We start from the raw sequence: 144179 nt of genomic DNA, 5'->3' as shown, positions 1-144179 counted from the left end.
GGGTCTAAAGCGCAGACAATTTCAGCAGCCCGAGGAGAAAAAGAGTTATAAAATAGAAGATGCACAGGGAAGACCAGGGATATGAAGGGGATGTGCAAGTCTTCTGGAGGAACTGGAAACTTTGGGTATTTATCTGTGTGTGAAAGAAACCTAGCCACAGTAGCCAAAGCCTGCCACTTGGAGATTAGTTTAAAAGATCTGTACGGATTAAAGAAAAGTGCCCTGGATAGCTAGTTATCTCCCAAATCCAGCTTACCTATTGTTTGTGCTCTTTGTTTCTCGATCCTTACCCTAAATAGCTTTTTTTAAAAAAGCTTCCAAACTTTTCCCCTGCAAAGCCAGACTTAAATACCAGTATAATCTGATGATGCAATAGTGAATGAAAGTGAAAAAGTAACCAGTGGTATTTTTAAAGATTATGAGCTATAAAATAACCACCTTTAAAATCATGGCAAACACAGGCACAAGTCCTCTGACTTTTCAGCTTGAATGACAAATGTGTTCAAGTGGTCTTTTTCCACTTCCAGCGGTTATGATGACCAGAAGCACCTTCGGCTGACCAGTAGGCAGCTTCCAAAAATCACATATAATTACAACTAGCCAGAGTGTTCTTCTTAAAGGGCTAATTTTAGACACGTGACAAACCAGTCCTTCTAAAGTGTTTGTTTGTTACAGAGACTATGGGGAAAGGTAGGTAATGCTGAAGATCTTTAAAAGATCTTGTCTGCTTAAGGTTAAACACTTCAGTTAAGTGGACAGGATCTCCCTCTGGAGGCCTTGAGAGGCACCTGACTCTCTCCAATGATGTATAAAGATGTATTGGGCACTTACTTCACGAGGTCTGTTTGACTGGCTGCCTAAAACTAAGCAGCAAGTTAGGTATTGCAAGGCCAAGGCCAGACACAACGACGGTGTAGTAATTACAAGTTATCTTAAAACTTTAGAAATCCTAGCCCATGTTTCTTCATTGCTGGTGGCCTCACAGGGCAACTTGGAGGCGTGACACATCTAAGGTCAGCAGAAGGTGGTCCACAGGGCAGAGAAACAACTGCTCAGATTCCTTGGATCCTCTCGCAAATAGAAGAAAGATACCTTCTAAGGGGGCTCTTTGAGCATAACAGCAACATCCGCCATATCAAAACAATCTATTGATCAGTCTTTGCAAAACGCTTGATCAATTTGAAAAGAATCAGAACATAGTCTTTATCTTCATTCAGTGCCACAAGCTCAGTAACTAGTGCAAACATAGATTTGATCCAGCTGGAGAATGATAACCTAACGACTGAAATGAAATTAAGGCACTAGTCTATTTACTCTGTCATAATCACCTCAATCATTTTGCCCAGAAATGAAGACTTAAGAAAAAACTATAATCCAGTCTTGCCAAATCTCATACACTCAGCACATGGTTCAATCGAGCAGCTTCTTCCACGTTCTCCTCTGCAGCAAGACCTGTATCACAGCATGGTGTTCTATCCCCTCTCCCTCTTGAAGGCACAGCAAGGGAAGCTCTTGGCAAGTTGTTTAAACTCAACCAAACGCACCTGACACTTACATTCAATACTTAGAAATGAGCTACAGTGTTGTGCTGCAGCAAAAGGGCGTGCTACCTATTTTCATGCTCAAAAGACTTCCACTTCAGCATGTCTCACCTAATTTAAAGAACCAAATTAATCTCATGTCTCAAAACCAGTGCAGAGCTTTTTTTAAAAACTCAACGCAAAGTAAAGACCTGAACGACTGGATTACTTTTGACAATTAGCCAGACTGCCAACATCAAGACTTTCCTTCCTGAGTTGTGGGCTGCAATATGCTTTTTAAGATCTAGTGTCATCTTGCACTATGTACGGAAATATTTCCTACCAACCTTCAGTACACACATTACTTTCCAGTAGCCTTTACCAACCCAAAAGGACAAGAGTACCACTCCTAAGCTGTAACAGAAAGTTGCTCGTGTGTGCAACAAAGTTTTCAGATCAGAAAAAATCATGACAGCAACAATCTCTGGCTAAGTATGAGTAATCATCTGAAACTGAAGCTGTTCGTGCTGCAGTTGGTGAGAGGACTGTCAGAGCTCATAATTCGAATGAGTTACTATTTTAACAACAGGTAAACTTTAAAAATAAAAAAGGTAAAAAAAAAAAAGGAGAAAGGGTCAGATTTCTCATATCTTTTGGTGCTAAAAGATATCTATGAAATCACCTAAATGAGTTTTCTAGAACACTCCAGAAATGTCACATGTCAGCACAACTTCTGAAGATCAGAACTCTTTCCTGAGGGTCAGCAAAGGAAGCTTGAGAATGGATAGGTCATTTGGAAGTAACATATCACCAAGACCAGAGGTTTTTTACCCAAATACGAAGTTGATGAACTACTAGCTATAAGGCAAGACATGTAACCTATAGCTTAAACCAACTTCAGTACCAGAAGAGTGGTATCTGCGTGGGTCACTAATGACTTACTGATGGGCTGACCTCTCAGCATATTTGCCAATCATCTGGAGAAGGAGGTGAGCACTGCTGTAACAAAGCTTGATACATGGTACAGGGCAGAACAGCGAAATGACAGAAAATTATTCAGGGTACTCAAGTATGGGCTGTGAAATGTTGCAGGCATATCTCATAGTAGTGGATGATTGAAAAATTAAGTACTAGTAAATGAAAAACAATGGCTGTGCAATAAAAGAACTGCCTTGTAGCTCTAGCAAGCCATAGTGGCACTCGAGGCAGGAAGAAGTCAGAAGCAAGATGCTGACAGTATGGATCCTCTATAGAGATTTTGGGATCAGTAAAAACCATAGGCAGCTGACCAGAAGAGTTTCCTATCCAGAGCATGGGCGAAGAAAGAATGGTATGAGGCTGCTTAGGCAGAAGGCAGCAGCCACCAGCACCAGTCAGGGAACTAAAGCTGGGTCCAGCTCTGCTCTGTCTCTCCAGTGCAGAAGCACACCATTGGCAATGGACGTGTTAGTGGCACGAAGTGAGATCTTTTCCCGTCACCGCAGACAACTCTTTCTCTTTCAACCATTGTTTTTGCCAACAGCAACAGCCACAGAATCAGACAATCCCCAAAATACTTCCTCCTTGCTGCACGCATTTGTCCAAGTTCAGGGAAGTAACTCAGCACAGAGAGAATGGAGGGATGTTGCTTCCAAAGCCACACTTCACGATACCACCTTTTGATGCTCTTTTTTTCTCTGCTCTTCCTGCAGCTGCTGACTGTATGTGCATAATGATGGACTCTTACTCACTTAGTAAAGAGGTCTTTGAGCTTTTGAGGCAGTTTTCTGAAAACATCGTCTCAATACTCACTAGGTGTCGAAACAGCAGACACAGTGTTAGGAAAAGAATAGAGAACAAAGAAGAAAATACCAATTTGATACTATATTAAGTCTACACTTGTAGACTTCTTGTATACTGCCTGCATATCTGGTCCAGGTTCATAGCATAATCCAGGTTCAAAGGGACCACAGGTGGTGTCTAGCCCAATCTCCTAGCCAAAGAAGGGTCAGCTGTGAGATGAAGCCAAGTTGCTCAGGACTTTATCCAGTTCTGGCTTGCAAACCTCCGAGGACAGAGACTACACAGCCTCTCTGGGCAGCCTGCTCCACTGCTTTACTGTCCTCACACTGCTGGGGGGGGAGGGGGGGGGGGCAGTCTTTTTCCCTTTCCTTCTTTTTCCTTTCAAATTACAATTTTCTTCCTTTCAAATGTCACAACATTTGACAAGGCTGTAGCAGAACAGAAAAGCAACACGGAAGAGTGACCACAGATTTGAAATAACTTCTGCACAAAACAGATTACATAGGCTGGGAGTCTTCAAATTGGAAAACAGGTAACTGAACTGATAAAGATCTATGAAGTTGAGTATATGGCAAAAGCGAGCCTGTGTGACCTACCATAGGTGGTCCTACTCTGGCAGGGGGATCGGACTAGATGATCTTTCAAGGTCCCTTCCAACCCCCAACATTCCATGATTCCACGACCTGAAACAAAAATAATCTGGTTTTTCAAACAACTTTAAATTAAACTGTAGAACTCGCTGCTGCAGAATGCAACAGCAGCCAAAACTATCAAAGGGTTCAAAAACGAATTCAGTGAACACATGGGAGTTTGGTCCATCAGTGGGCAGCTCAGATGCAGGCTATTGGCAGGACAGGAATTCTCCAAACTCTTTATTACAAATGGATACTCCAGAGAGGGCACTATTTCAGACTTCTGTTTCTTAAACTCCTCCTGAAACTGGATGTTCCTACTGTTCATTTTCATGGACAGAATATAAACAACAAACTTTGGCACCACCTACTCTTAGGAAGCAAAGTTTATAATTTCTTTTCTGGATTACAGGTACAAAAAGTAGGAGCTTCAGTTTCTGTCATGTACCAAAACCTATGTCTCCAATATGATGCCACATCCATGACTTCTAATTTTATTTCAGGTGTGCCATTCAGGACGTCACAAAAGAGAATGCCGTGCTGTTCAGGGCTGATTAACTGACTTGATCTTCCTCATACTCATACAACAAAGTAAAGAAATAAGAGATTTGCCTTCTTAAATTAATGGATGACTATTCACCATGTATACAGGAACAATTTTTTTCAGTCAGATTAAGCTGAGCACATCAAGAAAGACTGTACTATCACCAGAAACAAATTTAAATCATTACCTTTTACAGCATAAAAAATTGCATAATAATGTTCCACACCTTTACGCCTATTTGTTACACAGTGGTGAGGAACTTAGTAGGACCTTAGGGAGCTAGGAAGTTTACACAGACAGACGTATTAACACACAAAAATATGGATGATTCTATGATTCTACGTAGTTTAAACAGATACTTACAGCTTGTTCTGTCTTTCACGGTTTTGTACCTTTGCAGGAAGATGTTTCCTCTGGCTCATTTTTTCAACAGTACATATGCACCTAATGGAAGATCCAGTTACAAGATTATTATCATTAAAGGGAAGATTGCATTTGATACACGATTGTACAGATTTTTACAGAAGGCCCCTTGACTTTAGCTGCAGTATGCTGGAACCACTAAGTACATAAATAAAGTAAATACATATTATATAAGGATATAAAGGTACCTGTCAGGTGATATAATTCCCAAATTCAAGATTACATGTATAGCCTAATAAATATTAATATGACATTAGTGCAACAAAAAACAAAAAAAAAAAAAGGAAAGTAATGGCATTCAAACCAAACTTTTAAATATGATAATGGCAATATAAAAAACTCACAAAAAAATCCTATTTTGCTTGAAATTCAAACCTTGCACCAGTACAGGGCTCCATGAGGTTCACCAGAAAAAAAATTTACAAAACAGTCTTAATTTCAGCTGCTCAAAATAAAAACCCTACATGCCTAAGCAGTGCAGAGTAAAATATTAAATTACACAAGTGAAGCATTTTTAAGAAAATTATGTTTTGACTTTCACATATAGTCCCTCAAAAATTTTAACGAAACCACTGTTCTAGTATGTATTAATGTTAAAAGTTCAGATTTAGGAAATGGAATTATTGCCCCCTGGTGGCAGATTAGGAATCAATGCAACTGAAGAAAATAATTTCAGATAAATAAGTAAATCTTCCGTTTTAAGAATCATGTCTCGTACAATTAATGTCTGGAGATATTAAAAAGAATGCACAGCCTTTTTCATATGTAATAAGATAACAGTAAATGGGGTATAATTTACATTTGCACCTACAAGAGTAATAAAGGATGTGGGATAAATTTAATTATCAGCTTTATAAAATGTAAATAATAACACAGTGGAATCAAACTCTTTGATCAACAGAATGCCACAGACAAAACTCCTGACAGTCCAGTCAGTTACTTCAAAATCTAATTTTCATTTGAAAGAATAATTAGGCTTTATGATTTTCATGTAAATACAGAAAAATCTTCCTGAATCTGAATCCATGTGGGGCTTTTCTTCGCTCAGTTAGATACATCAGCAGCCAAGGACAGAGAAGCACAGAAACAACAGAATTTGATCTTATGACTGGCTAGATCAACAGCATAGTTAAATGTTGATGCAATGTTTTCCACATGGGTTAATACAGAAGTTCATGTATCCTAATCCTCAAATTATGAGTCGTTAGCCTCCCTCCTAATATCTGATTACCCAACAATCATCAAAATCCTATTCAATGATTTTTATGCTGCATGGCACATTCCTTACATTACTCCAAACTAAAGTGGCCCAAGACATCTATTCCAAACCATTTTGCTGTTCCAGCTGGAAAAAAACCTGCTTTATCACAGTGGGATTATACAATCTGTGATTACAATGGCAAGATATGTCTTCCAGTTAAGAGTATAACAAAGGGGGGGAAATATTCATTCCTTACAGGATTACATTTATTGCCACAGAGTAGTTAGCAAGGATCACATTGCCCGTACAAAACCTACCGTTTTTACGTTTCAGTGATATATTGCTTCCATGACAGGAAAACATTTTGAATCTGCAGCAGTTTAAGCTCTCCTTAGAATACTGACAAGCAACATTTGCATGACGTCTTTAACTGCACAACTCAAAGCTTTATGTCTCCTGAAACACAGACATCATGTCTTTGAGGAGCTGTAACACATTTTTCCCTTTTTTTCTTAGAAATCGGTTAGAACATGAGAAGAAGCCACCTTAGTTCTACACACCTCTACAGGGACAATTATTACCATGTAAGTAATTGATTAGAAATTGGTTACTATGAAGAAAACTCCATCCTCTATCCAGTCATCTGATATGTATCAGTGGTGACATAAGCTACTCAAAAGGAAGGTCTAACCTGAAGGGATATGAAACAGCTACTAATTCAAAATAAATGCAGTTTTTTATTCAAGATATTATTTGACCTGTCCAGGCTGGCATATTAGAATATGAATGAAGTTCTTCATGGCTTTGAATTCCTCATACCAGACTGGCAGTTTTGCACAATGTTCAATGAAACTCATATTTCTCCAGAGCACATGCCCTGAGGACAGGGAAGGGAAGTGACTGCAGATTTCACCAAAGGCATAGGTGGGTGAAGCAAAGAAGTTCACAAATTCTTTAAGCAAAATAACTCCATGACAGACTTATCTGTTGTAACATATGGTAAAGGACATTAATTGCCATAAAGAGCAATCAATCAACAGATTGGCTATCTAACAAGGAGTTGTGTTATAAAAAAATGGTTTTGTCTGACAAACAGAAGTAACCTACCAAATTGGATGTTTTGAGGTTACTGATGATGCTGACAAATGGACAAGGCAACAGTCAGGACTTGTAAAAGGTTATCAGAAGTGTGAAAGAAAGGGCAGAAGCAATGGAGCTAAGATCTGGGAAGGGATCCGGGACCTCTTGCTGGGAGGTAACTGGACAGGCTTAGGTCAGACAAGCCACATTCATTTGCTCTCCTCTGGCCCTAGAGGAACATACTGCATCCAGCTCTGGAGCCCCCAACATGAGAAAGACATGGAGCTGTTGAAGCGAGTCCAGAGGAGGGCTACCAAGATGGTCAGAGGGTTAGAACACCTTTCCTACGAGGACAGGCTGAGAGAGTTGGGTTTGTTCAGCCTGGAAAAGAGGAGGCTCCAGGGAGACCTTATAGCAGCCTTCCAGTGCCTGAAGGGGGCCTACAGGAAAGGTGGGAAGGGACTTTTTACAAGGGCCTGCAGTGACAGGACAAGGGGTAATGGTTGGAAGCTGGGAGAGGGCAGGTTTAGACTAGATACAAGGAAGAAGTTCTTCACCCTGAGGGTGGTGAGACACTGGAACAGGTTGCCTAAGGAAGCTGTGGCTGCCCCCTCCCTGGCAGTGTTCAAGGCCAGGTTCGATGAAGCCTGGAGCAACCCGGTCTAGTGGAAGGTGTCCCTACCCATGGCCATGAGGTTGGAACTAGACGATCTTTGAGGTCCCTTCCAACCCAAACCGTTCTGCGACTCTATGATACCTAGTCCTTCCTGCAGTTCTTGACATGGGCATGCGATCTTTGTCTCCCTAGTGACGTACATGGCTTTGGCCCTCTTATACTAGCAAGTCATGACAGCAGCAGATTATTTGGCAAGAAACCAATACTCATTATTCTCGCACCTATTTGCACGACGGTGCTTGGGTGGGGCGCTCTCTCCTGGCTCATACACGGAAGGAAGAAAAAACTCCCTCCTTGCAGTAACCAAGGCGGTGAGAATTCCCTCGTTTGAACCCGCTGCAGTGCTTCAAGGATATCCCCTTGCCGGCTGCACCCCGCGGGCGAGACGAGGAGGAAGGGGGCGAGCAAATCCTGTTCTCCGCCACTCCGGGAAGGTGATGCGAGCGGAGGAAACGCCAACCCGGGCCATTCCCGGCGGAGTCCCCCTCCTCCCGGCGCTCGTAGGACGGGACACCAGCCGGCCGCGCTGAGGGGGCGCTGGCAGGGGCGGCAGGGCGGGAAATCTGCGGTGGGCGGGAAAGCCGCGGTGGGCGGGAAAGCCGCGGTGGGCGGGGCGGCGGCGCGAGCGCGCCGCAGGGGCCGGTGGGTAAGGGAAGCGGCGGCCTCGCCGCCCGGGGGGGGGGAGGGGGGAAGGTCCGTCGTCGTCACCTTCGCCCGCGCCGCGGCTCTGGCGGGAAGGCGGGGGGCGGGCGGGCGCGTGCGCACGGGCCGGGGAGGGGCGGGGGTTCCGCTCTCCCGCCCAAGCGTCCGCTGGAGGGGGGTCTGGGGGGGGGGCGGAGGGGAGCGGCGGCCATCGCGGGCTGCGGGGAGGGCGGGAAGGCCGCTGCCGCCCCCTCCTCCCGGGGGTGGGGTGGGGTGGGGATGGCGATGGCGGCGCCTTCTTCCGACATGGACTCGCAGGCTCGTCGTGAAGGCCTCTGAGCGCCCTCCTTCCGCCGCCTCGCCTCAGGGCGGGAGGCCTCCCGCTAGGCCGCGGCCGGCCGGCCGGGCGGGCGGAGGAGGGGCCGGGGCAGGGGCCGGGCGAACATGGCCAGCCCTGGCAAGTGGGAGCGTCTGAGGCCGCTGCGGCCGGACACGCTGCGTGTGAGTGAGGTATACGGCGGGCGTGGAAGGGAGGCGCTGCCCGCGGACGGGGGAAGGGCGGGGCGGCTGCAGAGCTTTGCTCCCACCGCGGGAGGTTTTAAGGAGATCCTTCCTCTCGCCCGTCAGGCAGGAGATCGCCGACTTGGAAAGATGTGGCAGGCCTAGCCAGAGCGGTCCGCGAAAGGGGCGATGTGATGCTGCCCGGGAAAGGAAACCAATGATGTTGTAGTGCAAAGGAATGGTTTTCTTAGCTGTGTTACCTGTAGCCTCTTAATCGAGTTAAATTGGTTGTAGCTATGTTTGAAAAAAAAAAAAACAACAGACTACAATTGTGTATTTTGTTCTTTTTTGAACATCTGTGATGTTCAGCTAATCTTGTATGCGGCTTCCACCACTACTTTTAGTAATGTTATGAGGTAGCTAACAAAAAACAGGCCTACTTTTATTTTTGTGAAACTTCCTAAAAATGCTTGTTTTTATTAACCTCGACTGTTGGCCTAAATGTTACTCGGTGGTATTATCTTAAAGCTGTGAAAAAGTTTACATGAGTTTTTACAGTGGTAATTGGAAAGCTGTTGTTATTAGAGATGATATTTGTAAGAATCAAAGGGTGTTGGGCACAGCTTCTTTACGTAGATGTTTAGACAAGTCCACCAGAGTGATGCTTTCCTGAATCTGCTTCTCATAAACAGGGAAGTCAAGGGTGTGGTGATCATTAGCAGCCTTGGCTGTAACAGCCATGCAACAGTGGAGCTGAAGACCCTGAGTGTAGTGAGGAAGGCCAGTAGAACAGTACTGAACCTGGACTCCAGCTTATTCAGGCAACAGATAGTTGAGATTTTAGGGGAGGCAACTTTGAAAGCTGGGGGAGCCAAAGAGGTGAAGGTCTGTAAGGACAGGGACATTCCATCCTGATACTCATGACAACCAGTGAACGTGTTGAGGGATGGGCACAGCTATACCTGCACGCCAGGGAGAGCAAAAAAGAACATGGGCAGGAGGTGGAAACAAGGAGAGGCTATAAAGGAGGATAAAATACGTTGTCTGGACATGTAGGTATGATGCTAGAAAAGCCAAAGTTCTAGTGTTGAAACTAGCAAGGAATGTCACGGGTGACAAGAAGAACTTTTTACTGCTACATTAGCATTGATGTGGGCAGCGGGGAATGTGAACCTGCTGCTAAATGGAGCAGGTGATTTTGGAAGAGCGGACACAGATAAGGCTGAAATACTTGGCTTTCTTGCACAGATCCTCAGAGCTGATGTCCCCTAGTCTTTGTGCCTAAGCGACAGGATTCAACGAGAGGAACACCCAGCAGTGGAAAAGTGTCAAGTTAGGAATCTCTTGAGAAATCTCAACCCAAAGAAGTCCATAGGACCCACTTGGGGTGCATGCTGAGAGAGCTGTCATTGTGAGGTTGCTCTCAAGATCTTTGAGAGGTTGCGGAGGTCAGCTACAGCTTAGTCAGCCTCACTTCAGTCCCTTGGAAAATCATGAAGCAAGTTCTCTTTAAAGTTCTTTCTAGGCCTGTGAAGGAGAAGGCAATTGGGAATAGCCAATGTGACTGTACTTGCAACCTGATTGATTACCTTAGGTGATGAAATGACTAGATCTGTAGATCCAAAGCCATGGATGTTATCTACGATAGCTTTAGCAGAACTGTTGAAACAGTCTCCTGCAGCATCGTCCTCTTTGAGTTGGGATGTTACAGATTGTAAATGATTAGATGAATAAAGAAAGAAAAAAAAAAAATAAAAATGCCCTGGCTGGATTGTCAGGCTCAGAGAGGTTCATACTTTAGGATTAATGAGCATGTATCCCTTCTCGCCAGTGACACGCCTTCACAGTAATAGCTAGTGAGTTGTCAGCACTCTGGCTGTAGCATCTGGAGTTGATTCGGGGATTTCTTCTGGAGAAGCTTCCTGTGTAGATAGAATTTTATGTTGTTATTTTTTGTTTTTTATTTTTTCCCCAGCCACCAATGATCAACCTGAATGTGGATGATGATGTACAGTTTGTTAGAAGTAAGTTTCTGTGTTCCATGTGTGAAGATTATTCTCGAAGTATTTCATGCCTTTTTACAATGCTGCGCACATGCTGTAAACAAATGAGAAATTGTTGTGTATCTAATATAGGCAGAACAGGAGGAATGCACACTAAATGAAATAACAGGTATGAAGCAACACATTCTTCATATTTTTTCCTCTTTAAGTCTGCTGCAAGTGTACCTTCCCATGCTATAAAGAAAATAATGTATGGGAAAAGTGAGTTAGAGAAAACTGGAACATCGTACTGGCAAATGTTGTTTTTCAACTGGTATTAACAAATGTAAATACCAGATTGAGTGAATTTGCATTGTTTTTTTGTTTTTTCTCACCAATTGAGTAGTCTCACACATCTCACAGTAACACAGTCCAAAACAGAGTTGTTGAACCTGTCACTTCGTGGTAGAGAGTGCACAATCTTGTACCCGTGGAACGGGTGTGACATGCTACAAGTAAAAGTGCATGTCTCATTTATCCTGGGAAAAATACTGAAGTTCGAAGTAGAGTGTTTTCTAGGGAAGTTTCCTTACACACGCGCACATGTTCTCTTCAAGCATTCGACTGCAGTATTGCTCAGTGACACAGTTTGATTGCATGTGAAATACTTGGTTTGCTTTGCAGGAGAAAAGACAAGTGACAGCAGGGTTTGACAGTCTTTCATTGACTGTAGTATCAGATGAGTGCGTGTGTTCTGCCTCTCTTGTGCCTCAGAAATACATGCTTTTTTTTTTTTGCTTTATGCACATATAAATAACGATGTAAAGTTAAACAAGCTGTTCACCAGTAACTTTGCTGCTGCTTCTGCAGTTATGCTGGTAATGGATACACATAGCACAGGGATCTCTTAAACCTGTGGTGTCCTGTTTATAGATCTTTAGATCTGTAGATCTTTGTTGCATTAGTAAATGAAACAATGGCATGCCCAATTCTTTTTGCCCTGAGGCCAAATAGTACAATCAGAATTTGTCCATATATTTAAGGTCTCATACTCCAGAACAGATTGGTCACATCCAAGCTGAAACAGACCCTGAAGCAAGGCTAACTCCTGAGCAATGCCTGAATGCTCTTGGGGAGATCTACTGGTTAATCTGGCCCAAAAGGATGTGGAAAAAAATTTTTAAGTGTTCTGGAGCAGATGATAGAGCTGCAGTTCTCTGGCAGTGCCCTGACACTAACTATAGTTAACGGAAGGTTTCATTGGTTTTCATTCAGTAGCCTGAGCTCATGTCCTGCAGAACACACAGTAACACAACTATTAGTATCCGTGCCAGCAGTCTGAAGTCACAAACATGGAAAGCATGAAGACGTGTGCTTGCTATTAGGTGCAGTCATGGCAAACAAATGAAGGTAGATATAGTTAACAGACTTTACGTGATGCTGTTGCAGTGTCAGTGTTAATAATTGCAGTGCTTTCAGACTTCTTTCTTCATTGTTACTTCATCACTATTGATTTTTTTAAGGAACTTGTGTAGTAGTTTACCCTAAATATTCTATCAAAACTTTACAGGAAGTCTGAAAGTCAAAAAGCCTCGATTTGATGCATCCTTGGTTTATTTGACCCGAAGATTCATGGATCTTGTCAAAACAGCTCCAGATGGTGTCCTTGATTTAAATGAAGTAGCAACAACGCTTGGAGTACGAAAACGAAGAGTTTATGACATCACCAATGTGTTGGATGGAATCCACTTAATTCAGAAAAGATCTAAGAATCTTATCCAGTGGGTGTGAGTTGGCTTTGAAACTCCTAATTTCTGAAACAATAACACCCAACAATGTCAAGTAATGTTTATAACTTTGAGAGTATTTTTGAGCATATTGAATTAACTTTAATAGATAAGAATATTTTAAGCTCTTCTGTATCCTTAGGCTGTCTGATTTACGTAGTGTATTAACAAGTATCAAGTGCAAAAGCGCGGTGAAGTGCATTTCAGTAAAGGATGCCAGAGTTCCTGGTTGTTTTCTATTAGTATGCTTCATGTTCAGTGAACAGGCTCTTATTTATATAAACGTACCAGACAACTTTTATGTCCTTCTAGAGGTTCTGATCTTGACCAAGTTGTTGGAAAAGCACCAGAGCATCAAAACCTTAAAGATGAACTCTCTGACTTGTCAGCCATGGAAGAAGCTCTGGATGAATTAATCAAGGATTGTGCTCATCAGTTATTTGAACTAACGGATGACAAAGAAAATGCAAAATATCCTTTTAACTCTTGCATTACTTTAACATGTGGTTTTGGTTGCAAGTACTTGGGTATCTAGTAATAAGTGTAAGCTGACACCACAGGTGTGCAGCAATACTTCATAATGCTTTTTTTATAATGGGAAACTTTTTGGTTCTTTTATATTGGTGTGTACTAGTCACGTGTCCTGCTTTGCACTGTCATGTGCGCGCAGGGGAGTGCTGCTTGTGTGACCTTTGCACTGCAGAAGAATGTAAGTGGGGCAATAATAGCCTTAGTACTCTGACCATCACCTTGTTCTCTCCACTATAGACTTGTCTCGGGGGCAGGTCTTGACCTGTCAGTGAGATTTGAGTTGCTTAGTGAGATGAGAAAGAGGACCCAAAGCAGAGTCCCAGTGGCCTGTTGCCAAGAAGCTGTAATGGGATGTTGGTTGTGTCCTGACAGTGCTTTGTCTCTTGAGGGAGGCTCCAATGCAGTCCCATCTTTCAGATGGTTTTGATAATAGAAAAGGGCTTATAACATGACATAAACACTGGATTTTGGCTTTGAGTTACAGTAGGATATTACTTAGCTCCCTTGTCTGCAAGAATGTTAAAAGTCTGTGCTCAAATGAAATGTGCCCATTTTCTGTACGATATCAGGAAAACTTTCCATTACACCTTACCTGTTCTGGTTAAGAAAATAATTCTATAGTTTTCCAGGAAATTACTTGCATGCATAATTATTACAAAACAAGGAAGTAGTTTCTCAAGGACAGTGTTCCCTCTGCTTTGTAGACTTATGACAGCATCTGTGAAAACTGTTTATCAAATGTGTTTGTTTTTTAATATTGACTATCTCTGATTTTTAAAAAGCTTTTTCCTTCCTAGCGATAATAATTAAAAAAAAGGGGGTTCTGCTTGTTAGCTTTGCTTAATTTTACAAAGCTGGTATTAAAGTAACCTCAGCTGAACTATTTACCACTTTTCTTAAGTTGGTCTTCTGCTTCAAAATGTCTTAGCATCATAGTCTTTGCTTCTGGCCAGTAGCAAATTACTTTACAGAATCCTTGACCAATGTATACACTAGCTTACGTGACATATCAAGATATCCGTAGCATTCAGGCATTTCAAGGACAGATAGTGATTGCAATCAAAGCTCCAGAGGAAACCAAATTGGAAATACCAATTCCTAAAGAAGTAAGTTCTATACATTGCTCTCTTAAGGGAACAAAAGTTCTCAAATTTTATTTTTGCAGCGGTAGTCAGTAACTGACTTCCAGTTTCTTAGTCATGTATAGCAAATATTGGTACTTCATTGTTCTTGTGTTCCGCTAAACAATGCTGCAGGGATAATAGTCTAAAAAACTTATTTTCAGTATTTTTCTGTTTACCTAAATTATTAAACAATAAACATGTCTGAGCTTTTGTTACTTGGTTTTGCTAGAGGGAGTGGAACAGCTGTAATAAATGTTACTTCTTTGCACTATCAGTTTGTTTGATAATTTACTAGGATAATGGAACTTCCAAAGAGCTGTTAATGTTCTTATACTAAAATCTACAAAAATTGTAAATCTAACCAAAGCAATCAATAAGCATGATTTGATAACGAGCTTAATAGTGTATAATGCTGTCTTACTGCTTAACAAGGAGACAGCTGTTGTTCCTGTGATATTAAAGTATGAAATGCACGGTGTGGTTCACAAAGGAAAACATTTTGGCACTCTAGTACATCATGTCAAGATGGATTTTTCCTGGAGATGGGGAGCTGTGCCCTGTCTGCACCTCATGGCACAATGCCCATCCTCCATTCAGGTCGTACAGAGGAGCCATAGCTTTGCCCTCTGCACCCAGTCACACTGTACCTGTGTCAGGGCCTATGTACTGGGAACCCACTGTTTATAGTAGTGCTGTGAAAGAGGGGGAATACTGGAAGTAAGCTTAAGATAACAAATGGGGCTTTAGTTCTGTTTTGCTTTTGCATGTGTATCTTTTTATAATGTTCTTAATTATGTAGTCATCAAATTTGCCTTGCTGTGTACACAGAAAGGGAGGTGATACCGTAGGAAAAAGAGTTATGAATCCGTAGAACCAGAAGATTTAGATCCACTGCATAGGTCTCCAGTGGTTTCACTGGTAAAAGGAGCTGGCTCACCCTGTGGAGATAAAGAAGATAAGATTTCAGAGGCTTCCTGAAGCACAAGAAGGCAGGATTTTAAAAGCTGTATTTTAGGGAGAACAGAATCTTCTTTCCATTGTCCATTAAATTTTATTTGCTCTGTGTCTTGCAATGTGATGTCTGCTGGAGGAAAGCAGGAAAAGTAAAAAAAAGGTTTGGTTGCTTTGCCGTATCATTAATGCTGCTTTGTGCTCTGATCCATTTCCTGATCCATGGTGTTGACTTGTCAAGTTTTGTATTTTGTTACTCTTCCTGAATGAACAGTAAAACTTGGTCATATATCTAAAGGTCAGTCTAAAGACTAACAAATCTAAAGATTTGTTAAGTGCATGTTCATCAAAAATAAAACCTCATTAGCTTAATGGTGCTTAATTGGCCTATCAATCTATATAACAGTCATAGTTTATGTAGAACTGGTAACACAGTTTTAAATAGGTATGTCATTCCTGTATTTGTTCTGTTCTTAATCTATTGGCTTTAAAATATGTGCAAAACTAGATAAACTGATGTGTAAGTTCTGCTCTTCGGTTTATATGCAAGTTGCTGTTTTATAGGATTGCATAGAAGTACATGTGAAGAGCACAAAAGGACCCATTGATGTGTATCTGTGTGAGGTGGAACAGGAGAAGTCAGGTGCCAAAACTTTTGAAGAGATGGATACTGTCCCTTCTGAAACTGAGCCTTCAGTTCCTCCTGATGAAGGTAGCATCTTCCGTTTACAGATTTAACCGAAGTATTACATGGGGATAAAGACAGTCATGCCAGTCTGATAAAGTGCAAAACTGTACAAGTGTAACTTTATGGGCATAGTTTGTGGGCCCAGATGTGTGGGAGTATAGGCAACGCCTGAGAGAGGGGTCTGTGCTGCTGCCTTACCTCGTGACAGCAGGAGGTCAGAGTCCGGCACCTGCGCACGTCGCGAGGCGCTCTGCTTCCCTGACCCTTCCCTTCTGCTCGTGACTGCTTTCCTGCTGGAGCCGCGCTCCGCTGCCAGAGCAGTGTGTCGCTGCTCGGCGGAAAGGGTTGTCGTGAGGGTGACGGTGCCGTTTCCGACATGAGACCATGCTGCTCTGCTCAGTACTGCCCTGTCTGCGGGAGGGCAGACGGAGGAGGGGATGCATTATTTTGGTCTCCTAAAACAAGATCGGCTGCAATACAGTCGCTCAGGAGCCCCAGTGCTGCAGGAGTTGTGGTTTAAAAAGAAATGTGGTGGGAATTGCAGTAGCTCAGAACACAAGAGATAAATTATTTTTTAGCAGTGCTGCTTTATAGTTGAGGGGAAGAGTTAACTTTTTAATCTGGGCATTTTTTTTTTACTTCATTTTCTTGTGAAATGACTGAGAATTTTATTTCCTACAAAGACAGTAATTGTGTTCCCTTTTTTTTTTTACTTTCCTTTCAAAGTGAGATCTCCGGGGGAAGAAAAAAACAAACCACCTGAGATGGCAGATTAATTACAAAAATCTAATACAGAATGTAAATATCTGTGATATAGAGCTTTTCCAAAGCCGCTTGGATCTGCAAACTTACTAACCAGAAATGTTCCAAAGTGTTTTAAATTTAAAACAGCAGTGGGTTGGTTGAGTGCTGTCACAGGAACAGGATTGCTTATCTTCCCACGTCGAAAGATGGCAGTTCCTAGAGTTGCTTTTAGGAGCTTTGTTTTCATAATTGCATGTGATCTACAGAGCTTTGGGAAAATGGTATTTTTAGCTTATGAAATAATTTTAAATGATGGAAAACACAGACAATTACTTCTAAAAATGAAGATTTGAAAACTATTTCTGGAATGATCTGCAATCCTTATGAGAATGTATATAATAAAAGCACTTTTCAGTTCTGAGGCTGCACTACTACTAAGCAGAATTGTCACATGAGTGTAACAAAGAACTGGTGTATCAGAAGCCTTCACTAGAGGGAAGATGTAAATATCATGAGAGTTATGCCTTACACTGTGTAGATGCTGTTTGCATTGTTTGCATCCAGCTCTGCATGAACTATGGTATCAACACTGAAGTTAAATAACTGGGCTTTTTGTATATATCTGTATCATGTCTAGGTAGTTACTGATGTAGATTTATTGAGATGGTTTGCATTTCTGCCTTTGTACAGCAAAGAAATAAAATAAGCTTATAAAAATAATAAATAGTCTAATTGGTCAGTGTAATGAAACATGTTGTCTTTGTCGGAATTCACGGGGTAACTACAAACGTTAAAACTGATGCGAAAATTTTAAATCTATTATATGTGGTGCTGGCAGGTAGTTCTGATTCTTGTGATGCTACAATACCGTAGGAATTTTCAGAAGAAACATGACCATCAATAACTACTCAAACCGGTCCCTTCCAGTTTCTAGTTCACATACAGCATAGCTTTAGCCTAGTACCATGATCTCTTTGCGGTTTTAGCTTGCATAATACAGAAATAAATACAAATTACATAAAATACTTTAGAACTACATCTGTATTCATCCATCTTTAGTATCTGGAAAATGAAAATTTTCATACTGGGTTTTCTAAGTGAATTAACAGTCACTGTACCAAAGCCCTACTTGGGCTCGTTTCAATTTGGTATGGAAAAGTGTACGTCGCAGTTCTCGGGGGGGGGGGGGGAGGGATCGGTGGGCTGGTTCGTTTTTAAGCCCAAACTCTTTAAATCTTTGTTTTCCCAAACCCACAGTATCAACAACTGTCCATCTTCTCATAAGTGAGAATAACAAAGCTAATAAACCCCTGAACATTTTAACCAGCAACCCTACAGCGATTTTAAACATGCTGTGGAATTAATTAAATGCCCTGTGTTCTAGCAAGTACAAATAAGGTAGGGCGGTTGACACTGAAGACCTCGAATATACCTAAGTACAGACTGAGAGTTAGTCTACTTTTCTGCAAGGTGCGCTAGTTCTGCAAAATGTGTAGTATTATACCATGCGGACTGGGAAATGGGCAGGTGCAAGCTCATGTCAGAAAGTCATCTTGCCTTCTTGGGTGCATGCTACCAACTTCCAGCTCCAGAGCACAGGGCTTCAGTGTTGAATGCTATTTTTCTGCATCTTTATAAAATGAAAACTGCAGGCTGAGCTCTTACAATAATAAATAAAAGCAAAGTGAAGGCACATTTCATACGTAGATCACAGTAAAAAAGGGGCAGGTGCTCCTCCAGTGAAGCTGAGGGTAGGGGTTAAAATTAAGAAATCATCTTTTTGCACAGAAAGAGGTTTTTCCTGCAGCAGGGGGCAAACGTGCGATTTGATTTTTTTATGTTGCTGTTCACTTCTGGTGGGGAGAGAGGTCTGTGTCTAAGAGCACTATTGATAACCCTACACTGGTTCAGCAACTTGGGATAACGTTTGGTGGGAGATGTGTAACGATTTCCAGCACCAACATCTAATCCTGAATGCTGTGCCTTAAGGTGGGATTCTGTTACGTGATGATACGGTGTCTTGAACAGCGGAGAAAGGAAGTGCACCTTTACAAAATAACGATCGTATGCTAAGGAAGTCTGTCTTCAAAAGCAGAACATACTTTGTTTAATTGAAACATTAGGATTTTTCATTTTGAGCAAATCTCTACTGATTGTTTTTCCTCCCTTCTTTGTGTAGGTTTTCTAGCTGTAGAATGCAATTTTTAACTTCAAGCTACACAATTAGCAGAGTGAAATGGGAGAAGCTGTAATATGCAGGTATACTACATTTTCTTAAAAACATTTACTGTTTTAATAGTGCACCTTCAGTGGAACAAATGGACTTGAAAATTAAACCAATTTGTTGTTACTACTTGGATACTTACAGTATTACCCATTTGCGGTACTTGAAACCAGTGTACTGTATAAGCTCAGTACGGTAACTGGCTGAAAAGATTAGACTCGAGGAAAAGTTCCTGAGTGATGGTGAACTTAAATACAAATTACAAACTCACTTAAAAAGTAGATGTGATAGGATACTCTGAATTTGTATAATAATGTTTGATGTTTTTCTGAAAGGATGTTAAGTTTAAACTGTTTTTGTTGAGTTCGTATCTGTCCGTTTTCAACATATTTGTATGTGTTAGCGCTTCCCTCGGCTCTTTGAGGACACTGCCTATAATAAATTAAAAAGCTCTAATAATGTTTTTGTCTTTCCTTCAATAAGAATGGCTGAGCATCTAAATGCATTAATCAGCAATAGCAACAGCCAGGATCTGTAATTGCAAAGTGGCCTGGTTTAGCTGACTCTAACTGGAACAAACGCCGCAAGCTGCCAGTTCAGCCCTTATTCGGTATGGGAAATGACTCGTCAGAGTTTTCAGATGTGAATTACAGTTTTTACATAATGTGATTTGTAGAGAAGAGAGAAGATTGCTTTAAATCATTATCTTTTGGAAAGCACTTAAAAGACAGCAAATTCCTTCATTTTGAATAATCTTTTTGTTGTGTGTGAAGAGCCTCATTTATAAACATAATTAAATTACACTGATTTCAAAAGTCACTTTAGCTCTTGTAATTTTCAGTGGGGAAGTTGGCCTGCTTGCTAGACTGCCGGCTGGTCCTGAGCAGCTGGAGTTGAGTGCAAGCTTTAAACCCGTGTGTGTCCACGATGTCAGTGTGCAGGCTGGCTCTGGCACCGTGCTGGGCCTTAAGTTAACTGCTGAAGTGTTTAGCCAGAGCAGGAATCTGCTGGTTTTGGTTCCACTTCTGGTCTGCCACTGATAATTTCTGAAAAGTGTGTTGAAGCTAAAATCACATAAATTATACTTGGTTGTGTAGAGTTTGTATAAATCTACACGAGGCTTCTCACGTAGATGTCTACTGAAGGACTGGGATACTCGTTTGTAAAAAAACCATGGTATATGTTCAGGAGAAAATCTTAATGATGCTTGGAGAGAAAGAGCAGCCTGGTTCTCTCCGTGTCTCTCATTGTGGTTCCTTCCCTTCCTTTCACCCCACTGCAGTCTGGTGGTGGGATGTCTAAGGGCCTGCAGCTGTGCTGTCCAGGCACCCGCCGCACGTCCGTGGGCTTATGGTAGCTTCTCAGAAGGTGGTGCTTGAGTGAGGTAGTGTTTTTCAGTCACTCCTGGATTAAGCAATGGGGCTACAGGAGACAATCCTAGAAGTTGTAACAGCAAATTCAAAAGATACACGCTCAGGACATTGTTCGTCTTTTATTGACTTTCATTAGGCCTCTAATATTTCACAGCATCCTTCTTCTAAAGGAAAACTTGGCACTTCAAATGAAAACTTCAAGGATCTAAAAATCTGCAAGAAGCTATTCAAGTTCCTGGAACAGTTTTGCTTTTAGTCTTTTGTAGATTCTAATGCAAATCCTACACAGATCTGCTTTTAGAGAATGCAATATTCTTCTCCAGACAGACAAGCAATTTTGGTGGTATGGCTGCCATTTCTAAGGAACTCTTTTTTTTTTTTTTTTTTTCCCTTCTTTTTCCCCATCTATAACCATAAACATGTCACAAGCAGGTTACAGCAGTAGTTGTTGTTTCTCTAACATGCAACCAAAGCACGTCATGAAAAATGAAACAAAAATCGATAAGAGTTTTTCTTGTAAATTAGGAAAGTGTCAGATCAGATATAAAGTATCAGCAAGCGCAGAAAGGGAAAACCTGTTTTTATATATATTTTAATTACAAGGCACAGAAATTCTTAAGAGGCTTGCTGGCTCGTAAATCTAGGATAACATTTGTGTGCACAAACTGTGACCTCAACATTAAAAGAGTTCATTTTCAAATGTGAAAAGTTTTACCTGACAGAAGAAAAGTTCAAAGTCCAGCAAAAACATTTCAGCATTTATTTGGATAATAAAGTTTTAAAGGGGACTGTAAATTAGAGATGGGCCCAGACCTTTAAGTGCAAGTTAAGAAGCAAATACCTGCAAACTCGAAGAGTAAAGCAATGGTCAATAGGCCCCATATTTATTATACCAGTCATTAATGGTAAAGGTTGAAGCTAGATACAGACTTCTCTAAAGACTGAGATTCCTGGCTGAGATGTAGTGTGACCAAAGTATTTGTGAGACAGCTGGGATTCAAGCAGAAGAATTCTGGATCTGGAAACACCAGCAAAGAGAGAATTTCCCTCATTATTTGCAGCAGTGGCTGTTTGTGGGCAGTTTCCTACCTTTTTATTTTCTTTGCAAGCACACAGAAAGAAGTTCTTGAATACAGGTACCTGTATGAAACATAACCTACTAAATATTGCAAGAGGTAAAATTTCAGCGTGGTGTCTGGAACAAGGGAAGGCATTAATGCAATTCTGGAAAGGAGGACACGCAGCTGTTACTGTTAAGATCCATCTTTCTGCAGACTGTGATGAGACTGTCTTCTGACGTTCTCATCTGCTAGTTGTACTCTGCCTATGCACTTGTTCAGAAGTGTCCAGAAAATAAATTGTATGTAGAAAGAAGGAAGGAAGGAAGGAAGGAATGAACGAACTCCCATTTTCCCCTGGTAAGACTCATGAACATTCAGACCAATTTCTTCCTGACCACACAGCAGCTATGAAAGTACTGTGAGTAACACCAGACACTGCGGTTAGCTGGGCACTCAAGGATCAACCAAGCTTCCCAAAGTTAGTTGTGATCTCTTCCTGATCCCTAAAACACCTACGAAAGTGGGACAATATCTGCACGCTGCCTCCATCCCTTACACTAAAGCAGGTTGCACAGAATTTGTAGCTGGGAGCAGAGAACCATGATTTACTTGACAAGGCTATTCCCCACAAGTTGTCGCAGAACCTTTTTACCAAGCAGTGTTCTCATCTCTAACGCAGGTAATACTTTAGTTTTGGGTAAGAAACAATTTCTCATGGCAAAAATCCCCCTGGTGTTAGAGACAGATTCAACTTTACAGCGATGTATGCAAGGCCTTCAAACTGGTGAGAAGCTATAGGAGATGATCAGTTCTGTCCTTATTCAGCTGAAGAGAAAACAAACACCTTTGAAATGATGCAGAATGATCCCATGCTGGGAGAATATTCATGAGGGAAATAGAGAGATTTGCCTCAAGAACTGAAGGATCAATTCTTCCTGTGATCTCAGGTTTGAAAATAAAAGCAAAATACTGTGAAAACATTAGAGTTGCCTTTCTTTTGAGATCAAACAAGTCTTAACTGCAGATTTTTCTTGGAGCACTGAATAAAGGGATAAATACAAATGTCAGTCTTTCAGTTGCCAAAGCTGACACATAGGTTGCCAGTCTCAGTGCACAGATCAGTGGTTTAGATTTGTTTGGAAAGTATCAAAAACACTGACAGCCCTGGGCCACTCCATAGCACAGAAGGAAAAATATGGATTCCTGTGTATTTACTGATTAATTATGTGTTTCTCCCACTCTGAAAGACTCTAGACTACTAAAAATCTACTGCAGGCTGAAGCTCACGAATCTTACTTCTTTTCAAAAAGGAATTAAATTTGTGACATTAGATGATCACTCTATAGAGTCTTAAAAACAAGTATCTTCCTAATAAAAGCATTATTTATTCCCAATCTGTAAAATACTGTTCCTTCATACATGGAGAAAATGTAGGCTGTTATAATCTGGAGAGAAGGGGTTGGAAGGGTGTCCAGATATTGTCTGTATGCTATGTATTTGTCTCTGAGGATTTGTTGCCTAGAAATGAAAACAAGACAACAATAATTGTTTACATAGATGTTGCCTGAAAACTCTTCAGGCATTTATGCTCCCCCTGCTGGCTTTATGCCAATGGACCGTTGCTTAAATTGACAAGTGGGAGCTATTTTTGGGGGGTAAGGAGGGAAGTGCAAAGTGGCGGTCATGATTTGGAAAGACAATGACACAGCTGTAAAGGGGAAAAAAAAAAATCTCCCCAATGCCACTTAAAAAGTTTTTTATCACCGTTGAAATCAAAGCCTGGTCAGGATGGTGTCTGTTCCTTCAATTAATCGCTTCTGATCAGTTTAACAAAATCAAGGTTCAACTAGAAATAATCATTCAGCCACGTGCTTTACACAAATGGTGGCTTTGAAATGGGCACAAGTAAGCTGAACAAATTATACTTGGAGATGAATTGTTACACGTCCATATTTTGTATAGGTAATTCTCAGTTTAAAAGTAGTAATGGATTCACAATGGTTATACCGGTAGTACAGACGAATTACTGAGACACAGAACGATGATTATCAGAACGATGAGATCTGGGGTTTCTCTTTCCATACAGAGAGAATGTCAGTGTGGGCTGTTCTCTAAGGGCAGTTTTACTTACATATAAACCCATATATCCTGTCAACACCACAGCACGCTGCTATCAGGCAGCTTGCTGCCGCTGGACAAATCACTCCTCTGTGCTGCGCCCATTTGCAAGAAGGGGGTGACTGCTTTGCTGTCCTTTGCAAACTCCTATCTGTTCTGCTCTGCAGTCACTCCTCAGAGCGTACCAGCTTCAGCAGGACCCTCCACAGGACACCCAGCATCAACAAGGGCAGTCCTTGGAGTTCTTGCTGTGCTTCATGAAGCAATCACAGTAGGTGCCAGGACTGCCCAGGTGCCCTAGAAGAACATCCTCTCTGAAGACAGCACCAAAAAACTCTCTGCTATCTTGAAAGATGCTACCTCAGGGCTTATTGATGCTCTCAGTCTTTACTGCATGTCCTTTAACAAATTAAATAGCAAAATAAATTCAATGTTCCAAACACAAAATTAGCATCTTATTGACAATTTCAATTGAGAAGCCAAAGTGTACAAATACACAAATAAATGTTCTTTATATTTATTTTACACATACTGGCTTTTTTTTTTTTTTTTTCTTTTGGTATCCTCTCAGTCTTGTATTATGAGACAGGAAAATCTGAAACATCTGATTAATCTTCAGTATAATTGCATTCTTTTCAACGATGACAAAATTGTCCCCCCTAGGTTATATAATCTGACTTTTAAAACAGCTTAGAGCTAGGATTAACCCCTTCCTCACCCTTTTTCATCTCCCAGTACATCTTTTTTACAGTGGCCAGAGAGGAACTGGCTTCTAGCATCGTGGCTTGCATGAAATAAACACTCTAAGCAGCCCGAAATGGCAAGGAGATTCAAGGGCAACTTTGGTGAAAGGGAAAAAAGGGAGAAATTATCTGCCATTTCTGACCCATTTATATCAGACAGGTCCCAGGCTGCACACTGACTGAAGCGCACAGCGTGCAAAGGACCAACTAGATAGACGAGCACGGTCTATGCTGAGCTGGGGATGGCCAGAGCTGCTCGCTGGCTTTCCAGAGGGTGCGGGGCCACTAGAGGGATGTCTACAACCATACTTCCACCAGCTTCTGAATCGCCAAACCACCACTTCACATTTCTCACCAGTTGCAAATCACACTCGGCATCAAACAGAAATTGAAAATGCTGTACAGAATGTATCAGAGGGCTGCTCGCCGTGGCCTAGGGCAAGTATTTGGAAACTACCAATCCAGAAAGATGCAATGCAACATCAGCGCACCACAAGGTCCAAGTGAGCTGATCAGAAATCTGGTTGAACAGTTTTCCACCATCAAATTCCAATTTGGTGGAAAGCGAATGGCTTCCTCCCAGATCCCTTGCTGCTGCTGCTTTCCTTCCAGCAGACACCATCCACCCAAGTCTTTTTGATAGCCCAAGTTCAGGGGCTTCCAGGTCATGGAAGATCAGGGGGTCTGGGCTGTGGCGGTACCAGCTGGCTGACTCTGGGCTATGCAGCTGCCTGCCTGCCTGCCTGCAATACTGGTCATGGGGGAATCTTGGACAGCTAATTGGAAAATTCTGGAAAACCCAAATTTTGTTCTTTTCTGCAGTGAAATCTCTCTTTGTGCTGCTGCTCTGCAGGCACCGTCACATCCAGCACTTTGTTCAGAGCTGGAACTCTGTTTTACTGTAATATCTCCTCCACTTTTATCAACTACAGCTAGATACATCCTTTGTTTGTTTCCTATGGTTTATCCTGTGTCTTGTGGCATGGCATAATCTATTTAAACTATCAATGAGTTAGCAGTATGCTCAGTGACAACAGTACTTCACTTTTTTATTAGTTCTAAATTAGTTGACTAGAAAAGGATGAAAATTTAATAGTGAGAAGCCCTCCTTCCTACAGGGGGAACTGATGGGATGAAAGGGGCTGCAAAGAGAGGAAAAAATTGTTAAGCTGAAGAATAAGCATGAGTTGTAAGTGTTACAATAGGCCTTGTGCACTCCAGAACAGCATAATTAATGAGCCTGGCTAGGTAGGTGGGTCGAACTCTTATACTTAAAAAAAGGTAAAAATATGTTTTAATTAAGGTGGAAAAGAAGCAGCATAGATTTTAAAAGTGGTAATAGTTAGAGTTGGATGACTTATTTATTTATTTTAATAGTTAATTCCCCGGAAAATGTGGTTTCAGTCATGTCTAAACTATTTGCTTCAAATTTGCTGAATAGTTTTGGCTGGAAAAAATACAAAGGAGGGGATAAACTCTGTTGGAGGAAAGTCCCCAATCAGCCAACAGTTCAATGATCAGAGCATTTACTTAGGTAGAGACCCCTTAGCAGAGGCTGTTTTGAGGCAAGCTATGCTCAGCTCTTCCTGTTACGTTTGATTTTGTCCAGATGGAGAGGGATGGGGACATACCTCCCAAGGGAGCACACTGGTTCCCAGGGTAGGAAGCCATGATTCTCATGCTCCTCCTCACTGACCCAACGAACTCGACGCCTTTGTGCTGGGCAACAGCTTCAACACGAGGAAGAATTTCCCCTTTCTCCCACTTCAGGGATCCCCAGTCCTTTGACAGCTTCCTAAGAAGTAGAATTCTGCTTCAAATTCCCTTGGACAAAAGTAGGATTTCCTTACCCTATGTATCTCCACGCTGTGCGATTAAAAAAAAGAGACTGCCTCTCTTCTTTCGAGCATCCAGAGCAAATATTCTACATTGGATCAAACAGAACATTTAATGGTCCACGCAAAGAAATATCTTCAGGTTATTTTCTTTCAGCAAGAAAAAACAGCTAGTTTCGTTATGTCCAAACTGTGCTGGTTTTTATTATATTCACTGTGGGTTTTGAACAAAAATGCAACCTCCACAAAGTCTTTTAACTCATCATGCAGTAGTTTGCTTTCGCTTTCTTCCAGGCTGCACTACGCCTCTTTCGCACCATTATGTCTGCGGCCACATAAACAAAGAACTGAAAACGAGGCTGAGGGCTCCTGACTCCAGTCCCTACGATGCCAGTCACCACATCGCACAGCCCTTTCAAAATGCACTGATGACACTGCAGGCAGTTATTTGCTTGCTGCCTTTACTTGGAAGAAGGTTGTACCAAACCCCCATCATTTATAACTAGAACCTTTCTTATTTCCCATCTAAGCTTATTCGTGGCCAGTTTACATGCATATGTTTTTCTGACAGCATTGTTCTGTAATGTGCAGAGGTCTTAGTCTCCTTGGTGTTACTTCTTTGGTGTATCTAGAGACATCACTGTATTCTCAGCCACCCCTCTGCCAGTGGTTTTTCAAGTCACCTCACACAAAACAGGCTGCCTTATTCTTTTATCTCTGCCCAGTTCCCACTTTCAGTTCCTCTCCTTCAATACAGATGAATGGAACTATTTATGTCCCAGCAGTGTTTTCACTTGATCTTGCACTTACCGTATCTCACTTGAATATCTTTGTTAAATTTGACAATATCATTTACCCTTTTTAATTCCACATTTCCATCAACTAATGGAAGTCTGAAGTATTTCTCCTCAGCTGTTTCCAAATGATAAGTTCCCATGTTATATCAAAATTTCTTACTAGTCCCCAAGAGCACACCCCTCTATAGACTGTACCACTTAATTCTATCCTATTTCTATCATTCCCATCATTGAGATGATCCCGATTTTCTGAGCAATATCCCAACCTTACTGATGTTGTCTTCTGACTCTGTGCTAACAGCCAACATCAGCAGCACACTCCTTGATTTCATGGTGGTAAACAAAAAGGTTCTCATTTCAAAATGTTAAACAAGACGGACCAAGACTGGTCCTTGTAATTCCTACCAATCCAAATCTTCAAGGATTCAACTAAAACTCTCCTATTTCACCCCATAAGGCATAGTCAGTTCTTTGGAGTTTAGGAATAGTATGTTACCCTCCAGAACGTTTTATAGATGGATCTCCTAAAAAGAATGTACATGAAAAGTTCCCTTAATTATTCCCATTAACTCCAGCCTTACTGTACCAAATTATTTACTGAAGACAAGGTATGTGAGATCAATTGCACTTTTTTTTGCCATTAATTTACAGCTGTGGTTAGTCTAGTATGATGCACATTTAGACTGTTTCCTATTTTCTTCCATATCTTTGTTATTTGCTATAAATGTGCTTTTAAACATTGCATGCGACTGAGGTCACAGAAGGAGTCTGATAACTGTCATATTTGTCTCCTTTTAAGATATAGATCTATAGTTACTGTTTTCAGTCATACGGCATCATCCTGGCAATAGTCATTCATCTGAAAATCACTTGTTAGTGAAATTAAGATGTAGTTTTAGTAATTTCAGAATTCTGACGCTTACCTGATACCAAATTTATTTAAATCTTCTAAGTTTTTATTCCAGTTTGGTTGTAATTACCATTTCTATGGCAACTGTCATTTTCATACCTTAATTCTGCTTATCCATATAGTGTTTTGTTTTAACATCATCACCCATCACCAAAGCCGAGAGGAAGTATTCATTGGGATTGGGGCAAAACTGAGATCACGTCTACACTAGTCTCTTCACACAGTCGACCCACTTATTATGTGAGAATCAAGTCTAGCAATAGTTGTTAAACAAGACTGTCCTTCTTGATGGACAAAATGAGGAGAAAATCGATTTTTTCCAAACAGGAAGAAAAAAAATAGGGTTCCTGGGTATTTCTTTTCTTTGTTTCTTTCCCTCCCTCTCTCTGCTGTTTACTCTGACGCTCGACTTGATGTTGTTTAAATACAAAATGACATAATTTCTCCAAGAGTGTAAACCCTTATCTGCAAAGCTACATCGTCACTAAGGCGCTCACGATTGTTCTTATTCCTATTTTACAGCCCCTGCAAGTTGCCCAAGAGTAGGCACAGCAACCGTAGCTGTTTACACCCCAGTATCAGCTAGACTGGCTTGTTTTCCCCACAATTAACAGTAGCTAGTCTTGATGAAAAACAGATCGTAGGAATGACAGTGCTAATATGAGACACATAATGTGGGTATTCAGAGATGCACACAGAACTACAGCAATAATCATCTTTATTTAGCCCATTCTATACAAGTCATCCTCCACTGGCATTTCCCCCTAATTGCAGGGAGCATTCAGTGCCCAGGGTTTTACTGTCACTTTCCAAGACAGTTCCTGCTTATTTATGGCTAAAGGCCAGGTCAAAAGGATTTATTAGGTGCCTACAACGCTTCTTACACCAAAATCCAAGACTGCAGTCCAAAAATACTCTTCCCAATAGCCATCTAACTGTGAAGGTCACTAAATTTGCTACCTACCTCTCTGCTTCCATCCTGCTGAGTGCTCCCATTAATAGGCTGGAGAGCCTTTTCCTCCTTATTAACTTCTCATTATTATTAACGCATTTTTACTGCATAAAGACTGCTTCAGCAGAATGCATCCTTAAAGAGGCAAAACGACACACAAGCCTGCAAGACAGTGGCGAGGAACTTTATTTGGAGTTGGAATATGCAGCATGAATTGCCACAGGATGGAGAAAGAATATGTATGTGGGTTCTCACTCTGCTAAGGAATTCTGGATCAGATAAGGATTGACATGCTAGTTCAGATTACGCATCATCTGGGAAAACACAGGGCTTCGGGTATGTTTCTTACAGCAAGTTCTGTTCAGTACACAGTTGGGCACTGCTTTCTAATACGTCTGCTTCTCCTCAGGTTTTCTATAAGGAACCTATTTGCCCAATTGTGAAGTTTGGGTTCCATTTTGGGAAGCAGGTGTTTAATTGTTTGATCTTAAATCCAGAATAAACAACCAGAAATGCTTGTGTTCGCATGGGTACACATTCACTTGAAGAGGTAAGTATTACAGGCAAGCAAGCGATGGGACTGAATCAGTCCTTAGTCCCCTTGTCAGAATTAAAAGGAGGCAGGAACAGCTTTGAGAGGCTATGGCTACCACCTCCGAGGGACCAGCAGCTTTGTACCCTGCTCGCTTCAAATTTTGAAGCCTTCACGATGTGTCACGTAAAGGAAGTGCTGGAGATAATGCTCACAGCAGAAATAAAAGTGGCAGAAACCCTCCCCTGCTCTAAGGTACCGTGAGGTATAAGCAGCCTACTGACTCCCTACGATGGGGAGAATGTCATAAATTAGAGCAGCCCCTTGAACTGCTGCGACTTACCCCTATGGGCCACAGAGCACTAAACTTTGCCTAAATGCAGAAAGCAAGCAACGGAAAACTTGAGATGCCTGTTCTTACTCTTCAAGTTACGCTTGCTGCATGTTTCCTCCCGAGACTTACAGCAGAGAATCTGGCACATCAACACCACGTAAGCATTTCAATTAACCCAGATTCTCAGTTTCACTTCTGTCTTCCCAACGCTACCAAGAAACAACGAAACTGCCTTATTAACAAAAGCAATATTAGTTAGCTGGGGAGAATTATGTAACCAATTAAAAGACAGGCAGAGACCAAGTCCTGCGTGATCAGGACACACCCAGGCATTATGCAGCCACTTTTGTTTCACACCTCCTTTTCTTGATCCTCTGGTATTTGTGTTTAAGATACTGAATTCAACTCAGCACAGATAGTACCAACTAATATTTCTGCATTTATCAGCTATAAATGCTGTTGGGAAGAGTGGGAAGCACTGATACCTGGTATACCTATATCGGAGACAAAGATATATTCCTTCTCACGTAGAAACAGCAGATGCAAGCCTTTACCTATAAAGTTTACCATATCAAGATATTTTCTTTAACATTTGCTTCATTACTTTGGTTTGCATTTAATTATACATACGGCTGAGTGGTTTTATAACTTTATAGCTGGCCTGCGCTAGTGATTGATGTGGCAGTGTCATTCTTACTGAGGGCTGGTTTGGAAATACACAGGGTTTGAAAAGCTGCTTGTATTTAAAGCTGCTAGTTGCAATGCAACAGATGCTGCACTACAAATAAAATAAAAGAATGTTAAAAAATTTGTTTTTTCAGACTTTACATAACTAGTATTTGCACCAAGACAACACTGGAATCAGAAAATCAACAATGATTATGATTGTGGCTGACTTTGAGACTCATTTAAAAACACGTGCTTTTGTATCTCCTAGATACAGAAGTCATGTACTTTTCCTCCCATCTGTTTTCATTAACCTAAAATGAAGAAAAAGGTGTTTGTATTCCAGAAAAATAATTTATTAACCCTTAGACTGATGAAACACAGGCATGTGAGAACAGAAAATTTAAAAAAAAAAAATCACAATAAACTTATATTCCTTTCTGTTTCTACTTCATATTTATGAAACTAAAAATAAAGAAACCCTTATGCTACTGAAGTAAAGGTAAATTATTTTCTGGAGGTAGAATGACAATCTTTAGCTACAATCTCCAAAGTCTCAAGACCTCATTATCTAAAACACCCCCTTTTGTCCTATTTCCATCACAACGACAATTATCGACTGTGACGTTCAAACCATCCATGCAGCATCCTGGATGTCCCAGCCGGGAGGGACGATAGCTATGCACCTTTGCCTGTAGCAGTTTGACATGGTTTAATTTTGGCAGCTTTCAACGACTGTGTATTTGCTTGGACTATTTTGGGTTTTTTGTCCTTCTCACTCTGCTGTCACAATTCGGTTCTCATTCAGGATGAGAGTGAATTCATGACTCCAGGCAGAGGCAGTCCATGACATCCCAGGCAACTTGCTGCACTTTTCTATGCAACTCTTTCCCTGTATGCAAAACACAAACCAAAAATCAACTAGATCCACATGAGATGCTAAACCTAAATTTTAGGGACACTACCAATTAGTAGAATCAACTCCCCTGTCAGTGCTCTTACGCTCTTATGCTCTCTAGACAACACTTGCAGAGCGGGAGCCTTAGAAGAGGATTTGCAAAAGCCTTACCTAGCCAGCAGCACGTGCTAAAAAACACAGCAGCCCCTTCTCCTAAAACAGATGCACAGACGGGTAGTTTGTCTCCTTTTCCTTCTTTTGCAACAGCTAGTAGTGAGAGCATGCCTGAGGTCCCCCTTCTTCCTGAGAAGGCTTTATCCCTATGGAACAACTTGAACCCTAAAGGAACGACTTGAAGCTGAAGACTTTCAACCAACAAGCCCAGTTTACCAACTTCTTACAAATCTGCTCATCAAAATGAGCCAGTTCTGAAAATGGCCAACAGCAAATTCCCAACTGCCTTGGGACACCAAAGACATATTTGGACCATAGACACCTAAAGAGTTAAATGGCATTTCAGGGACTAGAGAGAGAGGTGAAGGATCCAGCTGTGAACTCACAGGCTTAAAGCTGCAGCACCCACACTGGAAGGCCTGGACTTTGCCTTACAAACGTGGTAAATAACACTTGACAATTCACTGCATCGGACTTCAAAACTACTGTATGCAGACCAAGTAAAAATGGTTCTTCCTTAGATGGTCATTGCTAGAGATAGGTGTTATCCTAAGAGGTATGTGCCACTACAGGCAGAAAAGGTAGAACTGTAAAAATACCGCAGAGGTGGTGTTATTTTTCCTTTAGGATATGTTAAAACAGTCGTTTTTGCAAACACGGAGGGAAGGATCTGACTTTCTGGGTACTCTTTTTGCAACTTAACCACTTACAACCAGCAATAAAGCTTCTGCTGACGATTTTGTTGAGGATTTGTGTCATACAAAGGAATTCAGCTGACTGCCATTGCCAATTTGTCCCTGTAACAGAGTAAAACTTGTTTCCTCAGTAAACAGGTATGTCCTGAAGTCTGGAGGAACAGATCTATTGGGTAAGAATTTCAAGACAGTACTGTTCCTACGCACTTGCTTTTGAAGTCACAATCACACTTTTTTTTTGTATGCAAAAAAGGCTGTTATGCTTATTTAAGAATTTGTCGCCTTTGTTTATATATCGCCCTGAACTATGTCACTAAATCTTAAAAGCTAGATAAAGATTAGTTTTTACAAAGCTTATTTTATAGATAAGAAAGATGAGGAAAAGAGAAGCAGCTTGCCTACAGCCAAGAAGAGAGCTTAGATCTTCGCATCACCTGATGCTTGACTCAAAGCTCATTGCAATCACTCTCAAAATTGCTGTTGACATTAGCAAAACCCAGCACAAGCTCCTTATTGATCACTGGAGACACACTCCCCATTTTTGGTCTCTTGTCCAAACCTCCTTTGAATCCCTTCTCAAAAAAAACCCAACACATTTCTGCTGTGCAGCTTACAAGAAATTAGCCAATGAGTAGGCTGTACATGAAGAAATAATTTTTAAGTAATTTAGAGCTTTTCGTGATTGACATGCTAGGCCATATAACTTCACGATCCTAACAGTACCCACAACCTAATCCTAATAGCAACCCTACTAGTTGTTGCACACACTTTTATCGCATTGCAAACTGCTCAAGCAAATTATGTGATTTTTTTCTGTTGGTGTTGCAGTAAAGCAGATCCTAATCCGTTTCAGGCCTATGATATAAATAAACAGTGCCTCTCCTGAACAGACTTTCACCAGTTCCTTCAGAAAACTCACAAACTCAATGAGGCACACTGAAAGAAGCGTGAGTTACAACGCCTAGTTTGACTTTTCAAAACGTTCACGTGTGTGTTTCCATCAGGTTCGGGGACTTTGATTCAGTGGATTGTAAAACAGAATCCAGTTATGGGGTTTGGGTTGGTATTCAGACCTGACCTTCCCTCGAGTTGGGGGCTGTTCAGTGCCAGGGTCCTGACTCAGAATACCACAGGGAGTGATCTCACTCAAAATCATGTAAGTGACTCACGTATTGACTCTCTCTCCTCTTCCTTTCAAGTTAAAATACTGGCCCATTTTTCTGACATCAGCCCACTGACATCCAGCTATCAGCTGGAAGTCAACACAATAAAACTGAAATGTTAACCTTTCCACCCTGAGGTCCTTCCACCTCTGTGGACTGGCGCTTCTGCGGTCTCTTGTCATTCTGCCCAGTAACATCGGCCACATCTCCAGCTGCTGGAACCACAGCTCAGCCGCAACCTCACCACATCATCCCATGGAGCATCCCTGCCGTGCAACTCGCCTCCTCCATCTGCGCAGCCACAAGTGGGGCCGTCAATAGCACTCCCCCCGCTACAGCCTGCTCTTGCCTGGGTCTGATGAAACAGCAGCCTGCCGCCCCCCAAATGCCCGCTGAGAGCGGGAAGGTGGCTGTAACCATGTCCGGCACAGCGTGTGGAAGTTCATCTTCCCCAGGGGGCATAAGGGAGGACGACCTCTTCCCTGGCATAGCTCCTCACCTGCTAGCTCTCCATCCTCCCGTCCGTATGTGCCCTCAGCACTGCCGCTCTGCCTGAAATGCTGCTCACCCACTTCCTCCATTTTTTTTTTCTTTTTTTTTTTCTTTTTGAGTGTGCTTTACGCTACGCGGGCAGGATGAGGTCTCAGCCAAAATTAACCCAGCCACTACACAGCTCTTTCTCTCTCCGGTTGCTGTGCCCAGGCCCGGCTCCTCTACCGGGCCTTTCCCACAGCGGCTGCCTCCGGAGCCGCAGAAGCGGGAGGTCACCTTAGTGCTGCGGCCAGGCGGCGGGCTGGGCACGGCGGGGCGACGGCGACCGCGGCCTCGGGCCTCCCCTCCGGGCGGCGGGGCGCTGAGCTCAGGGTTATAGTTAGGCGGTGAGTGAGCGCTGAGCTATGCGCCGCCGCTCGCAGCGGGGCCTTGTGGGTAAGGGAGGCCGCCTCCGCGGCGCGGGCCGGGGGAGGAGGAGGCCGGGCCGAGCCAGGCGGGGGGCGGGCGCAGCGGCAGGAGCAGCGCGCCGCGGGCGGGCGGCGGCCGCGCCATGGAGTGACTGAGTGAGCGAGCGAGCGGCGAGGCGAGGCCGGTGGGGATCGCGGCTCCCGCCCGAGCAGCAGACGAGGCGGAGGAGAGGGAGCCCAGAGTTCGAGTCCGGCACTCGGCGGCGGCCGCTTCCCCCTTCCTTCCCCGCCTCCCTCCGCCCCTCGGAGCGGGCGCTCGGCCGGTGCGATGGCCCGGCCGGCAGCGGGGAGCGGGCAGTGAGCCGGCGCCCGTTGAGGGACGCCGCGAGCAGGGGGAGAGGCGGGGGCACGGCGGGAAACGCTCCCTCCTTCCCTCCCACCTCTCCCCTCCCTCTCCCCGCGCCCGGGCGGAGCAGCGGCCGCTTCCCCGCGCCCTTCATGCCCGGGCGGCCGCGACGCGGCCATCGGCGGCGCGCTGCCCTCTACTCCCGCCTCACTGCCCAGGCCCGGCCCGCCGCGGCCCCCGCCCTTCCCCCGGCCTCTCTGCCGCGCTAGGCCCCGAGCCGGCCCGCCGGGCGACCCCGCTCAGTCCCCTCCTCCCCGGCAGCGGGGGACGGCCTCCCGCCGCCGCTAGGCGGGCCGGAGGATGAGCCAGCAGCCGGCGGTGAAGATGTCGGCGGCTGCCCTCACGGCGGAGGCGCTGGAGTCGGCGGCGGGGATGCTCGAGGGCCGCCAGAGGAAGCTGGAGTCCATGATCCGCGACCCGCGCTCGCCGGTCAACGTGGAGAGCCTGCTGGTGAGGGGGGCGGTCGGGCCGCGCCGCGCCGCGGGGGGAAGCGCTTGGCGGGGTAACAAAGGGAGTGCTGCCCTCGCCTCGGGCGGGCGGGAGGGGGAGGAAGGAAGGAAAGGGCTCCCGCGTCCTGGAGGAGTTTTCCTGGGGGAGGACGGAGGCTCCTTCCCTGGGGGTGGGGGTGCGGCGCCTCTCCACGCCCCCGGCCGGGCCGTCGGCGAGGGGCGCCCCGCCACCTGAGGGAGGGCCCCGCCGGGCGGGGAGGTGGCGGGGAGCGGGCCCTCGCGCCCGGGACGGTTTGGGGTGGGGAGGGTGGCGGGGGGACTGCGCCGTGAGCCGGCAGCGAGCGCTCTCGCTTTAGGTGCAGCTTATTTGGGGGAAAGTGAGAAATGTCTCTGGAAAGATCTGACCTGGGGAGGAAAAGCGCCTTTTTTTTTTTTTTCCCCTCTCCCAGCATCATTTACACCGTTTATTTTCGCGCCTCGTAATCATAGCGTGTCTGTTCCCAAAGTACCTGCCTTTGTGTGCGCACTCATCCTCTCAGCCCCTCTGTAAAACCGTCCTCTGATGAAGTTGAGGTTTGCTGTGAGATGTGGAAATAATTCAGGAGAAGGACACGCCTAAGGGGGAAATGTAACTGGGGGGTCCTGTGGGGTCACGTTTATTTTCCATTGGGGCAAATTGATTCGTCTGTCTCCTATTTCAAATAGCATTTTTCTGTGTGAGTGTATGAAATATAATTTCCTTTAGTAAGAAATCCATGCCCTCAGGAAGGAGTGGGAAGGGAGTTATATTTCCCAATTTAAAACGTCCAAACCCTGGAAAGGCAGTGAGAGTGAGTCTTGGTGGTTATTATTATTATTATTATTATTGTTATTTTTTAACTGAACTTAAAGGTCTTCAAACCTTATATTTCCAGTCTGTCCCAAAGTTTCCCACATCTACCAGTTAGGAGGAACAGAGAAGGGGGCGAAAAATCCCAGTCCTTCCAAGAGTTGCTCAAGGCACTTATACTGAGTCTGGTTGTTTTTTTTTTTTCCCTGCTTTCAAATGACTCAGTTCTGTTTGGCCAAAAATACAGGAACTGACTGAACAGTATGTATGCCTGTGCTGTGTGGAGAATATAGGAATTTCCTAGAACATCTGAAAAATGTTCTTCTTGAGGCTTTAGTACTGTATTACTCCTCTCATAGATGTTCAGAGTATAATGACAGCCATAGTAGTCAACGCAGGGGAGTGGGAAACAGTGCTACATATCGGACTGAATTCAGATAAGTTTTTGCCTAGGCCAAAGCAAAGAGCTGCCTCTGGGCTTTGCTCCCAGCATTTTCACTTTGGTATTTTGCTAGGAAAACTTTGACCTGTGGCCAAAAAAGACCAGTTAAAAATAGTACAGTCGTTCTGAAAAATGCATCAGGTTAATACTTAACCCCAGTGGACTTTTTCACACTCTCTGCTTTTATACTCAACAGCATGTTTCTCTTATTCTCTTGCTTCCCCTGCCTTGGACATAGATTAGATACACTAAAACCTGTTTGTGTTTCTGAAGAGAAATTCTAATTGGAAAATTGAGATTGGGCTGTGTAGCACTTGTTTGCTTTTTTTTTTTTTTTAAAATGTTTTGTACATTTACAATGTAGACTGCTTCATGTAATACATTGGACAAATTAGTAAACATGGGAGAGTGTTAGCTGGATTGTAAATGTGTATTTTTTTATGGTAAAGGTCATTGCTTTGCTCTCTGCACTGTTTCTGGCAGTATTATTAAAAAAATTAACAGCAGGTAAAACATAATGCAAATCAAATCATATTTCCTAGCTTGTGCATTCAACATGTCTATGTATGAAATAATGAGCTACTTCAGATTTATTTATTTATTATTCTTATTTAGGAAATTTGCAACGGATTTCCTGTAAAAGCCATTTCTTTTGAGCTTTGGTATTGTTGCTTTATGTTATTTGACATTAATTCTGTATTGGCATACTGCTAGGCAGCCTGAGCATGAAAATGTCATATTCAAATTGCAAAATCTACTTGTTTACTAAACAGCTTACTTTCAGTGTAAATTTTCGTAAGTGGAAATGTGTTTTCAGTTAAAAGTGGAAATACAGCAACAGAAAATAAAAGTCAGGGAAAACGTCTTAAAAAGACTAGCTGGAATGCCACTATTTCATCCTCCAAAAATAACATAACCAAAACTAAAAATGTGGAATGGAATTCAAAATGGAATTCGTTTCCTTATGCTGTAAAAAGTCATAAACAGCTGCTATTCTGCATTTTGTGTGCATGCTTTATTTTTGGGAAGCTGTAAAAAGCAAAAAAGTAACTGTTAATCTGCAACACATGGTGCAAATTTGAAAGACATGAAGACCTGAGGTAATAAGCTGTCTTTCTCTAGATACCAGTTCCACTGCCTATCAGGAGATAGTTTATTCAGTGGCTCTAAACGAAGAGACTTTCTTTGTGTACCTTCCTGACCACAGGATGGCTGACCACATCCATCTGTTTCTTTATCAAGAGAATCTATGAAGACAAATACATTGATTGATTATTTTCCTCCCATCCCCCTTTGGGGCTCAAGAGAGACTGGTAGATTTTCTAACGTGATTTTTGCTGTATTATATGCTGTAACACTTGTCTGTTTATGCCTGTGTTGAGCATAATCATTTGTGTTTGATTAAAATATATCTTTGAAAAAGACATATGGTCTCAATTCAGAGGCATTAAGAGAGGGAGAAATGGAGAACTTGCCACTTGGTTTGTCCTGGTAGTTAGTTATGAAGGCATAATTTTTAAAAAATGCAAATTGAAATGTGTGACATAGTTATTGCTAAATCAAAAAAAAAAAATCATGGAGGACTTACTTCTCATTAGCATGGTTCAAATGCCTAGCCTGCACTTGGGGGGTTTCTTCTGATTTTGGTCTGATAAAGAGATGAAAATGGGACCGCTAGAACTGTGTGCACAGTTCCATGATAGGTGTCAGCAAAGACTTCTACAAAGGGAAGTGGGTTTTGCAGCCTCCTGTAGACATCCACTGAGTGCTCTTTTTCTCATTATATCGTGTTGAAACCCTGTGTTACGTCACAGCTTTCTGTGATAGGGTCTCTTGCTGGTTTTGATCATGTAACATTGCATTAGTGGTTATGAAAACCTGTTTTCCGCATTACACTTAGATGGTGCAGATCACTTTGTAAAGCTACTGTATTCTTATTATTTGCTCTTCTGCTGGTTTGTGTCATGCACTAATTTAATGATGTGACATTTTTATGTGTACTGCACGTACACGTTGATGATAGCACTTAATGGTATTTGACCTTGGGTGATCTATAAGAAACCCTTCTATAAATACATTCCTACCAAATAGTTCCTAGTTGACAGCTACGTTTAAGAAGAGCTCAACGGTTCTCAAATACATATGTGTATTTATGCTTTTGCCTATGTGCTCTATATCTGCAGTATTAACTGAGTGGTTTTGTATAGTATTAAATACAGGTTATTAGGCGTGCGTTGGTAAGTGTTAGCTGAATATTTGATGTGTTCTAAAACTGGAGCAGATGGGTCAATGTAGGCTGTGTAAAACTAATCCAGACCTCCGCTTCCTTGCCATGTGTAATTGTATCACTTTAGCACATGCTGAACTCTACTTCAGAGTTTTATGGTGGTGACGAACAGCTCTGATAAGTCTTATCATCCTCCTCCCTGCAGTTGTCTGCCTGATCCTTTGGCTGCGGTTGGATGCAGTTGCCTAGAGAAAGGTCTTGTTCACTGCCAGCCTTAGGATTTCAGTCTTAAGTGTAAACCTTGACATTACACTAGGGATATAAAGTGTTGAGTATCTCCTGCTTGCTCTGCTATGGTTGTGTTAGCCTTCAAAAGAAGTAGTTCTTAAAACTGTTAATTAGGCAGTGCAGAATTGTGGGGACAGTGCTGGGAACACATTCATGGTGCGCTAAGAAATGGAGAGATGGTTAGCAGGAGAGTGCTTCAGTGTCTCAGAATATACGTGCCTTAAAACTTTTAAAAAAACAAAACTAAACCACCCAAACAAACCAAAAGTGACCTAATTTGTTATTTATTTCTTGGTTAAAATAAAGCTGTCAGGTAAACTCTATTTTATACTAGTTTGAACACGAATAGGTGTTCGTCTAAGTTGATCCTTGCCATTGAGACCCTAGAATTTTACTCCTAATGAAAAGTGCGTTGCAGATACAGCTGTGACTCTGATCCTTTCAGTAGGTGCATCTGTCCATAGCAATCTCATCAACTGGCCAGATACCAACGTTATACCGAGAGTGTTAATTTAGCAGATCACTAGGCTGCGCTCTGTCAATACGGGGTCTTTGGGTCATCACGGCTGGTGCACATGTATCCATTTGCAGGATATCAGCCTTGTGAGCTTCCAGAGTGTTTCGTATTTAATATGAAAGTTGTCTCATTTTCCTAAATTTGTTGCCACGTAATTTTGAATCAGTAAGAACAATCTGTTGTGTTAATTTGAGCCAGCAAGCACAGGGAAGAGCTGAAAACATAGCAGCTAGCAGGATCTGATTTGAAATTCATTGCCCAGTAAGTAGTCGAAAGGCCAAATGATACTGTGTTCTTGAAGAAATAATTTTTTTTCTCATTTGTTATAGTTCTTGTGCTGTTATTTCTCTCTAAGCTTCTGATTCTTTCTATAAATTGATCTGTAATTTCAGAACATCTACTGCAGAGTTGAGAAAGATGAGCTTTAAAGAAACAGAGTTGTCTTTTGTTCATTGTTACTGTGTGATGGATTTATTTATAGCAATATAGTTAACTGGAAAAGGACAGGTCTAGTTTCTGACAGTTTTATGTGTTCTGTTTTATTCCAAGCTAGGATTAAAGCATTTCACTTTTTAGTTTTAAGAAAGCAAAAAAATCAGGTTGCTAAGCTTCAGTACTTCTGCTGCCACACACGAGATGCATGTAGATTTTGTGCATGGATTCATGAGAGGAATGTTCACTCCCAAACCTGTATTGATCCAATTGCAGAGTGGGTTGTTAGTATCCTTCAGTTGTTCAGTCTCTGTAACAATTTAAAGGAAAAAAAGAAAAAAAGCAGCCACACTATCAAATTAGCATAGTTCTATTCTGCTTTATATGTGACAGAATAAAAATTCAGGAACACTTCACTCTTCCAAAAGTTAGTAGCCTCACTGTCCGTTGGGGAATGTGTGGAAATGCTGATTAAAACCTGTTTTTTTAAGTATATTTTCAGTTTTCGACTAATGACAGAGCAATGCCAAAGTGTTTGGCTATTTGTCTAGTAACGCAATCCGTAACAAAAGTGGCCTAATTTAAAAATGCTGCCACAGTAACCAATCTCTGCAGCTATCAGTTGATTTCTTGCCAGTGTTTGATCTACAAAATATGACTGGAGTTGTATCACTGCCATGGAGAAACTGACTTTGGATTTTAAGGATAAAAGTGATTGAAACTTGGTAGTAGAGTTTTACATAATGAAACAATATAAACATTTTTTTAAAAAAAAGAGTATGGTTTTTATAACCCATGAGGATGGGGGTTTTGGGGCGGAGGATGCTATATTGTGTCCAAGGTTGTTCTAAACTGTTGTACTGAAAAGCACCAAATGTTTCTTGTAACGAATTTATTTAAAATACTTTTTTCTTGGTACATCCCATTGGTTAAGAACAAGAATACTATGTTTATATTGGCAGCCTTTGCTTGTAATAAACTTATTTTAATGAGTCTTTCGCTATGTAAACAGAACATTGGATGTAGTGCTCAGTTCCGAAGCCATACCTACTGTGCATGAAGCTTTTGCTGCTACAGCAGTGAAACGTCAAAACACTCCCCATGTTGCCAGCAGCAGCACATCTTCCCCACCAGTGACATTTAAGCTCCTTTAGTGCAGGTGAAGCATCCCTTGCATCCTTATTTTGGAATGTTATATTAATTACCTGGTAACAATGTTTTACGACCATATGCTCAAAACAGTGATTTGGCCACCCCTGATGTGCAGAGGCTCTATATTTGGAAGATTGTGATTCTGTGAATTTTGTCCAAATTTCACTAGTCTCAATCAGTAACAGCTGCTTACGTAGTGTGGACTTAGCTTTTTCTTTTTTTCTCTGTTCATCTGCTACAGTTAGTTACAGTTATTGGGAGAGGAGCCTTTTTTTCTTCTATGAAATACCATGGAGTTCCGTTGTTTTTTTTCACATGAAGAGATGGACGCAGATTTCTTCACCGGCTTGTGAAACGTCCCTCCCATTCAGGCTCTGCTTCAGTTGTTGTAGGATCTGAAAGGCAATAGACATGAGAAGAAAAACAATCTGGGTGCCACATACAAGTCTTTTGTCATTGTGCCTGTCTTACATTAATTTTATTTTACGTAGAACAACTTACCTAAGTCAAATCTTTTGCAAATTGTCACCAATCGCGTATTTTTTGTTTTCTGTGTGCCTAGATTGAGACTGCTGGGTTTTGGTGTTAGTGTGCAGCATTGCTACTCTAATGCCATAGTCATATCAGCATTCATTTTTGTTGGCAGGATGGTGATGTTCAGACGGTACAGGCAGAGAGAGGAATAAAAAGGACAGCATGCAGGAGAGTCTGAACCCTAATCTAGAGCTGGCACTGCATGTCATCAGACAAATCTTTCTTCGTTTCCAGCTATATAAAATCGAGATGATTAAGCTTTTTTTTTTAAAAAAAAAAAAAAACTGTACTGGAGAAGAATTTAATATTTAGAATGAACTTAAGTGATATAAAAAAGGTGATCATGAGGAAACTTTATGTCAAAGTGTTTAATTCTGAACCATTAGGGTTCAGATAACTGAGCAGTTGCTTTATTGCCTCTTGACTGTTCTAAATCATGGGTACTGATTTTATGAGTCTGTATTTAACATATAGAACAACAGGATCCTACATAAAGCAGGATAAAGTTTGGGTGACTCATCCAAACACAAGAATTTTTTTATAGTTTTCTTCAGGAGGAAATGAAGAGGTCACATACAGACATGAAACAAGTTTTAAACCATGATGAAAGAAGAAAAGCTAATCTTTACCAAATATGATTTTTCTTCTTTTTTTTTAAAATCTTGAAACAATGTTGACCGTTACTAAATAAATAAATGACTAGAAGGAAAAATGCTGAAGCCCCACACTTTCTACCAAATGGTATTTAAAGTTTAACTAAAATCTTGATTACTATTTAAAGGCTGTAATGCATCATTGTTCTTTGTCCGTGGCTGTCACTGCTGTTACAGGTAGTTGTCCAAAGTCTGTAGCTTAGTTGATTAAATATCAAACGTTGCTCTCTCAACAGCTTAGATTTGCCTTAGTATGGTATAGATATAGAGAAATACCTTTGGGTGTTCCTTGGAAATTACTTTTTATTGAATGAGCTGTGAATTTGGAAAACTTAGTCTGCTTATGTTTGTTGCCACTGTACAACTTGGTTGACCCTCTGTATTTTTCTTTTATTCAAAACGAAGAGTGTTGCATCGATAAGTTCACTGTAGTTTGTATGTACATATCTTCAAAGAGATTATGCTCTAAAAACTAATAGCACAGGTTTTGGTCGAGGGGTATGCAATCTTTTGGCTTGCCTATGCTATGAAAATGTTCTATTTCATAGGAAACTAGTTTGAAACTGGTTTTCCCTGTGGTTTCTGAAACTGGTTTGTTCTGGTTTCCATTTTCAGTTTAGCACCGATTACGTTGAGTGCAAGATTAGAGAGACAAGCCTTGTCATTTGGTGCGTGTATAGGACACAGTTTTTTATTTGTAAATTACTTTTAGCACCATCTAGTATACAGGGAAATGTATATTGTGATAGACTTCTAATATGTGCAGCTAAAGTAATTTGGTACAAGTTGTGGTGAGTAGACATAAAATGTTATGGGGTTACTTAATATCATTTCTACCCCTTCTTACACAATTCTATAACCATGCTTGACCTCCTAATGCTCGTTTTGTGGAATTTTTAAACTTTTGTCATAGAATAACCACAAAGTCTCTCGCCTCAGGAACAGAATTATTCTCTCGAATAGTGCAAGAAAATGGAGAAGAGCGGGAAATAACGCTCTGTTGGAAGCTGTTGGTTTAGTGAATAACAAAACCCTTCTAATGCCAGTTGTATGCATGTGTGATCTATTTCTGTTAATGAACATTTCAGGACCTCTTCCTGCAACAGTAAAAGTCAGCCCACGTAGCTGTTAAGCCATAGCTTTTCTTTCTTGGCCTTTTCAATGTAATGACCTCTTTGGAGTGTATAAGCCTGGACTGCAAAGTACCTCCCACCTCTTTTTTTTTTTTTTTTTTTTTAAATTTTTATTCTTTCATATGAAAAGTGACTGAAAACAATTACTTGAATTACTCATGTGGCAAGGACTTATTGAGAGTTTATTGTTGTATTGCAGCTACTGCTATTAATTTAAACATTATTTTATGTTTTATTTTTTCTCTGTGAGTACGAAGTAGTTAGTTGTTTTGTTAAACTTAGCAGTTGTATCCATACTGCTATTATAAGCACCTGAACCAAGGTATAGATCTGATAGAGAAAGCTGAAAATGCGTTTTCAAGCTAAAAAGAGTATTCCTGTTACTGAATTGTAAAGTTTTGTAAAGCCCTGTTTGATTTTTTTTAATTGCTGTCAAGTTTACTGTTCAGTATTACTATGAATAGATTACTTCAGTTATGTGAAATGTGCTTATTTTTTATTTTATTTTTTTAATTTCTTTTTCTTAATCCCCTCCCCTACGGGTTTCCCTGCTGTTCATGTCCCCAGAATTGAAGGACTTGTCTTGCCTCTGGAAATGGTGCTGTTTATGCCAGTGAGGGTGGGGAGTAGCAGAACAGCACAACTCCGGTTGTCAAAATTCTGGTGGCAAAATCTGAATGTAGCAGCAAATAAGGTAGCAGAAACACTGTTTTGTATGCATGGCGTGTTTGTTCTCTTTCAGGAATATTTTAAGCTTGAATTAGAAGAGAAACATATAAGAAATAATAAATTAACTGATACAAGCTGCAATTCCTGAAAAATATTATGCTGGCAAATCCTTTTCCTTGTAGACATCCAGCTAGTTTTCTGTTTGGAAAGTAATTTCTGACTGTTAGAATTATGAAGAAAACCTCTAAATATGGACTCTATGATGAAGAATATTTCGTACGCGTTGAAGTCTGAAACAGTAGCACCATGAGATGTGAATCACTTCATCTATTTTAATGGTTGGCTGCCTCTGAAGGAAAGCAGTTTAAGTGTCAAAATAAACCATTTCAGTGCTCTTCATTTTTTTTTTTTTTTTTAGAAGAAATACCAGTATTTCTTCCCATGTGTGCTCTGCAGTGTTTTCCAAGTGCCAGAAGTCACAAATGGCCTCGCTCTACCTGTGCCATCTTTGCCAAAATTTGGCATATTAAAAATGGAAAATGTAACTTTAGAACCAGTTCTGTAAAGTATGACATTGTTCATTGTTAAAAAAGGCTCCTGGATTTATTTTATATGACTTGGAAAGCCAGAGGCAACGTTGAGCCTAACTGTAGAGTTCATTTTGAGTTTTCCATGCAGTATGGTATGTTTTGGTTAGACTTTATTGCTGAAAGTATGTTTGGCAATACAGTATTCATGTTTTGAAATTGCATTGTCTAAATTTATGAGGGAAGATGCAGTGTGTCTTTCAGACTTGGATGTGAATTGGTGAAGTTTCAGCCTACTTGTACCCCAGGTACTTTTCTATTAAATCAAAACTAAGCATTGTACAATTAAGTCATTTCTGTTTATCAAAATGTTACATCAAATGGATGCTGAATGTGAGGGGGAGAGGAATGGCATTCTGTGTAAGCTGTTTGACTTTTTCTAGTATGTAGAAAGCAGGGTTGAAGAAAAAGACTTACACGCATTTTATTCCAAAATAAAACTTTTCAGTTATGTTTTGATTTTAAGCTTAATTTCTAGAGCTTAAGTATCAGAAGAGACTACCATGTGACTGGACTCCTTCTTGGCACATGGGCATTGTTCTTGGTTGTATACACCGAGTAGTTTTCTGACTTGTGGAATTGGTGTTGTTCTTACTGCCATCATATCTTGATTTATTTTGTAATCTGTGAAATCTTACCACTGTTAGGTTAGTTGTCCTCTACAATGGAAGGGGGAAGAAACAAACATGCTTGATGCTGTAATATTGTAGGGTCACTGATGTCAGGGAAGTACGTACAGATCATAAGGATCGTAACACTTTTTTTTCTTTGTGTTTGATTGCATGCAAAATAGTCACGAAAGTCAAATATCGCTGTAGTCTGTAAGTCTGTATCTGCAACAGTGAACCGGATAGTGTCAGGGTTCTGCCATGCTTTGGCTGCCATGGTATTGCCCTATCTCCGGAGTTCATTTCTTAGCCTGTGCTTGTCCGAAAGCATGCTGTGGTTACAGCGAGGGGAATGGAGGTCTCGCACAGGGGCTCAGGTGCTGCTGTTTGACATGCTGCTACAAGTGTGGTCTTGGAAACCATCATTCACCCTGAGCACTGTCGAGGTTCATTTTAAGCATAAATTGGTTGATTATTCTGCTGGTTTTGACTTAATTGCTAGATTAGACACAGTGTGACAGAACGGGCGAAGAAATATGGTGGTGAAATTCGGTGTTACTATTTTTGCAGCAGAGCAAGAGGTAATAAAGTAGAAGCAGGAGATTTTTTAAATCTGAAATAATGCAACTCCAGTTATGTGGTCTTATTCCTATGTTCACTTTCTGAAAATACTGGTCTGTGAGTAAATGGACATAACTGTATTCCATAAAGAATATTTCTGTATGTTTGATCTCCCTTGGACTGTGAGGCGTTTATAGTTGTATGCACATTTTCCATGAAGAGTAGTAAGGAATGACAAGAAACCTGAGTCAATTAGGACAAAGTTGTCCAGAGTGGCCTGAAACGTTAGGGTCATGCTGTTACCTAAATGATTTGTGGTGATTGTGACATACTCTTTTTTTGTTGACGTACAGATTTTGTTTCCCCAGATTTAAGTGCTGCTCTAGTAGACAGCTAGTAATAGTTTCTGCTTGCTGTAAGGCAGTGCCACGCTGGTGTTGCTGTCCTGTTTCTAGTTAGCTCTTGGGTCTGTGCTCTGTACTTGTCTATATTCATATCGAATGTGTGCCACAATACTCTCACAAGAGACATCTGTAAACTTGGTTCTCCCCCACAACATTTTCCAGGTGCATACACATCTTCTGATACTGGTGATCTTGATGCACTGGAGTTTTTCCTTCAAATGTGAAAATTTGGATTCCTGCAGGAAGCAACTGATTCAGATAGCTCTTGTGGGAATTGATCTGCTCAGGTCTAACAGAAAGGTGGGACAGTATTTGCCTATCAGATTTGCTTGTTGCCAAAGCTTAAGGAAATTTTAGGAAACATCAAGTTATTATCTATGGGAGAACTATTTTCCACTTACAGAACCATGATGAACTTGAAATCTATTTTCTATTTTGCTTTGATGTCCCAGGTAGCTTGGGTTATTCACTTAGCCCTGAATTCGTTGCCATATTTTTGTTTCACAATTATGTCTTTTTAGTCTTTGTATTCCAAAGGCAAATTTGCACAGAAGGGGGAAACTGATCATGTTGGAGTAAACAGAAGCTAAATAAACTGAAAAGTACTTTTCCACTTTAAAATTTCATTTAGCTAACATAATCTCTTCCGATATTTTTAATATCAGTATTTGAACAAATTCTGATAGAATTGTAATTTAACTGTCTCATTAAAGGCAGATTTGCATGTTTCTGTTAAATGACGTGGTGATTAAGGGAACATTTCATTGCCCAAATGTATGAAGGTAATATCACTACCTTGCAAAGCTAGTATCTATTGTAATAAAGTTTTTATACCTGTTTTAAGTTTTACAGTGCCTAAGAGTCTTTCCTTGCAATAGCTTTATCTTGAAAGGACTGTGAAATGGTCCTACAATTCTGAAGGTACAAGGTACTTAATTGTCAGATTGAGTCCGAAGTTGCTGAGGATGTGGGTTCCTTTGTCAAGATCTCTATCAGCCATAGACAAAGACCTTTAGAATGTCTTTTTGTCTTTTCAGATAAGCTCTGTGTCATCCGTTTAAGAGCCATGAGTAGTCAGGGGATTAGGGAAACCTCAAAACACTGTAGGATGCAGTATCTGTTTCTGAATGACTTCTAGAAGCAGAAAGAGATGAGATTTTGCAGACAAGAGCTTACTAAATAGGCAAGTATGGTCCTTTGGTCAGACAACTCTGGTCTGCAATGTGGAGGTCAATACAGCAGTAATTAAGACTAGCCTAGCTATTGCTTGTAATAGGTAGTCTATAATGCTCTGAAAGAAGGCAGGTACAACTGAGAAGGCAACCCTTTTATTTTTAAAAATAAGATGGGCATAGGAGAGGACAGACATGCATTCTCAGTGGTATGTACGTGCAAAAAATATTATAAATGGAGCCAGCTTGGCTTTTCTGCCTTAGGAGTAGCTGTTTAGAAGAGGAATAGACATGGTGGTCTTGATAATTGAAATAAAGGTTTCTGGATTGTTCTTTAATAGTCTAGATTTTGATTTTTTTAAAAAACAACAGATGTGTAGACTTTTGTATTTATTTAAGGGCTTCAGTCATTAACGATAGTCACAATTAAATTTTTGTATGTTTAACAAAAATATATATCTTCCAAGAGTTAGTAAATGAACTGATAAAATTGTACACGGTTGGAGGGAGATACAAAGCAGCTTTTAATATTCAAACAATAAATATTCAGAAATCTGAAGAGGACGGAAACTTTTCAGTATGGCAGACTGTACCTGAGTGATCTCAGAAACCTTTTAACCTGTTATATGGATCCATTTAAAAACAAATGGCTAACAGAGTTCCAGAAATAGTTTCACTATCAGTTAAAGGAGTAGCTCCACCTGCTTCCGTGGGGCACTGCCTTGATGGTGACACAAATGTTTGTGCTGGTGTGGTGTGAATTGACTTGAGTAACTAATCTGGATTAAAACTAACCTGAATCATTTTCCCAGTTAATCCTGGCAGATTTGCAGAACATAATGGTAACTACCACTATGACATAAAAAAAAAAACAAACCAAAAAACAAAAAACCCACAGTCCTAAACCTGTCCAAAACAAACTAAAAAATCCACAGCGTACCTTTCTCGAAGAACTAAGTTTCAAATGAGTGGTGTGTTTATTAATTAAAATACGCAGCCTACTATTTTTGAATGCAGGCCATCGCTGTGTGTCCTGCCACAATGTCAGTAAAGAAACTTTGAAGGGAGCATGTACTGCTGTGCGAATACTGTAGCTACTTTGAAAATGGCAGAGAACTTCAGTTCAGCTAGAATCTGCTAATATAAACTTAGAAGAAAAGAGAATTAGAATCAAAGAATGAAATAAGTTCTGCTATCACATTCAGAGCTATTTAAGAAAGTAATGGGGTAGTAGCACACCATCTTACTAACCTATGTGCAGAGGGAACTGTAGAAACTGGAAAGGTTTATTTTTTTAAAGAAACTTGTAAAAGGATAGTTTCTGTTAGTACTTGTCTATGTTTGAATTCAGGTAGTTTAAACCTATTTTTTGTATTTAGTCTGTTGCTTTAATCTGTTGTTTCTTCCCCTCTGTTTCAGGAAAAAAAAACCACCAGGATTGTGTGTGTAAACAAGCTTGTTTTAAAGATAAATAGTGGCTCATATTTTCTTCTGAAAGTAGCTGAAAATAGTGGAATCCATCAACATACGAAATGCCAAAATGACTAATTTGAGGGCTTAGCTGCCAGTGCTTATTTGGAAGTTGTTCTTAGTGCCATTGGTCCATCTCTTAACACATACGTTGTGTTACACTGGCAGAAAGCAGACTGGTATCAGTGCAGCCCGCTTTGATACCTGACTGGATTAAATTATACAAATACTAATTTGACCTTGCACATATGCAGTGTTTTCTGGTGTCATATTCTCATGTCAGGGCAACAACGTCAACTACATCAGTAGTGTTGTATTGAGTAAAAATTATTTAAGTTTAAAGAAAAAAAGGGGTTACTTCGAGGTTGTTAATGGAGAGGTGGGTATATTTGTCAAAACCAAAAACTGTTCTGAAGGTTACACAGAAAATAAGCGTTTAATTTTACAGTTGGTAAAAGAAAAAAGTATTTTAAAGGATGGATACCATTTACCGATTATTAAGAAAATGGCTGATTATTGGTGGAGACTGTCTTTGTCAGTACCGATGACAAAAGTCTTTTAGAATCACAGAAGAATTTGACTTGGAAGGGACCTTTAAAATCATCCAGTCCAAGCCCCCTGCCATGGGCAGGGACATTGTCTGCTAGATCAGGTTGCTCAAAGCCCCATCCAGCCTGGCCTTGAACTTTTCCAGGGAGGGAACATCCACAAGTTCTCAGGGCAGCCAGTTCCAGTGTTTCACCACCCTCACAGTGAAGAATTTCTTCCTAATAGCTAATCTAAATCTACCATCTTTCTGTTTAAAAATGTTACCCCTTGTCCCATTACTACAGGCACTGGTAAAAAGTCTCTCTCAGTCTTTTTTTTATAAGCCCCCTTGAAGCACTGGAAGGCCCCTATAAGGTCTCCCCAGAGCCTTCTCTTCTCCAGGCTGAACAACCCCAACTCTCTCAGCTTGTCCTCACAGGGGAGGTTCTCCAGCCCTCTCATCATCTTTGTGGCCCTCCTCTGGACCCACTCGAGCAGGTCCACGTCTCTCTGATGCTGGGGGCCCCAGAGCTGGACACAGCACTCCAGGTGGGTTTCACCAGAGCAGAGCAGAGGGGCAGAATCCCCTCCCTCCACCTGCTGGCCTCGCTGCTTTTGATGCAGCCCAGGGTGCAATTTGCCTTCTGGGCTGTGAGCGCTCGTTGCTGGCTCATGTCCAGTTTTTTGTCCACCAGCACCTCCAAGTCCTCAGCAGGGCTGCTCTCAATCCCTTCATCCCCCAGCCTGTATTGATACCGGGGGTTTTCCTGACGGGGGTGCAGGACCTTGCACTTGGCCTTGTTGAACCTCATGAGGTTCACGTGAAGGAACAGGCCAATAGTTTACTGAGGTTACAACTGGAATTGGTATTCTTAATTCTTTTTCTGAGAATTTTACAAAACTATGTCAAATATGATTTATGAAAGGAATAGACACTTGCAGTGTCACCACAGTCAGTTTTATTTTCAATTTGTTTTCTATTTGTAGCATACTATTAAGCAATTCAGAGCCCTGTTTTGGGAACAAAACAGATTGAGGGTGGTACAAAAAATATTTTTTTACCATTAGGGTGCAGGAACCGTGACAGGATCACTTTCTGTAGATACCGTATTTCCTGGTCAGACACGCTAAAGGAAATTTTTTTTTGGAGAAATATGTATCCCAGGGCATGGTATTAGTCAGTTATTTTCATAAAAGTTCCTTTTTTGACAACACTAATGTGAAAAAATCAGATATAGCAAATCCAAAATCCTGTATTGATACACTGTGCAGATGTTACCAAAACGTCAATTTGTCATCTATTCACAAAAAAGGTGAGTTGTCTGTCACAGTAGGGAGTTTCTTTGGGTGTTTCTACATTCTCTCATATCTTTTATTATAAATTCGTTTCCCCAAGATAAACAGATTAGGTAGCTAGACTAGCATATTTTTTGCTTGTTATTTAACGAATTGTGAAAGTGAAATGGATCCTGGAGAGATGGATTCCTGAAAGTCTTTTGAAAGGTACTTTGGGGTGGGGGGACTGTTTTTTTCAGAAATATTATTAGCGTGCAGCTTTGCAAGCACTTACATGCATGTTTAGCTTAAAACATTTTAGTAAACACAATTAAGTAGGTAGGACTACTTATGGGCCCAGAATTGGATGTGAGGTTGTTTTAGTCCAGAGGACCATGGATTTGGTGATTGTTTCCAGTAGTGACTATGTAATTTTTTTTTTTGGTCATCTCTTTAATGTATAAGATACTTGTTGTACCCGCTTAATTTTAATCTTTCTTTTCATCTTAGAGCAATATGGAGCCATTTCAGCTGAGATTAACATATGAAGTCTATTTCCTAATGAAAATATGTTTTGTTTAAGTGGATTCCTGACATCTTAGACCTAATGTTTGAATGTGCGTTTTGTTAGCACGTAGTTCTGTGAGCTTAGTCATTACTGCTTTGAAGCCAAACAGTTTACCTTATGTGAAATTTAGTAATATGTTCAGTAATTTAATAATACATTCATCTCTGTGGAATTCCACCCCTTCTCTCTCAGGTATTTCATTGTATTTTTGGAGTGAGTTTTGTATGCCTTACGGAGAAATAATTGGAGGAAGAGGAAAGGGCAGACATCCTGGGCCCTGTGATGATTTAATTTTATTTTTTTCAGACCCCAGATGTTCTGTTACTAGAATATCCGGGTGAAACTTGAATTGGAGTGTAGCTGGAATAGTTGCAACCGTGCCACTGTAATGAGACTCACAGAATTAAAATTACAGATTTATCACTTCTAAATATGAACAGGTTGACAGAACCTTTTTATTACTTTTCTGAAAGGGTTGTATTTTAAAGACATTGGACATTTTCTGTGATACTGTCAGCTTTTCTTTGAGATCATTGGTAGGAGCTACAGCATGTCTTATTACGCATATATGTGTGTGTGCTTGGAAGTTAATATTTCTTTATGTTACTGAAAGTGAATTTTGGCCAGAGGTTTGTTTCATGTGCATGACTTGAGTAGTTACAAAAATGTGTTATTCTTCATATCCCCTGTGATTAAAATAATTGTTTATTTTCTGAGTTTTTCACCCACTTTGACAAATATGTAACATTGGAAATTATAATAATAAGTATTTTTCAGTGTTTTCAATGAGGAAATGCATACCTTACCTCTCTTTTCTTTCCCCTGAGCTTTTCAGTAATTTTAATCGGGCAATATTGGCTGACAGATGTTATGTCTAGTTCATCTCATTTGGCCAAGAATTCAGTGTTCAATTTTATATATAGTTTGCTCATCTTAGTGTGACCTGCACTACCTTTATTAGGCTAGTCTTTGAAAAGCAATTTGGACCCAAACTGTCAGATAACAGCCAGCTCTTATCTCTTTTTCTTCCCTTTCTCTCCGTATGCACGCAGGCCATCTTTAATGAATAAATATATTTAAAAATTTTGAGATAAACTGCAGTATTTCCTAACCGCTTATTTCATAAGTAATTGTGGTCACTGCTTACCCCTTTATTGCATGTAGGAGAAGCTTTCTGCAACAAACTTTAAGTGTTGTTGAAAGAACACACTTCAGTGTTGTGGAATGCGTTATAAAAATGAGCTTGACCTAGGTGAAGAAAACTACAGCCTGTCTCAGACTTGCGGGGCTGGCTGCCCTCAGAGCTCCTGCAAGCTCTCTCTGTCTTTTGAGTTTGGGGAATTATATTTGCTTTTCCATGAGCTGCTGTGCTGGCTTCCTCAACTATGCTATCTGGAGACAGATCTTGTAGCAGATAAGCAGCATCTGACTAAGAAATGCAACTTGGGCTGGAGAAGTTGGTGAGCTTTTCTGTGATCCTTAATTTGTGTGGAATTTCATTCCATAGCTTTGGACCAGTCTCTCAAAAGCTTAGGCTTCTAGATAGAGATGATAAAATTCATCTCTGTTGTAGAAAGCCTCTTTGCTCGAGAGGAATGTAATTATAGACCAGGATCTTCAGGTGGGAGATTTCACCGATGTCTTGATACTGTAAGGTGCAGTTCATGAGCACTGTGTTTCTCAAGGAGTGCTAAGATCGGTTTTCAAAATCTAAATCAACCACAGGAACCAAAGGTAAATGTATTGAGACGGCGAGTCTTGGCTGTGGAGGAATACTGCAGTGTTCTGTACAGCAGGATTAGGCTCCAGGAGTCTTCAAGTCCATAAAATTGTTTGGCAGTACTCCAGCCAAGATTTAAGATAAGTGAATAACCTGCGGAGTGGGATAGGAAGTTGAGGAGGAAAAGTGGCCTTGGGATTTTTGCAGGGTGGGGTTTTTTTGAGGAGTAGGAAGGGAAGAGATTTTCAATTTGACTGCACAGATACACAAAACTCAAGATAAACATTCTTACAAACCACTTAATATAAACCTAAGCAACACTTTTATGACAGGGGTCGTGATCATTGTCTTAAATAGAATGAGAAAGAAAAACTATTTGAAGAGGTGAAGTGATGCTACCATTTCTATATAGAGGATGTATCAATTTAGGACAGAATGATTTAAATGACAGTAGTTTGTGATTAATCTTTTACCAAAATATATACTTATTGATATAGCTGTGTGTGTTAATTTACAGCTGAATGTGACTCCTGTGCAGTACGTAAATACGACTTTCTTACAAATTACCTTTCTCTTTTTCACTCTCTCTAAATTTCCTGCTCTATTTCCTAAGCAAAAGAAGGTACTGTATTCATGTTTGAACAGTTTTGTATTTAATTGTATAAATATTCACTATTTTGACGTTTTACTTTCTTTTGTTTTTTTGTTTGTCAGGAAATGAAGGATGAACTTACTGAATGACTCTTTAAAAATATGTAGGAGTATGTTGTTCTTGAGACATCTATCTATCTGCTTGGATGTGAGCTATAACTCAGTGAAATGCAAAACATTTTCTATGGATGAACTAATAGCTATCGATAGTGTGCTTAGTGTGTTTCTCTACCAGAGTTATGAAGATGTTTTCTGTTCTTAAAATAGACTGATTAGTATGACCAGAAGCAATCAGTTCTAAAGACTCGATACATCTTCCTTTCAGTTGAAGTTGCATTGGTAGAATAAAAGAAACAGGTTCTTTACAGGTTTTTGGTGTCTCAGTTTTTCAAGTCTGAATGAAATGACATTTTCACAGGAGTAATTCCCTGTGCATCCTACTGATCTGTCTTGGTTGCTTTATTCTTTCTGCTGCCTTTCCACAGATTATTTTACTTGTCAGACCCTGCAGTGAGCAGGTTTAAGGACCTAAATGGCCAAAAATAAAAACTGCAAAAGACCTGTCCAGTTTAGCTCCCTAAACTGGCTTGCTTAGGATGAGAAAGGCATCACTACTGAGTCAAAGGAGGGGTGGGGATTTTTGTTTAGGGGATGGGGAGACTGGTTTAGACTGTCCTGGAACTTCATCCTCAGACCTTGAATAGATCATTGCTGTATGCAAACGTATGCTGCTTGACTGGTTAATCTGCAGCCCTGAAAATTACTGTGGGTTGCTGTAATTGATTTACTCATTGTTAGATGCCTGCAACACACACAGCTTTAGAAGCAAATGATAACGCTAACCTGATTTCCAGGTTTGTTTTGAGAAGAGACAGGTGGAGTAAGTGCTTGAGACATCCATCTGAACTGCTGTGGATATCACATTTCACTTAACTATAGCACAGGCTTGAGCTTACAATTTCTCTGCGGTTTTTATTTAAATGCTTCTTGATAGCATCAACAATGTAATGGCTGTTTTCTACGGTTTGGGGCAAATGAAAATAAATAAGCTTCAAAAGGTTCTTTTACGCTTGTCCTTGGTACAGCATGTATATTAGAATGCCATATAATGATAATTACTTTATATGAAAATAATCAGAATTGGTCAGTCTTAATGAAAAGTACAAGCTGTTCACTAAATTCCATCTCAGAACCCCTCCCAAAGAACTTCTTTTCATGATTTTTCTTCAGTGAATTAAAACAAAGCAATTGCCAACAGATTTTACAATTTCAACGCTTTCACACTTGTAATTTGTGGAAGTCCTTCAGGCTTTGTTAAAAGATGAATCAAATAACTGTTTTATCATGTATTCCAAGAGTCACTTGATACAACTTTTAGGCTTTTTCTAATTTTACTTTTAACACAATCCTATTTAAATGATTTTCATAGTCTGTGATGTGTTTAGATGTAAGTTTCAAATTTATTATTTTTTAAAACATGCATTTTAAAATAACTTTTGTACATTCTGTGTAGTTAATGTGTGCAGTATCTGTTATGATTTGTGTAGGCCAGATATTTTGAGATGATGAGACCTGGAGGTAGGCAATGTAGGAGAGAGAGAGTGCATAGGTTTTATTTAGAAATCTCTTTGGTACATTATTGTTAATGTCATGTTAGGGAAGGAATGTATAAGAGGAGAGAGCTTGTATTAATGTTCTGATTTACATAACCTTTTCAGTGAAAGGCTTAGCTGGCCGAAAGCCGTATTTTGTTAAAGAGGTGAAATGACAGCTGAAACTTAAAGATTGGGAAGACTTCTGTGTTGAACTATGAACTGCATTCCAAGAAATTACGGAAAATAAATACTATGAATGTAAAGCTGCAACTTCATATGGCCACCCAGGAGCTCTGTCGATGTTGGTGTTCTAAAACCCCAGCGGTTTATGCAGCGATGTGTGTCTCCTTAGGAGGTGGTGCCAGGCCAGACCCTCTTTTGCTCCCCAGTCAAGTTTTTGAAGTGCTCTCAAACAATGTTTCTATCAAACATTTGCTAATTTACTAACAGCATTTTTCAGTTACGTTGGGTACTTCTGTTGAATTTCACTGTGTAGTCTTGCTCACTCAGAAATTCTCTTTGAAGCAGATGGAAGTCAAATGCTTGTAATAAAGCTACAAGTTAACTAAAATTGTGTGGTAATGTAATACTTTAACAGAAGATGTCAGGATGGTGTCATTCCATGCAACAGACCTCCAAAACCTCTTTCTAAATGGTTATTAGTAGTAGTTATTTAAAATTTCTCTGCTTTTGTGAAGTTGGTAGTGCCGTTGTTTAGTCATGAAGTAGGCTTGACTTTTTTTTTTTTTTTTTTTTTTTTTTGCCATTGGGTAGACTGAAAAACTAAAACCCTTCAGAGAGCAGGCTAAGAAGGCACCAAGTCCAAGGAAAGACTCCTGGTGTCCTCCACAGGTCTTCATGTGCATCTAGGGGAAAAAATAACAGCTGAACTGTTGCAATCTAAAGAGGAGAATTCTGAAAATCATTGTTTAAAAGCTTGGCTTTCCTGAAAAAGTCCCCAGTCTTCAAAAGTTTGTGGTCTTTTCAATCTGAGGGTTTGAAAAGGTCTTTTACTGCGCAATCCAATGAGAAGAGCAGCGTGCATTGTTAATACAGCAGACCTCTGTGCATGTAAGGAAGAAAAAAAATAGTTGTAGGAGAAAATGACATTGGAACCTGGACTGTGTAGATAAGATGAGTTTAAAAAGCTGTAAGTGTGCTGGCTGGATAAGACATTGCAACTCTGAAGAAGACATGACCGTGGTCAAACATTTCGTATTAAGATCAATTAATGGCAAATTATGGAAATAATATAATATCAGTTTTGAGAGAATAAAATTTTGTCTGGGAATCAAGCTGAGGTGGAGCTACAGCAAAGAAAGAAACCCCACGAAGATAAAAGCAGGAGACGAGGAACACAGGAGCATGACTTTGTTAAATAACTGCTTCTGACATTGTATTACTGACACAGTTAAAGCACCGTTTGTTAAAAAGCCTTAAATATTAATGACAGTTCTGCTGACTTCAATAGAAGTAAAGTGAATCTTGGCTGCAGTGCCTTATTGCAGCACGAAGGAGTAAGAAACTTTTAGCTTTCCCTCCTTATTTCTGTAGCATAAAGAGCTGCTGCATCTTGGCTTGCAAGTGGAAGTTGGGAAAGCACTGATCTCTTTTTCGTGCCCGCTGCGCAGAGTAACTTAGTTCTGCATTTATGGGGACAGTACTTCGTGTTCCTTTGAGTTGCCCAAAAAATCACAGCATACATTTCCATTGATCTTCATGCTTCTATCTTACTTTAAAATGTGCATTCAGCCCTTTTCTGTCTAGGGAAGGACCTGGATCTTTTAGTGGGACGTGAGGTGCCAGCGTGAAGGTTGTGCAGCTGGGAGACAGCTGTGTCATAGGGCTTTTGGAGGGGTTGTTGAAGGTCTCTGAATGCTTCCTCGTTTTTTACTTGGTGAGAAAATTTAAAAGGAGGGAGTTGGTTTACAAAGACTGGATTGCAAATTTATAGGTAGCTTTAGAACTTGGGAGACTTGTGGAAATTTCTTCTCAGTATGATTTGTACTCACTACGTGCTAATCTTCCCATAGCAGAATTTTTCCTAGCACTTTTTTTAATACAAAAAAAATCTAAAATTGTGCTAGGAAGAGGTTTCATATTAGTATTTCTCTGTGACAAAGGAAGTGAGTTAATATCTTCATTAGCATTCTTGTTAATTGAATAGCGCAACCATAAATGTAAAATTGATATGCAAACCAGCACATCCTAGCAAACCACCCTGATTTCTGGTAAACTGCGTTTTGATAAAGAAGGATAATGTTTGTTCAACTAGAATAGAATTCCGTGTCAGAAATAAGGATAAAGCTTCTGCTCTGGAGGCAGCGTTGGCTTTCATGTGTCTAAGGACAACTAGTTTTGAAAATGCTTGTCTGTGGGTTGGGGGTATTTTTTTGCTTCCTCCTTGCGGTTTTCAGACAGGCAGATGTTGCCATGAGGTCGAGGGGAAGGGCTGACAAATCGCAGAATGGTTTGGGTTGAAAGGGACCTCCGGAGATCCTCCAGTCCAGCTCACCTAGAGCAGGTTGCGCCGGACCGTGTGCGTCCAGGTGGGTTTCACTGGCGGGGAAGCAGCTCTGAAGGCTGCTTGGCTCAGGGGGGCAATTCTTGTTACCCCTGAATGCTTAGAGGGCCATGAAGCCCGTGGTCCTGAGCGCAGCTGGCAGTGTGGCAGAAGCGGCGCAGGGGGCTGTCCCTGGCCGTGGCCACCGCTCCTGCTCTGCTCTCGGCAGCACCCTGGGCATCGCGCAGCCCCGGCTGGCTGCGGGGGACAGCTTCTGCACAGCCTTCGCCGGTGGGCACCGGGCAGAGGGTGCTCCATAAGGGCGAAGCGACAGATCCCTTTTAAGCCTGTATTTGGATATAGTATATCTTGCATATTTGTTTCAAGTGGTTTTGAGTTTTTTAAAGCAAAGTAACAATCTGTAAAATTTCAATCAGCAGATTAGTTTTATCTTATATGTATATATGTATTTGGTTGACTTGGCAGTGCCAGGTTAACATTGGACTTGATGATCTCAAAGGTCTTTTCCAACTTAAACAATTTGGTGATTCTATGACTCTATATAGTATGAAGTTCAACTTTCATGCACAGTTCTGAATGATGGTGGTCCATGAAGATTTTTTTCCCAAGTTTAAAATAAATCACAGGTTTTATTACGTTGAAAGATACTTCATAAAAAGATACTATGCTTTCTTGGTTTATTTAAAGCGCTCTTACTATATACAGCACTTAGCACTTTTAACAAAAGTATTTATACAACTATAGATGAAGGACACTTCAAGTAAGTGCAAGGTTTCTAAAAGGAAAGCATTTTTTTTTTTTGTTCCTGAACTGTAGAAACTCCTGCAAAAGTGGGAATAAGCAGGTGATAGAACAGAAAAAGATGCTACTGAACTGCTTTAGTTGCTTTCATTGCAAAGGTAGATGTTTCCTCACTAATGGATGTTGCTGGAAAATGTTTGCTTATTTTAATTTCATGGCACCTCACAAACTTGTCTTTGATCTTGAGATCATTTGCTTCTCATTCGCAGTGTATGCTGCCCTGCTGCTTTGCCTAATAAAGGGGTGGAATGCAGCGTTTTGTTAAAATGATCCTATTTCCCAAGGAAGGACGTTAGTTGCTTGCATGAGTTTTGCATTTGCAGCATGGATAGGAGCTGTGACATTGATAGAGTGAAAATTAGTAAGAGGGAAAAGAAGGGACGTGTGTCGGGAATCTTGTGTGGATGTGCACCTACTCCAGGCAGAAGTCTCCACCTGGGAGTCTGCCTGCTGCATTTCAGGTTACAATGGGAAGGGCAGGTAAGAGCTATTGAGGTCATCCAACTTTCCATCTGCAGTGCGGCGATAAGGCTGTGCTGGACTCTGGCATAATCTTCGCTGCTGGTGTTGCTCTGAAACAGTCATTGGCGTGAAATACAGCTATCCAGCCTGCATGGGGGCTGAGCCGCTGCCTCGGGTGCTTTCACGGGGGAGGACTTCGTTGGCTTGTTGTAAAGTACCTTTCTCTGGGAACTTCGGGCACTTGTGATTCTGAAGTCAGGGCTGCCTTCTTGGCAGAAAATAGGACTTTTAAAGTTTTGAGGTTTTTTATTTGACCTGTACCCTACACAACCTGTGCTGTCTAGCTGAAAGGCGCCCCACTTCTCTGTGCCTTTGTACCCACAGTGCTGCCCTCCCTGCTTTTGCTTTGTAAGCCTACTGGATTGCTTGTCATAGAGCGAGCCACTTAAGTTGCAAAAGACCCTTAAGATCATAGAGTCTGACCATTAACCTAACATTACAAAACAAACTTCTATTTCCAGATTATTTATCCCCACATTATTCCCATGGAATGTTATTCTCTGGGAACCGTTTACAAGTAATGAATCATATACTGTGTGATGTACATGTGCTGATGAATGACCTGAAAAAATTATTTATTTCTGGCTCAACAAGCAACTTTAAGGCACATGTATTTTTCCATGGTTGAAATTGGGAACGGCTCAGATAAGAGTTTGTAAAATCTGATTGTCCCTTTATGGTGCTTTATTGGTGTGCTATTTTTTTTATATATGTATGTAAGGAGTATCTGTGAAAAATTTACATGGTCTGTTTACTAAAAAAAATTATGAACTTGTATATTATTCTAACACTTATTGTGAAAAATTTGTAAATTATTCTAACACTAGTTCAATAATTCTAATACTATATAAATAGTATAATAAAATGGTATTTTAAAATTTTACGGGAAAGCTCGCTTTTGAAGTAAGCAGCTTCAGGTTCTCCCATAGTATGGTTCAATGGTAGTTAGGGAGTTACATTTCCGTTTAATTCATATGCTGACATTTTAAAAAATGTTAATATCTAATTACAATTTGTCATATAGTTTAGTAGCTAGTGGGATTTAAAGTCAATGCAGAAATGTTGGTTTATAATTGAAACAATTCTGATTGAAAAGATGGTGATAATTTTGTCTGGTCCTCTCTTCCTTTTGCCCAAGTCTAAGTGATAACAATATTTAAAATTCCTTTCAAAATGTCTTTGGAATGATCTTTGGCATTTCCCTGTATAATCCTTTTCTATCCTTTCATCTTTCCAATGGTTGACCCCCTTTCTTGCCTGCATTATGTCTGCTAAAACTCTGGCCTGTTTTTTCTGGTCATTTTGCTATAAACCTGAATTTTCAGTACCATGATCTACTGTAGAAACCTGTCTGTGGATTTTCATTCTTCCAAATCCTTTGCATGAACAAATGGGATCTAGTTTTCAAGCCAAACTTTCATCAATATTTGTGGTGATTAATGTTTCAGGTCTTAAATATTTGATGACTGCAGTATTTCTTAGCCTCTTTAACACTGCTTCATCTGTCCTTTGTAGAAGAGGTTATACATTGTTGCTGTTAGGCAAATACAGTTATACATACTTTTCAAACAATGTTCCATGGTCAGTTTATTATTCAGATGTTTTAAGAGTTGCTGTATCAGACAAAATGGCAGGGATTAGGTGCACATTAGTGAAGTTTCACAGATAGTTGTTATTGTGGTGAAAACAATAACTGTAATTCTGTGTTTCTGACAATACACTTAAACATGGGTGATTGAAGCACATAATGAGGTTAGGTATATGCTTTCGAAGAACAAAATGTTATATTTTCAGATAAGTGAGTCAGCATAAAGGATTACTGCTTCCAGGAGTTCTATTTTGGTATCTAACTAAAGTATTTCCACTGAGAGTGGTGTCATTCTGAGTGAAGAGATGGCTTAAATATAGAATTGCATAGTTTGTAGTACAGGACGATGTAAAAACTGAGAAATAAGTATTAGAAAGTAAGCTGCATTGTAGGTTATTGAACCTTTAAGTGATTAAAACCAACACACTAAATTTTTATAGTGTTGGGTTTGTGCATTAGTATTGAAATGTTTTCTTGTGAGTTGAAAGTAAAGAGGAAACCCGTTTTATCTCTCGCCTGCATACCTTTCATCTTCCTGATTTGTGTACAGGAAGTTAGGGACCAGGAGTTCTCTTAAAGAGTAAAAGAAGTAAAGGTGCATGTCATCTTCAAAATGTAGTGGGTTTGGGCAGGTTTTTTTTCTTGAGAGCTTGAAAACTTGTATGTCAATCTGAAAATCACCTTACAGGTCCCATGGCTAAAAGGATGAATGTGCATATGTACAGCAAAAACTTTAATTTTACTTCATCCGTAATGAACAGAAGAGTGAGTGTACAATAGCTCATCTTCTTTACTGTGAAGAAAATATATTTAGTACTTCTAATTTCAGAACAGTTTCACAATACTGCTTGTGTTAGTAGAGGTAAGTCTTCTTTTGAATTGGATTTGAAAATAGTAGTTTCCTAGGTTGGTAAAATGGTGCAACTAATGCTAAGTTGAAACTGGAGATAGATCTGTCTTAAAAAATGAAAACACTGACCTTCTCTTAAAGATGAAACTTACATTTAAAATATTGCTGCAACTTGAAACTGTTTTCACTCAGCAGTGGAAGACTAAGGAACTTCGTTATGATTTTGAGTCTGTTCTACAAAGAGTACAGTTTCCTTTGCTAATTTGATGTGATTCCTTTTCAGAAATGCAAGCAAAAAGATCTTGTATACATAAGCACACCCAACTGTTTGATTTGCACCTACAGCTGGAACATTGGGAAGAAGAATGTTCTGGGAACTCGTTATGCAAATGCCAGACCAAGTGTCCCACTTTATTTCAGAGTTACCATCTAGAGTATTACCACAACAAATAGCCTTTTTTAACTAGAATGAAGTTTAACCAGCTGTAAAATTGATAATCAGTCATGGTATTTCAGAAACTGCAGTGTGAGTGGTTTTTGCATTGTCTGTGCAGTAATGAAAATCAAGTTCCTAGAACACTGAAAGTACCTGAAATGTTGGTTTTAAACTACCAAAGAGAAATTTTATATGCTTAGTTCTGTTGGTTTTGTTTTCACTGAGCAAGAGATGAAGTTGCATCCAGGAAAGAGGACACAAAGCAATATTGCACAGCCACACATTCCATGCTGGATTACCGTGATATGGAAGGGGAAGTGAAGTAGGGTTGAGCACTCAACCTTTATTCTGATATATCCTAAATTTTGGAACTTTTTCCTCTTGATATAGCTGTATGTGTATGTGGTTGTAATGCCACTCCCAAGATTTACAAGTCAGCTTAAGATAGATGCAGTATTAAAAGAATATTGCAATATTTAAAACATCACTAAATAGTAAATAGTTTTCTTGTTCTGTGTATTGCTGAGGTTAGAAAAATTGTTTTATTCTATGTAGGGCTGATACCAAGTCCTTTCAAATGTTTTCTGCACGCTCATAGCCTGCTTTATAGCAGCGGCACTTGGTCTGGCTGTTGCCAGAGCTGGCATTTGAACCCAGCCTCCGTTTTCTCAGGTTTGAGGCATGATACAATGTACTGCTGATTTCTGGGTGGTTTCTCTTAGTCTCTGTTGTTGAAACTCTTCTCTTTTTCCTTGTGTATTTTGGAGTTTCACACCTGATCTCCTCTTTTGTCCAGAGTGTGTAATACTGAAGCTGAAAAAAAGCCTCTGTCTTATTTCTTCATAATTACTTGTAGGGATTGAAGCAGCTTGTGTAGGAATAAAAAGACGGTTGCCCAAAGTAAAAACATGAAAGTGGACCACTAGTTGAATCAAGAGTTTGTCCAGCCTAACTACCCTATTTTCAGCAATAGCCAATAGCTCAGACGTGCCCGGGATGGAATGCAGCAGGAGCACTCGTCCTGTTCCATTGCATTCTCTCAGCCTGTGGAGACAAGGCAGCCTGGGGACTCTCCGAGGTAGATGTGGCATTTTTCTGTCTCCTAGCTCTTGACAGTTTTATCTCACTTGAATCGAATACCCTTCAGCCCAATGTAAATTTCTTGCCAGCAGATACATCCCATGGCAATAAGTTCTAGTTTAACTCTATGATATGGAAAAAACCCCTTCCTTCTATTTTGAGTCTCTTGCATGCCAGCTCCATTCGCCTTCCATCTTCCTATTGGTGGGGATCCAGCTAGCCAGTAAGTCTGAGTTGCCACATACGTAAGAGACTAGGTTCCAGTTGATTGCCTGTGATACTGTCTGATGTTGTCTCTGCTTATTTCAATTTGTGCTTATCCATCAGGCATCTCTTATCTTAGATTTGAGTGCAGTACAAAACAAAACAAAGTCATGGTCTTCTGCAGACAGGCCCCAGTATGTGATCGATGACACTGTGATAATATAATTCATGATGAAATACTGTTTTACAAAATACCCTGTCAGCTCTTCTAACAGCAGTGTCTAGCCAAATAATTTGTGGTATTTCTGGAGATTTACGTAGCACCCTGTCAGTAATTGAGCTCTGGTTGAAACTGTTTTCAGAATTGAATAAAAATACCCATCATAGATTAGTTTAGGATGCAAGGGACCTGTGGAGGTCTTCTTGTCCAAGCCATTGACATGCTCCTAAGCAGGTTCAATTAGGTGATTTTTAAGAATTAACCTTTGAAATTCTAAATATGGAGATGCCACATCCTCTCTGGGCAACTTGTTCCCATGTTTGACCATGGTGGAAAAAAATGTTTCCATGTAGCCATTTGCAATTTCCCAAGTGGCAACTTATGTCCATTGCCTGTTGTCATACCCCTCTGTCGTGGAGTCTGCTGCTGACTCACAGCCAGCTACTTGTTCACCAGGACCCTCAGATACTTTTCCTCAAAGCCACTGTCTAGCCAGCAAGTTCCAGCCTCTCCTGGTGTGTGGTGGCATTCCATCTCACACGTGGGAGTCTGCATGTGTCTTTGAACTGCATGAGGCTCCTCTCAGCCTGTTTTCCCAGCCTGTCCGGGTCTCTCTGAATAGCAGCTCTGCCCTCCAGCATATCAGCCACTGCCCGTGGTTGTTGTTATCTGTGAAGTTGCTGGAGGTACACTGTGTATAGAATCATAACATTAAACAATATTGGTCCCATTATCAGTCCCTGGGGAATGCCCGTGGTCAGCAGCTGCCAAGTTGGACTTGGTACTGATCATGATGATGGTTTGAGCCTGATGATCCAGCCAGCTTTCCATCCAACTGATGGTTCATTTACCAATTGGCCTGTAAGATCGCTGTAGGAATCACTGTTGAATACCTTGCTGAAGTCCAGATGAAAAACATACACTGCTCCCTCCTTGGGCACTGGAAGTCATCTCATTATAGAAGACAATCAGGTTGATTAGGCACAATTGACTTGTGATCAATTTCTTCAGTTACCTTTTTCTTTCTGTATTTGGAGATAGTGTCCAGGGACATGAAGTTAACTGGAATTCTGGCCTGTTGTTCTGCAGATCCTCCTTGTTGGCCTTGTTGAAGATGGGCACAACACTTGCCTTCTTCCAGTTGACAGGAACCTCCCCCAGTTGCTGTGACCTTTCAGAAACCTTTATCTCTTAAACTGGGAAGCATTTAGAATTTCACTGCCCCTAGAAAACCAGAATACATCTGTGTACATCCTTACACACAAAACCAGGTTCAGATCCTGGCAATGAAAGGATACGATGGGCAAGAAGGAAGGCTTCTATGAATAAATCAGATGCAAAAGAAAGTAAATGTGGGCACGCTTTCTCAGTGGGGTAGGAGACCTAGGGACAGAAGACGGGCACTCGATGCTTTTTTTGCTGCTGTCCCCTGGGACATACACAGCTCCACTCCAGGCGCCCTGTTGTGATCCATCTGAGGAGTGTGAAGGAGCTAGTCAAAACCATTACCAGGCTGCTCTTCTATTAACACAAAAAGTATTTATTTATTATGATATGTCTGTTCAAGCCGGAGTAGTTTGGAATTTTTTATTGTCTGCAATTATGTAACATTTTGCTTATTTTTAAATACAGTTCTCTCTGATATAACTTGTAATTACTATTAAAAGCTTCTGCAAATTAATTCATAAAGCAGAGGTGTAACACCCCCCACTGATTGGAATTTATGGCTGGATAAAGAGATCGGAAGTCAAGAGCTGTTATTTTCCCCAGTTCTTGTTAATGGCGGTAGAAATTTTAAATTTTGTAATTCTTCTGCTAGGAACTTCTAAAACAAGATTCTGCGCTTACCTTGATGGCTTTTAAACCTTACCTTAAGTAGATTTTAGTGACTAAACAAGTAACAGTTCTTCCATGACTAAATCAGTTTATGGATGAAGTAACTCAAAAGTCTTTCAGAAATTTTCTGCTCTCTTCTATGGCCATTTGTGTCACCTCCTCTTCAAAGAGAGATGGCCAAAGATCTTAATAAAGCCTACCCACAACTTTGGGGAGCAGTTGTTTGCAGTGTGAGTCCTGACTGATCTTGTAGGTGAAATAGCTAATTAATATAGATTTGTGCACTGAAGAAACCTGTTGCTTAAGTTCAACCCTTGCTCTCAAAGCAGGTGCTTAATGTCTGTCCCAAGTGTGAATCCAGTCTCTTTTATACAGGACAGCCAGTTATGTGGGTCTGATAGGCGGTGGAGGGTTGGTTTTCTCCTTACTTTTTTCTGTTTTGTTTTTTGTTTGTTTGTTTGTTTTCTTTTTTGGCAGGTGTTTCAGGAATAGGAAGTTTCTCCGAATAATTTCAGGTGACAAAGACAATCTTATTGTCTTTGTTCTAGAGAAAAGCATGGGAGATCAAACATTTCTGGTTGTATTTGTCAGGAAATACACGTTCCTTTCCAGTCCTAGAAGCTGAGGCTGGTGACTTCTTAGATACCTTTTTATTGTTGAAGTTGATGAGAAAACTTAAATTCTTTGATGATACCTCATGGATTTTACATTATGATGGACTTATGACTGTAGTCAGTCCCTATAAGCGTATATACTGAGCTTCAGCAGAAATAATCCAGGAGAGTTCCTGTTCTGCTTTAAAACCTAGAATGTTGCGTTAGTAGTCCAATTAGATGCACGAATTGCAACTGAAGTGTTATTTATGTTATTTTATATATTTAAACATTTTTTGTATTTACATATTTTAGCATATTTACATGTAGGTTTATTTTATGGGAAAATGCATTACATGTTGGAGAGACGAAATTAATAGTGAATTTGACTGCAGTCTGGGGTCGTCAGTGAAGTTTGCTTCTAGGATGCATGTTGGACTGTGGAACAGGGTATTGCAATGTGTTTATTTGAAACTCCAGATGAATCTAATATTATGTATGAAAAGGAAATTATGCTATGTGAACACACTGTTCTACTAAAAAAAAAACCCTACAAAGCAGTTCTTGAAACAGTTTCCATACAAATGTTTTTTCAAGTTGTATGCCCTTTTTTAACAATAATGGAGAAGACCTATATTAACTAAGATTGTGAAAATGGCTATAAATAATTTTCTTTATTGTCAAATCTGTTTCTCTGAGCCATTTTTTAGGGCTGCTTAGCTTTTTTTTTTTTTTTAAAAAAAAAAAAAAAACTTGTTTTCCTGGTGTTGATATTCTTCTGCCTCATTTATTTTAGATATTGGTGATTGGTATAAATGGATATACATGTTCGTTTTGTTTAAATTCCATTAATTTTCTTCCAGTGTCATTAGACAGCTACTCATGCAAAGATAATCTTAAAATAATTGTTTTGTCCATGTTACCAGACAATAGACCCAGAGTAGTTTAAGGTTGAACAAGGTCTTCTGACTCATCATTATTTAAAATTATTTTTTACACTTTTTGTTTTTCTTCCATGTCTGTTTAATATTTCATACTCTTGCCTGCAAGCTCTCTTTCTTCCAGCGATCATTTTTACAACTATTGACTTTTCCAAAAGTTGTTCACAAAACATGTCCATGTGTTAACATGTGAACAGCAGATAAATGGTAGGACCTCTCTGTTCTAACTATTTCTATTTTACTTTAATTCTTTCTCCCCGTCCTGGTACCTGATGGGTTGGTCTTGATATCTTCACCTTAAAAAAAGAAAAAAAAAAAAGAAAAAAAATCCATTTGCAGCAATAAGTGTTCTGCGTTTCTTCATTCTGTAGTACAAAGTTAGATGTGATTTTGATTGCTTTGGTTTTATTCATCACTTTAACTGGAAGTCTGGGCTCGTGGAATTGTGGGGGAATACAGCACTTAAAATTAAGAAGTATGTGGTGCAGCTGATTAGAATACACTGACATCAAATTTGAAGTTAGGCAGGAGATAACATGGTAGGCTGGATATTATTTATTGGGTGAGAAATGTTCTAAGGAGTGATTTTAAACAGTTGCCGATATTTTAAGTACAGGGAAGTTTTGTAATAATTTGTTCTGAATCAGTGATTAGAAAACCCAAGTCCTTTTATTACTTCTAGTCAGTCCTGCTTTTAGGGGAGGAGGATGCTAGATGGTATCTTGATTTTTCCTTTCAAGCCTTGTTTGCAATTCCGGTTACTGTAAAACAGATTGTTACAATTTTTATCCTTTTTTAGTTATTAGATTGTGGTTTTACACCACTTTTATCCAAGACTGCTAAATAGATTAGTAAAGATATATAATATATGCGCACTGATGCGCATTACATGAAGGAATATATAATAAATACATTTATCCAAAAGATAAGCTCACAGTGGAAGCGAGGGATCAATGATTCAGATTGTGTAACATGCAATGGCTAGTTGCTGAACTGACTTCACAGACTGAACTGTTTGAGAGTACAAAAAAGATAAATACCATAATTTTCATAATGGAGAAGCAGGACTCTAATATGACACAAGGATGGCCTTGTGGTCGAAACACTATTTTAAGAACAGACCGTATATCTGTCTCCTGCCTCAACCACGGATGAGCTCCCTGACCTTTTATCTGTGTTCCTGGAGTTACCTCCGATTCCTGTAGCTGTAGCCTTTGAAAGCCCTGATTAGGAGAACAGAAATAATTAAGAAGCTGTGTCTTACATTTGGATTTTTATGAAACGGCAGGTAATTCCACTTTTTCAGGGTGTCAGAGAAACAATTCCATACGTGGGGTCGTTTCTGTGCATTTGTAGATAGTCTTTTTGCAGTTCTAGTCCTTGCACTATTCTGCTTGATTGCTTGGGAAATCTTCATCTGAACTGATGCATAAATGGCTTGTGGTGGGAGAGTAACAGTCAGAATTACCAGACTGCTTTTGCTTTCTTGTTAAGGAGCTGAGCTTGCTAATAAAGGCCTTGGAGGATTCCAATGAATAGGAAATTATCTCTAGTGTTACTTTAATGGGTTTGCAATTCTGGGCTTCGGTGCACATTAATTTTTTGAAAGCGATATGAATGCTAAAATTAAAGGTAGCTGAAGAACCTGGAAATGTACAGTGACTTCAGCTGAAAGCAGATTATGCTGAACTACTGAATTTTCCATGGCTACAGTGATAACCAGCAAGACATGCAAGACCAGTTTTATTTTATTAAGGCTTAAGGAGAAAATAGCAACAACTGATTTAGAAGAGAAAATGTGCATTTTTGTAATGGTTAAGTGTTAATACATTGGGGTTTTTAAAACAGAATAATAGTTTAGAGATTAAATTGTATTTTCACACCTGCTGGCTTACTCTTCTTTCTCAGTCCTCTCTCTTTGGCTTAGTTTACTGCTTTTGTGTGTTTCTTCAACTAATTACTGAAGAGTTTCCAGGTAGGTTTGGAAGGAATTTTAGAGATCACTAATAAAGTCCTCTTCACAGAGGTAGGATTCACAGCTGGACCTACTGTAATAAGTATTTCTGACTTGTGAATCTCTTGTGGAGGTTTCTTAGCTTCATTGGGTAGGTATAGTGTGTCAGTTCTTCACTACTGCTATGTAGAACTTTTTTCCTAATCTATCACCTAAACCTTCACGCCGAATTCAGTTAATTTTTTATGCTGTTTCTAAGGTTGTGAGGAAATGTCCATCAGCATCGCTCATGACAACTTTTTATATTCTGAAAGAAGTTGTCCTGTCTCCTCTTAGGCTAACCTTTTTTAAGACTAAAGTCTCTGGTCTTGACAGTCTTCCCTAGCACAAATTGTCTGTCACTTCTCTGCCGGTTAACTTCCCTTCACTTCTTCTCCAGCATGTGTTTTTTCAGCCCTCTGTACAGGGATTCATAAAGCTGGACACAATATTCTGGGTTAGGTTATAACAATATCAGCAAATGATTTCTGATCTTTGTTTACAAAAGAACCTTAGTTCTCTGTAAGGTCTTAGACAATGCACCTCCTGTTTATGCATCCTAGATTAGACTTCTAGTCTGCTATAACCCTGCGTCTTTTCACTATCTTCCTGTTTACTCATTATTCCCATTTTCATATTCTGTGCATGTAATTTATTTCAAAAGCATGTGTTCGTGAGGATTTTCCCCCTCTTTGTGCTTATCCTTAGAGTTGCATCTGATCATATTTTTTTTCATATTTTTTCCTTCATTTTGAGATAATTTTAAATGCAGTAAAAAGCATGTGCTCAGAACTCTGAGCTTGGTATGATTTGCTGATTTTTATTTGTTCTTAATAGATAAGTTTCTTATTCTGTTGCGTTATTGTGGCAATGAAAATAGTCGTAGAACTGGAACAGGACAAACCTAGGGGAATTTCTTTTTGACACACTTTTCCACGTCCTGATAATTACCAGAGTCTTGATAATTACCTTTTGGACATTTTCTCCATAATTCCCTATACAATATTTTTTTACTTTGCTAATGAGAACAGTGAGTCTTGTGTTTTATTCCTACATTAAGATGCTTTGCTTTATTGATTGCATCATATATTCTGCCAGAAATCAGTTACATAACACGATTTTATTTCTGAGAAGAATACAAAACACTTAAACCCTGGATTTTACATGTTAATTTTCTAGGTGTTTACAAATTGATTAATGTTTTGTTCTAACTCCCTCTCCCCAAGTATGCTGATTTGTGGTTTGGAAAGCTCTCCTCCTTCTAACGATCCCACTTTGATTTGCCCTTTTCAGACCTGATGACCTCTCCTGTTCTCCTGAGTTCTCAAAGAAAATTGATTAAGACAGTCTCCTTAAATATTTTAGAGTGAATTTCAGTTGATCTTGCTCTCCTCAGCGCATTTCTTCATGTATAGTGATTTTCTTCAGGATTTTTTTTCGTTCATATAGCTTGTAAAGATGTCCAGATACGAAACATTTTAAAAAAAAAAAAAAAAAAAAAAAAAGTTAAAGAAAGCATGGAAAACTTAAGCCTTCTGTGCATTCTTTGCCTTCTTAACTCTTAATGGACTTTCCTTTTAATCATTCTTATAAAAAGTGTCTTTTATTATTTCTTCTTGTCCTTTGTAGACTACAACTCATTATACACCTTTGTCTTTCTGATCTTTATTTACATGCTTTTGCAGTTCCATAGAGTTGTTCCTTAAAGTTGTTCTTGTTGCATTTGGAACAATTTTGTGATTATTATTTTGTTAATATTTAAGGAAGAAGCTATTTTTGTTCTGTTATTCTGTGTTACAATGGCACAGTTTGACATTGTGCCTCTTAAATAGGAAGATGAATTGTATAAAACCATTAAGATATATGTGTAGGATGTAGCACATGAGCCAGTCCTTGAGGAGTATTGCTTGTATGATGAAGAAAAATTGACATTTATTCAATAGTAGTCAACATTAAAATCACTTCAGTAATTTAAATAATTTCAATATTTGTTTACCTTCATATACAGAAATCAAACTGTAAGTAAAACCTGTTGTTAAGTATTTAAATACTTACTTGTGGACAGCAGTTGCTTTTAGATTTCTAAACTGTGCATGCTCAATACTGTTAAAACTTAAATCTGTTAATGTAGAACTATTAAAGAACGTCTAGAATAGCAAGACGTCCCAACAGTAAATGTTGGCTGCATTGTCATGGCCTGAATTATGCCTTCACATGCTAATTATGCTTAAGTAAGAGAAAAATGAATTGTAACATATCCTAATGATCGCTGAGTACGATAACCTTTGAAAAAATGGTGTATTTGCCTTGCATATGACCTTCCAGTTGGTTTTTGTATTGTGTGCACTTAACTGAGCTGTTCACTTTGTATCCAAAGGTAGCTTCTATGATATGAAAGAAGTAATTGTTCAAGAAAGACCAGAATTATTTAAGGGTCAATTTGGTGTATGGAAGAATATAGTGGGGGTTTAATCCTGGTGAAGAGTCATTAGATGGCCGGTTCCTGTGTGCATAGATTTAGGAAGTTGCACCTTAAGAACCATGTAGGCCAAGTGAGGAAAAATATAATCTGAAGATACAGACTTCACTATTCTTACTTTCTGCTGCAGCATGTTTTATTAAATTTGAGGATTGGTAAGGGGAAAGGAATAGTGTTTTGATTTTCTTATTTGTAATGGTTTAGTGAAGTTTTTGTAAAATCACATGGTTGGGTTCAAAGGGACCTTGAAGGATCACTCAGTCCAACCCCTCCGCCACGGGCAGGGATGTCTTTCACTAGATGAGGCTTCTTACCTTTTCCAGTTACTGCAGGGTTGTGAATTGTTTCCTGAAGTAACTGATACCTCTTCTGTCCATTTGTCTTACCTTTCGGTCTTGAGTTTTAGGGTTTTTTTTTTCATCGTGAAGGTGAAGAATAAATCGAAGTAGCCAAAGCTGCTATGACACCCTGTGGTGTTTACATGTACATATCAATGTTAGACAGGTTCAAATAGCTACTTTAATTTCAGATGTTTGTATCAGCATAGCATGGTTTAGTTTGGTGAGGGCTTCTGTGGGATTGCCTGGAATTAACATTGAGCTCATTATTTAGAAGCTACCACTATTTCTCCCTGTTACTGCCCCTTTTGTCAGAGAACATCATAAACATTTAGTTCCCATATCTCAGAAACTTTTCTTGCCTGTTTTTCACTTGGTTCATTGAGGTCTGTAACAGTGCAAGCTGCTTGTTGGGAAAGCCAGGCTCCATGTCATCCCTAGAGGTCATGGGTGCTGCCAGAGTGGCCAGAAACTCTTTTCTTGGTGTAGGAGCGTGTTGCAAAAATACAGAGTTTGGACTTTTCTCTTGGAAAACAGTCTGTGGAGAACATTTTAGCATGTTTGCCATGAGCAAAAGGCTTTTGATGGGGGCAGAGCTGCCTTTGCCAACAGTGCGTTTGTTTGGAAGCTGCTATTTTTGGCCTGTTAGCTTCTGAGCTCTTTTGTAATAGCAGAAAGAGGAAGCGAACAGTGAAATCACTTTAATAACATATTTCCTGGTTGAAGTGACTTATCTGTGAGGCCTAGACAGAGGAGATGTCATTTCCTGGATTACTTCTCTTCAGTTTGAACGGTCTGTTTTACTGTGTAATCTTTTGACCCAGCTTCTTAATTGTAGTGTAATTTTCGTGGTAAGTAGTGTAAACTAGGTCTTTTAATGAAAATATAAAGCTTTACAGAAACACCTTTTGACAAAATGCTAATGTGCAAGACAAGTCTTTCATAAACTACGTGTTGATATGGACTTGAAATCCCTTACCTTAAAATTACATTCAAGAGCTTAAAATCTTGTCTTTAAAATGATATGGTAAGGTTTGTTCACGGGGGGGGGAAAAAAATAATTGACACTTTATATTCCTCGCGATGCTGATATTAATCACCTCTGTTTGAAGTCAGCTCTGGCTGACTGTCCTCAAGATTTAGGACACTTCCAAATAGTTAAGGATAGGTAGTTGCGCTGTTCTCAGATTTCTGTTCAGTAATAGCTACTTGTGAAAATTGTTACCAGAAGTCCATGAAAAGGAGGCAGAAAGAGGTAATAAAAATTTAGCAGCAAATATGGTTCTCGGTTCTTATAGCCTACAAAAAGGCTGTGGAATCAGAATGACACAGGGGAAAAAACAGTGATATCTGAAATGATAATATACAGCTCAGTTTAAATTGAAAGTTACGGTTGTTTTGGACAAATGGTAATCCAGCTTTACTGAAATGTCTGTTGGGGATGATAACTTTATTCCTTTCCCTGACTTTGTGCATAAGACAGAAGTAGAGCACACTATAAATATTTTACTTCGTCAACTTCTAAAGTAATTTTGCGTGAAAAGCACTAAAATATCAGGTGACCTCAGCACTCTCTCGCTCCAAAATTATGAAGGAAAAAAAAAATGCTATATTGATTTCTGTTAGCACAGAGTGCTTTTACATCCCTTAAAATGTCTACCCAGTTATTAGCAATAGTTAAAATACTGTTTCAGTAGCAATGAAAGAAGAATGTAAGAGGCGTGATAAATAAGGTATTAGACTGTGAAAAGAGAAATAAAATAAGAAGGTGCTCAGAGCTCTGGAGAACTAGTTTTAATTTTGAATCTGTACAGTAGAAACGAGAACTATAATTATCAGAAAAAAGTATGTTCAGAACCAATGTGAAACTAATTGCAATACGGGATTCTAAACAGTAAGAAAGATTCTTACTTTGATGCTGTAAACTGCAGTCATGTATTAATGCACTTACATTGCAAATATATTAATGAAAGTGTAGCGTCAAGTCATATTTGATGTTGAAGTTAGGTGTTGTGTGTAGACTAACAGGTAATTGGAATTGAGAATTCATTGTGCTAGGTAAAATCATAAAAGGTGGCCCAGCTATTCTCCATCAAGGCATTCAGAATGGTCCTTTACTGCATGTTGCAAGGTGGAGATCCTTACTTATGTTGACACCCTGTGCTACAGAATGAGATATCCTATCTTGAAGGCAGTTTGCTACATAAAGAGTTAGGTATTACAGATTCTGTTAAGTTATTTTGCAGGAAGTTGCCTCATGTCAGTACTTTCTGTTGGTTTTGCCGAGGTTATTGGGCAGTTCCTGTGCAATTCACGCAGTGACTAATCCATAAGTATTTAACAACTTTGTAACTTTGGTTTGGTTTTATTATATCTTATGCAAAAATGTCATCGAATTTGAGAGTAGATAGGAAGGCTTCTGTCCGTCTTAAGAAAACACTCCTTTATCCTTGATGGGTCTTGCAGGAGCAGTTATGGTCAAGGCTGAAGTAATGCCTATAAATATTGTTCTTACAGTAACTAAGATTGATACTGTGTCTTCTTCACTGACCTCCCTTTTTGCTTATTAACACTGCTTTATGTTTCTTTTTGCAAGGAAGTTCTAAACCATGATGTATATAGCCTTCATAATACAGTTCGTATTACGGAGATTCAAGAGTAAAATTCTACCTTTTCTCTGTGTGGCAGTGGAAGTATTTAAGGTGTTGCGTCACAGAATGGTTAAGGTTGGCAAGGTCCTCTTCAGATCACTTAGTCCATCAGCTAGTCCAAAATACTAGCAGGGTCGGCTACAGTAGGTTGCCCAGGACCCTGTCCAGTCAGGTTTTGAATATCTCCACTGATGGGAGGCTCTACAACCTCTCTGGACAACCTGTTCCGGTGCTTGACCACCCTCACAGGAAAGTAAGTGTTGTGTTCAGATAGAATTTCATGCGGTTTACCTTGTGCCCGTTGTCTCTTGTCCTGTCAGTGAGTGCTACCGTTTCTTCATTCCCTACCATCAGGTACTCATACACGTTGATGAAATCCCCTGCCCTGAGTCTTTTCTTTTCGAGGCTGAAGAGTCCCAGCTCTCTGAGCCTGTCCTCTTACGAGAAATGCACCAGTGCCTTAATTTAATCTTCATGGCCCTTTGCTGGAGTTGCTCCAGAAGTCCCTGCCTTTCTTGGTTGGGGGAGCCCAGGCCTGGACACTGCACTCCAGGTGTGACCTCACCGCTGCTGAGCAGAGAGGCAGGATCACCTCCCTCGGCCTGCTGGCTTTCCCTAGTGCAGCCCAGGATGTTGTTGGCCTTTTATCCTGCGGGGGTGCATTGCTGGGTCACGGTTAGCTTGTCCACCAGGACCCTCTCAGGTCCTTCTCTGTGGAGCTGCTTTCCAGCTCATCAGGCCCCAGCCTGTACCTGGTGCCTGAGGTTATTCCTTCCCAGATGCAGGACTTGGCATTTCCTCTGGTTGAGCTCTCTGTCCGGTTCTCCAGCCTGTCAAGGTCCCTTTGAATGGCAGCACAATCCTGTGGTGTGTCAGCCACTCCCCCCAGTTTTGTATGGACTGCAAGGTGCAGCAGGTGTGGTGAAGGTAATGAAGATGTTGAACAGTGCTGGCCCCAGCGTGGAGTGCCGGGGTGCACTACTAGTGACTGGCCTCCAACTGGACTTTGTGCCACTGATCACAATCATCTGGGGCCGATATTTAAGCCAGTTTTTAATCCGCTTCATTTTTCTAACCCATACTTTGCTGTCTATGACACTTCCCAAGACACTTTCATTTGTTAGGAGGGAAAAAAAACAAGTAAATTGCAATCAAATATCTTAATTTTGAAAATGTGCTTAGTAATTACATTTTTTTTGTGGTGAGAAGTGACATCTCCACAGATGAGGTAGTCTTATTTGTGTAGTTAGGACAGTCTGACATTCAAAATGTATTTAATAATCTTGGGCCTTGCCTTTAACTCTGTCTAGGTAGATAGGTTATTAGAATGAGTATAATAATTGTAGTTAAATTTGCAAGAAATGATACCTTCGCAGATACATTAAGAAAAAAAATATAAAATCAACAGTTGTTAGCTATAGCCTCAGTTATTAAGAAGACTGAAAAGCTGTCTAGTTCTATTGGCTGCCCATTAATAAACGTGATATCGTCTCTGACTTAAATTTCTGAGATGCCCTGTCAAGGCTCAAAAACCTGAAGAAACAATCTCAGGATTTTATTCTTAGAGCAGTGAACAAAGCTGGCAGTTGAGGCAAAACGCTGGAGCTGCTGAATAGAAATGGAGTCTCTGGCTCTTCTTAGTATCTGAAACTAATATTTATTTTTATTTGTCCCTGTGTAACTGAAAAGGACAGATGTTTTGAAAAGTAATTTTTTAAGTTGTTCTAGGTTGCTGAAAGGTGGAATTGAGTTAAGTCTTGTAACAGGCATTTAAAATACTGGTTTTAGTTTAGATTTTGGTGATTTTTGTCCCTTGCCATTTTAACAGGTCTCAATTGTTTTCTGTGGAGACATTGGTAATTGGTAGCAGAACAGCATGTAGAGTTCTGGCTTGTCTTCTGCTGAGTCACCTAGAAAAAGTAATCTAGTCTTGTGAGCTTGAATTATGTGGTGAATTGTCTTCTTAAGTTTAGGTTATGTCTTGCTTACGAGAAGAAAAATGTGCAGTTGATTTTTGAATATCCAGAATGAAAAGGTAGAGAGACTGTGATCAAAGCAATAATATGGATAATACAAACATAAAGTATTTTAATATGCAGGAAAAGTGTAATGGAAATAAGAAAAACAGATCGACTGAACTGAGTGTCTTTAAATCAGTGTTTCATGAGTAAGATTACTTAAACTTTATTAAAACTATTACTCCAGTTCAAGTCCCAGTGCCACTGATCAGTGGCAATGTATCCGTAGTGTTTATAGACCAAGTTGGAGCCAGTCAGTGTGTGTTAGTTCCTTTGCTGGTTTATGAAAGTACTTGAGAGCTTGTTTGATTTGCTTGCTAGGAATGTAATGCATGCTTGAATCATAGAATGGTTTTGCTTGGAAGAGACTTTAAAGGTCATCTAGTTCCAGCCCCCCTGCCATGGACAGGGACACCTTCCACCAGACCAGGTTGCTCCAAGCCCCATCCAACCTGGCCTTGAACACTGCCAGGGAGGGGGCAGCCACAGCTTCTCTGGGCAACCTGTGCCAGTGCCTCACCACCCTCACAGTGAAGAGCTTCTTCCTAATGTCTGATTTAAATTTACCCTCTTTTAGTTTGAAACTGTTACCTCTCGTCCTATCATGTCGCTCCCCACCTTTCCTGTAGGCCCCCTTCAGGTACTGGAAGGCCGCTATAAGGTCTCCCCAGAGCCTTCTCTTCTCCAGGCTGAACAACCCCAACTCTCTCAGCCTGTCCTCACAGGGGAGGTGCTCCAGCGCCCTGATCATCTTTGTGGCCTCCTCTGGACTTGCTTGAGCAGGTTCGCATCTTTCTTTTGCTGGGGGCCCCAGAGCTGGAATAATATGTAATCAGTCTCAGTGTTGCAGTTTTAAGAAAGTTGTTAATTAAGATTTTAGAACTCAAATAACTTTTTTTTTTTTTTTTTTTTTTTTTTTTCCCCAGGATGGCTTGAATTCTTTGGTCCTTGATCTGGATTATCCAGCACTGAGGAAGAATAAGAACATCGATAATTTCTTAAATAGATGTAAGTTGCAAGTAGCCCTTAAAGAATGACCTTGTTGTGATCTTGGTCATAGGAAGATGAATGGTCAGAAATGCTTTGCTGCTTTTCATTTTACTAATATTTATAACTCTGAGCTTCTGTATTCAGAAGGCTTTGGAGGACCATTTATTACACGGAAGTTTCGTTTTGGGGAGTCATTGTATTACTGAAAATATGTTGGAAAATACCAGCTGTAGATTGTAATTTTTCAAACTACAGTTGGAAAAACGCTTTTATGTTATTTTTTTGTCTTAAGTTTGTGCAGCAACATAATTTGAAAAGCATGTCCTAGTTATTATTCTTTAGGAATTAGTTACTCTAAATGTCAGCATTATATATACAGCCTTATTTAACAGAGAAGCCTTCTGTTGATTTTAAAAACTAAATTACTGTACCTTAAAATCTGTTGGTGCATTTTTGAATCTTTGTGTAAATGTTTGTGATTCTCCCCAAATTAATTGTAGACAGGATCTTGGAGTTTATTGAGCGTATGAAAATGGAAGACTCTTAGATCAGAGTAGCTTTATATTGTCTTTTTAAAGTGTCTTCCAACCATGTATAGAAACAAATTTTTTTTCTTGTAAAAACAGTTAGTTATTTGCTTTACAGTGTAGGTTGCAGTGAGTAAGCCTTCTTGGAACAACTGTGTGCTATAGTGAGTTTATTTTGAGATTTTTTTTTTTTTTTTAAAAAACCCAACTTCTCTATTGCATATATCAAGGTTACTGCAGATGCAGTCTTAACAGCAACTCCTTTTTTGATTCTTTACTGGGAAGAGCTATGTGCATTTGGCCTCTGTTGCTCTGGGACTCCTTTGAATATCTACTCATGCTCCTCAGTTAAATGGTGGCTGGTGTAGTCATTTGTGGTGAATTCTTAGGTTTGCAATTCAGTGCTTCTTTGTGAGGCTTAGCAGAGCCCCATAGCCAGACGTACAGCTTTACAGTTGGCAGTAAAGTCTCATTTGGAGAAGATGCTGAAAGCAAAATAAATAAGAAACAGACAATTAGGATAAAGAGGCATAGCTTGGGATTTTTCTCAGTTTGAGTTCAAAGGAATTCAAGCAGATACTTGTGAAAGAAAGAGTCCGGAACAGCATTTTAAGTTTGTTGTTTGGTTGGGGTTTTTTTACCTGCAACTGTGCATTGTATGTGTAAGGGGAAAGCGCTGTCTACAGCAAATACGAAAATGATGCAAATGGCAGTATCAGTAACTTTCATGAGCTGCTCGGATTCACTTTTAGATTGTAATACTATTTTTGCCATAGAACAAAGTTAGAAACTTTTTTATAATCAGAAGACCGAAATCTTCTGGCTATGAAAAATAGCAACTATGGGAAAACAATTTAACCTTGGGAACAGGTTTTTTGGATTATTTTTTTTCTGCAGCCCCTGAAGATTCTTGCTGTCTTGTCTTCCCTTTTCTGAAGGCTGTTGCTCCTTCTCCTACTCTACGCTGTCTCTCATTGTTATAAATATTATTAAGCATCTGACGTGGCCTGCAGGCTACCAGCAGTGACACAAACCCCAAAATATACTTTTGTTCCCAATGTTATTACTGCCTTCATTTTAAAATCAGCTGACAGTTGACATACCCAGATAATAGTTAAAAATCTGAGATGTGTTCCAAAAAAATTCACAGTAGTTTAATTGAGTTTTCAGGGGTGCGCTTCATCCTTACCTGTTGAACTTTAGAAAAAGCATCTAAGAGCTGCCTGTTTTGGCTCACACATTGTGAAGGCCATGCATCTCTTTCAAGAATCACACATTTAACTTCTCTCCTGTTTAAGAACTGCCTGGGAGGGAATGAAAAATAGTGCTGCATATCTTCTGTGATTTACACTTTTGTAAAAAAAAAAAAAAAAAAAAAATTTTAAACGAGAGTTTTGTAAACATTTGAAACTGGTAATATTTTGGCATTGCAACTGAAAGAATCAGCACTGACACAGTGAGTTATTTCAAAGTCCTTTCCGACACAGGTGTTTGTGTGGTTTGTTATGAACCAGATTGGGGAGCTGAGCAGAATTAGTGCAGAGTGGGGTGGTTTGTTGGTTTGTTTCTTTTTGTTAAAACTAGTCAGGCAAAAGAAGAGCAAAGACCAGTTTCTGATTTTCATTTTGCTTCACTAATATTTGTGCCAGCACAAAGGAAGCTACTCAGGTGCAGGAAAAAACAGGAGAACAATTGGGTTCTTACTGGCATTGCCATTTTATGTGATTTAAGGTTGCTGAACCCATAGCTCATGTCTTCTTGGAAACTGTTCTGAGGGTAGCAACTGGAAAGGAAGAGCATACACGTGCTTGCTGAAGCCTTTCGCTACCTTGGACTTGGAAGAAGAGTTGGGAATTGTATTGAGAATTTATGGAACAGTAAGTCGTTTCTCTCTCAGGTTAGGGAACAGTGAGTTCTTGTCTCTTCTGATTTTTCTCAGCATCTGAAGAGCTGTAGCAAATGCCTAGATGAGAATTACTGTCAAAAGGTTCTGACAGACTCTGAGTGGTCTGTGCCAGGGGCCTGGAGCCTGCATCCCTCCTCAAGGCTTCCTGAGGCAACTGCAGAGAGGCGGCGGGGCCATCTTGTGAGTTAGCACTCTATAGTGCAAAGTGAAGCAGCTGAGACGGAGTTGCTGCTTACGATTGTTTTAATCCACATTACACAACTCTTCAGAAATTGTGGAGAATGCTGCAATAATCATCACACTTCCAGTCAATTTAATCACTTAGTTCTTCCACAATACTCTTTAAGAAGGAAATTTTTTTTCTACCATATTCTCAGAGGTTTGAATACACCCTACTTCAGACCTACTGCAAGTCATTACTAATCAGGTTAATGTTTTATTAATAGCTTATTTTAATTTAAAAATTAAATAGTTTGTGTCTCAGCTGAGACATTAATTGATAGTCAGCTGAACTCATAGTTTCAACCTGAAACACAAATGTTTTAACTCATTTCACAAAGCTACAGTTTATTGATTGCACTTAGTACAGAAGTTTGGTTGTTTTTGTGACCACTTCGCAGAAGCAGCCTCTTCATGTGTTTAATATGCAAGGAACTTTTTAATTGCCTGCTTTCACTTACTATTCTGATTTCTTACCACTTTCTCTAAGGCATTGAACCGAAGTAGAGCATGTGTTTATTCTAAGAGGCACATGAGTGTCTCATATAATACAATCATTCCTTTTCAGTCTTCTCTGTTGCTTTAATCAGCTGTTAGGATTCTGGTTAAATGGCTGCTTTTTTTGAATTTTCATGGGACAGGAAAGCATAACGTAATACTTAATTCCCGAAACAATGAGAGGAATCTCGTAGTCATCTGAGAGCAAAAACTAGGTTGCTTATTTTAGGAAGGAAGCTTGAGCCTTCCAGTATGGGCTTGGTGTAACAAATCTTTCTTGGTCTTGTCTTTTCCTCTTCTGTCACTTAGACTATGATGACAGGTTGAGCAAATTCTTCCAAGTCACTTTTTCAGCCATCTGAGGTTTGCCAAGTGTTGAATGATGTCTTAGTGGCTTGTGCCTTTTTTGGTGGTCTCTTATGCAGGTACTACATCGCCTGTTACCCGCTTTAACTTCTGGGAGCAGAAAGTTAAATAATTGAGGAACAGTTTTAAGCAACAGTTAAAAATATTTAATCATTTATAATCTTATCATCAGGAGTAGAAGGGCATGAAGACTGGATTTTGAGGAAGTCCAAACAGCAGCACAGGGAGTGGTGCCATCAACAGGTGTGCCACAATCCAGAAGCCTTGACTCCCTAAATGGATCAGTGACTTCCTGTGCATTATCCAGCATCACTCAAAAATTGGAAACCTCTATTGTTAAAATTATTTGCTGATGTTTTGGAGCTTGGCAGACTTCTAGAGTGTAATGGCAATGGATGTGTTTACAGTAGAAGGAACTTTTTAGTACAGGTGTGTCACTTGTGCAGCAGCTTTACTAACCCCCTGAATTAACTTCCTGGAAAGTTGCTTTTGCCATTTTCCTCTCCAAGCAGACACTGTTTACTTACAAGATGTATCTGTTAAGATTAACTTCTCACACAAGTAACAGTTCTGGTTCCTTCCCTTACATTAGGTTATGTTGCTTGAAGTTGCTGAATCATATGCCAGCTATGCAGTTACCAACAGAAATGTGTTATCTGGTATGGTGTTAATGCCTATCGTGACTGTAATTCTCTGTGCTCCGTACTTCCTGTCAGTGACACAGATGAAATGTCAGATGCCAAGAAGAATCTTAGAAATTTAGTGCACTGTAGAACTTACATTGAGTTAAGGAGCTAATTGCCGCTCTGGTTTTCTCTTGGCTTCTTTAAGGCCACTCCTTGCCAGGTCTTTGCAGTTGCCCTGGCAGACTGGGCTCTGATTCCATTCTTAATGAATTGTTCTGGTAAGACTAATGATGAGAGAGGCATCAAATAAGCAACTTTTCCTAAGCAGAGCATGAATTAGAGCCCCACTGTTTAAGACAGAATGCCTTAGATGTATAAACAAGTTATATGTCAGTGTTATTAACCACTTTTCCATTTGGTTACTTGGTAGGTACAAAGCAATTCAGTTCTGCCATCAGGCTTACTTCCATTAAGTCAGGGATATGTCCTTTGCAAGTCAGAGGACTGCTGCTTTCTGTTTCTCTATCTTCTGCTCCTTTTGTCTATGCAAGACAAAATATTTTTTGTGTCCCCCTTTCTTTTCACTGGAGGGGGAAATGCTAGCCTGTCTGAAGTTGTGCCTTCTAGTTTATGCTGCTTCTGCAAGATCTCCAGCAATTTCTTGTTCCTTACACACCTTTGACCAGATATTATGTGCTTTTTGTTTGGTTTTGGGCGGGTGTCAGATTGCAGCACTACCTGGCTCTACTTCAGTTTAACTTTTGGCTAGACTTTTGCCTAGGGCAGCAACTTTTGACTTGATGTACTCCATAGCCACACTCATTGACTGGCTGTGTCTGGTCTCTGGGGATAAAATTGCACTCCCTTGCATTTTCAGTCCTCATATATACACACACACACACACACACACCCACCCCACACACACCCCCCAGAACTGCCTGATACATGCTTTTTTTTTAACTTTTAAGAAAATAACCTGGATATGAACTTTTTTTTTTTTTTCCTTAAAGAGCAAAAAAAGCTTGGTTTTCTCCTCCTCTTCGCCCCCCTTTTACTCTTCTAGTCAGGTATTTATTCCATTTTCACAAGCACTTGTAACCTTTAGCCACATTCTTGCTGCCAGCTGTCAGTGACTGATCCAAACACTCTGCCCTTTCAGAAAGTGAAGCTTCATTTGTTTAAAGGTTATAGTGCCATTTTCAAGTGGTAAATTAAAAGCTGTCTTTAAACGCTCTATCCAGCATTCCTGGTCCTTCCTGTGTAAAAGAAGAAATCTGAGTCATAGGTGATAATATTCTCACATTTTAGGACTTTTACTCAAATGTTGCAATATTTTTATAAGATTCTGTTATATTCTGGAGCTGGGGAGTCCGTCTAATGTCTTACTTTAAACCTAAAATTTTTGTTCTGTTGGGCTTCGTGCTGTTGCAAATTCAAGAGGCTGTAAGCTGCAATCTGTGGTATTTGGGCACACAGATACCACAAATGTACAAACTCATCTGTGTGAAACCTTGTGAAAATTCAGTCCTCTGCTAAGAGGGTAGCGTTGGAAAAGTCTCCCGCACCTTGAATGAGATCATGTTATGCGATACATGAACTAAATCATGTGATCTAGCATGTTGCAATTATGACATCGCTTCAAGGTTTCTCTGAACTTGCCTTCTTGCAGCCTGGTTTTTTTTTTTTTTTAAGGTTAGTTCCATGCTTTGATTATCTGTTCCATATCTGTTAAATTTTATAACAGAATAGACAATCCATCTGTATAACTTGTACCTCCACAAAACCTACATCCCTAGATAATGATTATTATTTTTAATTAAGATTATTAAATCTTATTTAAAGGAGTTAAGAGGGGCAACCTCATTGCTCTCTGCAGCTTCCTGAGGATGCGAAGCAAACAGGGAGGTGCTGAGCTCTTCTCCCTGGTATCTAGTGACAGAACGCGTGGGACTGGTTCAAAGCCGCATCAGGGGAGGTTTAGTCTGGACATGAGGAAGCATTGCTTTACCAAGAGGGTGATCAGACACTGGAACAGGCTTCCCAGAGAGGTGGTCCATGCCCCAAGCCTGTCAGTGTTTAAGAGGCATTTGGACAATGCCCTTAACAACATGTTTCAACGTTTGGTCAACCCTGAAGTAGTCAGGCAGTTAGACTAGATGATCGTTGTAGGTCCCTTCCAACTGAAATAGTCTATCCTATCCTATCCATCTTTCAGTAGAGCAAGTAGGATTTCTCCATCCTCAGCACTTCACAGGGATGATAAAACTGGTAATTCCTCAGTTGGTATTTCATTTGCTTACTTCTTATTTTGTTGGGTTTTTCGTTGCTTAACTGCAGTGTTTAATGCTTAAATAGTTTCACTGGAGCTGTATTAACATGGTTTATAATTTCTGTATATTTTGAACACAGAAGTGTTCCTCTGAGTTTCTGACCAGTAATGGACTATGTAAAACTACACTCTACTCTTTCAACATATTTAAATCCCTGCCATCTCATCTCACACCTGAAAACATTTGAAACATCTCAGAAACACGTGAAAATAAATTCATGTGATTCCCCTCCCTCATGAGATGTAACATTGTTTTTAAATGTGTAATTGCACATTCTCCCTGACTTGAAATTTGCTGATGTTCCTTCTCTACTGCTGCTCCCTGTGAATTTACATTTGTCCACCTTGTCTTCTGCCAGAGATTCTGGTCAGCAATTAAGTAGGCTTCCAAGCACAATCTTCCCTTCTCAAACTGCAAAATTAACTCACATCATGAACAAAATAATAAACTTGATGTGGGTGAAGCACTGTTGCTGTCCTGTGCTTCCTGTCTAAATTTCATTATTTACCATAGAAAACAGCCTCAGAATTCTCTGAATTCATTTTGCTGTTCGTACTGTGGATTACTTCACAGTCTTATTGGTATACTGAACATAGCAGATTTGTCTGCTTTTGAGGTTTTAGTTGCCTTTGTCCTTACAACTTTACTAGCAGAGTTTTTTAGCTCATTATTAACTTTTCTTTTCTTTAAGCCTTTCCCCTTCCCACCTAATCTTTTCCTCAGAAGAAGACACTTTTAGTTACATTTCTGTGTTCCGTAGGTTGGGAAGGACCTCTGGAGGTCAACTGGTCCAATGTCCTGCTCAAAGCCAAACCTGTTTTGATGTTAGATCAAGTTGTTCAGATGCTTGTGCAGTTGGATTTTGAAAATTTCCGAAGATGGAGATATTGCAGCTCCACTGGACAATCTGCTGCATTCCCCAATTCTAGGTGTTCTTTTCCTGCAAAGTAGGATTTCCAGTATTCCAACTTGTCTGTTGCCTCTTGTACTTTCACTTTGCACCTCTTAGAAGTAAAACCTCATTTCACCTTCTGTTGTGGCCTACCATTTAGACTAACCTAAGCTGAACAGTTCCAGTTCTCTCAGCTTCTGTATGAGCATCATGTGGTCCAAGCATCTTGGTGGCCTTCCATTAAGCTAGGGAATGTTTTGATATTTTTCTTGCACTAAGTACCCCAAAGCTAGACATAGCATTTCAGATGTGGTCTCACAAGCAACAGAGGGGAAGAATCACTTCCCTCAAGCTACTGCCCATGCATTTACTGATGCAGCAGCAGCTTTGTATGCAGTCAGTGCAAAGGCATTTGTTCTTCTTGTCCACCAGGGCTCTCAAGTCCTCTTTCTCAAGGTGCCTCCGAGCTGGTGAGTGCCATCCTGTACCGTTGTGTGGTGTCATTCCATCTCTGCGTTTGCCTTTGAACTTTGTGAGGTTCCTGCCAGCTCGTTTACCCATTCTGTCTGAGTCCCTCTTAGGAGCGGCCCTACCCTCCTGTATCAACTTTGAACCACTGGCCATGACTCCAGCAAGTTTTCTACTCTCCTTGTAATTTCTCTTTGCAATCCACATCAGCCTGGTTTGGCTACAAAGATACTTTGAGATGCTGTGTTGAAAGTCATGCTATAGTCAAGGAGAGGAGATGTGTACTGCTCTCCCCTTGTCTGCCAAGACAGACATCTCGTCATGAAAGGCAATCAGGTGAATCAAACACAGTTTGCCCTTTTTAGATCCATTCTGGCTGTTCCCATTCTTTCTTGTCCATCAGGTGCTTGGAAGTGGATTTGCTCCACGGTCATTGCGGGCAGTGAGGTTAGACTGCTGTTCCAGCCTGTAGCTTTTTGGATCCTGCTTGTTGCTCTTCTAGAACACGGACATGACTTTTGCCCTTTAACAGTCATCAGGAGCCTCCCCAAGTTGCTATGACCTTTCAAAGGTGACAGAGAACAGCCTGGTAATGTTGACTGGCTCCTTCAGCATACTCAGATGTATCCTGTGTCGTCTCATGGCCCAGTATATGTCAAGTTGCTTTGTTGATCCTTAACTCTGACTTCCTCTGCTGTGATACCTCGCTGCCTCACACTCTGCTGAAAGCTTTGGGGAGCTGGGAGGCCTGTGAGCAGAGCTTGCCAGCGAAGTCTGAGGCAAAAAAGGCATCGAGTACCTTGATCTTCTCCATGTCCTTCGGCACTAGATCACCGGCCCCACTGAAAGCAGTGGGCCCACATTTACCTCTTTCTTTCTTTTATTTCCAGTGTATTTATAAAGGCTCTTATTTCCCTTTATAACCCTGACTAGTTTCAATTCCAGCTGAGCTCAGCTTTCCCAATTCCATCCTTGCATGTTTGGGAGATTCCTGCTGGGTAGGGTGTCCCTGCTTCCATGTTCCAACCTTTGCTTTTTCTGCTTGAGGTAGAGGTTGCCTGTTCAGCCAAACTGGCTCTCTGCAATGCCTGCTTGATTTCTAGCTAACTAGAACAGATTGTTCTTGTGCTATGAACATGTCATCTTTGAAGATCAACCCACTCTTCTACCCTCCACAGCAGCTTCCCACGGGCTACTGCCTGTGACTTCCCTGAACAAGCCATAGTCTGTTCTCCTGAAGTCCATGTTCTGCTATTTTTCTTCCTCAGTTCTCTCAGGGTCTTAAATTCCACCATCTCACTGTTGCTTCAGCCAAGTCTGCCACAGACTTTGTCATCCCTGGCCAGGTCTTTCTTGTTTGTGAGTAATAGATCAGAATGCCTCCCTGACTGGGCTTGTTGCTCACTTGGGTCAAAAGAAATGATGGTCAGGCATCTCCTGGATTGCTTGTAGCCTGCCAGATTGCTCTTCGTGAATGTGTAGGAATGGTTAAACTATTTACTAGATGTTCATTATCATTAACTCCCCACTAACAATGTCATCCGTAATGCCATACTGAATTAACTGTATTCCTGATCCTTTTCTTTCCTGTATTCAGATCTGAGATCTCCTTTAATGCCTTTCTTGGGGTCAAATTCCAGTCTTCAATGCTAAGCATGGATCATGCAATATACACCTCTACTCCTCTCTGAATATAAGCATCGACAGCTTTTCATACAGTTTCATGCTCTTCCCTGGTTGAGGTCTTGCTCCAGCCAACCTGTTGTGCTTTGTTTTGTTCTTCCTCTAAGCATGTGTGGGGACAGTGTCAAAGCTTGTCACACTTAAGAAAGATTACCTCCAGTATTATGGATTCCATTGATTGCTCCCATTATCTTTTGTCATTGCAATAAGAATAGATTTTTAAATGCATTTAGCCAGGAATGCGTTCACTAGCATGCTACATTTACAAATTTAAACAGTCTAGGACCTTGCATGTTTTTAGAATTTGTCAGAGGTCAGAATTTCACTGGTTTCCCTTACAGGTTCCCACAATTGCCAACAAGAAAAATTCTGAAAGACAGAGCTTATCTGCAGAGTATTGCACTAGAGGATACTTGAACAGAGCGTTGTAGACTTAATTTTAAGGAGTGTAGAACTACACATGCAGAGAACACTAAAAAGCACTTTGAGATGGTCAGCAGTTACACAGGCATACGTAAACTTGAATTAATATTTCATATGGAATGAATCAGTGGATCTGAAGTCATATCCTTGCATGACCTGAAGTTGCCGAGTTATAGTCCTCACTGTTTGGCTGCTGTTGAACCCTCCAGGTGTGTAGGAGCAGGTGGCACCTGCAGTGCTTTTGTACCAGGTACTTCACACTCCCACATTGTCAGTGGAGTGTCAGTGGATCCTGGCAGCACAGCAGGGGGCAACAGATAATTGACTGAAAATTCAAGACAGGCATCTCTGGTTGTTTTCATTACCGGAGTCTTCCTGTAAGCTTGTGAATGATTATTAGAGGCATGAAATGAGAGTCAGCAAAATCCAAAAGACATTTCAGTTGTTACAGCTAAAGGTAGATGGTTAATGGTTTCCAAACAGTAATGAAAGGGGATATTTCAAGAATTACCAAGAAGGCTCTAAACTTTACATAAAAATAGTTTATTTTGACTCTAAATGAAAAATGTTAGAGAAAATCCTGTGTTCTGTTAATACATGCATTGTCACATCTTTGATTTGATTTGTTTTAGATGAGAAGATTGTGGAAAAAATCCGAGCTTTACAAATGAAAGCTGAGGACTATGATGTTGTTAAGGTGATTGGAAGAGGGGCTTTTGGAGAAGTACAGCTGGTAAGAATGTAATGATTTTATCATTAGACAGATTTACAGCTCTTGTTCTTGCATGCTTTGTGTCTAAAAATACATTCTTATAAGGAGTATTATTTTCCTTGTGTCGTGAGGTCATTTCTGTGCATAGTAAACAGTACATCCGAGTATAAAACATGGTGGATTGGAAGGGAAGGACTTGGGAAATAGTTTGCTATCCTTCCTTCAATCAAAATGGAAAAGGCAGTTCATGGCAATTCTAAGGTTTTTTTGGCCACAAGCGTCACTGTATAATAATACCTGAAAACTTCCTGTGAAATAGCAAGATAATAGTGCAACAAAAAATTTTGTTTTGCTCTGATAATTGTGATGCTTGCATTGTATTTAATTGATATGAGTCGTGTAAGATTTTTTTAAAGATTCTGTTCTTAACATTGTCCTTTCAACATTGGATCTTATGTAATACCTAACATAAGGATGGGATTACTTTCAAATTATATATTGCAGAGAAATTCTGTTTTTAAAAAAACACAATCAAAATACAAAAAGTAACTCGGTGTATCATGCATAGTCTGCTTTTCGTTTATTTTTGATTTTTCCTGGACTTCTAAGTCATACTGTGTGATAAATAGCACAAAAATGTGAGCTTATGTGTAATAGATTGATATGTCAGTTTTGAGATAAGCTATGGATGTAAGTACCAAATAGAATCTCAAGAATACAAAGGCCAGGGACGAGTTATCATGAGCTAACAGGTAACTGTGCACCAGCTGGTCCATGATAGTTTTCCATGTAAGCATTTTTAGAGGAAGAGAGATGTGAAGTAAGTCAATGGAAAGGGGAGCAGCTAATTTGCAGCAATTGAAGCTTGTTATCTTGTTACCACAAGGTAACAAAAATTATGCTTTTGATAGTGCCTTTTGACATGAGAGTGATATTTTACTGTTCTGTGCTAATTCTGTGCTGGGAAGCTGGCAAAATCATATTGTCTTGTACTGTAAAGCAATTTTGGAAAATACAAAGATGTTTTGAGTTTAGTTGAGGAATGTGGCAAGATTCTCTTTAGCTCTAAAGTGCTTATATGAGGCACACAGCATATAATGGCAATACATTATTTTTATCCATTTATGAAATTATTTGTATTTTCCATGTTAGTGAAATGGGTTGGAACTGGGGGAAAAAAAACCCTGCGACAAGCCTAACACTGTTTGCATGACTCATGGGTAATTTGAAAATTAAATATAATTTGTGTTGCAGTGAACAACGCTTGATTGGCAATTTCTGTTCATTTATGACGTTTTTTAAGGCAATGTCATTCAAGTGTGGCAACATGAGAATGTAGCTCCCTCTTCCCTGTTTCTTCCTGGATCATTTGCACGTTGTTTTTATCCAGAAGGCTCTGTGAAGTATGGAGAGGAGTATTTCAAAAGATCCCTATTTTCAAACAAAACTTTAAAGAATTAATATGTATCTTCATATGCTTTTATAGCCTTGCTGGCAAGAGATTAAAAATGAAACCAAAACCTTCAGCAGAACCTTACTTATTTGAGAAGGGGCTGCTGCAGGGAACTTTGTAAGAAAGCAGTCTACTTGTTGTCTTTTCATAGACAGTCACATCAAATGGTTTGTTTTCAAGTCTTCTATTAGACATTTTTATCATTATGTATATCCACTTACAGTAGCTAATAAAGAACTTCCTGCATCAGAAGTTAGTGAAGAATCAAGTTGTAAGGAGCAGAGTTCCTCATCCATTTGTTGAGGGAGGAAGATGAAAAAGAGGACATCCCAATAACAGAAGTCGTGTGCATTTTATTGGATGTCACACTGATATATTTGATGGAAGCATCCAAGAGAATTGTATTTTTAATGTGCTTCAAAAATCAAAACACATTGTTTTCATACGTATATTTATAAGAACTTAAGGGTTTCTCTATTTAATTTTTGTTTTCTTTTTAACATTTAATTTTAAATACAAGTTCTTAATCTTAAATAGAATGGAAACTTTTTTTCTTAATTCACTCTGTCGTTTACAATTTAAATTCTAAAATAGAGATGATTTTTCACAGTGTATGTACTGCAGTTAGGTAGTTTGAGGGGTCTGAAGACAAACTTTACTTCTCATTTGCCTCATCATTATAATGGTAAAATGCATAGTAATTTGGTCATATAATGATGGGGTTTGGTTTTTTGTTGTTGTTGTTTTTTTATTTATTTATTCTTTAAATAAACCCTTCAAGCCACAAAATAAAAAAAGCCAGGAGTGCTTGGTACTGGAAGGGAAATTCTGTGTGTTCGTATAGAGCTCTTCTGTACTTCATGCCAATTTGAAAGAATACTCCTTTTCCAGAATGTAAAAATATGAGTAGAAAACATAGTGTGGGGCAGTCTTCCAGCTAAAAAGCTGTGGGTTAATAAATACAGCTGTAGATCTGAACTAATATTAGCTGGTGATGAGGGCATACATACCTAGATTTTTTTGCCTCACAAGGTATGATACAAGTTTAAACTATTGAGGTAAGCTATATCTATTTCTACTGCATTCATAACACCACAGTTGCAGATGATGGATTTGCAGTAATCAAAATATTTTGCAACACATTCTATGATCAAAATAGAAATTTGCTTCAGTGGGGGCTAAATGAAGAAAGAACCATAAATAAAACATGATGAAGTACATGTGTTAAATTAATGAATGTCATGTTATCGGTGTGTGCCGTTGTGCATAAATATTTGTAGCACAAATATTTGTTAAGTATTTGTAATTGTTAAATATAACAAGCCAAACAATGAGTATGTTAATACACAGCATAAAATAGTCAGCTATGACCTCCTTCTTCTAATTTTGTTTCCTCCAACCTTTCTGCTCCAATGTACCATTTTCTTGTGAAAGAAGTGGTGTGGAGAGATCAGCTTTCCAGATTATAGCAAGAAAGGAAAACACATTCTCTAGTATTGTATCTTACAGCTAGATTTTTTTTAAAAGCTTATCCTGCCCTTCCTCCTCCAAAAAAATTTAAAAATTCAGTCCAGTAAAGAGAGATCAGATGACTCTGGTCGGAGCATCTGACTTTGGTAGAAAAACAATTTCCTTATAACTACAAAAGTATTAAACTCTACTCGAGCTCTGGCCTCTGGCTTTGCTGGGTCTGTAGTGATGGGGAAAACTAAGAAAATAATTGCCAGCTGCCAGATCTCTGCTTCTCTTACGCAGTGTTGTGAATAAAAGTGGCTGGTGTCTAGGGCAGACGGAAAAATTGAATTATGGTGCTTAATATGTTATTTGTGGTTTATGCAGAAACAGTAATTTATGAAAGCACTTCCTGAGTACCTCTTGTTTGCTTTCACTTGAGGAAAAATCCTGTTGATTTGAAATGGAAACATATCCTCAGTTCCTTCTCCCAGGTCCAATCACAAAATACTGTAACATTGCAATGACCCAGCAGACTGACTTGATCATGTGCTGAATGGAAAACCAAAGCGAGGCTAACTCTTTCTTGTACTTGGGTAGTAAGGGATGGGCTGGGGGACAGTCTTTACCATGTGAATTCTTAGTGTTGCAAACAGTGGTTGTGATGACCTATGTTGACAGGTGCTGGTTTAGTTTTTTCCAGTAAGTGCTTTGTTTATTAGCTTTAGTTTCCCAGCCACTGCTGATGTACACTTCAGTAGTAATGCAAATAAAGCAGTCACGGTCTATTACCTGAAAATTTGTCAGTCCGTGAACTTTGGTACCCTCTCTGTGGTAATTTCTTATGGCTCTATGAACTATTTTAGGATATTTGTGATTATTTCAAACGTTAGAGTTCATTTCACAACTCTAGGCTCTGCATTTTCTTTTATCATAAAAGAGATGGTACCGTTATCAATACTACGTACTCAATCTGATAACTTCAAATGGATGTGTTATTTTCTTTGCCTACAGATTGTCTTCTGATGTGAATGCTGTAGAAATTATGGATGCATTTTGTGTGCACTTGTTTCTTAAAGTCTTAGGTTGATGAAGCAGAGTAGAGGGAAATTCTTATTTCTTAATGCATTTTCATAAGTTAAACAAGGCCATGTTACTCAGTGCTGATGGCACGAAGGGATTTTCCTACCTATTTTGAGAGTTACTCTGGTGAGCTGCAGTTTAAATTTGGCAGTTCATTTAAACAGTTGGAAGAAATTGAAACATCGTGACAGTTTAATACATGAATAATCAGCTATGAGCCAATATGTGGATGTACAAATATAGCTCTGGGTGAGGAGCGCAGCGGCTAGCAGCTGAACAGGCCTTCTCCAGGGGCCACAGTGGTGGTATAAGGAGTGGTATCACCAGCGAGTCTGTTCACCTGTAAGACATGCCAAGACACACTCAGTCCTTGGGTGTGCCACTACGCTAGTTGTTGCTTTGGTTCCTTGATTTTTGTACAGAGAATGAACCTATCTTGAAATTTTATCAAGAAATAAGCCAACTAATAACCTATTGGCATTGCCTTAGAGAGGTGCACAGACTGTGATTTTTGGTCCCCCTACCCCTGTTTACTTTGCTTCTGCTATCCATGAGCTTGCTTCAGGCTGTGCTGGCTTTTTGAGACTTTTTTTTCCCCAAGAGTGGGAGATAATTATTCTTGTAAATGAAGGCAGCTATACTAACTACACCCAGGCAAGAGTACACAACAGTTTTAGGAACTATGTACTACTAAATGTGTTGCAGAGCTTTCCATGGACTTTCACAGAAAATGCATCTTCAGTTAAACAATGTGTTTTTGTGGTTGCTGGTCTTTGTGTTTCTTCTGGTTTTGAGCAGGATTACAAAAGCTCCACTTTATGGAGTATAATTTGTGGTGTACCACCAAGTCTTTGTAAATAATCCTATGTGGGATTAGTAAATGGAAAGGAGGTAGTTTTCAAAATCCTTTTTTAGGACACCTTCACGAGCTGGTTATTTGTTAATGTCTTAAAATATACATGCTTATAGAGTTGTTACACATTACACGTGTAGATAGTGAGTTTTGGTTTGGTGTCTGGTTGGAGGTTTTTTGATCTAGCTATAGAGAAGGTTGTTGGTTAGTGTTAAACTATCATAGAATCATTTTGGTTGGAAAAGACCAACTATGCGAGATACTAATCCTAAAACTTCCGTACCTGAGTCTTGGGAATGAAAAGCCCCAATTTTAAGAACAGTAAATTCATAAATAATCCTGTTTCTGTTCATGTTTTCACTCTTTCTAAGATTCCCCCCACCCAATCCTTCTCCCATTTCTAGAGGTCATTCCTGTTGGTTTCAGCAACATTAATGTTTACAGCTCCTCTGGAGCCAGAGGCTGATGTTCCCAGATTTGTAGACCCGGTGGGTGCCTGTCTGAAGGTTTGCACTGCAGACGTAATGGACCTGAAACATTTATAGCCATTCAGGAAAAGAGCCTTTCAAGTAGCGTAATTAAACTCGGAGATTGTGTAAAACTAAGAGGTTGGAAGGTCTGGTTTATTTTACTAAATGTGAGGTTTTTAAATGTGCTAGAAAGTGGTAATCTTTTGGTTCTGATTTCACAAATTAGTCCACTGAATTTTTTATTTTAATGTGAAGAAAATACTCAGAAAGTATTTTCATCAGTAAGATGCAGTTAATTTATTTTTTTTTTCTACTGGCTCAGTCATCTTACAGCTGAATACTTCTCACCTTGATTTCTGCAAGGAACACTCAAGAATGTTAAAAAACTGGTCCTTTAGTAGTTGTTTCATAAAGTAGCATAAATCTAATGTTTCATTAACAGAATAATGACTGCAGTCTGTTTTAAGCATTTTGTTTGTTTGTCCATATTCAGATGTTTTTGAAAATATTTTCAGATTTTGTTACAAAAGTTTTAATTTCAGTTTTCCAACAGATTTATATTATTGCTTTTACACCATTTAAAGTGAATTTAAGAACTACTTAAGAGAAGAAATAGGAGCAATCTTTTTTGTGAAAAATAATATTTGGGAGAGGCTGAAGTGGTCTATTTGCAGAATTTCTAACATGAATGAATGCAACAGATAGATGGTGTTCAGAATAAGAAAATATAAGCAGAGCTGCATTTTATTTCTTCTTACACGATGGAACTTTTGAAGGAGGGATAGACAAGCATTTCCTTTTTCTTCTGTAAACAGGACTATCTCATCTCTCTTTTAGTGTTCTGGGTGATTTGAAATAGGCGTGTTCACTCAGAAAATGTTAAGAAGAGCAGTCCAGATTTTTAGAGAAAGGTGGTACTTTTCTCACTCTGAGTTTTGGGTTGGGTTGTTTGGGTTGGGTTTTTTAGCAGTTTCAATTTGAGTAAGCAGACTACTGGAGTCAACTCTCAGTTTTACGCTCATAGCTGTAGTGAGGAAGAACATATGCTTGTATTGGTGCATCTTCAATAAAACAGCTACCTCCTAAGAGCTCCCACAGCCCTGAGACACGTCCTTCCCATGGCCCTGCAGCTCCTTTTCTGGGCTTGCAGTGGCAGCAGTTGGCCAGGCTCTGACATATCTTCCTTCATTTGGTATCCTTCTTGTTCCACCCCTGCTATGTGGTTTTTTTTTTGAAGCAGCTCTTAGGTTTTTCTTTCCAGGTTTGGAAGTTCTCAAGTCCTTACTGTGTAGAAAATCAGGTATATGAAGACCTGGAGACATTGCATCCCAGAAAGCAGTTTGCACATTGGAGAAATACACTGTGCTGGTATTCAGGTTTTTTACAAGGCATTTTTAAAAAGTTATTTCTCTTCTTTTTAACCAACAGGTTCGCCATAAAATGACACAGAAGGTTTATGCAATGAAGCTACTTAGTAAATTTGAAATGATCAAGAGATCAGATTCAGCCTTTTTCTGGGAAGAGAGAGATATCATGGCCTTTGCCAACAGTCCGTGGGTGGTTCAGGTAAGGAAGATATGTAAGAGTAAAATAATAATAATAATAAAGCCATAAATATTTCCCAATCTTGAGCTGGTTTTGAATTTACATTTAAACTCAAATCATGGTTTAGGTTCAGATTTTGCTTTTTAAAAACATATATTTACAGTAATTTCACTGAGTTTTGTGTATTTGGCTGTGTTAGAATCACAGTAGCAAGTAGGTTAATTTACAGTTTAGTCACTACAAATGCATCATAAACCAGAATTAAACAGATTTTTGAAGTATCCACATAATTATTTGGAATAATAGGGAGGTTACCTTTCCAACTAAGAAAAATTCTGTATGGGAATGTACAAACAAGTGTCAGCATTATTTTCAGTCCTTGCCTATGATACCGTCAGTTGATCATAGGCCCCCATGCAACGCTACAGGTTTGGGGAGGAGTGGCTGGAGAGCTGCCTGGCAGAAAAGGACCTGGGGATGTTGGTCGACAGCCGGCTGAACATGAGCCAGCAGTGTGCCCAGGTGGCCAAGAAGGCCAACAGCATCCTGGCCTGTATCAGCAATGGTGTGGCCAGCAGGAGCAGGGAGGTGATCGTGCCCCTGTACTCGGCACTGGTGAGGCCGCACCTCGAATCCTGTGGGCAGTTTTGGGCCCCTCACTGCAAGAAGGACATTGAGGTGCTGGAGCGTGTCCAGAGAAGGCAACGAAGCTGGTGAAGGGTCTGGAGAACAGGTCCTATGAGGAGCAGCTGAGGGAACTGGGGTTGTTTAGTCTGGAGGAGAGAAGGCTGAGGGGAGACCATATTGCTCTCTACAACTACCTGAAAGGAGGTAGGAATTGGTCTCTTCTCCCAAGTAACAAGCGATAGGACAAGAGGAAATGGCCACAAGTTGTGCCAGGGGAGGTTTAGATTGGACATTAGGAAGAATTTCTTCATTGAAAGGGTTCTCAAGCACTGGAACAGGCTGCCCAGGGTGGTGGTGGAGTCACCATCCCTGGAGGTGTTCAAAAAGCGTGTTGCTGTAGCTCTTCTAGACATGGTTTAGTCAGCATAGTGGTATTAGGTTGACGGCTGGACTTGATGATCTCAGAGGTCTATTCCAACCTAATGATTCTATGATTCTAATTAGTATTAAGAGTGCTTTAAGCATTTACTGTCCTTTCAGCTGCGATTTGGTAGATGGATGAGTATACGCTTCTGTTCTCCTGCAAGACAGGGTGTTGTAGAAGTGGTTTGCTTGAAACCATCTTCTGTTTAGTGGTCAGTTATTGCATCTCAGCTCAGAATATCCAAGTAATGGAGAGTTGACTTCTTCAGCTGTCCTTGAACACTGTTGGTTCCAGCTGTCTCATGACATGTATCATCCTCGTGTTTGTCATATGAGTTATACCTTTGGGAAGAATTAGTACTGAATATTGCAATTTGTTGTAGCTGATAAATTACACCAGTTAATGAAATGAGTAGTGGAAGCATATGCTTAGAGAAATTATCAGTACTTGATTTTGTTAAATAATTAATACATTTAAATTGCCGTGCTTCTGTGTATTGAATAAGTAAAGACTGGCCTAAAGGTTTCCGTATATTCTTCATAACACTACCTCATGTATGCAAGAAATTATTTACAAGGTCTTTTTAATTAGGTGTTTTGCTGTTCTGAGCATATTCTGTGTTCTTGCCTATGTTCAGCAGGAATACTTAACCAAATAGATGATTTTTTTATTTGGTTCTTTGTTTTTGTTCTAGTAACAGTAGTTTCACAGTTGAAAGTAAGGAGAAATGTATGACACTCAATTTTCAAAGGAAAGTGTAGCAAGCATGATATAAATTTGTGTGTGTGTGTATGTATTTGTAAATACCAAATGAATTAAAGTGTAGTTGCAATTGTGCCTTTGAAGTGCAGTAGTGTGATGTATTTAGGTGATGTGGTCCAGTGGGATAGGACGTTGAGCTGGTTTCAAGAAAGTGTAGGTCCTGTTCTGAGCTAGAAACTGGGACAGATCACACTGCTTCTCTGTGCCGTCCTTTTTATGTGAAAAACAAGTAAAACCAGAGCCCTAGATAAGTTTTGTTGGTGTTTTTTTTAATGAAATCCCTTTAGAGCAGTAACAAAATTGCTGTATAAAGGCGTAGTGTTGTTATTTATTATTGTGTTATATTAATATCATGACATTTGAGAATACATAGACTATTTTGGATTTTAATTTCTATTTTAGTGACCAAATACATTATCATGTGATATATTGTATATAGTATCCATTTGTGAAAAGAAATACAGTGCAATATATATATATATATTTATATTAAAATATGTATTTAAAATACAGGTCTTCTGTCACTAATATACAATAAATTTTAATCTAAAATCTGCTGAATGTTCCTGCCTTTCATGATTCCTCATCCACCACAAACTCTGTTTTTTATTTCCTCCTTTCCATACATCCACTTTTTCAATTGCCTTTGAATTTTGTGTGGGTGACTTAAAGGTGTGAATGATTTTTGTTTTTAACATGAAGGAGCAGTATTTCCTGAGAAATAAGGTGAGAGACTTTCAGAGACATTTTTCACACCAGTCTTTGAACTTTGTTAGTAATGCGTTTTGCTGGTTTGGGCCATTTTCAGACCTGGTGATTGCTGCGTGAAATCTCTAAAACCTCAGCATTCTAAGTCTGAAATACATTTTAAGGAGACTAACTTACTTTCATCATCATGCCAGTAGGGAACATACTAGCTGCAGCCTATACCAGACCATTATTTTATCATTAAGGATAATTTATTTATATTGTGTTATAGTTGTCTTCAGGAACATTTTTTTTTCTTTCTTATTTCAATGTATGTGTTGCTTTAGCACAAAATCAGTAGTGACAAATGTTTATGTAAATATCTACAGAGATAAGGAGATTTATTATATATGAAATTTAAAAACAGTCTAACATACTATTCACTGTTTAGCTATTGTTAAATCAATACATGGTGCCTCCTTTCTCAGATTCGATATTTTGCATTTTGACTCAGTGATACTTTTTAATGACAAGAAAAATTGATACGTAGTAACTCATACTACTAAAATAATCAGGAAATATTTTTCACTTTCTTAAAAATGAAAATGAGGGGGTTTTGAAGTTCAGTAAATTTCAGGGTACTATCATAATTAATAGAAAATGTAGATTATCTAAATGCAAAAAATAAAGTTACTTTACATCAGTCTTGAAGACATATGCTCAGGTTTAATGAAACTTCTAGGTAAAGTGCTTTATTCTTTTTCCTAGCTGTCTCTGAAAAGTAATTGCCCTTTTTTCTTTTTTTTTTTTAACGTTGCAGCTATTTTGTGCCTTTCAAGATGACAAATACTTGTACATGGTAATGGAATACATGCCAGGTGGAGATCTTGTAAACCTTATGAGCAATTACGATGTGCCTGAGAAATGGGCCAAGTTCTATACAGCCGAAGTTGTTCTTGCTCTTGATGCAATTCACTCCATGGGCTTGATACACCGAGATGTGAAGCCTGACAATATGCTTTTAGATAAATACGGGCATCTGAAGCTGGCAGATTTTGGCACTTGCATGAAAATGGATGAAGTAAGTATGCAACTGAATAATTTATCATCTGTAAAACTGTAATTCTAAGGTTATTTTCTTATGAATTATAATGCCCAAAGGAATGTTCATCAAATGGTCCACTTGGTTGGAAAGCTGTTCCTTGTCTCCTAGCTTCAAATACAAGGGTACTTTAAATAGAGTAACCTTGTCTATAATAAACTGTTCTAGCACACAGAAGAAGGATGTAAACTTACTTCTTTTATTTTTGAAAGCATGTGTGTTTGTGTATTTCTGAGGTTCATTTTTTTGCCAAATGTCTGAAAAGCTTATGAGACAACTCCTGGTTTCAACGTTAGTAACCTTGGAATAGTTTGTGAACTGACAATATTCTGTAAATGAAATTATTTTATAGGCGAGATACAGTCCCTTTTTGTTTTTACTGTGTCTAATTGTTCTCATAGCATCCTCTAGTGGTCATTAAAATGAGGTCACAGTCAGGCAGCAGTGGTATGTGATATATTGATTAAATTTATGTTAGCTATTTGTCAGGTTATTGTACATTTTAATTGTCCAGATTTCACCATATACAGACAAATAGACGGCTATCTAATGAGATTGCGTAAGACTTTTATTTTTAACATGATGTAATACTTCGTATTCTTAAAAGGAGGCTTAAAAATAAAGCTAGCTTTTGTAGTTTGCACTTCTAAAACTTTCGCTGACAAACAACATTCTGCTGTAATTTATACAATATATTCTTCCTGTGAAAAATTATAACAGATTCTAAAAAAACTGTGTATGAATGTGTGTTATGATTTGCCTGCCCTTTGAAAGGTTTCTGTATTAATGTTGGCAAGGATGATCCTTTTAAGCTTATTTGCTTTAATGTGTTAGATTTTTTTGCTCTGTTGTTTAGGCAGTGCTTGGTATAGTTTCTGCAGTCCACTTAATTTGTATTTGCAACATTAAGTTAGTGGCTCCTCAGCTGTGTCTAGAAGTACTGTCTATGGTCAGGATTTTTTTTTCTTTCCTGTGACAATACTTTAACTTAATTGAACAACTGCAGCTGTTTATTGAGGTTCAGTAGTCTATTTAGTTTTGCTGAATTATAGTTGTTATTCCAAAGGCATATAAGATTGCTTACCTCCACTTTGATGGTTTACTTGCCTATATTTTAGGGGACCGCACTTACCTTAATTTGAAAAAATTAAAAGTAGTACTTGATCTCTTAATTTGGTCCTTAACAAAGTTAATCTTGATTCTGAGCCTGTAGGTCTTGAGTGAATCTGGTGTTTATCAGAACAGACAATGAAAAGAGCATCAAAAAGTTCATAATATAAATCTACAAAAATCCTCTATGCTGTTTTAGGGATCCCAGAAATGGTGAACCTAAGCCTTTTTTGCCTTTTTTTCCTTTTCATTGTTGTTAACAGAACGGAATACTAAATTGTGGCTGATCATGTTATAAATGTGAGAAGTGCATGCACATTTCTTGTAAAGAGTTACAGTGAGCTCCAGTTTGGACTGGAAATCATCAATGAACCAGTGATCTCCTAAAGAAGTTAATTTTTAACAGATTACATTTTAAGTTCTTCATGTTTCTCAGACTCAGTGGAATGGCAAAAATTTTTTATACAGGAAGCTTTAGAAGTTGAGAGGTTCTGGATTGTCTCCAAATCTCATGCTACTTCTTACAAAACATGAACACATCCCAGCTGTGTAAATATAATATTGGTGTTGGCAGGATGATTTCTAGAAAATACATGCTTACCCAATACTTCTTTATTTTTTTCTGATTTGGAGCTCCTTTAGCAGTTGTGCACATTACCATCTTCCATATGCTCTTGAGAGCCCAGGAAAATTCTACTGCAATTTCCTGAGAGACTTTGTTGACCTTTGCTAAGGAATTGAATTGAGCGTCCTCTTAAGTCTTCCAGGCCAGTCCAAACACTTGCAGCAGATTTCCTCCTTACCAGTATGTGAAAAGAGTTGCGGAGTGTTTTAGTGATCTTTTCCAACATAAAAGGAACTGACCTGTTTATGTAACTCAGTTGTGATGGTTTTGGGGGTTGTGGATTTTGTTTATTTGGTTGGTTTTGCCTTCTTTTTTTTTTTTTTTTAAATCTGCCACAAGGTATTTCTATAACTGAATAAAGAATGGAGTTGGTCTCATAGGTTTAGTAGGAATTGTGGTTCCCTTTTGGTATTTAGATGTGATAAGGTAGCCCAGGGCAGGTTTCACCAGGCTGTAATCTTCAGGTAAGAAGAAACTAGACAGTTGTTGGCTTCGGTAGTTATTCGTAGAGCCAGGAACCCCTAGTGTTGCCAGGCTCAGTATGAATGCTGTCTTGTGCTAACTGAGCTTTTAGAAGAGCACAGGTTTAGAGGAAAAAAGTTGTGACTGAAAGAAAGAACATTTACCATTTGGGATTATAATCTTGGCTTGGGCACTTTAGCTGAAAGGAGGAACATGTTCCTCTTTTTATAAGTCAACTTATTTTTTACTGAAGCTCATCCAAGACTCTACTGGATCCTTCTTTCTTCAGTTCATTGTCTGCAACACACTGCACAAGCCCGGGTGCAGTGTTAACACCTGATCTGAGCTATCGGAATGTTTCCACACAAGCACTGTCCAGCTCTTGTTTACTGAAAAGAACTTCATGAGGGAGTGAAAGCCTGATTCTCAGCCTTGGTTTGAGACAGCAAGTCATTCAGGTCTGCTGGAGATCCTCCTGAGGATGAAAACTGAACTGCTTTGTCTTCAGCAATATAATAATTCTGAATGATGCGAGGAAACACTGTAGCCTCACTGCCAAGTTGTCATAAGCTGTGAGAACGTGCTGTGTCTCCTGGACTGCCTTTTTTAAAATTCTGCACGGCACATCTCTCACATAGCTGCAGGAGATGAGTTCGAAGATCCACCTTGATCTTTTGAGGTGGTGAGAAAAGTGTAAAACACTGACCCGAGACTCCCAAAAGGAAGCTTTGTATGAGAACTGCTATAGTGTGTGCTACTCTGCCATAAACCAGAGGGTTGGTATTTGAAACACAGGAGTAACGCTTTGTCCAGCGTAAACAGCACCCTTTAGATCAGCATGTGAAGAGAAGTACAGAAGGCAGAAGTCATCATGCAGAATGTAGGGACTGTCAAGATGCCTTGTACTGCACAGAGGGGACTTCCCTGTTTACGTGGCTTTGATGCCAGAGATCACAGGAGCTAGGCTGACTGTGGTATTAAGAGTATCCAGTACTTCAAAATACATACAGAGCAACACCCAGATTCTTTGAAAGAGCAAGCTTGTAAATGAGGGGAACATAAATGTGGGAATATTATATTCAGGTGATAATGGACCATTCTCCCCAGGGAAGTGGTAGAATCCCCATCACTGGAGGTTTTCAAGGTGTCAGTGGACAGGGTGCTAGATAATCTCATCTAGGCTCCCTTTCCCATGACAGGTTGGGCCAGATGAACTTTCAAGGTCCCTCCCAACTGTTCTGTGGTTCTGGGAATGCATTTTTAGATTTGTTCCTGAGACGGACAGTAGAGTTTGATAGGGAGCAAGTACAACCAAATCCACATGCTTCAGAGAGATACAGTCTGTTGAAAACTGATGTTAGCACACAGGGCCCTTTTAACTGTAGAAATATCTTTTTTGTTTTACTGTTCAATTCTTTGACATCTTGTCTGAAAACTTATGGCATTGTTACCTCGAGTTCTTTAGCATCTGGAGTGTAATTGGAAAGAACTTGCCCTGTTGCTACATACGAGCCTTCAGACTTAGTTAGGGCTGGCTTTTTTTTTTTGGCACAACCTTAGCTTTGTTTGCGTAAGACTTCGTAAAATATCAACATGTATAATATATTGAAAAGTGATCTTGTTTTGGTGTATTAATTACAGAGGAATGGGAAGTGAGGTGTTATTAAGTGCTTAGGTGTCGCGGTGATGAGGCTGTGACTGAAGCTGTGATCTTCAGAGAACTTTCAGAACTGTTTTGGTGACTTTGTTTTTAAAGAAGCTTCTTACTTCAGGGACGAATTCAGGTGGCTTCAGCCAATTTTTACTGAGTGAAGATTCAGACTTTCTTTTGTAATTTTGCATTTGGATAAGGAAGAGAGAGACATGCACCAGTGTTGGAGGCCTCATTAAGATGCCACAGTCATACTAGATCAGCAGAATCACATAAGCCTAGAGCAATTCCTCCAGTGCTCAAAGCAAAGAGAGGCTTAAGTTTCAGAGGAGACTGTAGGTTTGTGCGCAGAGTGCTGTTACAAGCAGGATTTTCAAATAATGGTTCCTGCCATGCACCAGATCCATTTTTTAGTGTTCTCGGCTTTAGATTTCTGGACCCTTTGGGCTTTAGTGTGTTTCCCAGTATTAAAATGTGTTCATCTGTATTCTTCTTTGTCCAAAGAATGCATTAGTTCTTCTGAAAAGAATTAGCTTCATTTTCTTGTTCCAGGATGATCAAGCTATGTGCTTTCTGGTTCGTAGTATAGAAAGCAGAAGGTAACCCTGCTCTTCATTCTGGAACTGAAAAGTTAAAACTTCCTTTAGGTTTCAGCTTCAGCATGGAGTTGTAGAAGATGATAGGTATTTGCCAGGAGGACATTTGAAGTATTCCCTAGTTCTGTGCAGTATTTAGTCATCACTTTAGTTTTTGCCTACCAGTGCATGACTTTACAGGATTCTGGGTTAGTATATAAATAAAAGCTTGTAACAGTTCGTATTGTGTGTGGAAAGAAAGACTGTAATTTGTTGTCTAATTTTTACATGTCAATACAATTCCCAAAGCAAATATTTCTCTTCCTTTCTTTAAATATGTATTTTGTTTTTAGTCGTTGCTACTAATATTCTGGTTTAATATTCAGATTTAGTATGTGTTGGTATTCATGCTGTTGGCAAAATGCACAAAGAATTTTGTAAGTTGGCTTAAAAAAGATTTCAGGTTGAGAGACAGAAGAAAAGATGAGTGTATTTTTGGTACTTCTCTAACTTCTTCCAGGATTTAATTTCATTCATTAATCTGGTCTCTATGGATTGAATGCAGTGAATTTGATTAAAGGAAACAAGGCTTCTAAGTCTGAACCAGCATGTTGGCAGATCTGACGATGCTTCTGCGTCATTTAGCCCCTGCATTTTTAGTGTCTCAGTGTGAAGCAGAGGATGAAGAATCACTCCATTAATACAACTGTTAATATGTTAATAAAAATAACTTTTTTTAAAAAAAAAGCTTTGCCTTTCTTTAAAAATAGCTTTTCCTTTTATTTTTTTTTCCTATCGTTAAATAAAAACCAAGGTGTGACTATAAAAATTTTTTTGTCTGAATTGAACAAAACTGTTATCTATCTGCTATGTAGGGCCTAGAACTCATAGCTTATCAAAATTATGCTGAAGTTTGTCCCTGAATTCAGTGAGATAAGGAGCAATTAGGTATGGTGTGTAACTTCATATTGAAACCAATGGTAAAAATAGTAAAACTGATCCATTTTTGAAAGATATAATCAAGAGAAACCGCTATGGAGCAGGCAGGGGAGAGCACGTTACCAGCGATTGTAATTTCCATATTGCCAGTCCGTATTGCTTCTGGAGTAAAAACCAAAGTCTTTCAAACACATTCCTCAAACCAAATATTTTGGGCTATGTTTTTTATGTTTTTCTGGTCAACTAATAGATGAATTGTTTAAAGACTCAGAAGTATTTTTAGTTGAGCTGTTTGATTTCTTACTGTTGCACAGACAGGTATGGTGCGCTGCGATACAGCTGTGGGAACCCCCGACTACATATCGCCCGAAGTTTTGAAATCGCAAGGGGGTGATGGTTATTATGGACGGGAATGTGACTGGTGGTCCGTAGGAGTCTTCCTGTTTGAGATGCTAGTTGGTAAGTCGTGATTTCTTCTGCTAATGAGATTGTCGTTGAGTCTTTACTGTGCCTTCAGCTATACTTGGCTAGAAGGGGGCTGGCTGTACCCCACTGACAGCTTCTGACTTTTGGCTGGTGCGGTTGCTTCATTCCTGTTCTCTTTACTCTTTGTCACTCTTATGCTGCGACAGCTGTTTGCGTGCTTGCTCAGTGATTAGTTCCCTGACTTGGTTCAGCTTAAAACTAATTCTTAGAATAGTTTTAACTGGGGTCAGCTGCCTTGCTATCTCACGATTGTTTGTGCTACCTCAGGGGCAGTACTCAGTTTTCAGGGATGCAGAGATGGGAAAGGAGTGGGAAGGGCAGGACCTCTCTTTTCTTTCTCTCTCCTTCTTATTTTTTTTCTTCTTTCTTCCTTTTTTCCTTTTGTGTGTTGCCCTCCCCAGCACTAGCAATGGCTTCTGTTAGGTCAAAACGACTGTGGAAGTATGGCTTCATTCTTTCTTTTATGCTTCAGTCAGGATTTTCCAGTAAAATGCACTGGACTGCTATAGCAACAAACATAGAATATAATCTGTTAAGGAGATGAGTCATCTGCATTTTAAAAGACAGTGAGGATCAGTAAAACCTGGTAGCAAAATACTGATTATAGAAGGATGGAATTGAGCATATAATTATTAAAAATCCAAATCAGCATGTTCTGGTAATGTTGCAGACTTGATGTTTCTGCTATCCTGAGCCAGGAAAGACATTTGGATATATGAGGCTATTACAAATCTCTGTGTCTTTCAGAATTAACGCATTTTGACTTAAAAGTGTGTTTTATAATTAGTGATGTCTCATAAAGAATTTTAGCAATAAATGAAATTCTTCGGTTACTAAAATATTGGACATAGCCGTCCAGAAAGTTTTGTCAGACCCTCTCCCCCGCCCCGCCCTTGTATCTGAGATACAAAGGATTCTCCCCTTTTTATTGTTCTAATGAAAACATTTTTGAAAATGAAATCTTACTTAGTTTCTCCATATCCCACACATTGGTAGAAAGTATCTATTTTTCTTCGTGTTTATCAGATTCTGCCTATGGTCTTTTGAAACTTTACACTTTAAAGAAAGCACAGAAGTTGTTCTGTTCTTGTTTTAGCAAAGACCCAGTACTAGTGAAAATGGTACTATTTTTATTGTGTGCTTAACTAAAAGCTAAAATGCTGGTCACAGCATGAATCCTAATGTTAGTTCAGTGATGTAGGATAGTTTTGAGGTTTGGCCTAAATCAAAGCTGTTTCTGAGCCTGAAGACAACTGAGGAGGGCAAGGTTGGGAAGGAGGGAGGCAGCAAAGTATCAGTGATCCTCCCTCCAATATACTGGTATGGCAACCTAATGAATTTACTAAAAGTCTAGAAGTTTAATGCAGGCTGGTGTGTACTAATTTCTTATTTTACCATAAAATGACGGAAAGAGGCTAAAGGTAGGATGGTTGCATTTATAGTCTTTTTCTAAAGCTGAATGGTTTTTATCCATTGGTCTGTTTATACATTTTTTCACGTACCTAGCTTTTGAAACTGTCAGTACCTTGTTGGAAGCCTTCGGTCAGCGTGCTGACTGCCCTGCCTGGTGATCCCAGCCTGCACGCAGCCCACCAGGACGGAGGAAAGAGCCTAGCTCATATGACTGATTGTTCACCTTCTCTACCAAACCTATGGATTAGCTGTGAGAAAGGATTTATGTAAAAGTTGCAGCCTCTTGTTTACTGACCTGAACCATTTGTATATTCGGAATGTCATCAGTTAACTTGAATGGCACTTACCTTTATCAATACTGATTCTTTTCAGTTGTCCCAGTTTTACCTACCTTAATGATATTTGCAAAGAAACTAGACTTAACTAATGTTGCAAACCTTTGGGTGAGAAAGGTCTATGGTTTTAAAAGCCACCTGCCCATGTTAATATGAGTACCTAAGCTAATATAATTTATCAGTCGACAAGATTTATTAACATGGATTTAACAGTGCAGTAACACCCTGTGAAGGCTCCTGCTCAGAGCTGACTTGCCTTACAGGCAGCTCCTGGGGTAGTCAGGGTAGACCTGCGTGCCTCTGAAATGGTCTTTGGAGAGCTTTGGTGGATTCTTTCCAACAAACGTGCATTAGCAAATCCTCAATGCGTTTTCACTCTGTTATACCCATGGAAGCACTTAAAAATGGGGATTTGTGTGGGTATCAGCCGTCATGTACATTAGAAAACACAGTGATAGTCTTCAGGTAGAATAAAAATGTAATTCACTGGGCAAAATTTTGGTAGTGATATGCAGGATGGAAAATTGTTTGGTTTGTAACACAGGTGTTTTAGGGAAGGAATATTTTTAGTATTATACATTATTTTGTACCCTACATTCTAATTACTAATTTTAAAATAAATGGCTGGTTTAGGTAAAACTGCTTGTGGACTTCTCTTTGTAGTTTTTGCCTTTTCAACTTACATGACTTGCAGATGACTCAATCACAGTCAATTTACTATTTTATTTTCAGGGGATACTCCTTTTTATGCAGACTCACTAGTAGGAACATACAGTAAAATTATGGATCATAAGAACTCATTGCATTTCCCGGATGATGTGGAAATCTCTAAGCATGCAAAGAACCTGATCTGTGCCTTTTTAACTGATAGGTAAGTGCATGTATTATTCTGGTACTGTTTTTGCTTTGGATGGTATTAGCACATGTACGTTGTAAATATTAATTCTTTCCATTACTTCTCCTAATCTCTGTTCAAATCTCTTCTACAAAATCTCCTGCTCTCTAGTTTTTCTTTCATGGTGTTTTTTCCAGGTATTGTATTTTCTTTTTATGAGCAGCTCTGACCCCTCTTGTTAATGGCACCATTTGTCAGACAAATCCTTCCAGTTGCGGTATGTAATACAGTAACAAACCTGTGAGGTTGGAAGCGGTTTGCAAGCTCCTGGGCAGGAACTAGATTGTTTGCTCAGTGTCTGAGAAGGTGTTTCTTAAAAAATGAAAGCAAATGCGTTTATGAAAATAAGCCTTTATTTACTGAGATTGTTTAAGCTTTCTTAGAATGTTTGAACTTTTTTTCATTTGCTTTGTTGTATTAATTGACAAATAGAGCTAACAAACAAGCAAGGATATTGTTTTGTCTATAAATAGATCCTAAGGATCTCCTTTTGTGGAACTGAGCCATTTATTGATATTAAGCTGTGTAAGCTTGTTCTGGACCTGAACACTTACATTTTCTTTAGTTCCAGAAAGGAGAGATCATCTTCAGTTTCTCTGATTTCAAAGAACGCTATATGTCCATCGTTAACTCTGCATCAATGATACCTTCTTATGCTTTCCTGTGGTTACCTGAACTTAGGTACAGCAGAGTATCTAGCCTTTATAGAATGAGGGATTAGTGAAAAAAAATTGCTTAGAATGGTTTTTGCATTCAAAGAGAGATTGTTTTCTCTGTTGAGCAAGATCGCCATTACTCAGGAAGGATGTGCTTTAACAGCATTTTTCACCCTTAGTAGCTGAAGGGTAGAGAGAAAATACGAGCAGAATTTAATAGTGTAAATGCGGCGAGGTGTACTTCCACTACGTGTGTCCGTCTTCCTGTTTATATTTAAGACAGTGCTCAAGCGATTTATTTGAAACAGATGCTGTCTTTCCGTATGCGTGATCACTGCTGAAGCACTTAAAGAAGGAATAAGCAGCGCCCCTATGATTTATTGGTTCTTTTACACGTATTGTTTTTATGTCCTGTTCTTGTAGGTAGTTTTAAGAGAGACTCTTCTGGTCAAACTAGAAGTTTCTTGTTGCACTTAAGATTTACTTCACTGCAAATATCAGCAAAAGAAGTGTCAGGGTTAGTTACGGGGCATAAGACGGAATTCTTAAAATATTTATTTCAGTCCAGCTTTGAATAAGTGTTCTGTGCAGTAAGTTAGACCTTCCTTCATTTGCGTCTTAAGGTTTGTTGTGTGGTTTGGCAGACACGGAACTTCTGCAGTTTTTTTTACCCATAGGGTGTTGGGTTTTTGTTTGTGTTTTTAGTTTTTTCTCAGTTTTTGCCTCAGTGCTCTCTTTCTTGCTTTACTCCCCACGTGGCAGGCTCCAAATTCTGGACATTTTAGCAGCCGTAGAGAGTGTGTGCTAAGAAACAAAGTACATTTTATATGAGAAACTACAGATCAGTGCTTGGTGTTTTTAAATTTTTTTACTTCTTTTGTCATTAATGTGGTTAACTCAGACAATCTTTACTGAAAGTTTCTTTGCTGCTTATGAGCAAGTCAGGATTTAAATAACAAAACACAAGTGGTTTTTTTCCTAACGTGAATTTGGCTTAATTGCTATGTTTAGGGATGTGCGACTTGGGAGAAATGGGGTTGAAGAAATAAAGCATCACCCTTTCTTCAAGAGTGATCAGTGGAACTGGGACAACATTCGAGAAAGTGAGTAAATTAGCTTAAAATTCTATTTTTATTCAGAATTTGCAATAGTAGGAATGAAAAAAAAATTGGGCTGTATAAATTTTTTTATCTATCAAGAATATTGCTCAAGCTTCCATATTTATCATTTGTATTATAAAAACTCTGCCAGTCAGGGTTAGTAAATACACATTTTTCCTACTGGAATTACCCTCACCTTTATCATGCTTTTAATGTATAAATTTCAGTTTTGAACAACAGAATTGGATGTTTCAGAATTCAAACTTTAAAAGAATGCATGTTGGGTTCTGTTTCTTTGTGGCTTTTGTTGTTTTGTTTTGGAGGGATTTTTTGGGGGTTTGTTTGGTTGGTTTTTTTTGTTTGTTTTAACCTTCTGTAGTTAAGACAGTAGTTTGACAGTGGTCTTGTCAGTTTTACTGCTTTTCATTTTAAGGCATTGTGAACTTCATAACTTTAGGCAAAAACCTGAAGTATGTCAGTTCAGATCATGAGCTAGATCGTAACTTCTACAGTCATTTATTTACTAAAGTTTCTTAAACTTCGCTAAAATGTTGATTGTATTTAGAGTTCTATTCTCAAATCTGATTACCTTAGCAAATACATTTCGCACATTAGATATTCTGTGCATTAGGCAACTAATGTAAAAGGAGATTTCGCTAGAAAAATATGTTCATAGGAATATTTACAGATTTGCTGCATGGTTAATACGTACTGAACTAGCAGGACAACTTACAGTCTTTTAAAAATTGTAGAGATTCCAGTATGTAGCAAGTGGCTGAATCTTGGAGTGAAGTTGATCTTTTCTCCCCTTTTTGTAGCTGCTGCTCCTGTTGTTCCTGAGCTTAGCAGTGATATAGATAGCAGTAATTTTGATGACATTGAGGACGACAAAGGAGATGTGGAAACCTTTCCGATCCCCAAAGCCTTCGTGGGAAACCAGCTGCCTTTTATAGGATTTACGTACTATAGAGACAATTTGTATGTGATACTTGAATATGCATTTTTAGAAATACACCTGCAGATTTTTCTTATATCCTATCATTTTTTTCACTCTAGATACATAATTTATTCATTACATTATATTCATTTATGTCCAATTGTGAAGATACAAAATGCAGAGTTTGAGTAGAATATATAATTTGCTACTCTTTTGGTTATTTTGATAACTGATTAAACACAGTATTTTTAGCACAAAATTATATAGTCTTTAAAGTATCTTTTAGGGTTAAAATACAGATAGAGATATAATTTAGTTCTAAATTGGCTTTTCTTAGTAGCTTTAGAAAAAAGTTTACACAAGATAATAGCTTGCTAAGACTCAACTTGAATAGTTAAGAAATAATTGTATTAATTAAAATGCATAAGCACTTGTGGATTTGAAAACATTTGTTTATACTTCACTTAAGAAAAGATTCAAATCAGAAAAATGTACTCACATTGAAATAAAACAAGCTTCATTCTGAGAATAGCATAGAACAAATTAAGACTTGAGAGAATTGATTAAAATGAGTTGATTGGCAAGGTTGCCAGAGTTGTTGAAAACTTGAATAAGAGCTGGAGGGATTTGTTTTTGTTTTTGACAGGTTGCTAAGTGACTCCTCTCAGTCTTGCAGAGAGAATGAATCTGTGCAATCTAGTAAAAATGAGGTTAGTGTCTTTTTTTATAAGTATTAATGGTATGATTAACTAATTTTGTTAAGTCTGTTAAGAAAAGGCAAAGTTAAAACAAGTCGTCAAGAAATTTTGTGGGGGGCTTTTTGTCTTTTAATGATCCTCAGTAAAAAATGATATTTTCTATTTACAGGACAGCAAGGAGGTAAGTATGTTATTTGAATTATGGAAGGAATCAACAAATTCCTACGTAATTTGTGTGAATGTGAAATATCTTAAATGTTCATTCACCAATTTGTTAACAGTAAACCAGTTGTATTTTGAAACAGTTGTACTCAAGCATTAAGGTACTATAGTGAAAAGATGAATGAATACAGATTTTTCTCGAATTTTTTTAGCATCTGGAATTTGTTTGGAAAACAAATGTGTAAAGTCTCTCTTCACCACAAACAGCATCATAACCTTGGGAAGGTTGTGAATTTTGGCTCCACACTTGCCTGAGTGCTACATGACTAATTTATTCGGAGCTTGGAAAAGTAAATTGTCACCTGCAGTGACAAGAATGTTTAAATCGTGCTCTCAGTTGAAGTGAGTGTGTGGAGCATGTTTATCCAGCTCTTGAAGATTGACAATTGAATTTAAATTTGCAGATGACAGGAGAATGCTATGGAATTTTCATGTCCTAACTTACTTCATTATGTTACTTAAACATTTGTATTATTCAAGTGTAGATAGTATATTGTTAACATTTCTTAAAACTTACAACTCCTTTCTGAAGTTTAAAAAATAAGTAAAGGAAATGCATTATGTATTGACCAGCATAAATTTAAATGCAAATGTTTATTTGACTGCACTTCGTTCCTTCCTGTCATTGCTGAATTGAATAGATGGAATAGTTTTACAGTTTCCCTTTTAAAAAGAAATGCTGTTTAAAATACATAGCGTCACATTTGTGATACTTGCTTTATCTTTTAACATAGTTGGAAAAATTCTGCGTTTCATTTCTGACGAGTTTTTTTATTTGTATTTCCTCAAGCAATGAACCTCCGGTTTTGATGTCCTTTTCAGTGACCCTGTTATGGGAATCTTCTAATTGTAACAATTATAAAGTGTTTTAGAAAACCCCATTTTTACATTTCGTGTTTGGGGGTTAGAGGAGGAGGAGGAAGGGAGGAAAATAAATGCATTTAAAAGCCTGAAGACATGAGACAAATAAAAAAAATATTATTTATTATTTCTTTCATTAATATTTGGGTACTTGACTCACAATTTCTTTTTAACATTTTATTAGGCAAAACGAAGCATTCTCAAACCTGAAAAATGTTTGTTAGCTTCTGTGTTAGACTAAGAAATTCTTTTTTATGAGGTCATTGAGCATGCTTAGTAATATTCTCTGAATATTGCCCAGTTTGGTCATGTGCCCCCCTTTTTATTTTTTCAATTTTATTTAGAAAAGACTATCCCAAAAGTTCTGCTGCAGTGGAAGAGTCTCTGTCTACAGAAAAAGAGTACAGCAAAGGGCCAGTAACAATACTCTTTTCCTGTAGAAATTTTATGACTCACAATCTATGGCACATAATCCTGTGATGGTTAGATTTAATGTATTATTCTGGTACTGTTAAATGTGCAGCAAATTTTGTTGCTATGGATCTGTATCTTTAATATCTTGTAAAGATGTAACCTTCTAGTGATGGTTTTAAAATAATATAGTGGAAGATCGAGTTAATTTTCCTCGCTTTCCCTTTATTTGTTATTTAATTGAATTAAACTTGGTTTATGTGATAGCATTTTTATATGTGGGTCGTGGTTTTTTTGACATTTTACACAGTTTCAGAAAAAACTAAGCAAGCTGGAAGAACAGCTCAGTAACGAATTACAAGCCAAAGATGAACTAGAACAGAAATACAGGTGAGGCTGTTTTGTCATGTTTGGTATGTCAATAAAGAAATTTTATTGCACCTTTTGTTTCTGAATGCTTAAAAGCATTTTAATCTGCTTTCTGACCCTGCAAGCAGACCTCTCTGTAAATTGCTGACTTAATTATTGCTACTCCTGTGACTACTGTGTTATTTTTTTTTTTGGCCTTAATTCTCTGTAAGATTCTCTCTATGGTTTGAGTGATATCCCCAGTCCTTGAAGTTTCATGTGATTGCTGAAAATAGAAGATCTTACATAATACAAACATTCTACTTTCTGTATAATCAGCAGGGTTTATTTAAATATTTAAGTATTTTTAAATGTTTTTCAAATTTCTTCAGGTCTACTAATACTCGTTTAGAGAAGATAGTGAAAGAGCTAGATGAGGAGGTAAGCCCATAGTTGTTTCTTCTTGGAATTAGAACTGTAACATTTCTGTGTGCTTTTTTTCCGTAGGAAACAGCAAATTACTTTTGAGTAGCTGTGCATTTGTAACAAGTAATATCAGTTGATTTCTTGATATTCTCAAGAATGAAATTGTTGTCACTGCTAAAATAATTTCATTACGATTTCTGTACTACAGCTACACTAAAAGTACATTACAACTACATGTCCAGAATTAGTTTTTAATTTGGAGGACAGTGTGATATAAATATCCTGTATAAGATTCTAAAAACTGAAGATGTGAGAGTAATGTTGCTAGAAGAGGAAGGCCATTCTTTGCATTGTTCAGTGTCAGTAAAAGGACCCTATTTCTTGCCCAGCCTTGCACCATAGTGCTACTACAAATTTATCATATCTTTAGTGGATGTGTTCAACTTCATGTATTGCTCATCTAGGCACATGTCAAGACCTTACATTACGTGTATGTTCCTGTGCTTCCAGAGAGCCTGCTAGGCAGAGGTACCAGATTCGTCAAATCCAAACGATCCCAGTCTCTAAACTGTAAAAGCTCGTGGCCATAGTCGTCCTGGGCTGGATTTGACCACGTGTTCTGATACGCTGCGTTTGCAGGAGGGAATTAGACTGTGTCATTCTCCATTACAAACTAAACTGAGTGCGTGAGCTGTCTTTTTATCATTTAAAGAATACCACTCTTCTACATGTAATTAGTGGTGGTTTTTTTTTAAATATATCCAGATAACTTCAAGGAAGAATGTAGAGTCTGCAGTCAGACAGTTAGAAAGAGAGAAGGCTCTTCTTCAGCATAAGAATACAGAATACCAGAGAAAAGCAGAACATGAAGCAGATAAGAAACGCAATTTGGAAAATGAGGGTATGTTGAACTATGCTTGAAGGGGTGATGTGTGTTTTTTAAAAGATAAAATAAATGAATTATAGTTGAATTATTAAATTGAAGCCTTTTCATGAGTCATTAACAATGTTGAATTGTTTTTGTTATAGTTAACAGTTTGAAAGACCAGCTTGAAGATTTAAAAAAGAGGAATCAAAACTCTCAAATATCCAATGAGAAAATCAATCAACTACAAAGACAGGCATGTCAACTTTATTTATGTATATTTCAAAATAATAACTGTTTGAAGTACAGATTTTGTTAGTAGTGGAGGGAGTTGAAATGTGTAATGGAGTTTTAAAAGCTGTCCTTTCTTGTCATGTTTTGGTGTCAAAAGTAGTCTTAAAATACACTCCTTTTTATTTCTTTAATCCATAAAACCTAGTATTCTGTAGTAGAAATTCTAGTTGTTACATTTTACTTGTTTCTGAAGTATGCTTTTATCAATCTTTTTAGCTGGATGAAGCCAATTCTTTGCTGCGGTCAGAATCTGATACTGCAGCCAGGTTAAGGAAGAACCAAACAGAAAGCACGAAGCAAATCCAGCAGCTGGAAGCTAATAATAGAGAACTACAAGATAAGAACTGCCTGCTAGAGAATGCAAAACTCAAACTGGAGAAGGACTTCCTCAATCTTCAGTCAGCCCTAGAATCAGAAAGAAGAGATCGAAGTCATGGATCAGAGATTATCAGTGATTTACAAGGTACTGCTGAAAATCTTCTGAAGTTAAGTTTGCTTCTCATCTCAGAAAATAATAGGTTTTGGTGATGTTGTTTGAGCTTCAGACTATGACTAGGTGAGTGTGCTGTTCTATACAGTGTTATGCAAGTATGGACACACACTTAAGAGAAAATGTGTGCTAAAATTTATAAAATGTTATTGATAACTTTTTAAATCACCGCAAAGGGAGATGTTCATAACAGTCAGAATTAGAAACTGTTACACTTGAAAAAACTTATCTTTAAGTATATAAAGTACATTCTTTTTTCACACACTGCCCAGCCTCATTGATGCTTTGGTAATTTTTAGGTCGAATATCTAGCCTCGAAGAAGAAGTGAAAAATGGAAAGAGTGCATTAGCCAAACTGGAAACGGAGAAGAGACAATTGCAGGAAAAACTTACAGATTTAGAAAAGGTAACAGGGCTTCTAAGTGAACTTTGGTGTAACATTCTTATGGAATTTTTACATTTGCTCTTTTATTACTTGAGACATGGAGATGATATGTATGCAAAAAATAAGCCTTGTTTTCAGTGTTTATTCTTTTCCTTTGAATTTTTTGTTTATTGTTTTTGCAATTTGAGAAGTGGGGAAAAAACCACATCATTTCCTTATGATCATAATACATACTTCTGAAGTACATAATAAAGGACTCCAGTGTGTAGCTTAACATAACAGTAGTAAGATTGAATTTCAGCTGTTAGTTGTTTTTTTTTAAAACTCTCAATATTATCAAAAATGAAAAAGCTTCTGAAAATTTTTTTTTCCTACAAATTCATCGTGGAAACAAAAATAGTGGAAAAATTCTTCAATAAACTTAATCTTTGAGCAGCCCTTGATTATAGAATGTTGGTTGTTAAGGCAGTAATTCTATAATAGATCGCAACTAGGGATGTCATTGTGTATTTTTGGAGCGCTTTGCCATCCATAGAAAAACATTTGTAGAAATAAGTTCTCTGATAGCTCCTTAGAGTCTTGCCATTCTTCCAAGCAGCATGTTAACTGTTGTCCAAAACTTTGTCTTTAACCTGATGTATTTAGTGGTTTATTTCAATGTAATTTTTTCTTTCACAGGAAAAGAGCAACATGGAAATAGATATGACATATAAATTCAAAGTTATGCAGCAGAACCTTGAACAAGAAGAAGCTGAGCACAAAGCCACAAAAGCACGATTAGCAGACAAAAATAAGATCTATGAATCTATAGAGGAAGCAAAATCTGAAGCTATGAAAGGTGTGTATTTGACCTCACAGTTGGACTTTGCATAATTCACACCTAAGTAGATAGTAGAATCTTCTGATGCTAGTGGAAGCCTAAGTGTAAGCTTTATTCCTTGATTCCCTTGTTCTTTTAAAATGTAGCTTCTGTTTGTAAATGTCAGTTTTAGGCCCTTTGTCCTTGCCTTGCTAAGACAAAGTAGTTTAGTTTCAGAGTAAAACAGGTTCTGCATTGGCACACACCACTAATTCATTTTCTGTGCTAGTGTATTCTGAATTAATTTTTCTTAAATTTGTATTACTGAAGCTGCTTAAAACATTTTTGTTAAGAGCTTATTTGTGTTCTTACTCATAGAATTATAGGATCATTTAGGTTGGAAAAGACCTTTAAGATCATCAGGTCCAACTATTACCCCAACACTACCAAGCCCACCATGAAACCATGTCCCTAAGCACCACATCTATACATCCTCTGAACACCTCCAGGGATGGTGAATTACACATTTTTGTGTTCTTCCTAAATAAAGTACATGTCAGCAGCTTAATGATTTAAATATGTAGACTAAATAGGGTAAGAAATGGCAAAGCCTTTTCTATGCTTCTGTTGTCATCATGCGTATTCTGGTGCATCTGATGACAACTGAAATGTCATGGAGGGAGGGATAATTACCGAATAATTCCAGAAGATGGCTCTTACTTTTTAATTAAACGGTTTTTGTTTATTGCAGCTACTTAAGAAACTACCTACAGATCCTGTCCTTGCAACTGCTGAGCATTCACAAAAACTTTGAGCGTGCGGGTGTTCAAAAGAAGCAGAAGTGATTCAGTAATAAGGGCTGAATCACTTGGCACATTGGGTTCCCAGACAGCCTCAACTCTTAAGTGATTTCAGATTATCATAGTCAAAGCAATGCTTCAAGAGATTTAGATGGATTATTTTTAAAAATCCACCCTTTTTATCCATGTCAGGTGTGTTGCAGATAAACTGGAAGTTACCTTGAAACTCAAAAGCAGGAAATAGCTATCAGTCACGAATGCTTGCAAAAACGTCCTCTGGGTGTGTGTTTACTGTGAAAATTTTAATGAATCGCCTTTCAGCAATCTTTCTCTTCAGTGTTAAAAGGATAAACATACTGCTTATTGTTAATATGGGGTAGACGTCTTCCTCCCCTCACCCTCCAAAATCCGCTGGTTTACACTAACTGTCATCTTAAATCTCTTTCTTCACAGAAATGGAGAAGAAACTTTTGGAAGAGAGAGCTTTAAAGCAAAAAGTAGAAAATCGGTTGTTAGAAGCTGAAAAGCAGCGCTCCATGTTGGACTGTGATCTCAAACAATCACAACAGAAAATCAATGAGCTCCTTAGGCAAAAGGATATACTAAATGAAGATGTAAGGAACACCGACAAAAGGAGTCTTGAGTGGAACCTGGTTTTCAATGTCCTAATATTTTTCCTGTTATAGCTGTGTCTAGGAAGGCTTGTGAATGAAAGTGGCAGCAACTTTTTCCTTCTCTTTTTTTAAGGTTCCAAATAGTCTACTTTACAGTGTCTTTTCATTTTTCTGAAATATTTCAGTGTTATTGACCTTAAAAAGTTTTTCTTCTGGAATGTAAAATGCTGTGAGATTGGCATGGAAAAACTAGCTTATTTATTGTGTGCTAATGCCTTTATTCAGGAAACAGCTTTGTCTTATCAACAGATGTGAGCATGTTGTACAAAAATGTAGAGGAAGTCAATAAGAGACACTGTTTAAATGTTGCTTTCCTGTGTAGGTCTGTAAAATTCACAGGTTTCTGTTTATTTTTCAGGTAAAAAACCTGACATTAAAAATAGAACAAGAAACGCAAAAGCGCTGTCTTACTCAAAACGACCTCAAGATGCAAACGCAGCAGGTCAACACTTTGAAAATGTCAGAGAAGCAGTTAAAACAGGAGAATAACCATCTTCAGGAAATCAAATTAAGTCTGGAAAAACAAAATAATGAACTCCGCAAGTACGCAGAGTTGCTGTATATTTTTTAGCAACGTTACTGATTTGTCATTGTTTTGAGGCAAAAGCTGAGAGCAATATTAATTTAAAAGTTTGCTGCACAGAATGTGATCTTCTATACTGCAAAACTTTAATTGTTGTTTAAAATGATTTGCAGTCACTCGAGTTGATATGCCCTAGTGATTCAGCAATGTATAGATTTGTAGTAAAAGATGTTTGTTATCCTGAAAATCTTAAAAAAACCCATCTTAAACACAAGAGTGTGAGGACTTCAGAGAAACACAGAAAGTCTAGGTCTTGTCTTTTTTTTTTTTTTTTTTTTTTTTTTCCCAGATGAGATAGGACTTCAGTGAAGGGGAAAGTTATTGGCATTATTAGTCCAGGAGGGCTTTTTAGAGTTAGAAATTAATACTAATACAGAGCTGTGAAGAGTAACCATTGGAAATAACTATTACTAAAGATGTTTAAAACACATCTGTTGAACCTTTAAATAGAAGTTGTGTTAAATCCCAGCAGCTCTTCAAGGTCTTACAAGTAGCATTTTCACCTGATAATAAATAAATAATTTTTTTTTAACATAAAGAACATTCTTGTGAATGAAAAGACAAGTTTAGCACCTATATCAGATGAATCTCATTCTTAGCTCCAGTGACTTCTGATGGTTGATCTTGTGCTTTATCCTTTCCGTCAGCAAGACGCAGTTACTCACGTAGAAGCCGGCTACATGTGATGATTGCTGTGATGTGAAACACTGGCAGAAAACTTTTTTGCTGCATTACTGGTCTTTGTTATGGGACTGACTGAGTTGTTTTAATAACAGATAAATTCAAGAAATGATGCCTGTCAGAGAATACAGACGTGTTTTCATAGACTTAGCTCTAGGAAACGAGACCCAAACAAATCTGTCAGATCGGTGATGTTTTACATGGAAATAAGATTCTGTCAGTGGCTGTTCCTTTGTCAGTGTCTCTTACTGGTTAAACTATGTGACACTGTTGTGGTTAGTGTGTTAACAGTATTAAACTGACTTCTTAGTGCAGTGTCTCAGCTGTACAAGTGAAAAAGAGAGCTGTTACCCAGAGGAAGCCTCATGTTCAGTTGCCAACCATACTGTGGTCGGGAAGTGACTGAGGATCTTAAGGGTGTGAATGCTGCTTTTCTATTTACTGGTTTGGAATATCTTCGTATCTTTTCTTTTAAAGCATGTTATTCCTTTCTAGGGAACGGCAAGATGCAGATGGACAAATGAAAGAGCTTCAAGACCAACTTGAAGCTGAACAGTATTTCTCGGTATGTTTTATGGTTCTTTATTTTTATACTAATCTGTTTGCTAAGTACAATGTTAGCTTTTCTTCTTCCTCCTCAGCCATCAGGCGTTTCACATCTCTAACCTAAAGCTAATTCTTTTTTCTTGTGTCTGTCTGCAGTCTTGTCTGCAACCTTCTCATCACTCCTTGTTCTTGATCACTGAGCAGTGTGAAAGAGTTCATGTTAAGAAATGTCCCAGCTTTGGAAGGGAGTCGCAAACACAGTTCAGAGGGAGAGAGGAGTCAAGCAGCTCATTTTTGCATAGTGTGAATAGTTTTCTGCATGTTTCAAGCCTTTTGCATTCAGCATCTTTTCTGTGCTGCGTGGAAGAGAAAAGCTGTATTCTGAGAATCACACGGTGTGACAAAACATGTGCATTTAAAGCCTAAAAGGACATTTTTTCATTACAGCCAAACTTGGTAGAAATCTGTTGGGAGTTTTTGCTTTATTGTGATAAGGTACAACAGAGTAAATAGGTATTGTACTTAAAAATCATCACTAGCTTATGGAGGTTAATTTATATTAACAGTGCACAGTCAGTCGCATTGCAGGTAAAAGCCGAAAGGCTTGTTTCAGAATTAAAGGAAACTTAAGATTTTGCTGTGGTCTTTAAGTCAGTGAGAAGGACTATCTGAACTTTTAGTGTATCAAAAAGTTGCACACGTTAAAGGAGAGACAGGGAGAGTTGAGATCAGTTGATTGGTGTAGATGGGCCAGAGAGAGACTGTCTGTCTTTAAAATCTCTGCAATAAGTCCACTTGCACTTTACCTGTGTAGTTCAGTCTTTTGAGTGTACAGAGCAATATAATTTTTCTTTCATTTCCTTTAGAGCTCTAGATTTGTATTGATTTCACAAAATTTTCAATTTCAAATGCTTTTCTGATCTGTTTTTCCCTTCCTCCTGTACTGCTTTTTGCTTTCTAACTGTAATGTTTATTTCATGGATTTGTATGGTTAAGGTCTAAATTCTACGTGCCTACCTATGTCAGACAAAGATTTAAAATAGCAGAGAAAAATAAATGAAAGATTTTCCTTGCTTCTGATATTCTATCAAATAGTGATTTTCACATTTAGAGTCTCTTTAACAGTATGTTTACAAACATTTAAAGTGTATATCTTACATCTATCTATTCACAAATATACAAGTTAAAAAAAAAAGAAACAAAACCCAGCAAAAAAGTAAAAGAACCAAAACATGTTTGTGAATGATGATGACAGTTAAATTTAGAGAAGGCATTGCACAATCATATTGTAATTGAGCATGTGATTAAACAATTGCATACAATATTATCTTTTATCATTTTTTGTGTACCTTGAAGCTAGAATATGCAAGTCATACCCTTTTCTTTCAATTTTAAATTGTAGACTCTGTATAAGACACAAGTTCGAGAACTTAAAGAAGAATGTGAAGAAAAGACCAAACTTTGTAAAGAAATGCAGCAAAAGATACAAGAGTTACAGGACGAGAGGTAGGTTTTACTAGTTGTACTACTAATACGTAAAAGATTAGGATGGCTTTTTGTTTTCTTCCCCGCCCCGCTCCCGAGTAACCTGCCATTTTTTAAGCTAATAATATGTATCAACAACGTGCAGAGATTCCTTGGCTGCTCAACTGGAGATTACTTTGACAAAAGCAGGTTCAGAACAACTTGCACGTTCCATTGCTGAAGAACAGTACTCTGATTTGGAAAAAGAGAAGATTATGAAAGAGCTGGAGATTAAAGAGATGATGGCTAGGCATAAACAGGAACTTACTGAGAAAGATGCCACCATAGCCTCTGTGAGTAATGTGAATTGTAATTTTGGTAGAGGTTTACATGAGCTTGAGTTTTATTTGCAGTTTGTCTGTTGTTATTTAGTTTACTTATAGGTAAGTGATATACAAGTATATCTGACACTTTAGAAATACTTCTTTTCTATGAATGAAATTAGAAAAAAATCACTTAGCATTTTTCTTCTATGCATCTCTGATCGGTCTTTCTTCTGTGCCTCTCTGCCTCTTATCCTTATCCTGGTTTCGCTTTGAAGCAGTTCCTTCTGTCCTGTAATGCTGTCATGTACCAAGTGAGTTCTGTTACATGGTCACGTCTGCCTTCTGTTTTGTAGTTGGAGGAAGCAAATAGAACACTAACTAGTGATGTGGCTAATCTTGCTAATGAGAAAGAAGAACTAAACAATAAACTGAAGGAAGTACAAGAGCGTACGTATTCTCTGAACCAAATGTAATTTGTTTGAAACCAGTTTTATTCTTTAATAGAACTATCTTCTTTTGTAATGAGCTTTCATAGAAATTTTTTTTAATTACTTTGCAGAAATTACAAAGCTAAAAGAAGAAGAAGCAAATGTAGGAAATATTAAAGCACAATTTGAGAAACAGTTGTTGAATGAAAGAACATTGAAAACCCAGGTAAGCAAATATATTTAAATGGATGAAGAGGTAGTGTTCATGAATCAAATAATTTTTAATAGAAACCTTTCCATGGTAAACTATCTGTCTGTACTATAAACACTTTATTCTTTTTTGCCCCTGAAGCAAAATATATTGATCCTTTTTTTGCTTCTACTAAGTAGGCTTTCAATGTAGTGAAACTGCATCCTTATGATTCATCATAGAGGAACTCCTAATCCAGATGCAGTCCGACAGCAAAGATTTTCATTTCAGTCAAATGAATTAATATTTTGCTGTTTTCCATTTTGATTTATATTCCTCTGTAAATTCCATAAAACAGTATATTTCTGATTTTAATCTGGATTGGGTTTTAGAACAAATGGCATTTTAATCTGAAGATATATTTTGGGATGAGCTAAAGAAAATGGAAGGAAATATTTAAATGAGTAGAAGTGTTCACAGCTAATGCTTGTTTGAAGTGAAAATGGCGTCATTACCTTGTGTTCAATTTTGAGTAATACATTGAATTAAAGCAACTTTATAGTTCTGGATTGCAGAGGTCTTAGTTTACAGTTAGATTAAAAGTGTCTGGTCGTGCACAAGAGAAAAGACTTTATTTCTTCACGATAGAGCTCCGTGTATTTACTGATGTGGTTTTTGTCATTTTTTTTTCCCTTTCCCATGGGAAGGCCGTGAATAAATTGGCTGAGATCATGAATCGGAAGGGTCCAGTCAAACGTGGAGCTGACACTGATGTACGGCGGAAGGAAAAGGAAAATAGGAAACTGCATATGGAACTGAAGTCTGAACGAGAAAAGTTAACTCAAATGATGATCAAATATCAGAAGGAAATCAATGAAATGCAGGCAGTAAGATCCTTTTGCAAATATAAGTATTGATAGCATTTTCTATAATTCTTGTTGAATTGATACAGGCTTTGAGGTAGTGCATACAGCCTCTATTCCTGAATTTCCCATGGCCAAAAGAAATAGGCAGTGTATATGTCGAGATTGGCTGCAAAGTCTGCATAATTTTCTGCTTACATTTTCTCTGAGTAACTGAGTATTGTGATAATAGGAAATCTTGTAATTTATCCGTACAGCAAATAGCAGAAGAGAGCCAGATACGGATTGAGCTCCAGATGACTCTGGACAGCAAAGACAGTGACATTGAACAGCTTCGTTCACAGCTGCAGTCATTGCACATTGGTCTAGACAACAGTAGCATAGGCAGTGGACCTGGAGATGCTGAGGCAGATGATGGATTCCCTGGTATGTTAATTTTATTAAGATTTCTCTATTAATTTGGTTTATATCAGTGTTTTACCGTAGAAGCTGAAGTATTAAATTAATGCTCTGATGATTTTGTGGCTTTTCATCTTCATGTGTTTCTACCATCTTATCAATGCTTTGATAGTGATCACTATCCACCTACTAACTAAATCTGTCTGTAATCATACTTCATCTTACCTTTATTTAAAGAAATTTCTTTGAAAAAATTCTATTGTACACCATTAAACTCAAATATTTTTTCCACTTTATTGTGGTGGTTACTTTGCAATTACTGTGTTATGTGATGAAATGTAAAACTAATACTCTCTTCTTAGAGATTCTATTTTGACTTCTTTTCTACCTTTTTCCTCCTTTATGCTTTATGTTTAGTCCATATCACTCAATCCCACACTATGGAATCCATGTCCTTTACCTACCAGCACTCTTCTACCTCTGTCAGTATTGCCACTAAGCCTTCCAGTTCTCGCATGCTTCTCGATTCTGATTCTGATTCTGACTCAGAGGAAGAACCTTTGTCTCGTTCCCACAGCCCTACAGAAGTTGATAGCACAGGTGACATCCCTGAGATCTGTTTGGTTTTGTTCTTACTGTGTTCTTTTCTCTGTTTCAAAACTAACACTATTAATACATTATTTCAAACAAACAAACAAACAAAAACCCAAACCAGAAGCTGAATCTGGCAGTGAACCGACTGCAGTGGCAGTAAACATTGCCGTCAAAGACATGAAAAAGTTTGCATGAACAAGTAACTGGCCTGTTTTCTCTAAGTGTTACAGATGCTTGCTGCCATTTATAAACCCACAATTTTTATTAAAGCATTGAATACATGAGCCTTATGGCCTTGTTTTCAAGGTAGCCTCTATCCAGTATCTGCAGCTATCTGTGTGTCCCTGAGATACCGGATACCAAAAAGGCAAATCTTTGTGTTTCAGTGCAGTGTGGAGACATCTAACTCCTCATCGTCTAAATTTACATTATTTGCTTGTAGAAATTCAGTCTTCTGAGCATTACATTGTTTTGCCTTAATTTGAATCTTGTATTTGATTCTTGTATGGTAAGGCAAGTGAAATTTATTCATTTTTCCAGATATGTAAAATATATAATGAAATTTTATGGCTCTGGAAAAACAGAGCTTTGTTTTACTAATTCTGTATTCATTTTATATGACTACACATACACTGTATTGGACAAAACTTCTGTTTAGTGTTAATGTCAGAGGTGGGTTTTTTAATTACATTCAAATTTCTGTATTTCACTTGAGGTTCCTTTAAAGTGTGAATACCTTTCCACTGAAGGCAAAACTTGTTTTGGGATATTGGCATTACTTCATCAAACTAGATTAAAGAATAATGCATTTCCTCTATTTCCCTCATTCTCTGGTTTTTGCTATGAGGCTTCTAGTAAGAGAATCATTAAGTACATAATTTTTTCCTTGTTAACTGCTGTTGCGGTATCTGCATGGTTTTGCTTTGTTCTAAAGTAAAAATCATACCTAAGCTAGGACTTTTTGCTGGCATAATTGCAGCAAAGTTGAGGTATGATGGTTGCGGTTGTTGATTTTTTCACTCCTAGTGCTTATAAGCATGTACTGTGAAAATTTTGGATTATTCTGCCTTTTCTCTGATCTGTTAGTATAGAACGGACACCAGAAATGCAGAAGTGTAATCAGAAACTCCATTCTGTGCAATTTTATGTGATACAGAAAAAAATATTAGTGCCGTTTTGTTTCACACCATTAACAAACTACACATACTTCCTGGATGTGGGGAAGGATTTTTTGCATCAGCATTATGCTTGCTACCTTTCGTGTCAGGTGTAGTTGAAAGGAACAGTTTCAAGTGGCAGGTATGAGGCAAAATATACATTATAGAACTACGTCATGTATTTGATACATACATTAAAATGTGTCATCAACAGCGGTGCTTACAGAGCAATAAACTTTGAGGAGTGCATACCTGAATAGCCTTGCTTCAAGTCTCTCTAGACAAAATGAGAAGACTCTGAATATCTAATAAATATTTGTTATGCTATGTTAAACATGGGCAGGAGCCTGCAAATGCCCTCTGATGAGAAAGAAAATAGCTTTGCAATTTTGGATCATGTTTATGCCCCTTTCATGGTACATGTTTGATAATATTTAAGGCTTCAGAATTTTTGACTTGGAGGTTCCTCAGCAACAGCAGAGGTTATCTGCTCGGGTGGGGAACCCATTAGAAAAATACTGCGATTGATTAGTTCCTAGTAATACAACATAGGGGAAATAAATGCCTGTATTTATTAAGTGCAGCTATAAAAATAAGGACAAAGGCTGTGCAATACTGTGTATTACCAAGCACTAGGAAGGTGTGATCCTGGTGAGCTTTTGTTTACTGCTGAAATGTGTGTGTCAAACAACAGCTGAGCTGTTAATACTGTTGATAAATCAACAGCCTAAGGATTAGCCAAAAATTGCCTATTTTGGATTAGAAAGCCTGGGAGATATAGGCAGAATTAGAAAAAAAGAAAAATATGCGAGTAAAAAATATGAATTACAATACTAAACTTCTGAAATTTTACCTGGCGTATAGAGGACATAGGTTATTTGGTGTGGTAGTTTGCCCTTTTTTTGCCTTGAACTGGATGTTGTGTGGTCTGTACTAATATCTTCAGATGCTGTTTTAAAAGGTAAAGGTTGATAGACGTAAGCATTTTAGGTCTTGAAAAAATTACTAAAGGGAATGTGTGTGCTATCATTGCAAGTTTGCTCTTCCCTTTCTTCCTCCTGCCCACTACTTCTTTGTGACTGCGTTGTTGGTTGTTGGCTGCATTCAGGAATACACGATTTAATTTGTTCCTGAACATTTACTGTGATGAACTTGGGTAGACCTTGTAGTTTTAAATAGTTCATGTTCTCATGTTTGTTCTGTTGCTTTATTATTGATCTTCAGTAACTATTTTAAAATGCACCGTAGTCTCAAAAGGAATGTTTTGTGAACATTTATGTTCTTCAATGTCTATCTTTTTTTCAGAATCAAGATTAGAAGGCTGGCTATCACTGCCTGTTAGAAATAACACTAAAAAATTTGGATGGGTTAAAAAGGTAAGAAAACCAGATTTATGATCTTGTTTCTTGTGTAGTCTGGATTTTACACTTACTGCAGGTTTTCAACACCAATTTTTCTTTGATACATGTTCTCTCGTTACTTAAATGTATAAAATATGTTAGCTGGTCTAGCTGCATCTGAAAGTAGCAGATTAAGACAATTGTAATAGGTTAAGACACTTCTTCGTCCAGCCAGAGGTGAGAACAGCCATTCAAACGTTTGTACAGTCAGCCATAGGCATTCCCAGCAGTATTATGTAGCTGGAATTCAGCAGAGTTTTGAAGCAGATGCCCTTGACAAATTCTTTATTTAGGAGGTAAAACTAACAACTACTCGTCTGCCTTATGCAGCCTTCACTTGTTTGCTGCTCTTCAGTAACCTCTTGAATGGGTCTTTGCCCAAAGAGTAACATAAACATTTTCATACCAGTTGGCTTACTGCTCAGTCAAACTTCATTCTGGACAAAGTTCTGGAAATAGGAGGTCTTATATGTAACTAGTTAGGGGGGTTTTTTATGAAAATCGCTAGCAATGCTGGTAGGTATTAGTTGTGAACTGCACACGTAAAGCAGGCATCATGAAATGACAGTTACTCTCACCTACCAGTCCAAGTGAAAATAAAATCAGTAAAATAGAAATGAAAAGCTTTTATCTTACTTTCTTCCAGACTTTCATTTTTACCTCTTCATAGGTACTTAAATCTGTTTAAATACCAACTAATCTGCTAACATAAATTGATTTTTACATAATCAGAATCTTGTTTGTTGTGCAATGAATTTATTGGCAAATCATGGCCTTAGCATACAATACTACTATTGTCCATTTAGCTGCCACTTAATAAAATCGTAGAAAAATATTGCTGTAACATCTTTGACATCTGTGATGAGCTGGATATTTTATCCTTTTCTGTCTCCTAACAGTATGTAATTGTAAGTAGTAAGAAGATCCTGTTTTATGACAGCGAACAAGATAAAGAACAATCTAATCCCTACATGGTATTAGATATAGAGTAAGTATTACCATGTGAGATTCTTTCTTCTGATTTGTAGGCGAACTTTGTTGGAAAGACTTTCACAGAAGGCCTTTTGAGGTCCTGACTGGGAGCACAACGTCAAATGGGGCGTACTTTTGTAATCTGAACTACAGAGCTGGGACCTTAGGTATCCACTGTGATGAACAATTGCATTTGTTGTAAGCAGTGGTGCAGCAGTAGTGTGGTGCTCAGCCTGATACAGGGAGCTCCACTGAGCTCTGATGTAGCTGAACTGCTTCCACTAGCTCAGCTAGACCTTCCTCACATACATATTGCAGCAAAAAAACATTAAGAAAAGTGCAGCAGAAAGGCTATAATTTTCAGTGGTTTTACACTTTCACTTAAAACATGTCCTTACAGCTGGGTTGGTTAAGTAGTTAATTTATTTTCTTAGTAAATGCAGAATGTGGATATTCAGAGGTTGGAGTGTGGGAAGAGGATTGTGTTAGAAAGCTACTGGCAATCATTAAAGTCACATGATGTTGTTTTTTCAGTGCAGTCTTTTTTTGCCAAATATAGCTGGATACTTGTGATTTGTTTATATTTAGGGTTTTTGGAAGTTCGTGTGCAGGATTGAAAGATAGGACTTTAAATAGTGATTAGAAATTTGTACTGACAAATCTTTAATGGCTCTAAGTCTTAATGTGGTGTATTGTAGTCTAACTTAATCTGTCAATTTAAATTTATCATTTTGGTAACATCAATTTTTGTCCTTATTGAAATAATTTCCTATAGCAAACTCTTCCACGTCCGACCAGTCACACAGACTGATGTGTACAGAGCAGATTCCAAGGAAATTCCTAGGATATTCCAGGTATTCAGTAGTAAATTAATGTTTCTAGTGTAAGAAACATGGTATTTCACACATTGTCAAAAAATACTTTCATAACTTTGTCTAATGAAATGTTTACTAAAAATTCTTGGGGGGAAAAAAAAAAAACGATTCCAGTGTACTACTTCAGTCTTTCTACTGAGATAATTACTCCGAATTTACATTTGTCATCTAGGAGTACTGAGATTATTTTGCTTGGATTCTAGATTCTATATGCTAATGAAGGAGAGAGCAAAAAGGAGCAGGAATTTCTTGTGGAGCCCATGGGAGAGAAGTCAAATTACATTTGTCACAAAGGACATGAGTTTATACCTACTCTTTATCACTTTCCAACCAATTGTGAAGCTTGTATGAAGCCACTGTGGCATATGTTTAAACCTCCTCCTGCTCTAGAATGTCGCCGTTGCCATATCAAATGTCACAAAGATCACATGGATAAAAAAGAAGAGATTATAGCACCTTGCAAAGGTAAATAGCAAGTATTTGAAAATGCATATACTCACTGGACTTGTTCCAGCATATAATCGTGCTGGAGGCATTCTAGTAGATCAGAGGATTCTAGTAATGGTCTGACACCAACTAAAACAGGTAGGTTTTTCTTTTATTGGTATGTAGCCATCAGAACCTTTCTAAGGGTGTCTACATGAGGATCAGCTCACTGCTGTGAATTAGTGGCATGTGGCCAATATAGGTACATACCTGTTGAGTTGTCAGCCTCTTGCAGTAAAGCGTGGTAGTTGTGTCATGCTGCATTGCTATGAGGAATGATGGTGTAAGTGCGTGTTATGAGATAGATGACACTCAGTGAAGTTTACTCCTTGTGACTCACGTTAGAGTTTCTTGGGCTCAGGCACACCCCTTTGTGTTACCCTTCCTTGTTTTCTTCCATGTGGGTGTGTGTCTTCCGTAGCACTAAGTTGTTACCCTCTAAATGTAAGGAGGAGGCACTGTCAGCAGCCATGAAACTTAAAGTTTGGCAAATCTGATTCACTTTGCTTTTGATTTCTCTGCTGATTTCTTTTTGTGTTGACTGTGCGAGTACGGTAATCTGACAACCAGTTTTTGATGTGGGGACATGTTTAGAGTAATAACAATACTAATTTTATTTTAAAAATCCTTATTACAGTGTACTACGATATTTCAACGGCAAAGAATCTACTACTGTTAGCTAATTCTACAGAAGAACAGCAAAAATGGGTGAGCCGACTGGTGAAAAAAATACCCAAGAAGCCTCCAGCACCAGACCCCTTTGCTCGATCTTCTCCCAGAACTTCCATGAAGGTACAGCCAAACCAGTCCATCAGACGACCAAGTAGACAGCTTCCTCCAAACAAACCAAGGTGACACAAGAGCTGCTATTTAATTTATTGTTTTAAACATTTTACTACAATTAATGTCATATATGTTGATAAGGATAGCCGACCACAAATGTTGTTGACTACTGACATGTGATCTAGCATGTCATCTTCTATAAACCTCAGTTATGTTATTAGAAGAGCCCACTATGTTTGTTTCTTTGTTTCAAGGACCTTGCATTACCTGTTAGTTAACTCTACTCTACTGATAACGTGTCCTATCGCTCTCGTGTGTAATAGGCAGAACTTGTAGCATTGTCTGTGGCCTAATAGTTCGTGTGAACTGGCAGCTGGTAGGGAAAATGTGGTTTAACTGGACAAAGAGTCAGTGAGAGGGCTGTGAATTTTTAAAAAAAGAAAAGAAAAAAGGTTTTAATTTTCAAGATGGCCACTACCATACCTGATTTGAAGTCGAGCAGTGAAGTTAGGTGCTTGTGGTTCTAATGAACCGTGGAGAGAATTGGGTGCCTTCAAAAACCAGTCCAGAAGGTCTTACATGTAGAAAAAGACTACATGTCTTTTGTTTCTTATTGCTTGGTTTTGGGGCATGCTCTGAGGTTAGACAACTGATTGCAGATGTGTATGTTGATGTGTGTTTCATCTGACCAAACGTGTATCTCTGTGTATGACTCCATTTACCGTTGATGTTTAGGAAGAGTTGTTTTCAGGATTCATGTCCTCCTAGTGTAGAAGAGGAGCATACAGCATGCTCTTGGACATCTACAGGAAAAACTAGTTCAGATGAATGCCACTTTTGCATCTCCGCCCATGCGTGTTCCACAGAGTGGAGCCTGTGGCTGCAGTGGTAGGCGTCTGTCTGAGCATCACTTGTGGGTTTTGAAAAAGGGCAGGAAGGTGGAGAGTCACCATTTGGTCAAGTAGCTGGAGCACTTACTGAAGGGTGGGAGAGTTGCTTTCAATTCCATATTCAGCCTAGAAGGACCCATGCTCATGTCTCATGATTACTAAAAGAATAGTCTTATTAAGTCCCACTGATTTGGGGAAAAAAAAGTCCATACAAAACCCAGTAATCTCTTATGGATCAGCTTTAAGGAGCAAAATCCTGTGCTGTATTGTGGAAGTGGTAACATCCTGCAGGTAGCGCTTATGTGATTGCACAATACAGAATTTCTGGGGTTTTTTATTACTTCGCTTTTTTCATCACCTATAGTACTAGCTAGTACTTGGTTATATCAGTCCCCAGTTGTTGACAGCTTGTGGAAAGTTTGGTCTGACTTGTTGTGTTTGTTGCAGTATTCCAGCAGCAATGGACAGTTCAGCAAAGGCTTAACATTTTTCCCCAGAGAGATAATTTGGCAGTGGCTAGACAGTATTGCTGTCTTTGTTTTCTGTGACCAGACTGCCACCAGTATCTAAGCTGTCTGGTTGAAATCTGAGTTGTTTGAGTTGCCAGAGTTACAGTGGGAAATACAGCGTGCTCTTACTATGATGCTGTTGCTATCACAAAACAGCCTTATGCTACTAAGAGTGAGATCTTTAAAAAGTACTGGTATTTTAATGTGTGGAAATGCATAGTGAAAGGACTCAGAGTAACTTAATTCTACTTTCCTCCTAACTTGCGTACAGTCTAATTTTTGGTGATTTACTTTACATATTTAAAAGAAAGTCAGACCTCGTAGTTTGGATTTTAAATTATTAGATTTTTTTTTTTTTAAATCATACACTTGAAGGTAAAAAGTTTTTTTAATCACTACTTCTTAGGGACCGATTATTGAAGAGTTTTTTTGTGCAAAACTAACCAAAGTATCAATGATTGTATTGAAGCATGACTCAAGCAAACATTCATGACAACTTGGGGGACAAATAGAATGCTTTTCTTCCGCATAATGCTTACAATCTAATTCAGCAGTGTTGTTCTATCTCTTACTATTGACATATAAAGGGTATATTATAAATTCTGATTCTTTTTCCACAGCTATTCTTAGGTGTTCTGAAAATAACTTTTCTGCTTCTAACACCCTTCTTTCAATCTTCATTAGCTTTTTTACAAAATGCTTTCATAGCACAGTGTTTACCCTTACCGTTCTTTTTAGTTGTGGTCCTTGTCCACTACAAATCAGCCTTGAATCATTTTTTTTTCTGTCTGTATATTTTGTAATGGTGCGAAAAGGACAAGATGAATATTTTTGTGTGTAAACCATTATATTTTTGCAGTCAAACTTTCCAAGTTACCTTTGCAAATGTACCTAACAGATGGAAGAGTATAGTTCTGTGAGGTCATGTCACGTATCACCTTGCTAATGCAGGTCTGTCAAACCAGTGGAAATTTGTATGGTTTAAACACTTTTAATTAGAAACCACATGCTTACAAATTACTGTAATTGCTATGACCACTTTATATCTGACTGATGCTTCTATGAGGCTTTTGTGCAAGGGCTTACCATATAGAATAATTGTTTTTTTTGTTACAAACTTTATTAAGAATGAAGATGTAGTTGCCAGTTTAATGTGGGGACTGAGTGGCTGGGGACAAGCTAGAGAGGAGCCAGCAGTGGGCCCTGGCAGCAAGGCAGGCTCTGGGACTGCACCAAGAGGAGTGCAGCCAGATGACTGAGGGGAGAGGTCATCCCCCTCTGTTCACTCCATAGTCTGCAGCGGGATACTGCCTCCACGTTTGGGCCCCCATGTGCAAGCCAGACATAGACGAACTGGGGAGAGTCCAGCAGAGGCCACTAGGATAGTCAGAGCAGAGGCTTGGGGGAGCTGGATTTGTTCAGCCTGGTTGAAGGACATCTCCAGGGGGGTATCATAGCAGCCTGCCCCTGCTTCTGGGGAGGGTATCAAGGAGACAGAGCCAGGCTCCTCAGTGCTGCATGGTGGGAGGGTGAGAGATATGGGGCTCAGTTGAACCAAGAGGGATTCCAACTGGACAGAAGGAAAAAACCAATGCAGACAGCCGGGCAGGGAGGCAGGCTGGTGAGGCTGGACAGGCTCCACCTCTGGAGGCTTTCAAGACCTGACAAGACAAAGCCTTGAGCAGGAGGTTGGACTAGAGACCTCCTGAGGTCACTCCCAACCTGCATGGTCCTATAAAGCTGTCCGTGCTAGGAATTTCACACAGTGATTGTTTCTCCAAGGTTTTCATGGCTGTTGTTCCTTGTGATGATTTAAGAAAGGGCAAGCCAGTTTTTGATACAGACTGTACAATTTCTGCTTATCCATTCAGTTGGATTGTGCCAAAAGGATAACTCCAAATTTTAAAAAATCAACTTTAATATATTTTAATGCCTAATAAAGTCTTTAAGTGTTTTAGAAATTACAATAGGCATAGTTCATATAATAAATTAATATTGAGCCTTTTCAGGGATATACATTGCATTTAAAAGCATAAAAACTGTAAAACCTGAAAACCCAAAAAAACCTTGAAACTCATTTTGTTTAAAGCATGCGAAGAACTATTAAAACACTGTAGCGTATTTCAGTTAAAACATACTGAATGCTCTGTTAGGGTAAGGTCTCTATCTCTGCCTCCTATGGCTGGCATATAATCCTGATTGAAAAGCCATTGAGCTCACCGGAGAGACAACTAGACTGAGTTTCATTTCTTGTAGTTAAGCACTAACTTCTCTACTGCTCCAAGAAATGTGTCCAAGAGCCTTTGATAACAACAGAAAGCAATGAATACTTCTAGACAATGATTCATCCCATCCCAAAATAAATGCCTAAAATAGGTAAAGTGACTCATTTGCTGACAGGGTTTGCCTCACTTGCTTTCTGTTCTGTAGTGACCGTAGAAGCAGCGCAGGGAGTGACGCCTGAGAACAAGTTGAGATACCCTCTTGTTTGGCATTGCTTAGCTTTAAATAATGGGCTACAGGATAGCTGTGTAGTGTGTTCCCACTGTATTTGGGATATAGTAAAGTCGTACTGTATTTGTTTGTAAATTCAGATGATGCTATTTTAGCTGATGTTTTGTTTAGCAATCAAAACTATTTGATTTTATTGGAAAAATTGTTAGCCTTACAGTATTGTCTGGAAAGGGATAGCAGGAGAGCATAAAACTGCACCTCAGTCAACAAGAACAACAACAAAACAGAAAGCAGCTAATTTTAGGAAATGTACATGCTGATCTTTTCTACTGAAATTTTTAGAGGAAAAAATCAATATGGTAAGTGCTCTATAGCATTGAATGACTTGTGAGATAAATTTCCAATGAATACAACATTCTTGGCTTACGTGAACACTAACTGAATCTTCATATTCCGTGATAGGTGAAGGAGCCCACCTACCTTAACAGTCTTTTGCTTAAAAACATTTAGTGATAACAAATGGAATTTTGAAGTCTTTTGTAGAAGTGTGACATACATTAAACATCAAACCCTCCTGTTGCAGATTACTTGATCTGGCATTTAAGGACTGGGATTGGTCATTTGATGATGTTGATGATATTGATGGTGATGATGATGATGATGATGATGACGATGTTTTTGATTTCTGAAGAAGTATAAGGGGTAAATTAAATAGAGAGGAATGGATTTGTTTGCCTTTGAATACAGCATGCTATGTTGGATTTTGTTTCTCAAAGCAGAGAAAATACAAGATCTCATTTTAGTATTTTAAACAGTAAAAATGAGATTCTGTTCATGATGCTGATGAATTTTTAGAGGAGTCATTTTTATTAAAACAAAGTAGTTGACTTTGTCAGCGTTTTTATTTTTCTAATTTTAGATCTTTTTTCAAAATTCATGTCTGCCTGCCTGAAAAAAAAAAAAATCTGCTGTTTCAGAGTAGTTGCTCATCAGTAGTGCTAATACTGCTAACTTCTGCAGTTGATTTGTGAAGGCTAAAAGGGAGATTGTAGCAGTTGGATGTTTAGCTGAAATAGAATTGGTCTTTACAAATACATTTTTAAGCCTTTAACATAAACTGAGTGGTCTATGGCTAGCAGACATGAAATCACTGGAGTTATGCGTTTTGCTTTTCTACCTGTATTATGAAGTGAATTTGACTTGGCTTTCCTTTGCAGTGCTGTGCTTTTTGGGTGCCTAACCATGCATTTGAAAACTACGTAAACAAATAGGCTTTGCAGCTTCTGTGATAGCTTCTTTGCTTCAGGAAAGACACGTCCGTTTTATAGATCTGATTTGTCCCATGGCTTACTTAAATGGGCCATGTGAATGTACTGGAAATAGTGGTAACTATTTTATAGTTCTCAATGTTTAATCATTTTACATGTTGATGCAATGTTACATTTACACAGAAAAAACTCCTAAATGTTAAATTCCTAAGAGTTCTTTTAAATAGTATGTAAGGTGTGTCTCAGCCTTACAAAAGAGCGGGCAACGACAGCAGCGCTAAGGCTGTACCTCAGCTGTGTGCTCAGGTAACTGAGGTACCAGCTCCTGTCGAATTTAATGGGCTTAGTGTTTACAGTAACAAGCATTATGTTAATTAAATATACTGCATCTTTATATATTAAAAGCTTACCAATTACTAATCTTTTAGTACGTTGTGCATATTGTACTTTACCCTCATATATTACAAGGGGGTTTAATTGTTTTGGGATCATAATGGATAAGGACGTACTATAGCTAAGTAACGATGCTGTTGAATGACGTTTCTCCCAAGTACGCTGACGAGCCTATCTTAAATGAAGACACTGAGGAAGTATATTTTTGTCAGATTTACGTTCATTGCATTTACTGACCAAACTTCCTGCTTCTTTTTCAGCTAACTGCTTTCCGTGAATGCAGACACAATTCAAGGTGATAATTTTCTTCCCGTTACAGCAAGACTGAAACATATCCCAAAATATATTAAAAATATATATTTTCCTGAGAGATTGTGCTATATATATCAGAGGTTTACATTTTTGCTGCAATATAAATTACTAATCTCTGAGGGTTTTCCTGTATTCTCCTGAGTGACTGATCAAATGAGGAATGGTTGGTAAATAGTAAAAGGATATGTTAGGTAACCTTTGAAACTCTGTTCCACAAAAGCTTTCTTGGCAAGACACGTACACTACATTTCATAAAAGGATCAAGAGGAATGAATATTAAAATGGAAGAAAGTGACTTTTCAGCTTTCATAAAGATGCCACCAGCATGTCTGCAAGAAGAGGAGGAAGATCCACCATAGTGATATAGACTGCATCTGTAAGAAGTGACCATTATACTGTGTATATATATTGTACTGTAATACTGCAAGAGGGTTTTAAAAATCTTTCCACTTTATTTTTTTATGCTTATTAATCAGATACCGTTACTTATTGCAGTTGCAACTATGCACTTGTATAAAGCCATAATGTTGAAGTTTATATCATTCATACACGTCTATCAAAAGCTGCATGTCAGTGTTCAGCAGCTAGTATAAGTTTGAAGTATATACTACTTTCAGCTACGTCATCATGGGCAGTCCTTTTACCTGTCTAATTGCCTTAATTTAATTTTTTTCAAGTTTTTTGCCCATTCTCTCTATTTAAGGAAAAAAGAAGGTTTACCAGCTCTTAGGAGGCAATTTTGCTTTGTGGCAGAAAAAATAGTGCACTATTTTTACACCTAGTAAGTATATCAATGTCAGCCTATTTTGAATGTATATCGACTGGTTTTAAGGGTGGAGAAGTGTTGGTTACAGAAACAATGTCTGATACCATTGGAATTACTAGACCTTTTGCTTGTGCATGTAACTGCTCATCCAGCCCTTTTTACAAACCTCAGTATTAGTTATTGACTTACATTAACCCTCATTAAGTGCTATGAAACTTCATTTTGCCTTGGTTTTGCATACTCTGCTAGATGTGTTTTTTATTTCTGGAAAAAAAACAAGAATCTGTGACTATTTTTACATTTCACAACACAATATCCGAGGACTGTCACAAACTTTAAGAAAAAGAAAACATACTGTAGATGTATTTTAAAATTTTAAATCTGGTTCTCTAGCACATAGCTGTAGGCATAGATAAATATTTCAGTAGTGTGTTTTGAGAACTGATAGCTGGGAAGAAAGGGCCTCAGAGGCACTTAATCTGACTGTTTTTTTAACTTGGAGTTGTACAAAAAATATAATTTATGTGGGCTCATTCATGATGTGTTCATAAGTATCCCAGAAAATGCATGTTTTATACAACTACAGTATGCAATGTTAAAACATATTGACAGTAAAAAATGTAGTCTCCTATTTGGTCTCTTTATATATATAAATATATATATATATTTAAAATATATATATATATAAAATATTGTGTGGGAGTGCAGTAATTTAAAATATGATCTAACACTTCAATGAAGGAGGACATTTCACTTTAAAATTTTGTTTGTTTGTTTTTTGTTTTTTAAAGAGTGTTGAAATGTTTGGAAGGATAGGACCATGATTTATTTAACACTATCATGAAAGGTGGACTTGGAAACACTGAAATACTGAAAATTAATAAATATATTTACATTTTGTAACCTCTACTACAGTTCAGCTTAACAAGAGCCAGAATGTATTCAGTCTTCTATTTATGCACTCGCAAAGTAAAACATTGTTTGTGAGTCCTTAAATTCAAAATTAAAACTTTCATATCGTTTTTTCTGTTAGGTATTATAACCCAGTGCACCGCTACAGTGGTTTTTTTCCCTGCTTGTTTTGATTTACAGAAGTACGGTATATTTTTAGGTAATGCAGATCTGCATAGAGTACAACATTAAAAATGTATACAGTAAAACTGTTTCCATTCACTGAATGCATAAATATTTTATATATATATATATAAAAAAATGTTACATTGTGGGAAGTTCTATCCTTTTCTGAATTGGAGAATATTATATATATATTTTTAAATAAACTATTTGAGTAAGGTAAAATAGTTCCTGAACTTCAGAAGCTGGTAATTAATTGAGATATTTAAATATATAGGCAACTACTGCAGCAGATATGGGAAAGGCAAGGGTTGCTCAAAAGGAAGCCAAGCAAAGACTCTGCGGAGGAAGCTCCGAGGGAGCTCTTTTGGCAGGCCGTTGGGTGCTGGGGCTGGATCTGTTGCACTTTCTCTCCTTGGCTTGCCCTCATTTACTGTGAATCCCTGGGGCCCTGTTAAGCCTGGCATTTTAGGAAATGTACTGTATTACAGTATTTACGAGCCACAGTTCGTACATTCCCTACTTGTGCAAGTGGTTGTTACCTATGTGCATAGAGCAGGCGGTATTGAGATGGTATCGCAGAACGATAGGGAGCACTGGAGGTCCTCTGGTGGTCTGACCTCTACCTCAGAGCAGGACTAACTTAGATAGGTTCCTCAAGGCTTTTGAGTTTCCAGTGTCTCTAGGGATGGAAATATCATAGCACTCCTCAGTTCTCCTTCATGCAGCCTGTCTCAAAACAGGAACAGTGTGGGCTGTGTTGAGCTGTAATCTGGAGATCATTTTGCCAATGGTATGATGTGCACAAAGCTGTTTTGTACCCAGGACACAAAAGGCAAAGCTGCTCTTCCGTTCTTCTCACTTGTCCTTCTGCTCGAGACAGAGCTTCCATCTGCTGATCTGTGGAATGCAAAGAACTCTTAAATGTTAGTTCCCTGGAGATTGTGTTGTTTCCTCATTGTCCAGTGGTAATCTTTTAAAATTTTTGAGAGAAGAGCATATTCCTGAACTAAGGAATATTTCTTAAAGTCACCAACGTTTAAACACTTTCTTTTTGTAACAGGGCTGTCCCAGCAAACGGGACATTTTTATGGCCTTGGGTGACTTTATCTGTAGAAATTCTCTCATTGCAAGTAAACAAATAGCATAGCCAAGCTGCAAATTAACCTTCTGGAAAAGTCAGGGGTCAAACTTGGGAGCCAGAAGCTCAAGACCTTGGTAGGGAAGTTGTTCTTTGGTTTCCATCCAAGAGCTCATCAGCGTGGAAGCTGGACAGGAAGACCCCATCGGAGTTAACGTGTCAGTTCTCACAAGGACCTTTCCCACGCAGATTCCCACTTCTGTTCTAGTTGTGTACTGCAGTTTCCTGCTTCTCGTGGTTCCTGTCAAAGCCCAGCCCCTCACAGCGCTGCCAGCAATCCAGCAGCAGGTCTGCATACTGAAGGAAACATTGTGGTTCTTGTGCTTCTTAGCATGGTTAGTGCTGTAACCAAAGCATGATGTGGACCACAGTACCACATAGGACTTGGAAACATGCAAGAGGCTCACGTACCTTGGTAGTCAATGACTGTGGCCAAATTTAAAGCATCACTGAAGTTTCACTGCAAGTGTCTAAACCTCTTACTAGCTCTGTTGAAGACACTGAACCTCCTACGTTTTTTGACAAGCATTCAGTGGCCCTCTGAAGTCACCAAGGCCAGGAAAGCTGCCACTAGAAATTACTATGGTTTCTGTCTTTAGTTTCTCAGGCACCATCTGATGATCATTAGAAATTTGAGGATTTGTGTTTATAATCTTACCATGTATTAGCTTCCCATCTAGCTTTGATAGATTCATCCTTGGAAGAGGATTTATATATCTTGCTCTCAAGTGCCTTCACCCATCCTCTGCTTGTGAGGTCGTATTTGGGATGCTGCTGTGAAAAGGAGGAACTTGTACAAAAATAAACTTCTTCCCTGTATCACTCTTACAAACCCTTATCTGTTTCTAAGACAGGAGAACGAACAGTCCATGATCCAGTTCAGAGAACTGGAGTATTTCTGGTTTTGCATTCCTGGATAGTTTGCCTCAGCATTTGTGTTAAAATAGTGATTCATTTATTTTGTCATAGAGTCATAGAAAATTTCGAGTTGCAAGGGACCTACAAGGAACATCGAGTCCAACTCCCTGCTCCTCACAGGACTACCTAGAACTAAACCATACAACCAAGAGCATCATCCAGACTGTCCTTGAACTCTGACAAGCTTGGTACCTTTTCACTGCATTGCAGCTGATCTTCAGAATATTTTATGGGCTATCATCTCTGCACGTGCTACACCTGAAATTGATAACATTATTTGTTATTTTTTAAGACAATCCTGTCATCAGCATCCTGTGGATCATGGGGTTTTGCCTACTGCTTTGAAATACCCCTCATGAGAGTGGGAAGGAGTTTTCTTTTGGATCTCTGTAACAGATGTGGATGGAGTGGTTCTCCGATACTAATTCATGTTCTTTCTTGAAGCTGCCTATAAAGTGGACAGTGCTCAGACGTGTACGCAGACATGCTCATCTGAGAAATGAGACAGGTCTACTGAGATGTATGTGGCAGAAAAGTACACTGTGTCTAAACACATCGAATCTGGTTCTCCCCAGAAACTGCTGTGATGAATGGAAAAACTCACAGCAAAACCATAGCTCCAAGAAGTGGGGACTCAGAGGAACTGTAATGTATTAGCACAGGGATGCTAATTACCAGGCCTTCTTACGAAGATTGGGTTTTGAATTTTTGCCCCTTAGTAGGCAGGAAGCATTGTTTTATATGGGTAAGAAAGTCAAGTTACTACCTGATACTTGCAATCACAAGTGTGAGGCTAGATTTGACCACTGCGGCTTTTGCTCCGGTAACCTTACAGAAGCTCCAGGATTAAAGTCATCTTTCAAAATGAAAGTCACAGTGAAAGGCAGCAAAATTACGAAGTTGTAAGTGTGCGCAGTCCTGCATACCTCAGAGAAACCTGGAAAGACACATCTTCACCCTGGAAAAAACAAGGGCAGAGAGCTCAGCAGTTGCATCTGCCTGCAGCCCTTCTTAGGTTGCTTTGGGGAGCTACATAGAAACGCTTTCACAGCCAGGGCAACTGCACGTAATTCTTCAGTCGTATCACAACATTTTGAGGTCTAGGCCTTCGATGTTTGTTCAGAGGTGTGAGCCTACTTGTATGTATAGCCTTACATTGTCATGTCCCAGTGTGCCTCAGGTCATCCAGTTCTTGTCATTTGTCATCACCCTTGCTAGCTCTTCCAGGACTTTTTTTCCTGGTATGCTGTTGCACGACTTCGTAAGCATGGCCACCCAACAGGAGGTACATCAGGCTTCTGGGATCACTGGCAATCCTCTTTTCCTTTGGCTTGCCAACTGCTTAGGTTTCAAGCACTGTTAGCAATGTATTTCAGGTATGTGCTGCTTTTTATTAATGACTGAATTGGTGGAAACTTTTTTCCAAGGTATCTGAGATACGTAATACCTTAACTGTTTCAAGGCTGAAGGAGCCAAGACCCCACTTTTTCCCATTTTCTGGCCCTAGTGGTATCTCTTACCTCAGCTATGTTCCATTTTTCAAATAGGCTCCCTAAGCTGATCGTGTGGCTACGTGTGGGTCTGGCTGCACCTTCAGGACTTGCACCTATGTGCTGGATCCCACGGCTTCACGCATCTGCATGATGTTGTCCAGCCTATTACAACCCCTATGTACTGGGGGCCAACTGGGATTCAGTAGGATCTCTGTAGCCACTTGTCTGCTCTGGAGCCATGGAAGCACAGTGAGGGAGCTCCCTACATGCTTCATGTACTGTTCAGAGGTACGGCAGGGGGAGTTTTATTACTGGGAAGGTGGGCATATGTGCGAGCTCAAAACAAACACACTGAAAGAGGAAAATATCCTTGAGCTCAGAGAGACCATGAGGATTGTAAGTTGTGCTGACAGTGCCTTTCAGGGAAAACGATTTAAAGACTCTCCAGATAAGTCACTGTCTTGGAAGTCAGCTCAGTGGAATCTGTATGTAGTCAATTACAGTAATTGGGTAATTTAAAATACGCTTTGCTCAGTTTGTGCTTCATTAGAGTCCTGATTTACATGACAAGGGACACTGAGGATGAGGAAGCCTGTTCTTCCATTTACACTTTTCTTATAGTATGAGATAGGTCAGCATCTTGGTATTGCTGGCCAAAGCCTCTGAATTCAAAAGCAGAAGTCCTGTACATCCCAGAGTAGGCATATATGCAGATGACTTGCACCTACAATAAGGTGGTGAGTAGAATTTATTTTCAGCATGGAGCCATGTTACTATGCAATTTGAATAATAATCTTTATTAGCTAACTTTTCTTGTCACAGTTTAGGCTGGTGCAGCTTCTGTCCTTTAAATTAGTTTCCAGAATACTTGACAGATAAAACAGGATGTCTGCCCTCTTAAAGCTTCCTTGCTGTTAAGTCAGTAATACCACAGAACATACACAAGTACTTGTTCAGGCTGCTGACAGTTTAAGACAGTTATGAGCTGAAATAATGAAACAAAACAGGGCATGAACAAAAATCCTGACTATTATTTAAATTATCCTTTAGTTATCCCAAATTAAACTTCCTCAAGAGTATCTTGTAGTATAAAAACCCTTTTATTTTTTTCCAAGACAGATGGTGCTTGCCCCAGACCACTTCCAAGGTAGAATGGAACAGTTGACATCTTTAACTTGAAGACGTCTGTATGTCTGTTTTGCCATCAGGCAGGAAACACCCAAGGTCCATCAGGACTCAGGTCTGTGAGACTGCCAAGGTCTTGCAGTGGGATCCAGCACAAGTGATGAGCTGGTACGTTCCTCTGGTGATGTTTATTGTGGCTCCCAGACACCTATTTGACATCAACAGTTGTCATCTCCAGGATCTTTTAAGTATCTTGGAGAGCTCTAGCTCAAAATCAAGCAAGTTAAATTCAGTACAAACCAAGAATTTAATAACATCCTATTTTAAGGGGTTTTTCAGCTTCCTCACATTCCAAACTGGGACATCCTTAATCATTAGTGATGAAGGTGACATTTCATGTTCTGCTTCATACATAAATATGAATCTCAAGTATTGAAGAATCTGGAAGGGAATGGAACAAACCAGCCTGAAAAGAATTAGCAGGGAAGTAATATTACCATCGCAGAAAATACGTGGCTGGGAAACTACCTCATTTGAGTTGATCTCCACATCTGTGTAGCTTTTCAATTATAATAGTTCTTCCTGTGGGCTCTGAGGTGTTACTTCCTTCTTTTTTTTTCCCCCTATTACATGTGTCCTTAAATGGATGATAATTGTTTGGTGGAGGAAGAGTAATTTTACCTCATTTAAAGGAGTGAATGAAGGATTTCTACAAGTTGTAAGCTGTTTGGGACCTTTTAGCTAATTGTGAATCCCTTTCTCCAAAGAGTCAAACTGCTCTAAAATCCAGCTTCTGAGCTCCAGCGCTCGAGGCATGTGTCCGCCTCCCCACCGCGCTCCTTCCTCCCCTGTGTCAATGGGTCGGATGAACAGAACCAGGTTAGGGAGCAGCTGCGTGCACAACGTAAGCCAGCAGAAGAGGCTCGGGGGTCAGGTGGGGGCAGGGACCTCTGTGCAGTCCAAGCAAGAGCGTCTTTTGCTGCATTCCAGTAATGCGAAGACACACACCTGAGTCTACCGAGTTTTACTCTGCACAAAACGCCAAGGGTCGCAGAGCCCCGTAGGGTGGGGGAGGTGATGGGTCTGCATTTGTGTATGATGTTCCTGGTCACTGAGGACAGTTCAGAAATAGGCTTTTGGGAGAAGTTGACTTATATACGTTCCACTGTCTACGTCCTCGCTTTCAGACCTGCGACCTGCTGTCTCTGGAATCACGTCCTCATCCTTTTCTTTGAATAGTAAATCTCATGATAAATGTTTTCTCTTTCATACTGTTAAACTGAGCTTCGTGGCTACGTGCAGCTTGCAGCTTACCTGTTACCAAATGCAGTGTCATGGTTCACCGTACCCATAGGTGGAGATACCTGGGGTTATTCCGTGGACTGTACTAGAATTCAGATCTTGTCTTTGCACAGGCAAGAAACTCAGTTTTTTGAAAGCCAGGGAAGGCCATGTTACCTTGTGAGCGAATTGTGAGCTGGTGCAGACACCAAGCGTGTAATTCACCACTTCTACAGGATCTGTGAACAGAGACATATTGCTTCCAGCCCTGTGGATAAAAGTCGCTTGCTGGCTTACACACGCTGCAATAAATCCTGCCTGTCTTTGGGCCGCTGCTGCATTACGCAGCAAACAACTTGCTTGTGTCTTCCCTGGTACTGTCGCACAGCAAGTGTAACAAGATTTATCCTCCCAGGTACCTTGTCTGAAGCTATTGCCTTTAATCCAGCTGCTGAGGAGGTTAGGATTTATGTACTGGAAAACGACAAGGTCTACGCTTCTGTGGGCCTTGAGCAGGACTTGAGCGCGCATGTACCTTAGAAAAGTGAAGGAAATCCTTCTCTGGGGGGAAAAGTGTGTGAAACTATTTACTGCCACCTTCTGATTTGTGCCCTATCTCTTGTAGCTTGAATGAGAACTCGCAGTCCAGCTTTCCAAGTCCACAAAATTACTTTACCTTAAGCTTGTGAATTACCCAGCTTTGTTTCTTTTCCTCAGTGTCTTTTTTTTTACACAGGTTTCTCAGATGATTTATTTGAAATACGTTCAGTAACCTGTAAAGAACTTCTCTTAAATGCATTTTCGGCATTTTATGATGATAAAAACCAACTTGAAGTGCTGATCCTCAAACCGAAAATGGAGTGTCTTCATTTTGCTACAGCATCACTCAGGAGTATGAAAGATGTCAGTAACAGAGAGGGTTTCAACTCTATACAAATCTTTCTCTATCAAGTAGAGGCTTAAATTAAAAAAAAATGAGAAGTGTGGGTTTTGGCTTTTAAGATGCTGGAGCTCTTTAGCATTTTACAGTTGAAGCCTGATGCTTCAACTACTAAGGTGAAAGCTGCTTGTTAATGACCTGTAATGAATATTTCATTTTCTCTTCATATATGGAAACAGAATAAAAAACTAAATGTAATGAAAATTAACTGTAAGAATGACACTGATCAATCACAAAGAACAGCATTTATTAAAATGACCTGGAAAATATATCACATGCCACCTGCCACCATTTAGACCACTTCAGATATTTTACACAGCTTTAGTAAACGGGATGTTCACAGTTGCTCTCTCAACCAACGTAGAAACATTTAAACATTTTATTGGAGCAGTAAAAAGTCCTCATCTTTGAACTTGCTCTCAATAATGTGAGATACACAAAATCGTACGTCCGCAGACATACCTCTTCCCACCCCTTGCCGCTGTCAAAACCAGAGTTTACAAAGCAGCCGTGTTCTCTGACGGCGAAGGTCTAAGTCTGACTGCTGAGTGTGCACTGGTGGAAACATCTGCTTTTGCAGATCCCGCTCTTCTCCACAGGAGTCCCACTATTTAGCATGCTGCAAGGAAGACCTGCCTCGAATGTAGTCAATGCAGTCTTCCTGTAGTTTTCAGGGGTGTCAGGACCAAGGGTGCCTTGGTTTTAACACCAACACTGTAAGAACTCTCTTGAAAAGGCATGTCTTCATTATGGAGAACGTACGGAGAATTGGAGGCAAGCTCTATGATCACGTCTGTAACTTTCGGTTGGAAAGACATTACTTCCAAAGCAAAATCCCCTTTTAATAGTTCTCAAGAATATTCTTTTCCCTTTTTTAATGTACCTACTAAAACTGCTTAGAATCTCCAAAGTAAAATTTAAGTGAATTCTTTATGTTCTTCAGCACTCTCAGCATGGAAGGCTAGAAACTAACAAAGCGCAGAGCTGATAACCATTGGAGACAAGTGCTGTGATGCATCAAGCTGTACATGGAAAGGGGTGCCTATCCGTGTGGATTGCATTTGGGGATTCTGGGTATCAGTTCAGGAGCTTTCGCTTGACACAGTTTTTAACTCTGTTGGTCCAAGTTTCATTAATCCCCATAAATTCTAGTCTCTGCTATTCCCAAATCAGTATGTTCAGTGAAG

The 144179-nt window shown here is 39.1% G+C and overlaps 2 protein-coding genes across 3 annotated transcripts; both read left to right on the top strand.

Moving 5' to 3' along the window:
* The first annotated feature begins 8944 nt into the window (after window positions 1-8944).
* Window positions 8945-17526, top strand: E2F6 (E2F transcription factor 6). Of its 2 annotated transcripts, none has more exons than XM_086461584.1 (7): window positions 8945-9001; window positions 10977-11025; window positions 12554-12770; window positions 13083-13241; window positions 14293-14407; window positions 15941-16088; window positions 16791-17526. In XM_086461584.1, exons 1-7 carry the CDS (start codon window positions 8945-8947, stop codon window positions 16838-16840), a joined length of 795 nt encoding a protein of 264 aa, XP_086317710.1. In that variant the 3' UTR covers window positions 16841-17526. The 2 variants fall into 2 exon arrangements, with proteins under 2 accessions (XP_086317710.1, XP_086317709.1); XM_086461583.1 differs by having other exon boundaries at window positions 8945-9010.
* Window positions 17527-34888: 17362 nt separating this feature from the next.
* ROCK2 (Rho associated coiled-coil containing protein kinase 2) lies at window positions 34889-135643 on the top strand. The gene is given in 36 exon segments (XM_086461582.1): window positions 34889-35038; window positions 77053-77134; window positions 87687-87787; window positions 94506-94643; window positions 97943-98203; window positions 103901-104045; window positions 106553-106691; window positions 108383-108474; window positions 109290-109449; window positions 110055-110118; window positions 111534-111569; window positions 111571-111606; window positions 111911-111990; window positions 112341-112389; window positions 113140-113275; window positions 113404-113495; window positions 113750-113996; window positions 114323-114429; window positions 115087-115246; window positions 116461-116621; window positions 117040-117224; window positions 118441-118510; window positions 119894-119997; window positions 120122-120308; window positions 120635-120728; window positions 120841-120935; window positions 121607-121786; window positions 122020-122188; window positions 122579-122761; window positions 125218-125288; window positions 126212-126300; window positions 127060-127138; window positions 127363-127624; window positions 128283-128496; window positions 132865-132983; window positions 134203-135643. Coding segments are annotated over 35 exon segments (4524 nt in total). The 3' UTR covers window positions 132971-132983; window positions 134203-135643.
* The last annotated feature ends 8536 nt before the right edge of the window (window positions 135644-144179 follow it).

Source organism: Leptosomus discolor, chromosome 2, assembly GCF_034619465.1.
Source record: "Leptosomus discolor isolate bLepDis1 chromosome 2, bLepDis1.hap2, whole genome shotgun sequence".
Classification (NCBI taxonomy): Eukaryota; Metazoa; Chordata; class Aves; order Leptosomiformes; family Leptosomidae; genus Leptosomus; species Leptosomus discolor.
This window is presented reverse-complemented; position numbering and strand designations above follow the sequence as displayed.

Coding starts and splice junctions, on each gene's coding strand:
- E2F6 (XM_086461583.1), top strand. CDS start 8,945: ATGGCCAGCCCTGGCAAGTGGGAGCGTCTGAGGCCGCTGCGGCCGGAC. Junction 11,026..12,553: donor TGATGTACAGTTTGTTAGAA/GTAAGTTTCTGT, acceptor AAAACTTTACAG/GAAGTCTGAAAGTCAAAAAG. Junction 14,408..15,940: donor AAATACCAATTCCTAAAGAA/GTAAGTTCTATA, acceptor GCTGTTTTATAG/GATTGCATAGAAGTACATGT.